The following is a 144,179-nucleotide window of genomic DNA, read 5'->3' on the forward strand; positions in this document are numbered from 1 at the left end:
CTTGAATGCCGCCAATCCTTGAATGTGGAGTTGGAGATGTTGGAGAAGACAGCGCCCCACTCGCTACAAGGAGAGCCCGAACACGTGTCCATGTCCGTGATCTGATTGGATACATCGCCATGACGTTATAGCAGTGTGACGTCATTCACTGATTCTCATTTTGGAAGGGATTCAGTCGGCCATCGCAGATACACCAACAGCTTCGCTCTGGGAAGCGGACGTTCACCTGCTCCGTGTGTGCGAAGAGACTCATTCAGTTAACCCACCTTGTGATGCTCCGGTGAGTTCACAATAAATAGAGGCCACATTTCTGTCCGGATTGAGCAAAGAGTTTTACTCACTCATCCCAGCTGCTGCAACTCCAGCAACTTCACATCAGGGAGGAAGTTCAAATCAGCTCTGTGTTAAATGTTTCACCATCACGGTGACTGAAGGCAACTGCAGGTTCATGAGGGACTGTTACTGTCAGATTCTGCAGTTCTTGCGGCTGCTCATCGCACCCAGGACTGAACCCTGGTCACTGAGCATTGGAGGAGTCTGTTCTGCTGATGTTAGCCTTAAACTAGACTGGTGTTTAATATTGTGGATCTGTGAAAGGTAAATCACTTCTGTATCAGATGCCGTGTCTCTGGTACTTACTGTCTCTACCGCACTCACAATGTACACTAGAGAGGCCATTCGGCCCATCTGGTTTCTGCCCATGTTTCTTTTCCATATCAGTATATCAAAATCTACCCCTGCCGTTCCCCTCTCACTCTCCCTTTGATGACAGGTTGCAAATAGTCACCACTCCGTCTGTGTGTGTGTGCGTGTGTGTGTCTGTATTTCTAGCAACTGCAGAATCTCTTGTGTTTTATATCTGCCTTTGCAAGAGGCATCAAATAAATGGAATGCCTGTTGATATTGAGTATATTGGTTTTTGGAGCCGCTTTCTACGTTAAAACAGCTACACAGTAAAAACCCTGCGGTGTGGACATGAAACCGGTGCTAACAGGAATGTTTAATGGCAGCTCCATTACCCATAAACCCTGGGTTTAAAATTTCGCTGCCTCTGAAGCAACGATCAAATGCGCAGGCATCAAGGTCGATGACGTCGCCGAATAGCACGCATGCGCGCAGTACACAAAAGACCTCAGGAGGATCGGTAAAGGTAAGAATGATTTTCCGGGCTGCTATCTTAAACTCAGACTGAGGGACATTTGCTGTGAACTCTGGACATCGTAGTCTGCAATCCTGGGACAGTCCTGCTCTCTTCCCTCTCTCTCAGCCCCACGATCCGTACGCGGGCCCCGGGGAGCTTCCGGCTGATGAGGGAATGGGAACCGATGGATCTCTCGGACAGAGCTGAGCTCCAGCTATCTAAATGCAAGGATTAGGAGCTCGGAGAAAGGGAAGAAACATCTTTTACATCACCAGTTGAGCAAATCACCTTTGTTCTTTCTTCAATCGTAAACAGGGGAAGATCTGCAGATGTTTGAAATTCAAGCAACACACACAAAATGCCGCAGGAACTTAGCATTAGTACTCTTTTCCATAGATGCTGCCTGGCCTGCTGAGTTCCTCCAGCATTTTGTGTGTGTTGCTTGAGCTACCTCCTCTCGTTCTGCATTGTTCTACCCGTGAGAACATGTTTTGTCCCATTCTCTCTGGGTACATAACGATATCAAGCACCTTTGTCCTGGGCAACAAATAGCTTTCACATCACAAATGTACCAGACTCCAATGAGACAGAAAGACTACTGCCCTTCCCTTTATGTTCATTGGCATTGCCATCACTGAGTTCAACACCATCTGTCACTTGGGGGAGGGTTCAGGGGATATATTTATGTACAATACAGAAACTGGTGTTACAGTATTGTTGCGATGCAAAAGTTGTTGGAGAATTTACAAGTGGGAAGAAGTGGAGTGATATTTGGAAATCTGACTTTTTAAAGTATCATTTAGCAAGCAAATCACATATGGATGATGTACAAAAGCTCTAGTGAAAAAATCCCTCATAGCCCGCTACAGGTCTGCTGCATAGTTTGTGTGAGAGTGCACATGAACTCGATGAAACCCAGAGGAGATCAAAGTTCTTATCAATTGTGAGTTGCTAGCTGTTAAAAGAAATACCTCCCTATTTAAAATTCAGTGTGCGCATGTTGTTGTCAGTGGGTAAAAATTGCACAGCACAAGGTGTTTCGGCACACTGGTCATTACAAATTAGGCGGGACATTGGTGTGGGAAGGTGGGGAGACCTTCAGTGCCCCTGATACCCTCACCTACAAGATATGCATCCAGCTGCAGCCTGTAACCCTGCACTTTAAGGAGCTGGAAATGGATGAATTCTGGATCATCTGGGAGTCAGAGGGGGTGACAGTTATGACATCAAGAGAGGTGAGTTACACCCAAGGTGCAGGACACATTAAACTAGGTGAGAGTCAGGAAGGGGAATGAGGTTAAATATCCATCACAGAGTACGCTTGGGGCCATCTCATACAACAACAGGTAGACCACTTTAGAAACTGTTGGGGAGGATTACCTGGCAGAGGAATGTCAAATGGTTGATAGGGGATTTGTTAGTTTGGAGATTAAAACTAGCAGAGATCTAATATCCTGGTGGTAAGGCTTGCTATTGCTAGTGTGTGATGGGGAGGGTGTGTCGTGAAACTAAATTTGCAGGGGGGAATTGGAGTCAGAATGCCAGAACAGATAGTGAAGTGGGTGAAATGAATTGACTTATATCATTCATATACATGAGGAGCAGAAATCTTCATATTACTTCTTCATCTAAATGTGCAATGTGTAATTTACAATAAATAGTTTATACATAGGACAGTGGTTATAACAGAAACACAATTGTATCAGCATAAATTAATCAGTCTGTTGCCCTGGTGGAAGAAGCCGTCCAGGAGCCTGTTGGTCCAGCTTTTATGCTGCGGTACCATTTCTTGGAAGGTAGCAGCCGGAACAGTTTGTGGTTGGGGTGACTTGGGTCCACAATGATCCTTTGGGACTTTTTATGCACCTGTCTCTGTAAATGTCCTGAACAATGGGAAGTTCACAACTACAGATACGCCGGGCTGTCCGCACCACTCTGCAGAGTCCCATACCAGGCAGAGATGCAGCCAGTCAGAATGCTCTCAATTGTGTCCCTGTAGAAATTTCTTATGATTTGGGGCCCCATCCCAAACTTCTTCAACCGTCTGAGGTGAAAGAGGCGCACGGCCACGTCCCACACAGCCGGTATGTACAGACCACATGAGATCCTCGGTGATGTTTATGCCGAGGAACTTGAAGCTGTTCACTCTCTCAACCCCAGATCCATTGATGTCAATAGGGGTTAGCCTGTCTCCATTCCTTCTGTAGTCCACAACCAGTTCCCTTGTCTTTGTGACATTGAGGAAGAGGTTGCTTTCTTGACACCCAGACAGATGTTGTTCACACCTCGGACAGAGTCAGCAATCAAATGGTTGAGCATGGTGCGATGAATGTGCTGAGCTGTGTATATCACAATGCAAGAAGCATCGTAGGAAAGCCAGATGAGCTCAGGACAGGGAATTATGATATTGTAGCCATTATTGGGACTTTGTTGCTCCCAACACTCTGAGAGATTTAGAGAAACAAACTTTGTAGAGATTGCAGACTATGCTAAGAAACAAAGGTTGATATAGTAAGTGATTTTAACTTTTTATATATTGAATGGAACTCCCATACTGTAAAAGGACTAAATGGGGTAGAGTTTGTCAAATGTGCCCTTAATCAGGACGTAGTATTCCCGACATAGAGGTGTGCAATAAGCTGTTAGGAAATGATCCAGCATTAGTGACAGAAATTAGTGTATGGGAACACTTTGTATCTAGCGATTGTAATGAAATAAGGTTCCAAGTAGATATGGAAAAAGAGAGGGCTGGACCATGGGTTGAGATTCTAAATTGGAGAAAGGTCAATTTTGATGGTATCAGAAAGATCTAACAAGTGTGGATTGGGACTGGCAGTTTTTCTAGCAAAGGAGTACTTGTAATTGTGAGTTCTTCAGAAGTGAGGGTGTAGAGTTTGTATGTGCCTGCCAAAATAAAAGTTGTAAGGTAACTGGTACAGGGAAACTTGGGTTTCAAGAGATATTGAGAGCTCGGATATTTTGTTCCTCTAAATGTCTCAGACTCCTGGGTGCTACCAAGACTCATTAATGACTGACTCATTAATCATCAGTCCAAGCCCTGAGCTTATCTGACTTTTTGTTTAGTCATCTTCTGTTGGTTCCTAAAAGCTTCCCAATAGTTTTTTGTTCTTTCGTCTGTCCTCTCTTTGTCTTTTATGTTGGCTTTGGCTTCTCATTTCAGCCACGGTTGTGTCCTCCTGCCTTTCCAATGCTTCCACTTCTTTGTGATGTATCTGTCACTCAGCTCCCGAATTACTCCCAGAAACTCCAGCCATTACTGTTACGTTGTCACTCCTACCTTTTCCCTTCCAAACACGTTTGGCCAGCTTCTCTGTTACAGAAACATGGAGAAGTTCAGTAGAGAAATGAGCTATTTGGCCCATCTAGTCAATGGCAAAAAAAAAATTAAGCTGTCTAATGCAACTACCTGCACTGGAACCATCGCCCTCCATACCCATACCATCCAGGTACCTATCAAACTTCCCTTAATTGAGAAATCGAGTTCATATTCACCACTTGTGCTGGCATCTCATTCCACACTCTGACGACCATTTCAGTAAAGAGCTTTTCCAAATGTTCCCATTAAATTTTCACCTTCCCCACTTACCCATGACCTCTGGTTGTCATCCTACCCAACCTCAGTGGAAAAAGCTGCTTGCATTTACCCTATCTATACCCTCATAATTTTGTAGACTTCTAACAAATCCTCAAAGCAATGTTTAATTTCCTTGTTTATGTTTAGAGCCTTTTTTAGGTTTATGAAATGATGAGGGATGTTGATCGTGTGGATATCCAGATGTTTGTTACATTGGCCTTTATAAATCAAAGTATAGAGTATAAGAGTTGGAATGTAATGGTGAAGTTGTATTAAACATTGGTAAGACTGAATTTGGAGTATTCTGTGCAGTTTTGGTCACCTAATTACAGGAAGGATATTAATAAGTTTGAAAGTGTGCAGAGAAGGTTTACAAGGATGTTGCTGGGACTTGAGAAACTGAGTTACAGAGAAAGGTTGAATGGGTTAGGACTTTATTCCTTGGAATGAAGGAGAATGAGGGGTGATTTGATAGAGGTGTATAAAATTATGATGGGTATAGATAGAGTGAATGCAAGCAGGCTTTTTCCACTGAGGCCAGGGGAGAAAAAAAACAGAGGTCATGGGTTAAGGGTGAAGAGAGAAAAGTTTAAAGGGAATATTAGGGGGTGCTTCTTCACTCAGAGAGTGGTGGGAGTGTGGAATCAGCTGCCAGATGAAGTGGTGAATGCGGACTCACTTTTGACATTTAAGAAAAACTTGGACAGGTATGTGGATGAGATGGGTTTGGAGGGATATGGCCCAGGTGCAGGTCAGTGGGTCTAGGCAGAAAAATGGTTCGGCACAGCCATGAAGGGCCAAAAGGCCTGTTTCTGTGCTGTAATGTTCCATGGTTCTGTTGTTGAAATTTCCCAGGGAAGAAATGACTAACATGAGGGGCATCATTTTAAGCTGCTTGGAAATAGATACTGAGGGGATTTTGGGGTACTTTTTTACACAGAGAGTGGTGGGTGCGTGAAATGCGCTTCCGGATATTTGTGTGAGATTCCCATTTGCACGTTAACAAAGGCTATTTGCGTCAGTGTGTTCAGTTACTGTGGGGCCAGCAGCCCATGCAGCTCAGTAGGAACAGGGAATAATACCAATGGAGAGAGTCCAACTGAGCCAAGTCACAGATTGGAGATGGCAGAAATGCCCCATTCTTATAGAGACAGGAGGAGCATCAGAGAGTTTGATGGTCATTCCAGATACCAGCACTGTGCCCAGTTAGAAGATGATTTCTCTCTCCAACTTGGGATGAACTTCACTGTAACAGTGTGATGTCAGATCACACCTTGACAACTCAAGTGATCTCATCTGAAATGTTGTCCTACACCCATTGATGGATTTTGTAAATCTTTTTTACAGGTGAAAAATGACAAGGAATTTGTCTACGGGAATCTCAAACACAACACACCAGTTTTGCTGTCTTTGTCCAGATATTTAAGAAGTGCAGCAAGGGATTCACACGATCATCCTTCCTGCTCAGACAGTGGGGAGGGATCCACTCTATCATCTAACTGACTGGCATGCCCCTCATTTTATATGGGAGTTCACCTGCTCAGACAGTGGGAATGGATTCACTCAGTCATTTCAACTGAAGGTACTTCAGCAAGTTCACACTGGGCAGAGGCTGGTCATCTGCTGAATTTGTGGGAAAGGATTCACTCGGTCATCTGACCTAATGGCTCACCAGCGAGTTCACACTGGGGAGAGGCCGTTCACCTGCTCAGACTGTGGGAAGGGATTCACTCGGTCATCTGACCTAATGGCTCACCAGCGAGTTCACACTGGGGAGAGGCCGTTCATCTGCTCAGACTGTGGGAAGGGATTCATTTCGTCATCTAAACTGAAGATACATCAGAGAGTTCACACTGGAGAGAGGCCGTTCACCTGCTCAGACTGTGGGAAGGGATTCACTCAGTCATCCTACCTACTGGTACACCAGTCAGTTCACACTGGGGAAAGGCCGTTCACCTGCTCAGAGTGTGGGAAAGGATTTACTCAATCATCCACCCTAATGGCTCACCAGCGAGTTCATAGTGGGGAGCGGCTGTTCACCTGCTCGGACTGTGGGAGGGGGTTCACTCGGTCATATAAACTGAAGGTACATCAGCGAGTTCACACTGGAGAGAGGCCATTCACCTGCTCGGACTGTGGGAAGGGATTCACTCAGTCATGTCTACTGAAGTTACATCAGCGAGTTCACACTGGGGAGCGGCCGTTCACTTGCTCAGACTGTGGGAAGGGATTCACTTGCTCATCTCAACTGAAGGTACATCAGCAAGTTCATACTGGGGAGAGGCTGTTCACCTGCACAGTCTGTGGGAAGGGATTCACTTTGTCACCTCACCTACTGAGACACCAGTTAGTTCATACTGGGGAGTGGCCATTCACTTGCTCAGTCTGTGGAAAGGGATTCACTGAATCATCTTTCCTGCAGAGACACCAGTCAGTTCACACTGGGAAGTGGCGGTTCACCTGCTCAGACTGTGGGAAGGGATTCAATCGGTTATCTCACCTGCTGTCACACCAGTCAGCCCATACAGGGAAAGGGCCGTTCACCTGCTCAGTCTGTGGGAAGGGTTTCATTTTGTCATCTCAACTGAAGATACATCAGCGATTTCACACTGGGGAGAGGCCGTTCTCCTGCACAGACTGTGGGAAGGGATTCACTATGTCATCTCATCTGAAGGTACATCAGAGAGTTCACACTGGGGAGAGGCCATTCACCTGCTCAGACTGTGGGAAGGGATTCACTTCGTCATCTCAACTGAAGGTACATCAGAGAGTTCACACTGGGGAGAGGCCGTTCACCTGCTCAGACTGTGGGAAGGGATTCACTCGGACATCTCAACTACAGAGACACCAGCGAGTTCACACTGGGTAGAGGCCGATTTCATGCTCAGACTTTGGGAAAAAATTCTCTCAGCCAAATCCACCAAATGTGTATCACTGTTGACACTGGGGAGATTCCGTTCACCTGCTGTGAATGTGGGAAGCGATTCACTCAGTGAATTAACCTTGCGTAACTCTCACTTCAGCTAGCAGCTTAATATAAGGGGTGATAGACCCCAGCCTGGCTAAACTTAAGAAATCTTGTTTGGATGGATGCTGTGTGATGTGTCCCCTGCTACAAATCAGTACCCTGAAATAACAGTAAACAATATGTGATTAAACAATTGAGCTTTGTAATTCTTACTTTGACCAGAGGGTTAGTAAAGAAAACAAATAAAAAAATGATAAAGGGCCCACTCTCTCCATTTGCATTTTCTCATCTCTCCCTGGCAAAAGACCATGAAAATCACTCTTCCAGACTCACAAGAAAGGACATTTCTGTCATTGGACAGCCCCACACTCCAAAACCCTGTTATCTCTAGTCATAGCCTAAACATTGCTGCTACTGAGAAACCATTACCTCAGCTGGGAAACATTACTGAGAGGTCGTTACATCAGCAGTGAAACCTTACAGCATGTAAGACTTGTGACACACTGCCGGTTTCACACTGGGGAGAAAGTTTCAATGAGCTGCATGCTGGATATTTGTCCATCACCGTTGCTGAATGCAATTTCGAGAGTGACTGTCGGTGCTGAACTCTGCAATTATTGCTGCTGCTCACCACACCCAGTTCTGCACCCTGGTCACTGCGCATGGGAGGAGTTTCTTCTGCTGCACATTTACCTTTAATGGGACTGGAGTTTAATATTCTGGATCTGAGACAAATAAATCAGTTCTATTTTAAACTCTGTCTCTGGTACTTACTGAATTTATAACACACCTAGTGTACAGTAGAGAATCAACTCAGGCCAGCTGGACCCTGCCAGTGATTCAGTTCCACGACAGTCCTTTTAAATCCTCTCCTGTTGTTCATCGCTCGCTCTCCCTGGATGGTGAGATCCACCACTGGATCCATCATCCAGTGGTGATGGATTCCAAACAGACACCACTCTGTGGTGAAGAGGTTTCCTTTGAGTTTTCTGCAGAGTGAAGAAGTCGAGGAGAAGGAAATCAGAAGTGGGGCGTGGCAATGTCAGAGTAGAAACATTTTGAAGCTGATTGACAGAGAAAATCTTTTGTTTGACTGATGACACGAACAATACCTGTGGTGAAGTGCTCCACTGGTCGAGGAACATGTGTGTGTTGGGAAATGCTTTATCTATTAAGGGAGTTGTTCCTGCTTGTTTATCTTGTAATATTGTATCCAGATGGTTATTATGGATTGTCCTATCTGAAATAATGTATTGATTAACATATAATCTTGTCACCATCTCATCTGCTCAGATCGTTGGGATGTCTCCCATGGAGGGTCGTACTCGTTCAACTGATTAATGTTTCCTTCCATAGTGATGATTAATTTTTCTGAATTGGCCTCTCATTTAAGATTTCCGGTCTGTATTTCTTATCACAATTGCATATACACACATGGAGTGCTGAATCCAGTTCATTTTTGATGAAAATATATATACCTAGAAGTTTTATCTGACTATTCTGTGATATTTTTTATTTCATGTGTGTTATTTCTCTTCCTCCATCTGTCCAAGGTAGTGTTAATCTCAGTGGGTTTGAGTGTAAATAGTCTTTTCTAAAGCTTTCTTAAGTTCTTGTTTATCTTTCTAAATTTTACTGATTGAAATGGGACCAAGATATTTTTATTTTAAAAGAAGTCAATGTCAGTATTGATGAAAGTGTTTATTGCCTGTGTTGTATTTGTTAATTACTGAGCTCTATTTGGTAGTTTTTTAAAAAGCCTTGAACTGAATTTTGTCAAAGGTTTTCCCCATTTTGCACTACTTTCTATTTTCTTCGCTTGTTGATATTCCAGATACATGGGTATCAAGAGTGAAGGGTCTTGGCCCGAAATGTTGATTCCCATCCATAGATGCTGCCTGACATGCTGAGCTCTTCCAGCACTTTGTGTGTAGTTCTCTAGATTTCTAGCATCTGCAGGTCTTCTTGTTTCCCACATACTTATATATTTATTGAAAGAACAAGCTGCTATTGGGTTGTGTGGCTCTGTCGGTAAAATATTAAATAAAATCATTAGAAAGAAGTGGCATAGGGTTAGAAGGTGTAAAATCTGTGGGTAGAATTAAGGAGCAGCAAATGTAAAAAAGAATCCCTGATGAGAATTGTACAGAGACCCCCAAACAGTAGTAAGTATGTGGTCCTCAAATTACAATGGGAGATAGAAAATGCATGCCAAGTGGGCAATGTTACAGTAGTCATGGGGATTGTCATGCAGGTGATTAGGAAAATTGGGATGGTGTTGGTCTCAAGAGGAGGAATTCCTGGAATGCCTACAAAATGCTTTTTTAGAGCAGCTCGTGATTGAGCCCACTTGGGGTCAGCTATTCTGGATTGGGTGTTGTAATAAACCAGAATTAATTAGGTCACTTAAGTCCAAAGAACCTTTAGGGGTAAGTGATCTTAATGTGATCAAATTCACCCTGACATTAGAGAAGGAGAAGCTAAAGTCAGGTGGAATAAAGAGAATTAGAGAGGCACGAGAGGAAAATTGGTCAAAATTGATTTAAAAAAACATGGGCCGGGACGAAAACAGAGCAGCAATGTCTGTAATTTTTGGAAGGCACAGGATATATACAGTGGCATGCAAAAGTTTGGGCGCGCCTGCTCAAAATTTCTGTAACTGTGAATAGCTAAGCGAGTAAACAATGACCTGATTACAAAAGGCATAAAGTTAAAGATGACACATTATTTTATATATTTTAAGCAAGATTACATTTTTATTTCCATCTTTTACAATTTCAAAATAACAAAAACGGAAAAGGGCCCGAAGCAAAAGTTTGGGCGCCCTGCATGGTCATTACTGAGTAGCACCCCCTTTGGCAAGTATCACAGCTTGTAAACACTATTTTTAGCCAACCAACAGTCTTTCAATTCTTGTTTGAGTTAATTTCTGGGTTCACTCATAAGTAGCAATGTACTGACTGTGGAAATTACAAATGAGAATATTATTCGAGTCACAGAGAGCAGCCGTACCAAAACAGGCCCTTCTAGTCCATGCTGACCTGTTTTTGTTGTTACTGCCTGTTTCCAACTACCTGCACCAGAGCCTCCATACACCTCCCATCCACGTCCTCACCCAAATTCCTCTTTAGTGTCTAAATCAAACCCACATCCTCCACTTCCACTGGCAGCTCATTCCACACTCTCACCAACCTCCGAGTGAAGAATTCCCCTTCAGATTCCCCGAAAATAATTCACTTCCACCCTGACCGTATGTCCAATGTCAGGGTGAGAGGGAGGACGGGACAGAGAGGGAAGACCGTAAGGGGAGGGGTGTTCGAGTGCGGAGAGGGAAACAGAGTGAAGAGTTTATACTTAATATCTTTCAGAAAAATGTAATTGAACTTGCTGCAAATCTACTCTCCATATCCTGTACATTCTTAACCAAATTATTGATCCACATGACAATAATGGTTGACGTCCAAAGTAAATGTTATTATCAGAGTACGTATATGTCACTACATACAACCCTGAGATTGTTTCTCCTACAGGAACACTGAGCAAATCTTTAGAATAGTAACAGGATCAATGAAAGATCAAGTGGAGCATAGAATTCAACAAACTGTGCAAATGCAAATATATTTAAATATCAATGAATAATGAGAGCAATGGGGTGTAACCCTCGGGAACCTCACTAGGCCCGGGCCTCGAGTCCAATAAACAGCCTTCCACCATCACTCTCTGCTTCCTACCATCAAGACAACTGTGCATCCAGTGAGCCAGCTCTCCCTGGATCCCGTGTGATCTGACTTTCCACAGCAACTTACCGTGTGAACCTTATCAAAGGCCTCACTGATGCCCATATCGGCCCCGATCCTGGGACAGAGGAGTCACAGATCAGAGGGCATGGATTTAAGCAGAGGATGAAGAGGGTTAGAGGGATCTGAGGAAGAGATTTCTCACTCAGAGGGTAGCTGAAATCTGGAACACACTGCCCGAGGTGGTGGTGGAGGCAGGTCCCTTCACAACATTTACGAAGTGGATGAGCATTGAAACTGCCGAGATACAGTCGGCTATGAACCAAGTGATGATAAATGGGACCAGTGTAGATAGTGAGTGGATGGTCAGAACAGGTATGGCCGGCCAAAGGCCCGTTTCCGTGCTGTGTGATCCACCACTCCGGACATGCTAAATTAACGATGCAAGGCATTGATTTCAAAACTCCACACCCCTCTCCAACCTGAAGTAAACCAGACTGCACCCCTTTGTCACCACTGGGAATATCTGTTTCTGTCAAGGTAACATACAAATTGATCACTTTTGCTAAACAACTGGCAATTGATGAAGTTTCTGTGTCTTCTTCCATTAATGTTGCTGCCTTACAGCAAAACTAACCCTCTCACTGTGTCAGAATCAGTGATTAAATCAGACTCCAAACACTGTGCTTTCATCCCTGCACGTTATAACTGGAACCATCTCACTGAGGGTCTGATGGAGACATGGGATCACATCTCCCTTGCTTCTGACATTTCAAATACCCTCAAAATGGTTTTCTGATTCAGTCTGAAGGTTATGGTACATTCAGCTCGTCGTCAGACCTGACAAACCGTGTCTTCCCACAGCTGGTTCCACCTGTTTGTGTGTCCTCTTTCCTCCACCTCCAGGGAAGCTGCATCTCCACACAAACTCCTCACTGGAGACAACTGTCTGTACCCGTGACACAGGAAATCACATCACTGTCACTCTCCTGATACCGTGTCTGACCTGCTCACCTCCGGGTATCCTCCCTCAGCAAGCCTCTTCCTCAGTCACCATCTGTGAGATTATTTAATAATACAATCACTGTAGAACGATCTATCAGACAGCTCCTGTACCCCTCCATCCCGGACGATGGTTTGCTGATTAAAACTCTCTCTCCTCAGCCCCTTCCCTATTCCCTTTCCCTTTGCAAACTCCAGATATGCCAGCTGATCCGAACCCACTGTGAGGACATTTATATCTCACAGGAGGATGTAGAAACCCGTGTTGTTCTCTGATACAGAGGTAACTGACACCACCACTCAGCCGGCCGGGCAGCATCTATCAGAGAGAAAAACCACACTCCCACCCCACCCCCCCGCATAAAACAATGCAATCAGAGGTTTATGATCATTTTCAATATGAAAAGATTGCCCTGACACAAACTGATGAAATGCCTCAGAAGGAAACAAAATGCTGAGCAATTCTTTTTCAATCTGGACATAACGTGTTTCTGGATCAGATAATGAACGCGTTGCATGTGCCACTTGCAGCCATTCCTTATCATGTTATGATCATTTTCAACATCAATAGATTCCCCAGTGGGAATCGGAATGAAAATGTTTGGACACCAGGAAGTCCCGCTCGGAGCGGATAGTTCAAAGGTTAATTTATTATCAAAGCAGGTATCCGTAAACAATTCTTGAGCTTTTTTTCTTCTCCGGAAAACCACGAAACAAAGAAAGAGCATGAAAGTCGTTCAGAGAGAAAAATCAAACTCCCACCTCAACCCCCGCATTAAAAAGATAGCATCCCGATCATCAAATCCCCAAAACCCACCCCTCCCGCACAAAAGGGAACAATATCGTCGACCGCCCCCCCCAAATAAACACCCCTACCCCGCACAACTGCGGAGGAGCCGGTGTCACCAGTGTAGAGGCGGCCGCATCGGGAGCAGCGGACACAACGGGCGAACCCGGAAGATTCACAGGTGAAGTGTCGCCTCACCTGGAAGGATGTTTGGACAACGGAGAGAGTTCGACCGTCCGGCCCTTTCACTGTGACACCCCGAACTCCACATCAAATCCGTCCAAACGAATCTGGGTGAACTTTAATGACCAATAAATATAATTCCTCTCAGCGATCAGCTGTCTGAGTGATCCCCTGACTCTGAGAGGAAGGGGTATCTATGGTCCACACTGTCAGGGTGCTGAGTTTACCAGGAGACAAAGACTGCAGGGACGAGAGGTTTTCTGTTGACTAATACACTGTGTGTGGACCCCGCTGGCAATTCTGGTGTTGTGACCCGAATCGAGACAAACACCACGCTGCCCACTCCACCAACAACACGGCACAGCCGGACACAAAACAGGGGACTTTACATCCCACAACACTGGATTCAGTGATGAAACCCGTGATTAATGTTGTTGTCCCACCGAAAAATCCATTAAGGTGCTTTTAAATTCGAGCGCTCCCCCACAGGTGACGTCACACAGCACCACCCCACTCGCCTGACGTCACACATTGGCTTCCCACACCGGGATGTGCCCTCACGTGTGCGGTGTTTTACGTCACCGACGTGCTGCTGTGCTCGAGCTTTATCGGTTTAACGGCTGGGCTAATAATTAAGTGTTTATAAACATAGACTGATTTAACTGAAACCCGCACATTTCCTGTGTGGGTCTGAATTGTGTGTCGGGATGGGATGGGATGGGAATCGAAATTATAACGCTGAGAACTCTGTGACCTGGGGGTGGCTGAAAAGGGATCGGGGAAGATATGGAGGGAAAAACTAAATACGTGTCTGGTGTAAATATGGAAATAATATAGATAGATAGATAGATAGATAGATAGATAGATAGATAGATAGATAGATAGATAGATAGATAGATACTTTATTCATCCCCATGGGGAAATTCAACCTTTTTTCCAATGTCCCATACACTTGTTGTAGCAAAAACTAATTACATACAATACTTATCTCAGTAATAATATGATATGCATCTAAATCACTAACTCAAAAAGCATTAATAATAGCTTTAAAAAAAAAGTTCTTAAGTCCTGGCAGTTGAATTGTAAAGCCTAATGGCATTGGGGAGTATTGACCTCTTCATCATGTCTGAGGAGCATTGCATCGATAATAACCTGTCGCTGAAACTGCTTCTCTGTCTCTGGATGGTGCTATGTAGAGGATGTTCAGGGAATATTCAGAGGATATAGGGAAATAATGAAATAATTTGGGAAATGCGGCGGTGGGTCGGGCAATATGTGAAGGGGGAGCAACAGTCACCGAGTCACGTGATCCTGTTTTACCGCAGATCGTCAGCATTTTCCGAAGCTCCGCCCAACGCCCGTGACGCAATAAGCACATTGCGCATGCTCACATTCCCGGGAACGGCAGTGTTGTTTTTTCGTTCATTGTGAAAGCGGGACGGCGGTGAGATTGGGATCGGGAGGGAGTTCTCGCCCCTTTGGATGGGGAGCCGGAGACGGATTATTCTCTGCGGGGCAGCAGCAACAATTTCCCTTCGGTGAGTATTGAAGCCGGTCCCGAGTGGGGAGGTCTGACGTTGGGTGGTGAGTTAACTTTCCCGAACTCAAACAAGAGAAAATCTGCAGATGGTGGAAATGCGAGCAACGCGCACAAAATGCTGGAGGAACTCAGCAGACCGGACAGAATCCAGGAAAAGAGTACAGTCGAGATTACCGGCCGAAACCCTTCGGCAGGACTGGAGAATAAAAGGTGGGGGTGGGGAGGGAGAGAGAAACACAAGGTGATCGGTGAAACCTGAAGGGGGAGGGGATGAACTTTCCCGAACTGGCAGCTACGCCTCGCTTCCTTCACAGAATCTGCCGGGGTCGGTCCGGGTTGTGAGACCTTCACACCGAACCGTCTGAGATGAGCCGCGCTCAGCCCCTGTTGTTCTGGTCCTATTAGCAACATGAAGTAAAACATGTTTCTGTATTGTTACTGACAGAGAAATGTATAATTTGTGTTCCGTGTTTATCTGAATGTATTTGCCTGTGATGCTGCCACAAGTCAGTGTTTCTCTCTCCCTGTACCTTCCCGTACTTGTGCAGTTGGCAATAAATTTAACAGGACCTGAGAAATCTCAGTGAGATTTGATTAGTGATGATCATGTTGGCAGCTCGGTAGGTCGAATGCATGAGACAGTACACTGTTAAATGCAAAACCCTGAACAGTGTCGATGATCAGAGGGATCTTAGACTCCAAGTTCATCGCTCCCTGAAAGAGACTGCACAGATTGATCGTGTGGTTAAGAAGGCAAATGGCATGGTTGTCTTTATCAGTTGAAGCATTGAGTTCAAAAGTCGGGAAGTTTTGTTGCAGTTTTATAAAACTAGTTAGACCACATCTGGAGTGTTTCATACAGTTCTGGTCGCTCCCATTCTCGGAAGGATATCGGGGCTTTGGAGTGGGCGCAGAAAAGGTTTACCAGGATATTGCCTGGATTAGAGGGCCTGAGCTTTAACGAGAGGTTGGACAAAATTGTGTCGTTTTCTCCGGAGCCGTGCCGGCTGGGGTGAGACTGGATGGACGTTTATAAGATTACCAGAGGATTAGAAGCCATGTCTCAGAAAGGCAGCGTCCATTATCAAGGACCTCCAGCACCCAGGGCATGTGGTTTTCTCAATGTTACCAGCAGGTAAGGAGGTGCAGAAGTCTGAAGGCTCACACTCAGTGATTCAGGAACAGTTTCTTCCCCTCTGCCATCCGATTGCTAAATGGATATTGAACCCTTGAACACTACCTCACATTTAAAATATATAGTATTTCTGTTTGTTGCACGATTTTTAATTTATTCACAGAAACATAGAAAACCTACAGCACAATACAAGCCCTTCGGCCCACAAAGTTGTGCCAACATGTCCCTATCTTAGGAATTACCATGGTTACCCATAGCACTCTATTTTTCTAAGCTAGTATTTCTTTATTTTTCTCCAGTGTCTCCAAAGGACCATATTCTACCCACCTCCACCACCGTTGCCGGTAGCCAATTCCACACACTCACCAGTCTCTGAGTAAAAAAACTTATCTGTAACATTTCCTCTGCAACTACTCCCCAGCACCTTAAACCTGTGCTGTCTTTTCATAACCATTTCAGACCTGGGAAAAAGTCTCTGACTATCCACACGATCAATGCCTCTCATCATCTTATACACCTCTATCAGGTCACCTCTCATCCTCCGTTGCTCCAAGTAGAAAAGGCCGAGTTCATTCAAACTATTCTAATAAGGCATGCTCCCCAATCCAGGCAACATCTGTGTAAATAGCCTCTGCACCATTTCTATGGTTTCCACATGCTTCATGTAGTGAGACAACCAGAACTGTGCACATTGGGGTGTGACCATCGTCACATTTAGCTGCAACATTACCTCTTGGCTCCTAAATTCAATCCCACGATTGTTGAAGGTCAATGCATCATATGCCTTCTTAACCACAGAGTCAACCTGCGTAGCAACTTTGAGTGTCCTATGGACTGGGACCCCAGGATCCCTCTGATCCTCCACACTGCCAAGAGTCTTACCATTAATGTTATATTCTGCCATCATGTTTGACCTAACAAAATGAACCACTTCACACTTATCTTAGTTGAACTCCATCTGCCACTTTTCAGCCCATTTTTGCATCCTATCAATGTCCCACTGTAACCTCTGACACTATCCACAACTCCCCCAACCTTTGTGTCATCAGCAAACTTGCTAACCCATCCCTCCACTTCCTCATCCAGGTCATTTATCAAAATCACAAAGAGTAAGGGTTCCAGATATGCTGTAAATAATTTAGTTGTTTATTTTTATTATTTTACTTTGGGTTTTTTTTCCTTCTATAATATGTATTGCATTGAACTGCTGCTGCATGGTTTTCAAATTTCATGACACACACCGGTGATAATAAACCTGATTCTGATTCTGAGTGGACAGACAATCTGTTTTTCCTGGGGGTTGAAATGTCTAATATATTTATGGTGAGAGGAGATGTAAGCAGCAAGTTTGTTTCTTTACACAGAGTGGTGGGTAGCTGGAAAACTCTGCCTGGGGTGGGAGACCCGACTGGTCACGTGATCCCGTTTGCCCCTCCCATTTAACAGCAGATGGGCGGCACCTGTGCATCTGTTTCCGAGGCCCTGCCCTCCGGATGATGTGACACTCACTTCGCGCATGTTCACTGTCTCCGGCCGGGCGGTGTTTTCTTTTCCGCTCAGTGCTGAAGTGCATCATCTGTGGGATCGAGGGAAGGGTCCTCACCTCCTGGGTGGGGGAGCCAGGGGTCGGGATCACTGTCTGTGGGCTGAAGATATTGCGTTCCCATCGGTGAGTATTGAGACCGATCCCAAGCAGGGAGATCCGATGTTGGCCGTGAGCCCCGAACTGAGGACCAATTACTCATTTATTTTTTCGATTATCTGGTCTGGTCAAAAATGTGTAGACTTCACTTAATCTGCATTGAACGATCCAAACCTGGAGCCCAGGCTGTCTATTTCTGCAGAGTTGAAACGGGAGACCCACCAACAGGTCACGTGAGGCTGTTTACTGTCAATCTGCCCTACCCTTCACTTTGTGATGATAGATAGATAGATAGATAGATACTTTATTCATCCCCATGGGGAAATTCAACCTTTTTTTCCAATGTCCCATACACTTGTTGTAGCAAAAACTAATTACATACAATACTTGACTCAGTAAAAATATGATATGCATCTAAATCAAAAAGCATTAATAATAGCTTTAAAAAAAAAGTTCTTAAGTCCTGGCGGTTGAATTGTAAAGCCTAATGGCATTGGGGAGTATTGACCTCTTCATCCTGTCTGAGGAGCATTGCATCGATAGTAACCTGTTGCTGAAACTGCTTCTCTGTCTCTGGATGGTGCTATGTAGAGGATGTTCAGGGTTTTCCATAATTGACCGTAGCCTACTCAGTGCCCTTCGCTCAGCTACCGATGTTAAACTCTCCAGTACTTTGCCCACGACAGAGCCCGCCTTCCTTACCAGCTTATTAAGACATGAGGCGTCCCTGTTCTTAATGCTTCCTCCCCAACACGCCACCACAAAGAAGAGGGCGCTCTCCAGAACTGACCTATAGAACATCTTCAGCATCTCACTGCAGACATTGAATGACGCCAACCTTCTAAGGAAGTACAGTCGACTCTGTGCCTTCCTGCACAAGGCATCTGTGTTGGCAGTCCAGTCTAGCTTCTCGTCTAACTGTACTCCCAGATACTTGTAGGTCTTAACCTGCTCCACACATTCTCCATTAATGATCACTGGCTCCATATGAGGCCTAGATCTCCTAAAGTCCACCACCATCTCCTTGGTCTTGGTGATATTGAGACGCAGGTAGTTTGAGTTGCACCATATCACAAAGTCCTGTATCAATTTCCTATACTCCTCCTCCTGTCCATTCCTGACACACCCCACTATGGCCGTGTCATCAGTGAACTTCTGCACATGGCAGGACTCCGAGTTATATTGGAAGTCTGATGTGTACAGGGTGAACAGGACCGGAGAGAGTATGGTTCCCTGCGGCGCTCCTGTGCTGCTGACCACCGTGTCAGACCTACAGTCTCCCAACCGCACATACTGAGGTCTATCTGTCAAGTAGTCCACTATCCAATCCACCATGTGAGAGTCTACTCCCATCTCCGTTAGTTTGTGCCTTAAGATCTTGGGCTGGATGGTGTTAAAGGCACTAGAGAAGTCAAGGAATGTAATCCTCACAGCACAACTGACCCCATCTAGGTGAGAGAGTGATTTGTGCAGCAAATACGTGATGCAAGATGACATGGTGTGTGCTTAGAGTCCCTGGCTGGGTCAGGATGCTTCCTCTATGTTGTGTTGGGGGATCTGACATTGGTCACAGAGTCCCGTTAACTTCCCCCAACTCGCCTCACTTCCTGAGGCTGCTCACATTTGTCCTTGAGCTTTCTGGCTGTTGTGTCTTCTCCCGGACTGGGGTGGGTGAGAAAGGAGAATGTCCCAGGTTTTGGGGATCTTTGATTTCACTGCCTGCTTTACCGAGGGACTGGGAAGTCTAGGGGGGAGAGTGGTTTCTGTGATGTGCACATGGCCAAGTGGTTAAGCAATCTGAAGGTCATGAGTTTGAGCCTCAGGCCAGGCAGTGTGTTGTATCCTTGAGCATGGCACTTAACCACACATTGCTCCTGCACGTTTATAGCCCAGATGGATCAAATCACCTAATCCTGTTCCTGTGTCTTATGTATTACCATGACAGAATGATGGCTCCGTCTTATCCCATATTGTTTTGTGATGTGTGAGGGACAATAAAAGATTGTTCACTGAGATTATTATATTTGGCTTCAACGTTTAAATTTCAGTGAGTTTTGTTCTTAGTAACATTAAGCAGAAATGTTTGGTTCTCCTTTTCATTGTTAATGTGCTTCATTATCTCTCTGGTTAATGTTAGACCTGCGGTGAGAGGTTTATTGAAAGAAAAACCCCAACTGGAAGCAAACCATGACTGAAGATGTGGGAACAACAAGAAGTGAACTGGCCCGAGGACTGAGAGCATCAGCTGGAGAGAAGAACTCTGAATCAGCTGACTTGGAGTTCCCAGTGAGTCAGTGAGGAGGAAGTTTGGTGAGTCTCATTTACTCAAACACTGGTCCTTTATACATTACATCCCTGTATAAGGGAAGGTGGGAAATAGTTGGTGAGACTGAATGTGCCCAGAAGAACCATTTATGCTTCTGTCAGACACAGTTGCAATCACTCCAGGTCTGGTAATGTGCTTCCAGCAGCCCAGCCCTTTAAAGTCACTCGCATTTTGTGGAAGGGTGGAAATCGGGCAGAATCTCAAGTTGCTGGAGATCTGCACTAAAAACTGAAAATTTTTGAAGTCATCCTGACAAAATGTTACTAACCTGAATTATAAAGATTGTTCCTCTCCCCATAGCTGTTCCTTACATGCTGAGCAGTTTGGTAATTCCAATTTCTTTTTATTACATTCACTCTGGATTGGTTTATGTTTCCTGAAATGTACCGTTTTTAATGTGGAAGTGGAAATGGCTCACTCTGTGACAGTTGAACAATGAAGTAACCACAACTTTTCCCTGCAAATTACCCTGGTGCCAATTAGTTTGTTATTCCTAGAAATGTGTTCAGTACAGTTGTTGTGAACAAGGTTTATAAGAATAATCTCAGGAATGTTCGGCGTTATTTATGAGGAGCATTTGATTGTTTTGGACCTGTGCTCAATGGAGTTCAGAGGGACGGTGGGGGTGGTGGGGGATGTATGGTTAAGTAAACCTACCAAATGCTGAAAAGCCTGGATACAGTGGACATGGAGAGGATGTTTCCATTAGACTGTGATCTGACAGCACAGTCTCGGAATAAAGAAGCTTCCCTTTAAAACTGAGTGGAGAAAAAAATTTGGCCAGAAGATGTCTGATCTGTGGAATTTGTTGCCACAGAGGTTGGTTGAAGCTGCCATTTGGGTATATTTATGACAGAGATTAATATATTCATGATTGCTGAGTAGCTCAGGGTTACAGGAGGAAGGCAGGAATATGGTGTTGGAATGAAAATCAGCTGTGGTTAAATGGTGGGGCAGACCAGATGGATCGAATCACCTAATTCTGTTCCTGACTGAATGATGGCTCCTCCTTATCCCATATTGTTTTGTGATGTGTGAGTGACAATAAAAAAATGTTTACTGAGATCGTTATATCAGCCTTCAACGTTTTGTTCTTAGTAACATTAACTAGAAATGTTTGGTTCTCCTTTTTATTGTTATTGTGTTTCATTATCTCCCTGGTTAAAGTTAGACCTGCGGTGAGAGGTTTATTGGAAGAAAAGCCCCAACTAGAAGCAAACCACGGCTGAAGACGAGGGAACAGCAACAAATGAACCAGCCTGAGGACTGAGAACATTAACTGGAGAGAACAGCTCTGCCTCAAGAGACTCGGAGATTCCATTGATTCAGTCAGGAGAAAGTTTGGTGAGTCTCATTTACTCAAACACTGATCCTTTAGACATTACATACCTGTATAAGGGAAAGTGGGATATAGTTGGAGTGAGACTGAATGATAGATAGATAGATAGATACTTTATTCATCCCCATGGGGAAATTCAACATTTTTTTCCAATGTCCCATACACTTGTTGTAGCAAAACTAATTACATACAATACTTAACTCAGTAAAAATATGATATGCATCTAAATCACTCTCTCAAAAAGCATTAATAATAGCTTTTTAAAAGTTCTTAAGTCCTGTCGGTTGAATTGTAAAGCCTAATGGCATTGGGGAGTATTGACCTCTTCATCCTGTCTGAGGAGCATTGCATCGATAGTAAGCTGTCGCTGAAACTGCTTCTCTGTCTCTGGATGGTGCTATGTAGAGGATGTTCAGGGTTTTCCATAATTGACCGTAGCCTACTCAGCGCCCTTCGCTCAGCTACCGATGTTAAACTCTCCAGTACTTTGCCCACGACAGAGCCCGCCTTCCTTACCAGCTTATTAAGACGTGAGGCGTCCCTCTTCTTAATGCTTCCTCCCCAACACGCCACCACAAAGAAGAGGGCGCTCTCCACAACTGACCTATAGAACATCTTCAGCATCTCACTACAGACATTGAATGACGCCAACCTTCTAAGGAAGTACAGTCGACTCTGTGACTTCCTGCACAAGGCATCTGTGTTGGCAGTCCAGTCTAGCTTCTCATCTAACTGTACTCCCAGATACTTGTAGGTCTTAACCTGCTCCACACATTCTCCATTAATGATCACTGGCTCCATATGAGGCCTAGATCTCCTAAAGTCCACCACCATCTCCTTGGTCTTGTTGATATTGAGACGCAGGTAGTTTGAGTTGCACCATATCACAAAGTCCTGTATCAGTTTCCTATACTCCTCCTCCTGTCCATTCCTGACACATCCCACTATGGCCGTGTCATCAGCGAACTTCTGCACATGGCAGGACTCCGAGTTATATTGGAAGTCTGATGTGTACAGGGTGAACAGGACCGGAGAGAGTACAGTTCCCTGCGGCGCTCCTGTGCTGCTGACCACCGTGTCAGACCTACAGTCTCCCAACCACACATACTGAGGTCTATCTGTCAAGTAATGTGCCCAGAACAACCAGTTATGCCTCTGTCAGACCCAGTTGCAATCACTGCAGGTCTGATAATGAGCTTCCAGCAGCCCAGCCCTTTAAAACCACTCCTATTCTGTGGAAGTCGAATCCGGATAAAGTCACTCAGAGACCGTACAGTACAAACTCTTTATTCCAAGCACCCGGGGCTTACTTAGTTAGTCGCTCAAACAGGAACAGTCTGTGACTGTTCCCACCCAATCCACTAACTGACTAACAATTCTCCTTACACCACAGATATATCCATCCAGATACCCCCACACAAGACAGGCTGGAGCCAAAGATTGTTTGTCAGGAAAAAATATCCCAGGTTCCATGGTGGGATAGTCACCCCTCTCTGCAGAGTAGTTCTCTTCCTTGTAAGCCTGTCGTACTTGTGAATGTATGCTTGGAAAATTTTGGTTAGTTGGCATATATATTTCCCCACGTCTTCCCCTTGGGTATGAATATCCAATTTTGCTGGTAGACTTTCTGGGAGCAATGGTACACAAGGTCTTAGTCCCCAGGGTGTCTTCATGGGCCATCCAGAAATGATTTCAGCTGGTGACAACCCTGTTTTCCCCTGTGGGGTAACCCTCATATGGAACTGGGTGATGGTAGGACCTTCAACCGAGTCCAGTCTCCACTGTTAGTCTGGCCAGTTTTCTCTTCAGAGTGTCATTGGCTCTCTCCACTCTGCCAGCGGCCCGTGGGTGGTGTACACAGTGGAATTGTTGCTGGATAGCTAGTTCGTTACATACACCTTTGTTTACTTTCACCACAAAGTGTGGGTCATTGTTGAACTCAGCATCTCTGCCAGGCCGTACCTGGGAATTATTTCCCGTAATAATACCTTCACAACAGTCACAGCAGTATTAATGGTAGTTGGAATAGCTTCAATCCATCTACTAAACACATCTATAATAACTAAGCAGTATCTATAGCAATGTACTCTAGGCAATTCAATAAAATCAACTTGTAGACACAAAAAGGTCCACCTGGCAAGGGAGTCGTGCCCAGTGTGCAGGGTACAGGTTACCAACCATTACCTCCTTTCCCAGGTGTGTACAATTATGTATCTAATCGACCAATATTGGTAAAAACTGTGTAAGAACACAAACCTGTCCCAATGGGGTGATCCAAAAACCTAGGTTGGGGTCTTTCGGGCACCCCATCTGGGACCACAGTTTTCACTCCTCCTCAGAGGCGTCCCCCTGAGAAGAACAAAACTCGAGGTAGCTGTAGAGCAGTGAGTAAGTTGTTTACAAAGGTGGCATTACTAATGGGGTGGCCAGAGGAAGTCAGGAATCCCCATGTTCTCAGAGAGCCCTGTAGTCATGTACAATTCCAAATGTATAACGGGAGTCTGTGTAAATGTTCCCACTTTAGTCTGTTGCTGGGATACAGGGATGAGTCATAGCAAACAGCTCAGCCTTCTGGGCGGAGACAACTGCTTCAAAAGAGGCCTGCTCATTTACTTCACTGTCCATCACTATCGCATAGTCAGAACATCGTTTTCCTGCTGGATCCACAAAGGAGCTTCCTTATAAAACGCTGCCTCGGGATTGAGGGGATATTGCTAAATGGATGGGAGAGTCTGTCCTTCTTTCATGGTGATCCAGACGGAGACAGTTGGTGCGACAGACTTCCTGGCCTGAAATTACACAGAGATGGGGTACAGCATCTTGGGATTGGACACTATTAAAAGGTTGTCTTACCAGATATCCCGTCTTCATCTCAGACTCCTTCCCGTATTGGACTAGTCCCACGGCCAAGTCTTGCCAGTCTCCCTCGGTGCTGGAGGCTTGTTTCGTTAGGGTGTAGGCCAGGAACCCTGTGCTCTTTGGCTTGAACCTAGTGCAAACCCTAATGGTGGTATGGGGAACTACCAGTTCTGTCTGTCGCCAAAGGAAATCTGGAAATTCGGCCAGTAATGCAATACCGTCTCTTCCTTTAACCTGTCTAATCACTGTGACTGGGAACTTCTGTCCGTCGAGGGGAACATAATATAGGCTTTCCTCAGTGGCGCACCCCGTAGGGTCAAAGCACAGAGTCACATGAGGGTCGGCTGCTGGCAGAAGGAGTGGAGTCCAAATTAAATGCCCTCCACTTGAGGGTCGGAAACTGGAGAAGCTGTCGGGTGTTCACCTGTCAAGGGTGACAGCATTGTCTGTGCAAAGAATCTCGACTTCCAACAGACAGAGCAAGTCTCTCCCTGCTAGATTACACCCCCGACTGGTGGTGACTGTAAATGAAACCTCACACTGGCTCCCCTGGAATTCCACCTGCAGTGGCTGGGTACGTGAATATGTACGTTCCGTGCCTTCGAACCCAGACAGAGTGATTGTAGCGTCTGATAGCTGGAATCCCTTTTCCGATACTATTTCCTGATCGAGAGTGGTTGTGGTTGCCCTCATATCAATCATAAACATAAACAAACAATGCTAAAGAGGAATAGTGAGGTAGTGTTCATAGACCACTTAGAAATCTGATGGCAGAGGGAAGCTGTTTCTAAAATGTAACATAACAAGACCAAAACATAATCTTACCAATGCTTGATGCTTGGTTACTACCATGTCACCATAATTGTTTTTATGAGTGTTCGCTAACCATTGCTCTCCTCTTGCTCCTTTACTTCTGGAGACTTGCATTTTTAAAACGGGCATTATTGGTAAAGCCAGCAGATACTGTGCTGGTGGTATGATTACGTAGTGGTTAGCATAAAGCTTTTCAGCACCAGCGACCCGGGTTCCCTCCTGCCACTGTCTGGATGTTCTCAATGTGACCACATGGATTTCCTCCTGGTGGTCCAGACTCGAAAGACAAAGGGGTTGGAATTACTAAGTTGTGGACATGTTATGTTGGCACTGGAGGCACGGTGACACTTGTGGGCTGTCCCCAGCAAAATTAACGGACCTGCATTGGTCGTTGTTTTACTGAACAGTATGTTTCAATGTACATTGTGACAAGCTAATCCTTGCCAAACTATCTGCCTAACCTTAGGACTGTATGCCTGTATTTATAAGGCCAGGATCCCCAATGTGGGATCCAGCACAACCCTCAGACTGTGCTAGCTGTTGACACAAACGATGTATTTCACCATGTGTTTGCATCTTTCGATGTACGTGTGACAAATAAAGCTAATCCGATTTTAGGGCAGGCTGTAGTGGATTGGTTAATGTGTTTCTGGCTGGAAGCTCACTTGCTGTGACTCCTCCTTACCTTATAAACTTTCCTCAGATCCGGCGGACAAGTATGTTCCCATTGCCTTTATCGGGCTTCAGTTCTGAGGACTGGGTGGAGGAGTTGATCTTCTTGGAATATTGGGAGTTGATGGAAAGCGGAATCTAAGAGAGGCACTTACATCATGAAGATCTTGAAGTAGAAATGTTCTCAGTAGCAGAAAGGTAATGGTCTGGACTGTGTTGTTGGTGGAGAAGTGGAGGCAGACTCAGCCATAGCAGGGCTACTTAAAAGGAAAGGATCTACAGAGCTGTAATGAGAGGGGCAAGATTTGTCTCATACAAAAGAGGTACAGGCTCAGCCATACTGAATCTTTTCTGAGATGCTGTGAAGTCCCAGTCTTTGGCCCATCTGCATTCTCCCAACACAACACTGCACCCCTCTCCTATCCCCAAGCCACCATTACCAGTTTTGTTCCCCTGCCTAGTTCTTTCAGCGTATTGCCCAGACATTTTACCCACTGGGTCTCCTATTCCCTTACCCTATGTTCCATCTGCCCACCATCCCTCCATCATCTGGTTCCACTCATCACCTTTCTTAATGATCAGATTCTGTCATGTGTGACCTCTTTTACAACATGGAACCGTACAGAATGGGAACAGGTTCCGTGACCCGTAATGTCTGACTATAGGTGTTGGAACCCCACCATCCAGGCCACACTCTCTTCTCACTACTTCCATAGGGCAGGAGCTATAAGAGCCTTAGGTTCCTCACCACCAGGTTCAGGAACAGTTATTACCCTATAATCATCAGGCTCCTGAACCAGCTTGGATAACTTCACTCACCTCAAATCTGAACTGATTCCACACCCTAATGACTCACTTTCAAAGAGTTTACAGCTCCCATTTTCTGTATTACTTATTTACTTCCTTTTTATTATTTGCCTTCTTTTCCACTGTAACGCTCTGCAATGTTTCACTGCTAACGTAATGGTTTCTCTGTAGCAGCAATGTTTGGGTTATGACTGGAGATAACGGGGCTTATGAATGTGGGTACTATCCAACGAGAGGAATGTTGTTCTTTCTTGGGGTCTGGAAGAGGGATTTTCGCTGTCTTTGGTTGGTAAGAGGAGGGAGAAGGAAGACGCATGTGGAGAGAGCTGGTAGACCACTGGATGGAGTGGACTGGGTAAGGAGAGAGCTGGTAGACCACTGGACGGAGTGGACTGGGTAAGAGGAGGGAGAAGGAAGACGCATGTGGAGAGAGCTGGTAGACCACTGGACGGAGTGGACTGGGTAAGAGGAGGGAGAAGGAAGACGCATGTGGAGAGAGCTGGTAGACCACTGGACGGAGTGGACTGGGTAAGAGGAGGGAGAAGGAAGACGCATGTGGAGAGAGCTGGTAGACCACTGGACGGAGTGGACTGGGTAAGAGGAGGGAGAAGGAAGACGCATGTGGAGAGAGCTGGTAGACCACTGGACGGAGTGGACTGGGTAAGAGGAGGGAGAAGGAAGACGCATGTGGAGAGAGCTGGTAGACCACTGGACGGAGTGGACTGGGTAAGAGGAGGGAGAAGGAAGACGCATGTGGAGAGAGCTGGTAGGCCACTGGACGGAGTGGACTGGGTAAGAGGAGGGAGAAGGAAGACGCATGTGGAGAGAGCTGGTAGGCCACTGGACGGAGTGGACTGGGTAAGAGGAGGGAGAAGGAAGACGCATGTGGAGAGAGCTGGTAGACCACTGGACGGAGTGGACTGGGTAAGAGGAGGGAGAAGGAAGACGCATGTGGAGAGAGCTGGTAGACCACTGGAGGGAGTGGACTGGGTAAGAGGAGGGAGAAGGAAGACACATGTGGAGAGAGCTGGTAGACCACTGGAGGGAGTGGACTGGGTAAGAGGAGGGAGAAGGAAGACGCATGTGGAGAGAGCTGGTAGACCACTGGACGGAGTGGACTGGGTAAGAGGAGGGAGAAGGAAGACGCATGTGGAGAGAGCTGGTAGACCACTGGACAGAGTGGAGTGGGTAAGAGGAGGGAGAAGGAAGACGCATGTGGAGAGAGCTGGTAGGCCACTGGACGGAGTGGACCGGGTAAGAGGAGGGAGAAGGAAGACGCATGTGGAGAGAGCTGGTAGGCCACTGGACGGAGTGGACCGGGTAAGAGGAGGGAGAAGGAAGACGCATGTGGAGAGAGCTGGTAGGCCACTGGACGGAGTGGACTGGGTAAGAGGAGGGAGAAGGAAGACACATGTGGAGAGCTGGTAGGCCACTGGACGGAGTGGACTGGGTAAGAGGAGGGAGAAGGAAGACATGTGGAGAGAGCTGGTAGACCACTGGACGGAGTGGACTGGGTAAGAGGAGGGAGAAGGAAGACACATGTGGAGAGAGCTGGTAGACCACTGGACGGAGTGGACTGGGTAAGAGGAGGGAGAAGGAAGACACATGTGGAGAGAGCTGGTAGACCACTGGATGGAGTGGACTGGGAATGAAGATCCGAAGGTTGGCTACGCTCGGAGGAGGTCGATGGTTGACGAATGGCCATATCAGTGAGCTCCAACATGCACTTTGACTTTTTCCTTAACATGGGCCCTTCTTCTTTTTATTTTCTTTACGAGCCCTCTATCCAGATTAACATTTATAAAGTTCAGTCACTTCATTGCATATGGTGTACTGCCTGATATTTTGCGGTGCCGATTTGTAACCGGGCAACACATCACGCAGCATCCACACAAACGAGATTTCTCAGTTTGGCGGGGCCAGAAGTTGTCTTCCCCTGGACGAACACCAGCTGGCCGAGCCTGAGGGTTACACCACATTGGTTGTTTGCCAGATTTTGTTTATATATGGCTTTTCATAAATTCTATTGTATTTTGTCATATTCCTGTAAATGCCTGCAACAAAACAAATCTCCAGGTAGAATATGTTGACATATATGTACTTTGAGAATTAATTTACTTTGAACTCTGATCTTTGAACTAATATCAATCTAAATGGAACTGGATTTCCAGCAACTTGCAATATTACATTGGGCTCTTCCTGAGGGTTGGCACTCATGGTTGGAAGTATCTTCTTGTCAATTTCTAAACGGGTTGTTGTCCCCACCTGTCCCTTGGTAGGTTTTTGCTCCCATTTCTGTTCCTCAGATATAGCCCGCTCGCGTCCTTCTTCCCGCTGAGCATATTCACCTTTAACATTAGTTCCCTTCGGGGTTGATCGAGATTCAAAAGTTGGGTCCTAATGATATGTCAAAGCTCGTCGCATTCGATTTCGGTCATTGTCAGGCCAGTCCATATTATTTGTTTTAATCATGTTGGCTAACTTAGTTGGTAAGCATTGGAGCAGTAGGGCATTGAACTGGGGGGACAGATTCCCATCATTAAAGTCTTGGTCTCCTGCGAAGGTGCCGTAGCAGGCCACAAATCACTCTCAATAGTCTGGTCCCGATTCCCCAGGCTTAGGTTTGCATTCAGGTACTGCTGTTCAGGAGGATTTAAACTAATGTGGCAGGGGGATAGGAACAAGTGCAGAGAGACAGATGGGTGCAAAATGAGAGTAGCAAAATTACATATCCACCGTCAACCCTTTAAGTATCATTTGCCAGTCTATCTTAGCTAATTCATATCTCATACCTTCAAACCTACCCTTCTTTAAGTTCAGAACCTTTGTTTCTGAATTAACTGTGTCACTCTCCATCTTAATGAAGAATTCCACCATATTATGGTCACTCTTGCCCAAGGGGCCTCGCACAAGATTGCTAACTAACCCTTCCTCTTTGCTCAGTACCCAATGTAGAATGGCCTGCTCTCTAGTTGATTCCTCAACATTCATATGCAATGGCAAGCATTTAAAGATTGCATGGATGAACTACAACAAGTGTTCATCCCAGTTTGGCAAAAGAATAAACCAGGGAAGGTAGTGCATCCGTGGCTGACAGGGGAAACTAGGGATAGTATCAAGTCCAAAGAAGAAACATACAAATTAGCAAGAAAAAGTGGCACACCTGAGGACTGGGAGAAATTCAGAGTCCAGCAGAAGAGGACAATGGGATTAATTAGGAAAGGGAAAAAAGGTTATGAGAGAAAGCTGGCAGGGAACATAAAAACTGACTGTAAAAGCTTTTATAGATAAGTGAAAAGAAAAAGATTGGTTAAGACAAATGTAGGTCCCTTACAGTTAGAAACAGGTGAATTGGTCATAGGGAACAAGGACATGGCAGACCAATTCAACAACTACTTCAGTTCTGTCTTCACTAAGGAGGACATAAATAATCTTCCAGAAATAGTAGAGGACCAAGGGTCCAGTGAGATGGCGGAACTGAGGGAAATACATGTTAGTAGGGAAGTGGTGTTAGGTAAATTGAAGGGATTAAAGGCAGATAAATCCCCAGGGCAAGATGGTCTGCATCCCAGAGTGCTTAAGAAATTAGCTTAAGAAATTAGCCCAAGAAATAGTGGATGTATTAGTGATAATTTTTCAAAACTCCTTAGATTCTGGATTAGATCCTGAGGATTGGAGGGTGGCTAATGTGACCTCACTTTTTTTTAAAAATGAGGGAGAGAGAAACCGGGAAATTATAGACCAGTTAGCCTGACATCGGTGGTGGGGAAAATGTGATAACAGCACATTTGGAAAGAGGTGAAATAATCGGACAACGTCAGCATGGATTTGTGAAAGGAAAATCATGTCTGGCGAATCTTATAGAATTTTTTGAGGATGTAACTAGTAGAATGGATAGGGGAGAACAAGTGGATGTGGTATATTTGGATTTTCAAAAGGCTTTTGACAAGGTCCCACACAGGAGATTAGTGTGGAAACTTAAAGCACACAGTATTGGGGGTATGTTATTGATGTGGATAGAGAATTGGTTGGTAAATAGGAAGCAAAGAGTGGGAATAAATGGGACCTTTTCAGATTGGCAGGCAGTCACTAGTGGGGTACTGCAAGGCTCAATGCTGGGGCCCCAGTTGTTTACAATATATATTAATGATTTAGACGAGGGAATTAAATGCAGCATCTCCAAATTTGTGGATGACACGAAGCTGGGCGGCAATGTTAGCTTTGAAGATGCTAAGAGGATGCAGGGTGACTTGGATAGTTTAGGTGAGTAGGCAAGTTCATGACAGATGCAATTTAATGTGGATAAATGTGAGGTTATTCACTTTGGTTGCAAGAACAGGAAAACAGATTATCATCTGAATGGCCGATTAGGAAAAGGGGAGGAACAATGAGACCTGGGAGTCATTATACACCAGTCATTGAAAGTGGGCATGCAGGTACAGCAGGCGGTGAAAAAGGCAAATGATATGTTGGCATTCGTAGCAAGAGGATTTGAGTACAGGAGCAGGGAGGTTCTACTGCTGTTGTACAAAGCCCTGGTGAGACCACAGCCGGAGTACTGTATGCAGTTTTGGTCCCCTAATCTGAGTAAAGACATTCTTGCCATAGAGGGTGTACAAAGAAGGTTCAACAGATTGATTCCTGGGATGGCAGGACTTTCATATGAAGAAAGACTGGGTTGACTAGGTTTACACTCACTGGAATTTAGAAGATTGATGGGGGATCTTATTGAAACGTATAAAATTCTAAAGGGATTGGACAGGCTAGATGCAGGAAGATTGTTTCCGATGTTGGGGAAGTCCAGAACGAGGGGGTCACAGTTTAAGGATAAAGGGGAAGCCTTTTAGGACCAAGATGAGGAAAAGCTTCTTCACACACACAGTGGTGAATCTGTGGAATTCTCTGCTACAGGAAACAGTTGAGGCCAGTTGATTGGCTACATTTAAGAGGGAGTTAGATATGGCCCTTGTGGCTAAAGGGATCAGAGGTATGGAGTGAAAGCAGGTACAGGGTTCTGAGTTGGATGATCAGCCATGATCATACTGAATGGCGGTGCAGGCTTGAAGGGCCTAATGGCCTACTCCTGCACCTATTTTCTATGTTTCTATGTGTGGAAAATTAAAATCTCCCACAATCACAACATTGTACTTACTACAAATATTGGCTATCTCCTTACAAATTTGCTCCTCCAATTCTCGCTCCCAATTAGGTGGTTTATAATACACCCCTATAAGTGTTACTATACCTTTCCCATTCCTCAATTCCACCCAAATAGGCTCCCGAAATGAGCCCTGTAATCTATCCTGTCAAAGCACTGCTGTAATATTTTCTCGGACAAGCATTGCAATACCTCCCCCTCTTGCCCTTCTGATTCTATCACACCAGAAGCAATGAAATCCAGGAATATTTAGTTGCCAATCACACCCCTCCTGCAACCATGTTTCACTAATAGATACAACATCATATTTCCAATTATCAATCCATACTCTAAGCTCATCTACCTTTCTTACCTTTCTCCTAGCATTAAAATAGATGCATTCAAGAAACTTTCCACCTCTTCCTCTCTGTTTATCCCTCACGGTGCAAACAACTTTATTATCTCTTTTTCCTTCTCCCCTACATCTTCGGTCTGAGTGCTCCAACATCAGGGAGGAAGTTCAAATGATCTCTGTGTTAAAAGTTTAGCCATCACGGTGACTGAAGGCAGCTGCAGGTTAATGAGGGACTGTTACTGTCAGATTCTGCAGTTCTTGCGGCTGCTCATCACACCCAGGACTGAACCCTGGTCACGGAGAATTGGATGAGTCCGTTCTGCTGATGTTAGTCTTAATCTAGACTGGCGTTTAATATTGTGGATCTGTGAACGATAAATCAGTTCTGTATCAAATCCCGTGTCTCAGGTACTAACTGTCTCTACCACACTCACAATGTACACTAGAAAGGCCACTCAGCCCATCTGGTTTCTGTCCATGTTTCTGTTCCATATCAGTATATCAAAATCTCTCCCTGTCGTTCCCCTCTCACTCTCCCTGAGATGACAGGTTGCAACTAGTCACCACTCCGTGGGATAGGAGATTTCCCATGAATTTCATGGAAACATATAAATTCACAACACATTACAGATGCTTTGTCCCACATTGCCGTGCCGACTCTAGAAGCTGCTTAGAATTACTCTACCACATAGCCACCTATTTTCCTAAGCTCCATGTACCTATCTGAGAGTCTCTTAAAAGACCCTATTGTATCCGCCTCCACCACCATCGCTGGCAGTGCATTCCACACACACACCACTCTTTGCTTAAAAAACTTAGCTCTGACATCTCCTCTGTACCTACTTCCAAGCAGCTTAAACCTATTCCCCCTCGTGTTAGCTGTTTCAGCCCTGGGGAAAAAGCCTCTGGCTATCCACACGACCAATGCCTCTCATCACCTTATACATCTGCATGAATTCCCTGCATGATTTTCTCCGGGCTGAATAAGACGATGAGCTCACTGTGGTTTTGACGTTCTCTCTCTCTCTCCGTGTGTCTGACGTCACAGCCCCGCCTCACTCAGGCACTTAAAGCGACACTCACAGTAAACGAAACTGCGGTCTCGTAACACAATGCACCTCTAAAGTCTGACAGCAGACTAGCGAGTGAATCTTCGATGGTGCAGAGTCAGAAAATGAAGATTTGCCAGCCTGAGTCAGGGGCTCCAGAGAGAGATGGGGTCCAGAGGAGGAGGACGAATAAGACCTGCAGGATGTGGTCAAAAGTGAAAGATTAGAAGCATTTGGAAACATGTTGATCGAAAAAAAAGGTGGTTAATTTCTGCAAAACACAGTTGGAAATCAACAGATCAGGCAGAAATTTTGGAGAGGAATAAATAGAAAACGTTTAGGCAGAGCCCCTTCCGCATGCCTAGCCTGTGTACTCCGCTGCTTAGTTGCTCTCTGAATTGCAGAGTTCCTCCAGCGTTTTGTGTGTGTGCGTCTCTGTATTTCCAGCAACTGCAGAATCTCCTGTGTTTTATATCTGCATTTTACTTTGGCATTAGATACACGTTGATATTGAGTATATTGTTTATGGGAGCCGCTTTCTGCGTTAAAACAGCTGCAGAATTTTTCTATACCCAAGATTTAAAAAAATGAGGTATGGACATTGAACCGGTGCTTGCAGAAATGGTTAATGGCACCGTGATTACCCATAGGGCCATGCGTTAAGAATTTTGCCGGCGCTGAGATGCGCAGGCGTCAGGCTGAGGACGACCCTGAGTTTCACGAATGCGCGCAGTACACAGAAGGCCTTGAAAATGTCGGTTGCAGGTAAGAGCGTTTCTCCGTGTTTTTATCTTAAACACCGACTTCGGGATAATTCCTGTGAAATCCGGTCACCGTGACCAGTAAACCCGTGACAGTCCTGCCCTCTTCCCTCTCTCTCAGCCACACGATCCGTACACGGGCCCCGGGGAGCTTCCGGTTGATGAGGGAATGGGAACCGATAGATCTCTCAGACAGAGCTGAGCTCCAGCTATCTAAATGCAGGGATTAGGAACTCGGAGAAAGGGAACAAAATCTTTTACATCAGCAGTTGACAAAATCGGCATTAGTACTCTTTTCCATAGATGCTGCCTGGCCTGCTGAGCTCCTCCAGTATTCTGTGTGTGTTGCTTCCTCTAGGTCCTCTTGCTCTGGACTTTTCTACCGGTGAGAACATGTTTTGTCCCATTCTCTCTGGGTACGTAATGATATCAAACACCTTTGCCCTGGGCAACAAGTAGCTTTCACATCACAAATGTGCCAGACTCCAGTGAGACAGACTACTGCCCTTCCCTTCATACTCATTGGGATTTCATTCACTGAGTTCACCACCGTCAGTCATTGGGGGAGGGTTCAGGGGGAATATTTATGTAGAATACAGAAACTGGGGATGCCTGTTTGCATTTTGGTGATGCAAAAGTTGCTGGAGAATTTGCAAGTGGGAAGAAGTGGAGTGATATTTGGAAATCTGACTTTTTAATGCGTAATTTAGCAAGGAAACCACATATGGACAATGTGCAAAAGTTTTGGTGAGAAAATCCTCCATTTCCTGTTACAGGCCTGCTACATAGGTTGCGTGAGAGTGCAGATAAACTGGATCGATCCCAGAGGAGATCAAAGTTCCTATTGACCGTGATTTGCTAGTGTGTCACTGTGCACATATTGTCACTGGGTAAAAAATGCACAGTACAAGATTTATCTGCACACTGGTTATTACAAATTAGAGGGGAGATTATTACAAATTAGAGGGGGTATTGGAGGGAAGGAGGGGAGACCTCCCATGTCCCTGATGCCCTTCCCTACAAGATGTGCATCCAGCTGCAGCTTGTAACCCTGCACTTCAATGAGCTGCAACTTGAAATGGGTGAATTCCAGATCATCCAGCAGTTGGAGGGGGTGATAGATATGACATGAAGAGAGGTGAGTTACTCCCAAGGTGCAGGACACAGGAAACTGGGTGAGAGTCAGGAAGGGGAATGAGGTTAAATATCCATTGCAGAGTACTCTAGTGGCCATCCCCAACAACAACAGGTGAACCACTTTAGAAGCTGTTGGGGGGAATTACCTGGCAGAGGAAAGTCAAAAGGCTGATAGGGAATTCGTTAGTTAGAGGAACAGAACAAGAGGGGACAAATATCCTAGTGGTAAGGCTTGCTAGCGGCAGTGAAAAGCGGAGGAGGTGATGTGGTTAAAATAATTTGTAGGGGGAATGGGAGCCAGAATGACAGAACAGATAGTGGAGAGGGTGAATTGAATTGACTTTATTAGATACATATTTCATAAACATGAGGAGTAGAAATATTTACCTTACATCATCTAAATGTGCAATGTGTAATTTATAGTAATTTATAATAGATAGTTTGTACATAGGACAGTCAATATAACATCGAAATGCAATTATATCAGCATGAGTTAATCAGTGTGATGGCCTGGTGGTAGATGATGTCCCGGAGCCTGTTGGTCCTTTTGCTGTGGTACCGTTTCCTGGATGGTAGCAGCAGGAACAGTTTGTGGTTGTGGTGAATTGGGCCTGTTTGTCCCTGATATTCGTTGGGCCCTTTTTACACACCTGTCCATGTAAATGTACTGAATCGTGGAAAGTAGACTGTGCAATGTATAATTTCCTTGTTTATATTTAGAGACATTTTTTGGTGTATAAAATGATGAGGGGTATTGAGTGTGTGAGTGGCCAGAGGAGTGTTTTTTCCCCCCAGGGTTGAAATGGTTAATGCCACTTTTCCACACTCCCATAGACCCTTTGTCCATTTCCTGAGTAAATAGAGATGGAAAAATATTTAAGATCTCCCCCATCTGCTTTGTTTCCACACGTGGATTGCCATTCTGGTCTTCCAGAGGACCAACTTTGTGCCTTGCAATCCTTTTGCTCTTAATCTATCACTAGAATCCCTGAGGATTATCCTTCACCTTTTCTGTGACAGCAACCTCATGCAATCTTTTAGCCATCCTGATTGATTTCTTATGTGTTTTCTTGCATTTCTGATATCCATAAGAAACTGACTGTCTATCAGTCAGTCTGCCTATTGGGAGACTGTAGGTCTGACACGGTGGTCAGCAGCACAGGAGCGCCACAGGGAACCGTACTCTCTCCGGTCCTGTTCACCCTGTACACATCAGACTTCCAATATAACTCGGAGTCCTGCCAAGTGCAGAAGTTCGCTGATGACATGGCCATAGTGGGGTGTGTTAGGAATGGACAGGAGGAGGAGTATAGGAAACTGATACAGGACTTTGTGATATGGTGCAACTCAAACTACCTGCGTCTCAATATCACCAAGACCAAGGAGATGGTGGTGGACTTTAGGAGATCTAGGCCTCATATGGAGCCAGTGATCATTAATGGAGAATGTGTGGAGCAGGTTAAGACCTACAAGTATCTGGGAGTACAGTTAGATGAGAAGCTAGACTGGACTGCCAACACAGATGCCTTGTGCAGGAAGGCACAGAGTCGACTGTACTTCCTTAGAAGGTTGGCGTCATTCAACGTCTGCAGTGAGATGCTGAAGATGTTCTATAGGTCAGTTGTTGAGAGCGCCCTCTTCTGTGTGGTGGCGTGTTGGGGAGGAAGCATTAAGAAGAAGGACGCCTCACGTCTTAATAAGCTGGTAAGGAAGGCGGGCTCTGTCGTGGGCAAAGTACTGGAGAGTTTAACATCGGTAGCTGAGCGAAGGGCGCTGAGTAGGCTACGGTCAATTATGGAAAACCCTGAACATCCTCTACATAGCACCATCCAGAGACAGAGAAGCAGTTTCAGTGACAGGTTACTGTCGATGCAATGCTCCTCAGACAGAATGAAGAGGTCAATACTCCCCAATGCCATTAGGCTTTACAATTCAACTGCCAGGACTTAAGAACTTTTTTTTAAAGCTATTATTAATGCTGGCCTGCTGAGCTCCTCCAGTAGTGATTTTAGATGCATATCATATTATTACTGAGTTAAGTATTGTATGTAATGAGTTTTTGCTACAACAAGTGCATGAGACATTGGAAAAAAATGTTGAATTTCCCCATGGGGATGAATAAAGTATCTATTGTCGTGGCTTTTTGTGCTTTTCAAATGACCAGGAGACGCAGAAGATTCTTCAAGAAGGGTTAAACTTTAATTTGCAAATCAAAGCTGAGACAGTCATTGAGCTGGTTGCTGACTGCCTCCCGATTCTTGGATACAGCAGCTTTTTAAAGCAAACCTGGTTTAGCTGCATTAACATATCAAAGCAGTGCATATCACAGTTACTATTGTTTTTACCTATTGACTTATTCGTTCTAATCGGCTATATAGTTTTAATTACACAGCAGACCTGTTCAAAGCAAAATATCCCTACATATTGTCTCTACATTGCTTTATTATGTAGTCGACAAATTCAAAGCAAAATATCCCTGAGTTTCATTAACACATATTGTCTCTACATTCAATTGGATACCTGATTAGCATATATTGACACATCATTGTCCTTTAGCATTTCACACAGTTTTGGTTACACAGCAACTTCACAGCAGGCGACCGCTTTCAGCCACCTCTCCCTAGCATATACCAACACACCATAGTTTTTAGCATTAAGTTTTATACTCCATAATATTCATATTCTCCAATACTCCATAATATTCATATTCTCCAATATATCCCCCCTTTGAGACCCCTCCGGGTCTCACACTCACACAGAGAGAAGACTAAGAGTCTGCGCACAAAAGCCCCAATGAGCTCAAGCACTTATTCCCAAGTTCCGGGTTAAACTAAAATTTCCTGCGCCGAGACCTCAAAGTATTCTCTCCCTGCCACCCTGGGCCGTTGAGCCAAAAACCTGTCCCTTTGTACCTGAGACAGGGAAAAAGACTCAAACGCCCTTACAATCTACTCCCACACTGTCGTTCTGCTCCTGGTCATCCTGCAGGTGTTGTAGGCTGTAACGATACATTTCCGGTGTTTCTGTCTCCACTACGCTAGCTTCGGCAATCGTCACGAGCATCGGAAATTGTTTGGTTGCAGCACGCACTACAAAAGATTTGAGACAAGGAAGAAAACAGCACAGCACAAGCACACAGCTCAACAATACAATACTGACAGTTATTACTACTTTAGTCATCCATGCTCCCCATCCTCCGAGTCTACTTTCTAACCAATCAAAGAACTGACGTCCGAACCCTGCATTCTGTTTGACCTCCGTCCGCAGATTCCTTAACTTATCCATTGCTCTGGTGAAAGACCCTTCTGGGCTAGTATTGTTCGGTATGAAAGTGCAGCATTGTTCTCCAAACATTACACACACACCCCCTTTCTCTGCCAAAAGCCAAACCAGTACCTGTTTTGCCACGCTACCCTGCTAGTTGCATCCAGCTGTTGCCATAAGGCCTCCAGTGCATCATCGGTGTAGTTGATGAACCTCTGTTGATTATAGTATATATAGTTTATCCATTCAACATTTTTGCTTACCCCTATCACAGGTATGATAGCTTCCCAGTGAGCATCTCGTGCGGTGTCAGGCATGTTATTCGATTAGTTTGCATGCGGTAACTCATCAATGCTAACGGTAAAGCATCGACCCAATTAAGTTTAGTATCTGCACAAATTTTGTTTAATTTGGCTTTCAGGGTTCCATTAATTCTCTCTACCATGCCCTGCGACTGAGGGTGGTATACACATCCAAATCTTTGCTTTATCCTCAGTGCCTGTAGTACCAGTTTGAGCACTTTCTGGATAAAAGCTGAACCATTGTCTGAACTAACTTCCGTAGGTATTCCAAACCTGGGGATTACTTCATTTGTCAGAAATTTTACCACTGTCTTTGCCCCTTGATCTCTTGAAGGTACCGCTTCCACCCATCTGCTAAATCTATCAATTACTACCAGCATGTATCTTTTCCCTCTCACTGGCTTTATCATGTCTACGTAATCGATCACTAAATGTTTAAATGGTCCTTCAGGTACGGAAATGTGGCCTATTGGGGTTGTAATTCCCTTCCGAACATTATTTTGTGCGCATACCTCGCACCGTGATAAGACAAAGTCCACTGAAGCCTGTAAATAAGGTGACCAAAAACCATCCTTCTTTATTTTCCTTATCACTTCCCCCTTTGTACAATGGTCAATCCCATGCGCTTCTGAAATCAGAATCGTCAGTAGAGGGGTGGGCGCTACCAACAAGCCGTCTTCCGTGCTCCACAAGCCTTCCGGGTTCTGCTTGGCCCCCCTTTTTCTCCACATTGTCTGTTCTGCCAAAGTTGCCTTACCTTGTATTTCAATTAGGTCCTCTACGTCAGGTTCTGGAGTTAGGCTTACCTGGGGGGCAATGACAGCTGACGTACATCCAGACGCTTTTCTAACTGCCTCGTCTGCAGCTTGATTTCCCTTTGTTATTACATCGTTTCCCTTTTTATGAGCCTGGCATTTTACTATAGCCAATGCTTTAGGTTTCATTATGGCTTTTATTAAGTCTAGAATTTGCTGACAATGTTGTATGGGATCTCCGCTACTTTTTTAAAAAACCTCTCTGCTTCCACACTGCCCCGAACAAATGGCATACTTCGTGAGCATATGCCGAATCAGTATAGGTGTCTACTTTCTCACCTTCCATCATTTCACACGCAGCTGTCAGAGCTTTGATTTCTGCTAGTTGGGCAAAACACGGTTGGGGACAGGCCTCCATCCTAATAATCTTATAGCTCGACTGATCCTGCTGCACCACTGAGAATCCTGTGTGATTTCCATCATAGTCCCTATAACAAGAGCCGTCTACGAACAGAACCTGTTTATCTCCTCTAGTGGTTCTGACCGTAAATCTGCTCTCAATTTGGCAAATGCCATTGTCTTCCCTACACAATCATGGGGTTCTCCTTCATAGTCTAAAGGGATAAAATCGGCTATATTACTGGTAGTGCATCTCTGTATAGTTATGTCAGGAAATGTCAATAGCATCTGATACGCTGCTATCCTGGCTGGCGTCAGCACAAATTTCCCTTTTTCCAGCAGTTCTGCTACTTTGTGGTGCTGACTGCAATTCCTGCTTACTAGTACTGAAAGCTATCTCCGCCTCTCCATTCCACTGTAAGCCATTCTTTAAATTAGTATGTCCTGCTTCTTTCATTATCTTTCTCAAAGGTGCCACAATCTCGGCATATTCTCCTATCCAATCTGAGCTGTACCCAGCCATTCCCAAAAATGTCATCATCTGCCCTACAGTCTGGGGTTTTGGGGCCTTAGCTATTGCCTCAATCTGATCTAGTGCTATCGCCTTCACTCCCTTGGATATTACCCTGCCTAAGTATTCCACTTGCTGCGTGCAGAATCACAGTTTCTTTTTGGATACTTTATGTCCTCCGTGCGCTAGCTTCTCTAACAGAGTTGTAGTGTCCTGCTTACATTGTTCCTCGCTGTGGGAGCAAATCAACAGGTCATTCACATATTGTAACAATGTACTTTCCAATGGCATGCCCTCTAGGTCTGCCTTCAATACCTGATTAAAAATGTGTGGTGAATGTTTAAATCCTTGCGGCATTCTGGTATAGGTATACTGAGCACCTCTGTAGGTAAATGCAAACAAATCCTAAGCACTCCTATTTTAAGCAACCCCTGCACTGTCGACGCTATTCCTCCTTTATTTTCTGGTCTTAGAGGGTATTGTGGTCTCCTGGGTGGAATTGCTCCTCTCTTTAGCTTTATTTCCACCAGACTAGCTGTTTTTATTTTCCCTACATCCGCGTCATGCTGTGACCACAGAATAGGCGGCAACTCATCTAACCCCTTATCTTTCTGCTGGCCTCTTTCTTTTCCCAGCACGGGCATGTGTGGTTGGGGAGTTATTTCGACCTCTCTCACTATCCCTACCATATCTACACTTACCATTATTTTAATACAATTGTTGTCTTCTGATATCCACACCTCTGGCGTGATTTTCCTCCACACTGTTACGGTTTCAGCACTCTTAACTAAAGGTCCTAAGTCTTTAGACTGATATCCCTTATTTATCAACAACGTTACGTGGGGTGCCGCCTCCGGTATCCTGTACCATTTTTCTAAAAAGGTGTTCCACTTAACTTGTAGAGCTGCCCCTTGCTTTCCAATTATCACAGCCTCCCCTTCCAGGTGCTGCTGGGTACATACCTCTAGGTGCCATCGCTCCTCTAACTCCCTGTTCCGAGTCTCGTCAAAAATCACTGTACAATGTAGCTCAGATTTGGGCATTACAGCCCTGGGTAATATAGCCTGCACGCCCTTTTTCAATTTTTCCCAGGTTTCCTGAATCTGATCTGCGATGTCTCCTATCCAAAAGACATTAGTCTTCTTGTCTTCTTGCACTATCAATTGAGCCCCTTCACACTCAGCCCATTTCTGGTGCATTCTAATTTTAATTCCAGTTTCAACAAGGCATCTCTGCCTAACAAATTAATCGGAGTTCCTTTAAATACTAGCACCGGCAAAACAATTTCTTTACTTCCCATTCTCAACCGCACTGGAGCCGTGCACTGTGTTAACTGTGTTCCCGAGAACCCTACCGTCTTAATAAACTTTCCTGACATGGGAAGGTGACGGGCATACTGTGGCTGGCTGATTACATTCCCAGCACAATCTCTCTACCTCTCTTTCCCACTGTCTTCTGACTGGTCTCCTTTTGCCCATAGCCCCTCTGTCCCCCTCCTTGGGACTTCCAGTCCTGTCTGGGCTGTTTGAATTTAGTTTGTTCCTGATAGAACATTTGTGGGGATGCTCCCTCAAAGTTAATTATTGGCATGGGGTTTTCCAGCCCTTGTCTTACAGTATGATCGGCCCCTCCATATAGCAGTGCTTTGTCCAGTTCGGTGGCTGTACTCGAACCGGTGGTTGTTGGCAGCATCTTTTTATTTTTCTCTTTTTCCTTCTTTTTGAGTTCTTCGAGCTGCATTTGTGTTAACTTTCTTTGCACCTCTTCCTGCTGCTCAGCCAACCTTTGTTTGTCTCAACGGCATGGACTACGTGGTCTCTAAATTCTTGTGAGGTCTTTGACGTTAGCCCAACCACCTCCTCCAGTTTGGATTTTACTTGTGGAGGCATTGCATCCAAAATGCTATGTCGGAACAGTGAGGTCATAAATAAGCTATTCTCCACCTCTTGCTCAGTCTCCAGTCTCCAGTCTCCACCTTTTCAACTGGTTTTCTACGTAGGCTGCTGGGTTTTCAGTGTTTCCCAGTGGATCCCCCTTTAAGGCTTTGGGGTCCATTTTGGGCAGATAAAGCTTTCTGAGGGCCTGCCATACCCTCTGCCTCATTCTGTCAAACCCGTCTCCATCAGTTCTTGGGTCGTTCGAGTTTACTATGCCAGCCATTTCCATTAGTTCGTTAAATTTGGAGGTTCCCATCAACCTTATCAACAGTGCCTTCAAATCTCCCATAGCCAATAATCGTCCTGCTGTTTCTTCCTCAAAGGCTCTAATCCATTTCCCTGCTCCTTCATGTAAATTGGGCAGAGTGTTTTTCAGCCCTTCTAGGTCCTGGGATCCCCAAGGGATATACTGCACTTGTCCTGATCCTTTAACTAACAACGGCATCATTCTTCTTCCTCCTTCCCACCTACCCTGGCTTTCCTCCTCCCCTGACTCCCCATCTGTCTCTGGGTATGTCTTTACTGCCTCCCACACAAATGTCTCCGGGGTTCTGCTCTTCCCTCGGTCTCCCTGTGGAGTCCTTCCTGTCTGTCTTGATTCAATGCCTGGATGGCCCCTTGAATATTTTTCGCATCTCTCCTGGTACTCCCATTTTTGTAACTTACCTGACTCTCTCTCTACTTCAGCAAGCCGCTCCCCTACTGCCTCCTTCTGTCCTTCTAGGCTTCTGCCCCCTACCTCTTCCCCATAAATTCTCGCATCCTCTCTCTCTGTCCACTTAACTCTTGCTCCTCCAATGAGCCACTCTCTTTTCTAGTCTGTTTATTCCTATGGTATAACCAATACTCCTCATATTCCTTCGCCTCCCTCAAGTATTTCATCCGTTCAATCTGTTCTTGCATTTCTCCCTGTACCTGTTCTATCTTTATCTTTTCTGCCTGTATCTCCTGCCATATCGCCGCTTTTTCCTTCTCATATTGGTTTTTTTCTTCCTCCTCATTATCCCAAACCTGTACTTCTCCCTGCATGTTTACTGTTCCCGTTAGCAGGGGGCACCACTTAGGGGTTCCTTCCTCATTATAGGGAGGGAGGTTTTCTGTTTCTTTCGCATCCCGGTACGGAGCTGAAGCCAGCCTCTCACTGTACCTTTCTCTCTCTCTCTCTCTCTCTCTCTCTCTCTCTCTCTGTCTCTCTGTCTCTCCAGCACCTCTGTATCTTTCTCACTTGCAATCAATATTCTACCTGTCCTCCTCAGCCTTTCTCCCTCCGTTCTAAAGAGTTTTAGCACTTCCATTTCTTGTTCTCTTTTTTGCTCCCTTTTCTTAGATTTATCTTTTGATTTGTACTTTTTAGTTAGTTCCTCCATTTCTTCGCACAAACTTACATCAAATGTTCCTTCTTTTGGTCACTTTGTGACCAGGTTTTTGGTTCTTTTTTCCCATTTTTCTGAAGTTTTTGTGATTTCATTTTTTAAAAAATGGGAATTTTTTGCACAGAATCTCTACTGCTGTTCCTTTACCTGTCATGTTATTCTCTCTTGTTAATGTACTTTTGTCCCTACTTCTATTCTAACACCTCGCCCGAGCAGACCCTTCTTCTCTGAAGGCGGTAACCGCGAGGACTTTCTTCCCTAACTCTATTCTAACACCTCGCCCGAGCAGACCCTTCTTCTCTGAAGGCGGTAACCGCGAGGACCTTCTTCCCTAACTCTATTCTAACACCTCGCCCGAGCAGACCCTTCTTCTCTGAAGGCGGTAACCGCGAGGACTTTCTTCCCTAACTCTATTCTAACACCTCGCCCGAGCAGACCCTTCTCTCAAGGCGGTAACCGCGAGGACTTTTTTCCCTAATTCTATTCTAACACCTCGCCCGAGCAGACCCTTCTCTCAAGGCGGTAACCGCGAGGACTTTTTTCCCTAATTCTATTCTAACACCTCGCCCGAGCAGACCCTTCTTCTAAGGCGGTAACCGCGAGGACTTTTTTCCCTAATTCTATTCTAACACCTCGCCCGAGCAGACCCTTCTCTCAAGGCGGTAACCGCGAGGACTTTTTTCCCTAATTCTATTCTAACACCTCACCCGATCAGACCCTTCTTCTAAGGCGGTAACCGCGAGGACTTTTTTCCCTAATTCTATTCTAACACCTCGCCCGAGCAGACCCTTCTCTCAAGGCGGTAACCGCGAGGACTTTTTCTTAACGTACTAACTTATTTGTACTTACCCTCACTGCAGTGTTCTTGAGCAATCCTCTGAGCCTCCTCCGTTAACCCCCAATTCTGCCAGATTCTTTGGACCGGAGAGACCCTTTGGCAGCGGTTCTACACTTCCGAGACTCCAAGACCTCCTCAAAGCCAACAGAATTCTTAGTCCAAATTGTCACAAAAAAGCGCTTTCCTTTTGTTTTGGGTGCACCCTTAATTCTGTTAGCCTTGTGGGAGTCCCTAGAGGACCGGGAAGCGTTCCCAATCTGCCGTTTCCCTTCTGCGGGTCTCTGCCCGATCCTGCCGACTGACGCCAATTATGTCGTGGCTTTTCGTGCTTTTCAAATGACCAGGAGACGCAGAAGATTCTTCAAGAAGGGTTAAACTTTAATTTGCAAATCAAAGCTGAGACAGTCATTGAGCTGGTTGCTGACTGCCTCCCGATTCTTGGATACAGCAGCTTTTTAAAGCAAACCTGGTTTAGCTGCATTAACATATCAAAGCGGTGCATATCACAGTTACTATTGTTTTTACCTATTGACTTATTCGTTCTAATCGGCTATATAGTTTTAATTACACAGCAGACCTGTTCAAAGCAAAATATCCCTACATATTGTCTCTACATTGCTTTATTATGTAGTCGACAAATTCAAAGCAAAATATCCCTGAGTTTCATTAACACATATTGTCTCTACATTCAATTGGATACCTGATTAGCATATATTGACACATCATTGTCCTTTAGCATTTCACACAGTTTTGGTTACACAGCAACTTCACAGCAGGCGACCGCTTTCAGCCACCTCTCCCTAGCATATACCAACACACCATAGTTTTTAGCATTAAGTTTTATACTCCATAATATTCATATTCTCCAATACTCCATAATATTCATATTCTCCAATACTATCTATCTATCTATCTATCCCTGTTATGCAATTCCATTTTGTGCTTTACCAGGGTCTCAATATCTCTTGCAATCCAAGTTTCCCTACAGTTTCTATCTTTACCTTTTATTCTGACATACCCGCTTACTACTTTCAAAATTTCGCTTTGAAGGCCTGCCATTTACCAAGCACACATTTGCCATAAAGCAGCCTGTCCCAATCCTCAGTTGCCAGATCCTAGTGTCATAATTCCAGGTGTTGATCATGCCCTGAACACATCCACCTTTCCAACGCTGCTCCTTGTATTGAAATATACAGGGCTCAGCATATTCATTGCACCATGCTCAACTTTTTCATTCCTGACTTTGTCTGAGGCCTGAACAACATCTGTCTCCACAACCTCTCCACTATCTGTTCTGTTATTCAGGCTCCCATTCCCACTGCAACTTTAGTTTAACCCTCCTTATCCCCACCTCCCACCATGCAGCTCTATCACCCCTTTGGCTTTCCTCTCCCAGATCAATAAAAAGGAGGTGCATACCACGTACAGGCAGATAGGAACAAATGGGGTACTTATGAAATACAGGAAATTAAAGTGAACGCTTATGAAAGAAATAAAAGAAGGCATGAGGTTGCCCCAGCAGACAAGTGAAGGATAATCCTCAGGGATTCTGCAGACATGTTAAGAGCAAAAAGATTGCAAGGGAAAAAATTAATTCTCTGGATGATCAGAATGGTAATCCATATGAAGGGATAACATAGATCTGGGAAGATTTTTTCTGCATCCGTATTTACTCAAGAGCTGAACACAGAGTCTACAGAAGTGAGGCAAAGCCACATCAACATCATGGACCCTGTACAGATTACAGAGGTGGAGGGATTTGCTGTCTTGAGGCAAATTAGTGTGGATCAAGCCCCAGGGCCTGACAAGTTGTTCGCTAGGACCCTGCGGAAGACAAGTGCAGAAATTATCGGGGCCTTAGCACAGATATTTAAATCATCCTTAGTGACAGGTGAGGTACTGGAGGATTGGAGGACAGACAATGTTGTTCTGCTGTTCAAGAAAGGCTGTAAAAATAAACTAGGAAGTTATACGTTGGTGAGCTTGACATCAGTACTGGGAAAGTTATTGGAATGTGTGTGCAGGACCCAAGTATATACTGTAAGTATTTGGATAGGTGTGGACTGATAAAGGATAGGCAGAATGGCTCTAGCCAATCTTAGAGAGTCTCTCAAGGAAGTTATCAGGAAAGTGGATGAAGGCAAGGCAGTGGATGTTGTCTACATGGACTTTAGCAAGGCACTTGACAAAGTCTCATATGGGAGGTTGGTCAAGAAGGTTCAGTCACTCAGCATTCAAGATTAGACAGTAAATCGGATGAGACACTGTCTTTGGGAGAAGCCAGAGTGTGGTAGCAGATGGTTGCCTCTCTGACTGGAGGCCTGTGTCTAGTGGTTGCCACAGGGATCAGTGCTGGATCTGTTGTTGTTTGTCATCTATATCAGTAATCTGGATGATAGTGTGGTTAACTGGATCAGCAAATTTGTGGATGACAAGAAGACTGGGGGTTTAGCGGACTGCAAGAGGACTATCATGGCTTGCAGTGTGTATCATGGTAGCTGAGCGAAGGGCGCTGAGTAGGCTACGGTCAATTATGGAAAACCCTGAACATCCTCTAGATAGCACCATCCAGAGACAGAGAAGCAGTTTCAGCGACAGGTTGCTATCGATGCAATGCTCCTCAGACAGGATGAAGAGGTCAATAGGAAACTGATACAGGACTTTGTGATATGGTGCAACTCAAACTACCTGCGTCTCAATATCACCAAGACCAAGGAGATGGTGGTGGACTTTAGGAGATCTAGGCCTCATATGGAGCCTGTGATCATTAATGGAGAATGTGTGGAGCAGGTTAAGACCTACAAGTACCTGGGAGTACAGTTAGACGAGAAGCTAGACTGGACTGCCAACACAGATGCCTTGTGCAGGAAGGCACAGAGTCGACTGTACTTCCTTAGAAGGTTGGCGTCATTCAATGTCTGCAGTGAGATGCTGAAGATGTTCTATAGGTCAGTTGTTGAGAGCGCCCTCTTCTTTGTGGTGGCGTGTTGGGGAGGAAGCATTAAGAAGAGGGACGCCTCACGTCTTAATAAGCTGGTAAGGAAGGCGGGCTCTGTCGTGGGCGAAGTACTGGAGAGTTTAACATCGGTAGCTGAGCGAAAGGCGCTGAGTAGGCTACGGTCAATTATGGAAAACCCTGAACATCCTCTACATAGCACCATCCAGAGACAGAGAAGCAGTTTCAGCGACAGGTTACTGTCGATGCAATGCTCCTCAGACAGGATGAAGAGGTCAATACTCCCCAATGCCATTAGGCTTTACAATTCAACTGCCAGGACTTAAGAACTTTTTTTTAAAGCTATTATTAATGCTTTTTGAGTTAGTGATTTAGATGCATATTATATTATTACTGAGTTAAGTATTGTATGTAATGAGTTTTTGCTACAACAAGTGTATGGGACATTGGAAAAAATGTTGAATTTCCCCATGGGGATGAATAAAGTATCTATCTATCTATCTATCTATCTATCTACTCCCCAATGCCATTAGGCTTTACAATTCAACCGCCAGGACTTAACAACTTTTTAAAAGCTATTATTAATGCTTTTTGAGAGAGTGATTTAGATGCATATCATATTTTTACTGAGTTAAGTATTGTATGTAATTAGTTTTGCTACAACAAGTGTATGGGACATTGGAAAAAAATGTTGAATTTCCCCATGGGGATGAATAAAGTATCTATCTATCTATCTGGACCAGGTGGGAAAATGGTTTTAGAAATGGAAAATGGAATTTAATGCAGACCAGTGTGAGTTGTTGCACTTTGGTATGACCTACCAGGGGAGGTCTTTCACAGTGACTGGTCGGGCACGGAGGAGTGTTGTAGAAGAAAGGGACCTGGGAATACAAGTCCTTAATTCACTGAATGTGGTATCACAGGTAGATAGGGATGGAAAGAATAATTTCAGCCCATTGCCCTTCATGAACCAAAGTACTGATAACAATAGATGGATGTTATGTTGACTTCTAGAAGACATTGGTAAGGCCTAACTTGGAGTATTGTGTGCAGTTTTGGTCACCTACCTACAGGAAAGATGTAAAAGAAGTTCAGAGATTTCAGAGAAAATTCACAAGGATGTTGCCATGTCTGGAGGACTTGGGTTAGAAGGAAAGATTAAAGAAATCAGGACTTTATTCCTTGGAATGCAGAAGATTGAGGGGAGATTTGATTGTGATAGAGAGGCACAGATAGTGTTAATGCAAGCTGGCTTTTTCCATGAAGATTGGGGGGGGGGGGACAACCAGAGGCCAGGGGTTAAGGGTGAAAGGTGAAATGTTAAGGGGAACATGAGGGAAACTTCTTCACACAGACGGTTATCCAGCTGTGGAATGAGCAGCCAGCACAAGTGGTGCATGCGAGCTCGATTTCAACATTTAAGAGGTTTGTGTTAGTAACTGGATGGTAGAGGTGTCGGAGTGGGCTGTTTAAATAGTTCAGCACAAACTAGATGGCCCAAAGGGCCTGTTTCTGTGTTGAAATTTTTTATGATTGTGACAAGAACCTGAAATAATACAAAAACTCACTCTAACCCCTTTTGACAGGTGTGTGAACCAACCAGTCATTTCAGCAGGAAAGTTTTATATGGTGTTAAAACTGCGGCACTTTAAGTTAATAATACATAAAATAAGTTCCCAGCTGCACGTCAAGAAAGACTATTTGTGTGAGAGTGTTTCAGTTACCGTGGGGCCTGGCACCCATGCTGCTCAGCAGGAACAGGGAATAATACCAATTGAGAGAGTCAAACTGAGCCAAGGCACAGATTGGAGACGGCAGAAATGCCCCATTCTTATAGAGACAGGAAGAGCATCAGGGAATTGATGGTCATTTCAGATACCAGCACTCTGCCCAGTCAGGAGATGATTTCTCTGTCCAACTTGGGTTCAACCTCATTGTAACAGTGAGGAACAGCCAAATCAAAACTTAGCGACTCAAGTAATCTCATCTGAAATGTTGTCCTACACCCATTGATGGATTTTGTAAATCTTTTTACAGGTTAAAAGTGAGAAGGAATTCGTCTCCAGGAAGCTCAAACACGGCACACCAGTTTTGCTGTCTCTGTCTAGATGTTTAAGAAGTGGAGCAAGGGATCCAATTGACCACCCTTCCTGCTCAGACTGTGGGGAGGGATTCACTCGGACATCTGACCAAATAGCAAGCCTGTAAATTACACAGGAGAAAGGCCTTTCACCTGCTCAGACAGTGGGAATGGATTCACTCGGTTTTCACAATTGAAGGTACATCAGCAAGTTCACACTGGGAAAGGCCATTCACCTGTTCTGTGTGTGAGAATGGGTTCAGTTGGTCATCCCACCTGTGGACACACCAATCAGTTCACACCACACCGGGCAGAGGCTGGTCATCTGCTGCATTTCTGGGAAAGGATTCACACAGTCATCTGACCTAATGTCACACCAGAGAGTTCACACTGGGGAGAAGCCATTCACCTGCTCAGAGTGTGGGAAAGGATTTACACAGTCATCTACCCTACTGGTACACCAGCGAGTTCACACTGGGGAGAAGCCATTCACCTGCTCAGTCTGTGGGAAGGGATTCACTCATTCATCCAACCTACAGAGACATCAGCGAGTTCACACTGGGGTGAAGCCGTTCACCTGTTCAGTCTGTGGGAAGGGATTCACTCAGTCATCCCACCTACGGAGCCACCAGCGAGTTCACACTGGGGAGAAGCCGTTCACCTGCTCAGTCTGTGGGAAGGGATTCACTCAGTTAACTAACCTACAGAATCACCTGCGAGTTCACACTGGGGGGAAGCCGTTCACCTGCTCAGTCTGTGGGAAGGGATTCACTCGGTTAACTAACCTACAGGGTCACCTGCGAGTTCACACTGGGGAGAAGCCGTTCACCTGCTCAGTCTGTGGGAAGGGATTCACTCAGTTAGCTAACCTACAGGATCACCTGCGAGTTCACACTGGGGAGAAGCCGTTCACCTGCTCAGTCTGTGGGAAGGGATTCACTCAGTCATCCAACCTACAGAGACATCAGCGAGTTCACACTGGGGAGAGGCCGTTCAACTGCTCAGTCTGTGGGAAAGGATTCACTCTGTCATCCACGCTACAGAGACATCAGCGAGTTCACACTGGGGAGAAGCTGTTCACCTGCTCAGACTGTGGGATGGGATTCACTCAGTCATCCAACCTACAGAGACATCAGCGAGTTCACACTGGGGAGAAGCCGTTCACCTGCTCAGAATGTGGGAAGGGATTCACTAATTTATCCAGCCTACAGAAACATCAGCGAGTTCACACTGGGGAAAGGCCATTCACCTGCTCAGAATGTGGGAGGAGATTTGCTGACTCTGTCACCCTGCAGAGTCATCAGCGAGTTCACAGTGGAAAGAGGCCATTCACCTGCTCAGAATGTGGGAAAGGATTCACCCTGTCATCTACCCTACTGGTACATCAGCGAGTTCACACTGGGGAGAGGCCGTTCACCTGCTCAGTCTGTGGGAAGAGATTCACTCATTTATCCAGCCTACAGAGACATCAGCGAGTTCACACTGGGGAGAGGCCATTCACCTGCTCAGAATGTGGGAAGGGATTCACTCAGTCATCCCACCTACAGAAACATCAGCGAGTTCACACTGGGGAGAAGCTGTTCACCTGCTGAGAATGTGGGAAAGGATTCACTCAGTCATCCCACCTACTGGCACACCTGTCAGCTCACAATGGGGGTGGCCATTGTTATGAACCCCTAGGTCTTGTTTGCTGTGGACTGTGTGTGTGTGTGTGCGAGAGAGAGAGAGAGAGAGAGAGAGAGAGTGAGAGAGAGAGAGAGTGAGAGAGAGAGAGAGTGAGAGAGAGAGAGAGTGAGTGAGAGAGAGAGTGAGAGAGAGAGAGAGAGAGAGTGAGAGAGAGAGAGAGAGAGAGTGAGAGAGAATGAGGGAATCAGTCTGACTTGCAGCTTGTTTACTTTTAACCGAGGACACAGACACTCAGAGTCAGACAGAGACGAAGGAGGAAAAATGGAATAATCGATACCAGGGAACTAGTGGCCAAGGGTCACTGTTTGGAACTTTCCTTTGCCCACAAGGGTGGGTTAATTATCAATTCAGCGTACATCGAATGTGTGGTTGTCACCTCATTTGATCCATAGGAATGGATCTGATTTGGGGTATCCTGTGAAGACCACTGATGTGTTAACCCTTGCTTGGTGTGCTGTGGTAATTCACTTGAAGACGATACCCCTCATGACAAGTCACTTCAGGTGATAATTAGTATGTGGATTTGGAAGGATGACAGATAAAATCTACAGTGACTGTTGGTCTCGTTTTACCACCATGAAACCTGTAGAATACGACATAATTGCCTTCTCTCAACATTTACCCTGGATTACAAATATCTCTCTCTCATCACCTATTCTGTAGTTGAACTGAACTTTCATACTTTTCCATCTCAAGACTCCAAGCCTTGGTTTCCCCCGAGCTCAATAGTTTGGGAGTTTTATTTATACACATTTATACACATAACACTCACGAGGAAATCTGCAGATGCTGGAAATTCAAACAACACACACAAAATGCTGGTGGAACACAGCAGGCCAGGCAGTATCTATAAGGAGAAGAACTGTCAACGTTTCAGGCTGAGACCCTTAGTCAGGACTAACTGAAAGGAAAGATACTAAGAGATTTGAAAGTAGTTGGGGGAGGGGGAAATGCGAAATGATAGGAGAAGACCGGAGGGGGTGGGATGAAGCTAAGAGCTGGGAAGGTAATTGGCGAAAGTGATACAGAGCTGGAGAAGGGAAAGGGTCATGGGACGGGAGGCCTCGGGAGAAAGAAAGGTGGGGGGAAGCACCAGAGAGACATGGAAAACAGGCAAACAATTAAATATGTCAGTAATGGGGTAAGAAGTGGAAGAGGGGCATTAACGGAAGTTAGAGAAGTCAATGTTCATCCCATCAGGTTAGAGGCTACCCAGCCGGTATATAAGGTGTTGTTCCTCCAACCTGAGTTTGGATTAATTTTGACAGTAGAGGAGAGCTTTTCCGCGGCTGCCGGGATCAGGCAGGGAGGTGAGCGTCCCCCGGCACTCTTTGGCGTGTCCTCCCTATTTGCTTATCCTGATATGTCCGACCTAGGGTCACAAAATATGGGTAGGGGTTCCCTAAACATCAGCAATTTTTACAAGTAGCATGCAACATTTCAGAAGACTTATTCAAAAGCAACTCTCAATTTCCCCCTTGGCATGGCCCATTCCAGTCCGTGTTCTCCCATAGTGCGTCCGCTTTCGGGAGGGCCTCAATCTCCCCTTCCACCAGGAACAAAGGTGCCTGGTACACCGGTGGAGGTCCATCCTTTCCAGTCAAGGCTCGATCTATAGTTCGGACGACTGGGGTCCTGATACAGGGTATGCAACAACAACCACACGTGATAAAGATAGCAATTGAAATAGACAGTCCTAGAGCCAACTGTCCAAGTAGGACCCCCCATTTCCCAAACGTACGTTCAACCAATCCAGCACTGGGTTATTGACTCCCGATTGTTGCTTTAGCTCATTGGCCAGGGACCGCAATTTAGTCAAACCCTTGGTCAGTGATCCGTCCGGGCCTGTATTGTTCGCTATGGACATACAGCACATGTCACCAAACAGGGCGCACACTCCGCCCTTCTCTGCTAAGATCATGTCTATGGCAATTCTGTTCTGCAGGGTCATTAGGGACGTCTGTGATAGCTGCTCGTGGACGGCTTCCGCGATGTCCCTGGTTAGATTAGCCAGCCTCTGAACGTTATAGTGGATCAGGATGATCCGGTTGACATTTTTATTGGTGGTGATTGGGAATATGGCTGAAAAAAGTGGAAAGCTCTCAAAGCCTGCAGCGACCTCGTCTGCCAGCTTATATTCGTCCGGGATGTTTCTAGCCTGATAGCATCGATCCACATCCCATCGGGGTTCCTTTCCCCCCTTTCAGTGAGCGTCCTCTTGTTCCTATACCACCTCCCGATTTCATCAGGGATTGGGTTGAGGGTGTAGTCCCCTGGGTTCTTTGCCGCAATGAAAAGAGGTACATTTAGGGTGATCAGGGTGCAGGTCCCCTCCCAGTTTACAGGTAGCCAATTATATAGGACCCGTTTCCCACAGTACCACCAGAGGTCCGCTCTGCTGACAGTCAGCATGGTGGTGTTTTCGGTGCCAGTAAGACTGATCCGGGTAGAACATGCACTGTCAGGTAGGTTGCCCACTCTGTAGGGCTGATCCGACGGGGACAGGTTAGTAACGCAAGTGATGTTCCAGGCTCTCTTGTCGCCCCAGCAGCTGATCACATCGCACAGGTCGAACTGGAATGTCCTACCCGTATGAGGGTCCGCATTAAGGATGATATTCGCCCCGCACGCATCTCCTCCCCTTCCCGCTTCGGCCATCGGCGCCTGACCTAGGAGCATCACTCCTACCCATATCAGGGTTTTCCATGGCGTCATCCTCCTCCTCTATGTCGGAGTCGGGATCAATCGGTCTTCCTTTCTTTGTCCTGGAGCAGTGCGAGAAATGGTGCCAGTTATTGTCCCCCTCCCTTCCCACCTTGAGTGTATTGTTTGAAATTTCTGTAACAGGGTACGGGCCATGCCATCGCTGCTCGCTCCAGGAGGAGCGTCCTGGTTGCCGCAGGTAGACCTCATCTCCTATTTTTAGCGGCAGCTCGGGGGCTGCATCCTCAGGGTGGGCATTCCTGACTTGTTTAGCGATGAGCCTCACCATCTGGCCCAGGACTCTCATGTATTGGGTCATGTCCTGATTCATTGTCTCCCAGTTTTCCTCCCACCGTGGCGATGTGCGCGGTCCCGGCATGGAGCGCCCCATTAGTATCTCGTGTGGCGTTAGAAAGGTTTCCCCATTCTTTTCTTGCCACATGGACATCAGAGCCAGGGGGAGTGCCTCCACCCAAGTGAGCTGGGTGCCCGCCATTACTTTTGCAATTTTGTCTTTTATAGTTCGATTTGCTCTCTCCACTAGACCCTGGCTTTCTGGGTGGTAGACACTGCCGAACCGATGGGTTATCCCTAGAACGCCCTCTGCTCTGGCCAAGTGTTCGTTTTTAAAGTGGGTGCCATTGTCTGTACAGATTTTAGTGGGGACTCCGTATCGGGGAATCAGTTCCTGGGTAAGGACGTTGACCACCGTCTCACCATCCTCCGCCCTTCTGGGGAAAGCTTCTACCCATCTCGAGAATCGGTCCACTATAACTAACAGGTATCGGTGGTTCTTGGGGGTCCTTAATCTTGCTCCCATGTCCGTGAAATCCATACAAATTTCCTGCCATGGTCCCGTGGGGTTGGGGAATTTGAGCATCGGATGGGGCAGTGGTCTCCGGGCATTGTGTTCGTTACAGATTTTACATTCAGCTCTCAAATTTTCCATGTGCTCCTTTAATTTTGGAGCCAACCAGTGATTCTTCATAAGTTATATTACCTTGGCTATCCCTATGTGGGTGGGCCCATGGACCTCCTTAAATAGTGACGGTAGTAATGCCCTGGGTGCTACTATCTCCCCTCCCTCGGACCGCCATATATGGTGGTCCGTATCACCCACAGTGAAGTGTTGTCGAGCAGCTCCACTCCCGACGCTCTGCTGCCGATGCTGCCCCCTGTAACTCAACAAGGTGGAGCATAGCATCCGCTTGGAGCAACGGAGCGACCTGTAAACCTCGGGATTCCGGCTGGGCCGGCGGGCGGGGTGAGCCAGGAGGCTCACAGTCTGAGGTGTCCCTCCCTGACCTCAGGGTGGGCATTTGAATTGCGGCTTTTGCCGCCCGGTCGGCCGCATCATTACCCCTAGCCTCGGGGGTGTTTGAGGAGCTGTGGCCTACCACCTTTTATTTCCATCATAGGAGCTTGGACATTCTCCTGTGGGGCTGACGGGACTGATGGTGCTAGATCTGCTTTGGGTGGCTGGGGGGGCTCTGCATATGGTGGAGGGGCCGTTACTGGGATAATGTGATGCGGGGCGTGAGAGGCATTAGACCATCCGGAGGGAAACGGTGGGTAAAGAGGCTGGTGGTCTATGATCCACTCTGGGTCTGCGGGGTCAATCTCGGGGTCTGGACATGTGGCTGACTCCCTTGGTGTGGGGCGCGGGAGCTCGGAGTTCCCCGGCGGTTTGCACGCATGCGCCTGGAACCTGGACAGGAATTCCTTGAGATACACATCCTCATCCTCTAATTTGGCTACGGACTTGGATTTTCCAAATAACTTTCGTTTTGCCTCCCCTCGTCTGTTTTCCAGATCATCGAGGACACGAAGTTGAAATTCAGCCAGCAAGGAGAGGGTCAGAAATGGTTGGTCATCGGCTGGGAACCATCCTTTGTCTCTTCACGCCTGAAGGCTTTTTTCTAACTTATGTAATTTCTTTTCTCCCTCCTTTACTGTATTGTTTTGGGAGATCGAGTGTCTGACGCTCTGGAGCACCTCTCCAGTGCGTGGTCTATTTGCAGCGACAGTGGCGGGGGCCACAGTCGCGGACTCCTTTTGGGTGAAGTCTGAATCAGGGGGATACGTGAGATGGACCGCCACAAACCCCAGTTCCGCGGTTGTACTTGCCGGATGGGCGGTGCCCGATAGGGGCACGGTTGTTAAAGGTCCAATGCCACGCGGAAAGTTTGATTGCATTGATCCCTTCTCAGGCCAATCCCGCGACTCCCACTTTGGGGTCAGACTCATTGTGAGCTCCGTCTTCCATTTGTGTGGCGGGGCCTGCTTAATTCCCTCCCAGGCAGGGGGCGGATTACCTAATTTTATCACTGTTCTGGCAGATGCTTGGGGATTCGCTGCCAGGTTATCCAAAATTTTAGTCATGTGAACGGGGTCTACAAGGGTGCGTCGAACCTCACTTAGAAGGTGGTCTTTCTGGTGGGGTGCCTGGTCTAGTACCTGAAGTACATTGTTGGGGTCCATAATGGCATTATCTAACAATAGCTGCGATGTAAGATTAGTGCCGTGGTTTAGGCTCAGTCGCCACCACGGGACACCAGGTTGTTCAACACGCAGGTGTCTGAGTTTTGGTAACTTAAAGTTGAAGTGTTCCATGGCTCCCCAGTGCACAGAGAGGATCAAAATGTGGGACAGTCGCCTTTCAAAACCTGACCTTCGCGTGGGAGATTTCTCCTCTTAACAACCGGTCTAAGGTAGGCGCAGTCAAAATCCCCGTGCACTAAGGTGTACCACGGAACACTTTCTCCTCCTCACTTCTGAGACTTTTATGCCCTATTGGGCGGCGGGGTTCTCAACTCCCCTCACTCAGAAGACTTTTCCACGGGCGGAGGATCCTGCTAAAACGGATAAGAAAAATAAGTACTTACCAGTCACGATTCCGCACCTGGAATGAACTTCCTCGAGGTAATTTGGGGTTGGTGAGGATCCGTCAGCAGACAAGATCTAACTCAGTAATTCAACTATCTAGTGGAAGTCTTAGATATAACAGGCAGTTCCTTACCTTATTCGAGGTTGCGGCCGCAAGTTGTCTGCTGTCGGACCCGCCAGCCTGTGTTGTCTCTCCCTCCCCACGTCGGGGTCACCAAATGTTGGGCTTGAAATTCTGCCCTGTATTCTTTTAGGAAGAGAGACAACCAACACCGGAATATAGCAACACGTGGCTTTATTGGCTGGAATCGTAACTGGTACAGCGAGTCGACGGAATCGCTGGAGAAGGCGCGCTTTCTGGCCTCTCCTTACAATCTGCTCTTATTTATATCCCTTTTTCCCCCCACCACAATACCCCGTTACATATTAGGTAATATCAGGTACTCGTGTCCATCTATTGGCCCATAGCCAGATGCTCACGAGTTTCTTTTGTTTACTGTATCGCGTGACAAATAGTATCGGTGTAGCGGGGTCCCCAGTTTCGCTCCCCCTCCCTCGCATTCCAGCTAACATGATGTGCGTTACGTGAGCCACTCCTGACCTGTAATGGTGGTCCCGAATTAACCCCGACACAAATTAACCCCACTACTAATTAAACCCAAATACTAATTAAACCCAAATACTAATTGAACCCAAATACTAATTAAACCCAAATACTAATTAAACCCAAATACTAATTAAACCCAACAGATTCGTCAGACATGATTTTCCTTTCACAAATCCATGCTGACTTTGTCCGATGATTTCATCTCTTTCCAAATGTGCTGTTATCACATCTTTGATAACCGACTCCAGCATTTTCCCCACCACTGATGTGAGACTAATCGGTCTATAATTCCCCGGTTTCTCTCTCCCTCCTTTTTTTAAAAAGTGGGGTTACATTAGCCACCCTCCAATCATCAGGAACTAATCCAGAATCAAAGGAGTTTTGAAAAATTATCACTACTGCATCCACTATTTCTTGGGCTACTCTGGGATGCAGACCATCTGGCCCTGGGGATTTATCTGCCTTTAATCCCTTCAATTTACCTAACACCACTTCCCTACTAACATGTATTACCCTCAGTTCCTCCATCTCACTAGACCCTCATTCCCTTACTATTTCCGGAGGGTTATTTATGTCCTCCTTAGTGAAGACAGAACCAAAGTAGTTATTCAATTGGTCTGCCATGTCTTTGTTCCCTATGATCAATTCACCTGTTTCTGACTTAAAGGTCCTTACATTTGTCTTGACCAATCTTTTTCTTTTCACATATCTCTAAAAGCTTTTACAGTCAGTTTTTATGTTCCCTGCCAGCTTTCTCTCATAATCTTTTTTCCCTTTCCTAATTAAGCCCTTTGTCCTCCTCTGATGGTCTCTGAATTTCTCCCAGTCCTCAGATGTGCCACTTTTTTTTGCTAATTTATATGTTTCTTCTTTGGACTTGATACAATCCCTAATTTCCCTTGTCAGCCATGGGTGCATTACCTTCCCTGGTTTATTGTTTTGCCAAACTGGGATGAACAATTGTTGTAGTTCATCCATGCAATCTTTAAATGCTTGCCATTGCATATCCACCGTCAACCCTTTAAGTATCATTTGCCAGTCTATCTTAGCTAATTCACGTCTCATACCTTCAAAGTTACCCTTCTTTAAGTTCAGAACCTTTGTTTCTGAACTAACTATGTTTCTCTCCATCTTAATGAAGTATTCCACCATATTATGGTCACTCTTACCCAAGGGGCCTCGCACGACAAGATTGCTAATTAACCCTTCCTCACTGCTCAATACCCAATGTAGAATTGCCTTCTCTCTAGTTGGTTCCTCAACATTCATATGCAATGGCAAGCATTTAAAGATTGCATGGATGAACTAGGATCGACTAGGCTTATACTCACTGGAATTTAGAAGATTGAGGGGGGATCTTATTGAAACGGATAAAATTCTAAAGGGATTGGACAGGCTAGATGCAGGAAGATTGTTTCCGATGTTGGGGGAGTCCAGAACGAGGGGTCACAGTTTAAGGATAAAGGGGAAGCCTTTTAGGGCCAAGATGAGGAAAAACTTCTTCATACACAGAGTGGTTAATCTGTGGAATTCTCTGTTACAGGAAACAGTTCAGGCCAGTTCCTTGGCTATATTTAAGAGGGAGATAGATATGGCCCTTGTGGCTAAAGGGATCAGGGGTATGGAGAGAAAGCAGGTACAGGGTTCTGAGTTGGATGATCAGCCATGATCATACTGAATGGTGGTGCAGGCTTGAAGGACCTAATGGCCTACTCCTGCACCTATTTTCTATGTTTCTACGTGTGGAAAATTAAAACCTCCCACAATCACAACCTTGTGCTTACTACAAATATCTGCTATCTCCTTACAAATTTCCTCTTCCAATTCTCGCTCCCAATTAGGTGGTTTATAATACACCCCTATAAGTGTTACTATACCTTTCCCATTCCTCAATTCCACCCAAATAGGCTCCCTAAATGAGCCCTGTAATCTATCCTGTCAAAGCACTGCTGTAATATTTTCTCGGACAAGCATTGCAATACCTCCCCCTCTTGCCCTTCTGATTCTATCACACCAGAAGCAACGAAATCCAGGAATATTTAGTTGCCAATCACACGCCTCCTGCAACCATGTTTCACTAATAGATACAACATCATATTTCCAGTTGTCAATCCATACTCTAAGCTCATCCACCTTTCTTACAATGCTCCTAGCATTGAAATAGATGCATTCAAGAAACTTTCCACCTCTTCCTCTCTGTTTATCCCTAATGATGCAAACAACTTTATTATCTCTTTTTTTTCCTTACTCCCTACATCTACAGTCTGAGTGCTCCTACATCAGGGAGGAAGTTCAAATCATCTCTGTGTTAAATATTTAACCATCACAGTGACTGAAGGCAGCTGCAGGTTCATGAGGGACTGTTACTGTCAGATTCTGCAGTTCTTACGGCTGCTCATCGCACCCAGGACTGAACCCTGGTCACTGAGCATTGGCGGAGTCCATTCTGCTGATGTTAGTCTTAAACTAGACTGGTGTTTAATTTTGTGGATCTGTGAAATATAAATCAGTTCTGTATCAAATCCCATGTCTCAGGTACTTACTGTCTCTATCACACTTACAATGTACACTAGAGTGGCCACTCAGCCCATCTGGTTCCTGCCCATGTTTCTGTTCCATATCAGTATATCAAAATCTCTCCCTGTCGTTCTCCTCTCACTCTCCCTGAGATGACAGGCTGCAACTAGTCACCACTCCGTGGGATAGGAGATTTCCCGTGAATTTCATGGAAACATATAAATGCACACCACATTACAGATGTTTTGTCCCACATTGCCGTGCCGACCATGTATCTTACTCTAGAAGCTGCTTAGAATTACTCTACCGCATAGCCACCTATTTTCCTAAGCTCCATGTACCTATCTGAGAGTCTCTTAAAAGACCCTATTGTATCCGCCTCTACCACCGTCACTGACAGTGCATTCCACACACACACCACTCTTTGCTTAAAAAACTTAGCTCTGACATCTCCTCTGTACCTACTTCCAAGCAGCTTAAACCTATTCCCCCTCATGTTAGCTGCTTCAGCCCTGGGGAAAAAAGCCTCTGGCTATCCACACGACCAATGCCTCTCATCATCTTATACACCTGCATGAATTTCCTGCATGATTTTCCCCAGGCTGAATAAGACGATGAGCTCACTGTGGTTTTGACGTTCTCTCTCTCTCTTCTTGTGTCTGATGTCACAGCCCCGCCTCACTCAGGCACTTAAAGCGATACTCACAGTAAGTGAACCTGCGGTCTCGTAACACAATGCACCTCCAAAGTCTGACAGCAGACTAGCGAGTGAATCTTCGATAGTGCAGAGTCAGAAACCGAAGATTTGCCGGCCTGAGTCAGGGGCTCCAGAGAGAGATGGGGTCCAGAGGAGGAGGACGAATAAGACCAGCACGATGTGGTTAAAAGTGAAAGATTAGAAGCATTTGGAAACTGGTTGATCGAAAAAAAAGGTGGTTAATTTCTGCAAAACACAGTTGGAAGTCAAAAGATCAGGCAGAAATTTTGGAGAGGAATAAATAGAAAACGTTTAGGCCGAGCCCCTTCAGCATGCTTAGCCTGTGTACTCCGCTGCTTAGTTGCTCTCTGAATTGCAGAGTTGCTCCAGCGTTTTGTGTGTGTGCGTCTCTGTATTTCCAGCAACTGCAGAATCTCCTGTGTTTTATACCTGCATTTTACTTTGGCATTAGATACACATTGATATTGAGTATATTGCTTATGGGAGCAGCTTTCTGTGCTAAAACAGCTGCAGATTTTTCTATACACACGATAACAAAAATGAGGTATGGACATTGAACCGGTGCTTGCAGAAATGGTTAATGGCACCGTGATTACCCATAGGGCCATGCATTAAGAATCTTGCCGGTGCTGAAGCGCCGATGAAATGCACCAGCGTCAGGCTGAGGATGTCCCTGAGTTTCACGCATGCGCGCAGTACACAGAAGGCTTTGAAAATGTCGGGTGCAGGTAAGAGTGATTCTCCATGATTTCATCTTAAACACCGACTTCGGAACAACTCCTGTGAAATCCGGACACAGTGGCCAACAATCCCGGAACAGTCCTGCTCTCGTCCCTGTCTCTCAGCCCCACGATCCGTACACGGGCCCCGGGGAGCTTCCGGCTGATGAGGGAATGGGAACCGATGGATCTCTCAGACAGAGCTGATCTCCAGCTATCTAAATGCAAGGATGAGGAACTCGGAGAAAGGGAACAAAATCTTGTATATCACCAGTTGAGAAAATCACGTTTGTTCTACCTCCAATCACTAACAAGAGAAAATCTGAAGATGCTGGAAATCCAAGCAACGCACACAAAATGCCGGCAAAATTCAGCATTAGTTCTCTTTTCCATAGATGCTGCCTGGCCTGCTGAGTTCCTCCAGCATTTTGTGTCTGTTGCTTGTTCTACCTCCTCTTGTTCTGGACCTTTCTACCCATGAGAACATGTTTTGTCCCATTCTCTCTGGGTACTTAATGATATGAAACACCTTTGCCCAGGGAAGCAAGTAGCTTTCACATCACAAATGTGCCAGACTCCAATGAGACAGACTACTGCCCTTCCCTTCATATTCATTGGAATTGCCATCACTGAGTTCACCACTGTCAGTCATTGGGGGAGGCTTCAGGGGAGTACAGAAACTGGTGTTACCTGTGTGTATTGTGGTGATGCAAAAGTTGCTGAGAATTTGCAAGTGGGAAGAAGTGAAGTGATATTTGGAAATCTGACTTTTTGAAGCGTAACTTAGCAAGCAAACCACATATGGACAATATGCAAAAACTTTGGTGAGAAAATCCTTCATTACCCATTTCAGGCCAGCTACATAGGTTGTGTGAGAATGCAGATGAACTGGATCGAACCCAGAGGAGATAAAAGTTCCTATTGACAGTGATTTGCTAGCTGTGAAAATGAATACCTCTCTATATAAAATTCACTGTGCACATCTTGTCACTGGGTAAAAAAAATGCACAGTGCAAGACTTATGTACACACTGGTTATTACAAGTTAGAGGGGGTATTGGAGGGAAGATGGGGAGACCTGTAGTGTCCCTGATGCCCTCACTTACAAGAAGTGCATCCAGCTGCAGCTTGTAACCCTGCACTTTAAGGAGTTGGAACTTGAAACGCATATGGGGATTGATGGTCATTCCAGATACCAACACTCTGCCCAGTCAGGAGATGATTTCTCTGTCCAACTTGGGTTTAACCTCACTGTAACAGTGTGATACCAAATCAAACCTTGGCAACTCAAGTAATCTCATCTGAAATGTTGTCCTACACCCATTGATGGATTTTGTAAATCTTTTACAGGTTAAAAATGGGAAGGAATTTGTCTCCAGGAAGCTCAAACACGGCACGCCAGATTTGTTGTCTGTCTAGATATTTAAGAAGTGGAACAAGGGATCCTATCGACCAGCCTTCCTGCTCAGACTGTGGGGAGGGATTCACTCGGTCATCTGACCAACTAGCAAGCCCGGCATTTTACACAGGAGAAAGGCTGTTCACCTGCTAAGACAGTGGGAATGGATTTACTCGGTCATCTCAACTGAAGGTACATCAGCAAGTTCACACTGGGCAAGGCCATTCATCTGTTCTGTGTGTGAGAAAAGATTCTGCTGGGCATCCCACCTGTGGACACACCAGTCAGATCACACCGGGCAGAGGCTGGTCATCTGCTGAATTTCGGGGAAGGGACTCTCTCGGTCATCTGACCTAATGGCACACCAGTGTGTTCACACTGAGGTGAAGCCGTTCACCTGCTCAGTCTGTGGGAAGGGATTCACATCGTCATCTAATCTTAAGCTACATCAGCGAGTTCACACTGGGGAGAAGCCGTTCACCTGCTCAGACTGTGGGAAGAGTTTCATTCAGTCATCCAAACTACTGGTACACCAGCAAATTCACACTGGGGAGAAGCCGTTCACCTGCTCAGTCTGTGGGAAGGGATTCTCTCAGTCATCCACCCTACGGAGACATCAGCGAGTTCACACTGGGGAGAGGCCATTCACCTGCTCAGTCTGTGGGAAGAGATTCACTCACTCTTCCACCCTACATAGACATCAGCGAGTTCACACTGGGGAGAGGCCGTTCACCTGCTCAGACTGTGGGAAGGGATTCACTCGGTCATCCAGCCTACAGAGTCATCAGCGAGTTCACACTGGGGATAAGCCGTTCACCTGTTCAGTCTGTGGGAAGGGATTCACTCAGTCATCCAACCTACAGAGTCATCAGCGAGTTCACACTGGGGAGAAGCCATTCACCTGCTCAGTCTGTGGGAAGGGATTCACTCAGTTAGCTAACCTACAGAGACACCAGCAAGTTCACACTGGGGAGAGGCCATTCACCTGCTCAGAATGTGGGAAGGGATTCACTCAGTCATCACAACTACTGGCACACCAGTCGGTTCACAATGGGGACTGGCCGTTGTTATGAATCCCTGGGTTTCGTTTGCTGTGGACTGTCATTTTAAGAGAGAGAGATTAAGAAGGTGAATCAGTCTGACTTGCAGTTTGTTTACATCGCTCACAGTTTGTTTAGTTTTAACCGAGGACACAGACACTCAGAGTCAGACGGAGACGAATGAAGAAAAATGGAAGGATCGAAACCAGGGAACTAGTGACCAAGGGTCACTGTTTAGAAGTTTCCTATGCCCACAAAGGTGGGTTAATTATCGATTCATGTACAGCGAATGTGTGGTTGTCACCTTGTTTGATCCATAGGAGTGGATCTGATTTGGGATGTCCTGTGGAGACCACTTATGTGTTGACCCTTGCCTGGCTGTGGTGTGGTAGTTCACTTGAAGATGATACCCCTTGTGACAAGTCACTTTCAGTGATAATTTGTATGTGGATTTGGAATGATGATGGATAAAATCTACAGCGACTGTTCTCTCATTTTACCACCGTGGAACCTGTGGAATTCTACATATTTGCGTTCTGTCGCCATTTACCCTGGATTACAAATCTCTCTCTCTCATTGCCTATTCTGTAGTTGAACTGAACTTTCATGCTTTACCATCTCAAGACTCCAAGCCTTGTTTCCCCCGAGCTCAATAGTTTGGGAGTTACATTTACACACATATATAAACTTAACACTGTTAACTTCTGTTTATCTTGTTTAAGTTGCAATATTACAAGTAGATTCTAATAAAGACAGATTTAACATCAAAATCAGACTCCAGGTGTAGTCTATTGCTGCTGGCTTGTTTCTAAAGCATTATGGTTCGTAACAAATTTGGGGCCTGCGTCTGGGATATGAACAAATTTGGGGGCTATTGATCGATGAATTATCGATTTGATTGGGGAAATCCCTTTTGATTTATTTGTGTGTGGAAATCAGCAGCAATGGACATTTATAAATTTCTGGAAGCGCCAACCCCTAAGGCATTAGGAAAAGCCAAAAAGAATGAATTGCTGACTGTTGCTAATCGGCTGAATATTAAGCAGGTAAGGGGGTGTGAAGGACCAGGGCTACCATAAAACTGGGAGAGGAGGTAAAGGTAAAACAATAGGGGTTTTATTATAAAATATAGGCATCCACCCCCTTTTTCAGAGACTGGGATCCGTGGTTCAACCGGTAATGATGTGCATTTCAATGTGTTCACCTCTCAGTCCTCGATTCTCTAAATATAAGGGTTATCACATTTGATCTTCCTTCATATGATGACCCAACCATTTCAGGGATCAGTCTGTTGAAACTTCATTGCACACTCTATAACAAATACTCGCTAACCACTTTGTTAATCCTCTGTGCAAAAAATGTCCATCTTCTGCAGCCCCGTGTTGCCTCAACCACTCACCTGCTACCCCTGTCATTGGCCCCACTTGCAGGTCAACCATCTGCCGGTGTTTCACCCCCAATGTGAATCCTTCTGCTCACCACCACCGTGGGCTCAGACATTTCCACAGATTTCCACCGGGACAAAGATCCTTTCCGCCCCCACTCACACATCTTTTTCCTTTCAATAAAATCCCTCCTCTCCCTCCCCAGGGAACTGGCATCAAACCGACGGGCCGAGCGGTCTCCTCCTACCTCTCGGCGACACATCAGACTCCGGCCACAGAAGACGCTTCACAAACCCCCCAACTTCCCTTGGAGGAAAATGGAAATAAATCAAAAAATGGACATTTGCTCCACTGTGATGTGGAGTTTGAGGCTGGAGGGGAGGCGAACTCAGCGGGGGTAACGCCCTCTGGACTTGTCCACCTCTGCGACTGGTGGTAACAAGTGATTGACATCGCTTTGCGCCAATGGGAATAGCGCAGCCCCTGAATCCTCTGTTGACAGCGGTGGGAGAGGGCTGGTCACGCGATTATTAGCCCAGCTATTAAACTGATAAAGCCCGAGCTCACCAGCGCATGGATGACGTAAGACGCTGTGCACGTAAGGGCAGATCCCGATGTGGGAAGCCCATGCGTGACGTCAGGCGCGAGGGGGGTCTGTGTGACATCACCTGTGGGGATGCGCTCGCATTTAAATGCACCTTAATGTGTGTTTCTTATGATTTGAGAGGGACAACAACATTAATCACGGGTTTCATTACTGAATCCAGTGTTGTGAGATGTAAAGTCCCCTGTTATGTGTCCGGCTGGGCCGTGTTGTTTGGGGGCTATTGATCGATTAATTATCGATTTGATTGGGCATATCCCTTTTGATTTATTTGTGTGTGGAAATCAGCAGCAGTGGATATTGATAAATTTCTGTGGGTTGGATGACTGAGTGAATCCCTTCCCACGTACTTCCTCATCCAGGTCATCCACTCTTGGTCTTCCTGGAATCATTCTTTGAAACTTCTCCGGACCCACTCCAATACGAGCACATCTTTTGCTCAGATAATAAGTCGGAAGTACAGGTCGGAATCTGCTCACCATACACCAACAGTGATCTGCCCAATGCGTTATAAAGCTATAGTATCGCATCCTTGCTCTTATATTGCTAACATTGCAGTTGTCATCCTTAATCAACTCCATCTGCAAGCAAACCTTTAGGGCCTCTTGCTCAAGGACTCACAAGCACTTATGCACCTCTAATTTTTTCAAGTTTCTCCCATTTATTTTTTTTTTCTACGCCCAATTACTTCTACCAAATGTACATGACTTGCATACACTGTATTTCAACTGCTACTTTGCTGGCATTCTCCAGACCTATCGAAGTCCTTCTGCAGACTCCCGCTTTGCTCTAAACTACCTGTCCCGTACCTATCTTTGTATCAACTGCAATGTTCATCACCAAGGTATCAATTCCATCATCCATATCATTCAGATTTAACATGAAACGATGCGGTCTCAATACTGACCCCTGCAGAACAGCATTAGTTACCGACAGCAAAACAGAATTGCCCACATTATTCTGACTCTTTCTCCCTTGTCAGTACAAGTTTCTTTCCTGTAATTCCATGAGCTGTGATCCTGTTCAGCAGCCTCACGTGCAGCACCTTAGAAACATAGAAAACCTGCAGCACGTTACAGGCCCTTTGGCTCACAAAGCGATGCCGAACATGTCCTTGTTCTAGAAACGCCAAGGGTTACCTACAGTTCTCTATTTTTCTCAGCTCCGTGTACCTATCCAGGAGACTCTTAAAAGACCCTATCGTGTCCGCCTCCACCACCATTCCCGGCAGCCCATTCCAAGCACTCACCACTCTCTGTGTAAAAAACTTACCCCTGACATCTCCTCTGTACCTACTTCCAAGCATCTTCAAACTATGCCCTCTCGTGCTAGCAATTTCAGCCCTGGGAAAAAGCCTCGAACTATCCACACGATCAATGTCTCTCATTTTCTTGAACACCTCTATCAGGTCACCTCTCATCCTCCATCACTCCAAGGAGAAAAGACTGAGTTCACTCACCCTATTCTCAAAAGCCATGCTCCCCTATCCAGACAACATCCTCGTAAATCTCCTCAGCACCCTTTCTATGGCTTCCACATCCTTCCTGTAGTTTGGTGACCAGAACTGAGCTCAGTACTCCAAGTGGGGTCTGACCAAAGTCCTATATAGCTGCAACATTACATCTCGGCTTTTAAACTCAAGCCTGTGGTTGATTAAGGCCAATGCACAGTAAGGCTTCTTAACCACAGAGTCAACCTACATAGCAGCTTTGAGTGTCCTATGGACTCCGTCCCCAAGATCCCTCTGTTCCTCCACACTGCCAAGAGGCTTACCATTAATACTATATTCTATCATATTTGACCGAAGCAAATGAACCACATCACACTTCTTTGGGTTTATCTCCATTTGCCACTTCTCAGCCCAGGTTTGCAGACTATCAATATCCCCCTGCAACCTAACCCAACCTTTGTGTCATCAGCAAATTTACTAACCCATACCTCCACTTCCTCATCCAGGTCATTTATAAAGTTCACGAAGGGTAGGGGTCCCAGAACCGATCCCTGAGGCAGACCACTGGTCACCGACCTCCATGTAGAATATGACCAGTCTACAACCACTCTTTGTCTTCTGTGGGCGAGCCAGTTCTGGATGAACAAAGCAATGTGCCCTTGGATTCCATGCCTCCTTACTTTCTCAATCAGCCTTGCATGGGGTACCTTGTTGAAGATCATCTGAAAATCCGAGCAAACAACATACACTGCCTCTGCTTTATCTATCTTGCCTGTTATTTCCGCAAAGTATTCCAAGAGATTTGTCAGTCAAGATTTCCTCGAAACAATCCGGCTGACTTTGGCCTACTTCATCATGTTTCCCCAATTACAGTACCCAAAAAATACACTCTTAGTACACTCTAACATCTTCCTGACCACTACGGTCAGACTAACTGTCCAATAATTTTCTTTCTTGTGCCCCCTCTCTTCTTAAAGAGTGGAGTGACATTTGCAAATTTCTGGTCCATCAGAACCATTCCAAAATCTAGTGATTTCTGATAGATCATTACTCATCACTTGAAGAGAAAACTAAGGGGGAACTTCTTCATTCAGAGGCGGGGAGAGTGTGTACCGAGCTGCCAGAGCAAGTGGCAGGGACGATTGTAATCTTTAAGAGAAGTTTGCTTAGGTCACTGGATGAGAAGCATATGGAGGGCTATGGTCCAGGTGGAAGTAGTTGGAACTCGGAAGATTAATGCTTTAGCACGGACTAGACTGGCCGAATGGCATTTTCCTGTGTTGTCGTGTTTTATGACTCTAATGCCTTCACAATCTCTTCAGCTACCTCTTTCTGAACTCTGCGGTGTCTTATATACCTTCAGGCCTTTCAGCTTCAAAAACACCTTCTCTCCTTGGTAAAAGCATGTATCCTTACTTCTGCCCCAGGTACTGCTGAATGTTTGGCATTTATGTAATAAATTTAACGACACAATTGTAGTGGGTGTCTTCAATCTGCAGGAGGATTGGGAAAGTCAGATTGGCGTGAGATCGCAAAAGAGGGGATGTATTGAATGCAAACGAAATGGCTTTTTAGAGCAGCTGATGGTTGAGCCTACTCGGGGAACTGCTATCTTAGATTGGGTGCTGTGTAATAACCCAGATCTTATTGGGGAGGTCAATGTAAAGGAACCATTAGAAGGCAGTGATCATAATATGATTGAATTCCTACTGCAATTTGTGAGGGAGAAGCACAGGTCACATGCGTAGTATCGCAATGGAATGAAAGGGAATTTCAGAGGCATGAGAGAGGTGATTCCCCAGGTGGATTGGAGGATGCTGGTGGAGATGGCGCCAGAGTAGAAATGGCTGACGTTTCTGGGAATAGTTCATAATGTACAGGATAGATATGTCCCACAGACGTAGTTCTCAAACAGCGGGGCTAGGCTATCGTGGCTGACAAAGGAAGTTAAGGACTGCATAAAAGCATATAAGGTAGCAAAAGTGAGTAGTAGGTTGGATAATTGGGTAGCTTTTAACATCCAACAACAGGCAAATTTAAAATAAAAGCTATAATGGGAAAGGTGAAATATGATAGCAAACTATACAATAATATAAACCAGTTATAAAAAAATACGAAAGGGAGGTGAGAGTTGATATTGGACCACTGGGAAATGATGCTCTTGGGGTACAAATGGGGAAGAGCTGGTAGATGAACTAGATAGGTACTTTGCATCCGTCTTGTCTGTGGAAGACACCACCGGTGTGCCAGAGATCCGTGAGTGTCAGGGAACAGGAGTGATTGCCATTGCTATTACAAAGGAAAACGTGCTCGGCAAACTCCGGATCTTAAAGTGGATAAGTCACCTGGAACAGATGGACTACATCCCAGAGTCCTGAGAGAGGTTGCTGGAGAGATAACAGATGCATTGGTCATGACACGTTAAGAAGCACTTGATAACAGATGAGGTTTTGGGGTACTGGGAGACTAATGATATAATAAGTCAAAGCCAGCATAGGTTCTATGCAGGGAAATCTTGCCTGACAAGTCTGTTACAGATCTTCAAGGAAGTCATAAGCAGGATGGACAAACGAGAGGCAGTGGATATTATTTACTTGGATTTTCAGAAGGCATCTGATAAGGTGTCACACATGAAACTGCTTAACAGGATAAAATCAGAAGAAATACTGGCATGGACAGAGGAATGGCTGACAGCCAAGAGGCAGCAAGTGGGAATAAAAGGGGCCTTTTCTGGTTGGCCAGCAGTGTCTTGTGGTCTTCAGGGGTCAGTATTCGGTCCGCTACTTCTCACATGGTTTGTCAGTGATCTGGATAATGGAACTGATGGGGTTGTGTGGCTCAGACTGTGGGAAGAGATTCACCATATCATCTCACCTACTGACTCACCAGTCAGTTCACACTGAAGTGAGGGACTTCACCTGCTCAGTCTGTGGGAAGAGATTCACTCATCATCTAACCTACAGAGACACCAGCAAGTTCACACTGGGGAGAAGCTGTTCACCTGCTCAGACTGTGGGAATGGATTCAGTCGATCATTCAAACTACAGAGTCACCAGCGAGTTCACACTGGGGAGAGGCTGTTCACCTGCTCAGACTGTGGAAAGGGATTCACACAGTTAGCTAGCCTACAAGCACACCAGTCAGTTCACACTGGGGCCAAGCCGTTCACCTGCTCAGTCTGTGGGAAGACATTCACTCAGTCATCCAACCTACAGACACACCAGCGAGTTCACACTGGGGAGAAGTCGTTCACCTGCTCAGACTGTGGAAAGGGATTCACCACATCATCTCACCTACTGAGATCACACAGCAGAGAGAGATTTCACCCGCTCAGATTGTGAGAAGGGATTCACTCAGTCATCTGATCTGCTAGCACACCAGTGAGTTCCACTGGGGAGAGGCCGTCGACCTGTGAATGTGGGAAGGTATTTACACGATCATCTCGTCTACTAAAACATCAGCAGGTTCACACCAGTTGGAGGCTGATCGTCTGCTCAGACTTTGGGAAATGATTCTCTCAACCGTCTCCACCAAGGCTGCATCATTGTGTTCCACTGGGGAGAGGCCGTTCACCTGCTGTGAATATGGGAAGGGATTCACTCAGTAATCTAACCTTGTAACACACGACCAGGTTCACATTGGGGAGAAAGTTTCAATTAGCTGTAGGCTGGATATTTGTCCATTCCCGTTGCTGAATGCAATTGCGAGAGTGACTGGGGGAGTCTAGTACAAGAGGGCATGACGTAAGGTTTGCAGGGCGCCCATTCAGAACAGAGATGCGGAGAAATTTTTTTAGTCAGAGGGTGGTGAATCTGTGGCATTTGTTACCATGGCTAGCAGTGGAGGCCAAGTCATTGGGTGTGTTTAAGGCAGTGATTGATAGGTATCTCAGTAGTCAGGGCGTCAAAGGTTATGGTGAAAAGGTGGGGGAATGGGATTAAAGGGCAGATTGGATCAGCTCATGATGAAATGGTGGAGCAGACTCGATGGGCCAAATGGCCGATTCTGCTCCTGTGTCTTATGGTCTTATGTCATTTTCTTTCTCATGTGCGTTATTCCTTTTCCTCCTTCTGTCCAAGGTAATGTTAATCTAAGTGGGTTTGAGTGTAAATAGTCTTTTCTAAACTTGTCATTTCAGTTCTTACTTATCTTTGTACATTTTACTGATTGAAATGGGACTAAGATATTTTCATTATAAAAAGTCAATGTCGGTATTGATGGAAGTGTTTATTGTCTTTGTTGTATTTGTTGACTATTGAGCTCTTTTCCACAGTTTTTTAAAGCCTTGAAATAAATTTTGTCAAAGGTTTTCCCAATATTGCACTACTTTCTGTTGTCTTTGCTTGTTGATTTTTCAGATACGTGGTTATCAAGAGTCCCAAAGAAGCGTCATGGCCGGAAATGTTGATTCCTATCCATAGATGCTGCCTGACCTGCTGAGCTTCTCCAGCACTTCGTGTGAATTTCTCTTTTCTTGCATCTGCAAGTCCCCTTGTTTCCCAGATATTTATATGTTTAGTGAAATAACAAGCTGGTCGTGGGGTTGTGTGGCTCTGTTGGTGAAATATTAAATAAAATCATTAAATAAGAGATGGCATAGGGTTGGGCGGTGTAGAATCTGTGGGTAGAATTAAGGAACAGCAAATGTACAAAAAAATCCCTGATGGGAATTGTATAGTGACCCCAAAACAGTAGTAAGTAAGTAGTCCACAAATTACAATGAGAGATAGAAAATGCGTACCAAAGGGCAATGTTACAATAGTCATGGGGGATTGTCATGCAGGAGATTAGGAAAATCAGGATGGTGTTGGTCTCAAGAGGAGGAATTCCTAGAATGCCTACACGATGCTTTTTTTTAGAGCAGCTCGTGGTTGAGCCCACTCGGGGATCAGCTATTCTGGATTGGGTGCTGTAATGAATTGGAATTAATTTGGTCACTTGAGTTCAAAGAACCCTTCGGGACAAGTGATCTTAATCTGATGAAATTCACCCCGACATTAGAGAAGGAGAAACTAAAGACAGATGTGGAATAAAGAATTAGAGAGGCATGAGAGAACAAATTGTCAAAATTGATTTGAAAAGAACACGGGCAGGAATGAAAACAGAGCAACAATGGCTGGAATTTCTAGAAGCAATTCAGAAGTCACAGAGTGGAAGTGGTATTCTAAAGGTAAGCTGACAAAACCGTGGCTGATAAGAGAAACCAAAGACACCATATAAAACAAAGAGAGGGCACAGAACAAAAACTACTAGAAGTTGGAGGATTGGGAAGCTTTTAAAAGCAAACAGAATGCAACTAAAATCATTAAGAAGGATAAGATGGAATACTTCGGTGAGCTAGCCAGTAATATTAAAGAGGATACTATTTTTAATTCAGGCACATATAGTGTAAAAGAGAGACAGAGGCGAATATCAAACCAATGGAAAATGATGCTGGAGAGGTATTAATGGGGTGAGGGTGAAAGGTGATGGCTGACGTACTGAATCAGTATCGTACATCACTCTTATTTGTAGAAGACACTGGCAGGAATATGGAAGTCCCAGATGTCAGTGGTCAGAATGTGTAAAGTTACATTACTCGGGAGAAAGTAGAAAGAAAGGTGGGCAGTATTTTTTTTTACTGGAAGGAGAAATCGATATTCATGCCTTCAGGTTGGAGCTATGCAGTTGGAATATGATGTGTTTCTCTTCAACCCTGAGGCTGTCAAGTGGAGCAACTCCAGCTATTGCTATTCTGCCATCATCCCTGCTAGTGTCCCCTTCAATCAACTTTAGTAATCTCCTCTCCCGTGCCTCCGTAGTTCCACTCACCCTACTAATAATGATGCATCTTGTTGTACCTTTCCCCTCTCAAAGTGCAGGGTGAATTGCAACATGTTATGATCACAGCGTCAACATGGTTCCTTTACCATAAGCTCCCTAATCAAATTTGGTTCTTTGGACAACACCCAATCCAGAATCAACATTTCTCAAGAGGGCACAATTACAAGCTATTCTAAAAGCATCTCATTAGTATTTTCCAAATGCCCTCTCTTGAGATCAAACACCAACCTAATTTTCATAATCTACCTCCTCCCATCCCACTCATGGACTATTCATCTCACTCTCATTAGTGGGTAGATGCGCAGTATCCTCACCAGGACTACCAGCCTCTGAGACAGCTACTTTTCCCAAGCAGTAAAGCTAATAAATATCTCTACCCTCTAACCCACCCTTCCACAACACCAAACACCTCGACTTTAACATTTCCTGTCTGTCATCTTATATGCAGGAGTCCTATGCCGAGCGTCACTTTATGAACATACAATCAGTCCGTGCACAGTATATAAGCTGTGGATATATGTTGTTACTATTGTGTTTTTGTGCTGTATTGGAGCCGGAGTAATAATTATTTCGACATCATTTACATGTGTCTGCTGGAAATGGAATTAAACAACCCTGAATCTTGAATTAATATTTCAGCAGGCTGCAGCGTCACATTTCTGTCTCTCAGCGTTAATGCGGCAGAGCGCCACCTGGTGACAATGGAGTCCACAAATCTGGCGATCCTGTTATTGTGGCAAATCACCACCAAGTGGCAGTTTTGTCCACAAAAGCGAGAGGTTTACAACGGGAAGAAAGAGTGCAGGGGCTGCAAGTCGATGAAGTTCCAGACTTGCCCCTAACCACTCTCCTCACCACGAGTCAGAGTCCCAAACAGTCCTTCCATATGAGGCAACTTTTCAGCATCGTGACTGTTGGGGTCATCTACTGTTTCCAGTTTTCCAGGTGTGGCCTCCTCGACATTAGTGAGACCCGATGTAGTCTCTGCATTCTGCACTCTGTCCCGATGAGATTCTGCAGATGTTGGAGATGCAGAGTAACAGACAAAAAATGTTGGAGGAAGTCAGGAGGTCAGGTAGCTTCTATAGAAGGGGTAAAGCAAAACAGAGATTTCCTGCCGGGACCCTTCATCAGGACTGGAAGTCGGGAGAAGCCGGAATAAGATGGTGCGGGGAGTGGAAAGTGTCCAAGCTGGTAGGTGATAGGTGAAGCCAGATAAGAGTGAAGGTGAGTGGGTGGGGGAGGTGGGAGATGAAGTGAGACGCTGTGAGGTGGTTGGTGGAAAATGCACAGGGCTGAAAAGGAGGAATCTGATAGGACAGGAGAGCAGACAACGGGGAAGTAAAGGGGAACCAGAGGGAGACGATCCGCAGTGGAGAAGAGAGAAGTGAGGAGACAGAATGGAGGAGACTGGCGTGTGGGTTGATGAAATGAAAAGGTGGAGATAGAAGTTAAAGGTATCGATGCTCATGCTACCCGGATGTAATATGAGGTGTTGCTCCTCCAACCTGAGAGTGCACTCATCGTGTTAGTTAAATAATGAAACAGAAGGGAGAGTGGATTCATAATTTTCCCCTGGGATCCCTATTAAATCAATCCCCCCTCACCTTAAAACCGGTGCTCTCTGGTTGTTGATTCTACAAAAATGGGGGTGAAGAAAAATAAACAGAAAAACATATAAAACCTACAGCACAATACAGGCCCTTTAGCCCACAAAGTTGTGCTGAGCATGTCCCTACCTTATAAATTACTGGGGTTACCCATAGCCCTCTATTTTTCTAAGCTCCATGCACCTATCCAGGAGGCTGTTAAAAGACCCTATCGTTTCCCCCTGCACGAACACTGCCGGAGCCCATTCCATGCACTTATCACTCGCTGTGTAAAAACGTACCCCGACATCTCCTCTGTACCTATTTCCAAACACCTTAAAACTGTGCCCACTGTGGCAGCCATTTTAGCCCTTGGAACAAACCGCTGACTATCCACACGATCAATGCCTCTGATCATCTTATACACCTCTATCAGGTCACCTCTCATCCTCAGTCGCTACAAGGAGACAAGGCTGAGTTCTCTCAACTGCGCACATTCCCCATTTCTGTACACTTATCGTTTGGAACACCTGCATAATGTCACCTCAATCTCCAGCACTTCAAGGTGTGAAATCCCTACCTTCCCGACCTCTCTGCAGAACTCAGTCCCTCGAGTATCGGCAGCATTCTCGTAAATCTTTTCTGCCCTTATTCTAGCTTAGCGTTCTCTTTCCTATAGCAGAACGACCAAAACTGAATACAATAATCCAGGCATGGATACCCGAGCAATACCCTAATCCTAATGCAACCTCACTGGCCTCTTCTTCAGACCATGAGCCATGAGATATGAGACAGAGGCTGCTCAGCCAATCGAGTCTGCTCCGCCATTCCTTCCTGTCCAAATGATTACCTCTCGCAACCCCATTCTCCTGCCTTCTCCCCATAATCTTTGAACATCCCTTTAAAATACACTCAATGACTTGGCGTCTACGCTTGGGTAGCTTTTAAAATCTAGAACAGGCAACTAAAAAAACAAGCTATATGAAGGGGAAAGGTGAAATATGAGAGCAAACTAGACAATTCAATAAACCATTATAAAAATGCGAAAGGGAGGCGAGAGTTGATATTGGACCACTGGGAAATGATGCTCATCTGGTAGAAATGGGGAAGAGATGGTAGATGAACTTGGTAGGTATTTTGCATCAGTCTTCTCCGTGGAAGACAATGGTAGTGTGCCAGAAAGAGTGTCATTGCTATTACAAACGGAAATGTGTTAGGCAAACTCAGGTTCTTAAAGTGGGTAAGTCTCCTGGACCAGATGGACTACATCCCGGAGTCTTGAGAGAGGTTGCTGAAGAGATAACAGGCGCAGTGGTCATGACTTCTCAAGAATCACTGGATCCTGGCATGGTCCCGGAGGACCAGAAGAATGCAAAAGTCATTTTACTCTTTGAGAAGGGAGGAAGGCAAAAGAAAGCAACTTATAGTCCAGTTAGCTTAACCTCATAGTTTCTGCATAGGGAAATCTTGCCTGACAAATGTGTGAGATTTCTTCGAGGAAGTCATAAGCAGGATGGACAAACGAGAGGCAGTGGATATCATTTACTTGCATTTTCAGAAGGCATCTGATAAGGTGTCACACATGAGACTGCTTAGCAGGATAGAAATCCGAAGTAATACTGGCATGGACAGAGGAATGGCTGACAGCCAAGAGGCAGTGAGTGGGAATAAAAGGGGCCTTTTCTGTTTGGCCAGCAGTGATTAGTGGTCTTCAGGGGTCAGTATTCGGTCCGCTACTTTTCACATTATTTGTCAATGATTTGGATAATGGAACTGATGGCTTTGTGGCAAAGTTTGTGGATGATTCAAGGATTGGTGGAGGCGTTGGTAATGTTGAGGAAGCAATGCGATTGCAGCAGGACACAAACAATTTAAATAACGGGCAAAAAGTGGCTGATGTAATACAATATTTCGAAATGTACGATAATGCATTTTGGGAAAAGGAACAATGGTGAAACTGACTGGGAGAAACTTCAAAAACGGAAGTACAGAAGGAAATCTGAGTCTTCGGGCAAGACTCCCAGAAGGTTAATTTACAGGTTGAGCCTGTGGTAAAGAAGGCAAATGCAATGCTGGCATTTATTTAATGTGAAGTAGAATAGCTAAGCAAGGAGATGATACTGGTGTTTATAAGACACTACTTAAGCCGCACTTAGAATATTTGGGACCCATATCTCAGAAAAGGTGTGTTGTCGTTGGAAAAAGTCCAGAGGATGTTCAAGAAGATGATTCCGGGAATGAAGCGGTTAAGGCATGAGGAGCGTTTCCAGCCTTGGGCCTGTACTCCTGCACTGACATATGTTTAATAAATGTGGGTCGGGGGTGTTAAATCTCACGGAAAACCAACGAATGTGGAAAGGTCTGGATAGGGTGGATGAGGAAAGGACTTTTCGTATGGTGGGGGTAGCCATAATGGAGCGCACAACCTCAAAACTGAGGAGCGACCTTTTAGAGTAGTTAAAGAGGATTTTATGTAGTCAGAGAGCAGTGAATCTGTGGAATTCTCTGACACAGACGGCGGTGCGGGACAAGTCTGTGGGTACATTTCAGGCAGAAGCTAATAGTTTGCTGATCAGTCAGGGCATTACAGGATATGCCGAGGAGGCAGGTGCGTGGGGCTGAGTGAGAACTGGGATCAGCCATGATAGAATGGCGGAGCAGGCTTGATGGGGCTGAATGGCCTAATTCTTCTCCTATGTCAGATAGTCTTATACTGCGAGTGTCTGACACAGTGAAGACTGACACAAAATACTTATTACATTCGGCCGCTATTTCTTTGCTCTATTACTCACTGCTCTATCATCTTCCAGCGGTACAATATTAACTCTTGACTCTCTTTTACTCTTTATATATCTGAGCAACTTTTGATACTTGATATTATTGGCTCACTTACCTTAATTTATCATCTTGTCTCTCCTGTGTGTGTTTTTTGTTGTCTCCTGTTAATTATCTAAAAGCTTTCCAATCCTCTCACTTCCCACAGTTTTCTTGCTATATTACGTGACCCCGCTTTTGGTTTTATCCAAAACAGGAGAAAATCTGAGGATGCTAGGAATCCAAGCAACACAAACACAAAATGCTGGCGGAACCTAGGAGGCCAGGCAGCATATATGGGAAATAGTAAACAGTCGACGTTTCGGGCCGAGACCCTTCATCAGGACGGGGGGGCGGGGGGGAAGATGAGACGTCAGAGGAAGAAGTGTGGAAGTGAAGGGGTGGACGAAGTGGTCGGTGACAGGTGAAACCGCGAGAGGGGGAGTAGTGAAGTGTGAGGATGAGAGGGGTGGAAGAAGTGTGAGGGTGAAGGGGTGGAAGAAGTGGTCGGTGATAGGTAAAACTGCGAGAGGGGGAGTAGTGAAGGAAAAAACTTATTAGGATTTTATTTCCTTAACGATTCTTGAAAAAATCAATTGCTAATGCCTCCACATCTCCTCAGTCACCTCTTTCAGATTTCTGGGGTGTACACCATCTGGTCCAGGTGACCTATTTACCTTCAGACCCTCTCTGTTTCCGAAGAATCTTCTCTCGTGTAATGTAACTTTACACATTCTGAGCACTAACATCTGGGACTTCCATATTCCTGCTGGTGCCTTCGAGAGATAAGATTGACGTACAATACTTACTCAGTTCTTCTGCCATCACTTTGCACCACAACCCCATTATTACCTGTTCAGCATCATCTTTCAGTCCACCCCTTTTTCAGAGACTGGGATCCCTGGTTCAACCAGTAAGGATGTTGTGCATTTCAATGTGTTCTCCTCTCACTCCTCGATTCTCTAAATGAAAGGGTTATCATATTTGATCTTTCTTCATATGATGACCCCACCACTCCAGGGATCAGTCTGATGAATCTTCATTGCACTCTCTCTAACAAATACTCTCTAACCTCTTTGCTAATCTTCTAAGGAGTTAATTTCCATCTTCTGCAGTCCCGTGTTGTCCCGACCACTTCCGCCTCTCTTTTGCACTATATGTAGCTGAAGAAAAATTTGGTATCCTCTTTAATATTACTAGCTAGCACACCGATGTATTACATCTTTTCTTTCTTAATTATTTTAGTTACATTCTGTTTGTTTTTAAAAGCTTTCCAATCCTCTAACTTCCTAGTAATTTTTGCTCTATGCCCTCTCCTTGGGTTTTACGTTTTCTTTGGTTTCTCTTATCAGCCACGGTTTTGTCACCTTCCCTTTGGAATACTACTTCCTCGTTGTGATGTATATATCCTGTGCCTTCCGAATTGCTTCCAGAAATTCCAGCCATTGCTGCTCTGTTTTCATCCCTGCCCGTGTTCTTTTCAAATCAATTTTGACCAATTTTTCTCTCATGCCTCTCTAATTATTCCGCATCAGACTTTTGCTTCTCCTTCTCTAATGTCAGGGTGAATTTAATCGTATTAAGATCTCTTGTCCCTAAGGGTTCTTTGAAATTAAGTGACCTAATTGATTCCGGTTCGTTACATCACCCAATCCAGAATAGCTGATCCGCAAGTGGTCTCAATCATGAGCTGCTCTAAAAATGCATCTTGTAGGCATTCTAGGAATTCCTCCTCTTGAGACCAACACCATCCTGATTTTCCTAATCACTTGCATGGCAATCCCCCATGACTATTGTAACATTGCCCTGTTGGCACGCATTTTCTATCTCTCATTGTAATTTGTGGACCACATACTTACTACTGTTTGGAAATCTCTATACAATTCCCATCAAGGAGTTTTTTTTTACATTTGCTATTCCTTCATTCTACCCACTGATTCTACACGTTCAGACCCTATGCCGCCTCTTTCTAATTATTTTATTTAATATTTTACCAACAGAGCCACAAACCCCACTACCAGCTTGTTCTCTCAAGAAATATATAAGTATCTGGGAAGCAAGAGGGCCTGCAGATGCTAGAAATCTAGAGAACTACACACAAAGTGCTGAAGGAGCTCAGCATGTCAGGCAGCATCTATGGATGGGAATCAACATTTCGGGCCAAGATCCTTCCTCGGGACTCTTTTTATTGTAATTTATTTTTTTAATGATGTTCATCATCAACAAACATTTCCATAAGATGTATTTCAGGTACTTTACATATATATTTGCCACGAATCTCCACATAATATTCATCTGAGGTATACACTTATAGAAAAGAGAGGAAAGAAAGAACAAGCGAAAGGAGAAAACTATGTACAAGTAGGCAGTGATCCTTTTTACAATATTTTCATTCATTTGTGAGAATAAAATCAGGTCTATGAGGTGTTATGTTGGTAAACCATTTTTTCCAGTATGAATCAAATTGTTCCAACTTATGACTAACAGATGCTGTTATCTTCTCCATTTTGTAAATGTCCATTATAACTTCCATTCATGCGTTTAAGGTGGGGCTGTCCTGTGATAACAATTTCTTGGTAAAAAAAAATCTTTTTACCAGCAACCAGCAGAAAATTCATTAAATATTTATCTCTTTGTTAGCATTCTTGAGGTGTATACCCAAAATATATGGTCTTACTTTCTATGGGGACGTCACATTTAAAATGTCTTTCAGGGCAGTGTGTATCCCACTCCTATAGTCTTTGACAACAGGGCAATCCCAGAACATATGATAATGGTTTGCATTTTCATTTCCACAATTACTCCAGCAAACAGGAAGTTAACTATCATAATGGGATTTCTGAGAGGGTGTAATAAAATATCTTATCAAGGTTTTCCATCCAAACTCCGTCCATTTCTGTGAACTGGTACACCTCAATTGATAACTCCATAATATTGTCCATTCTTCCTCAGATATAAATATTCCTCATTCCTTGTCCCATTTTGTTTTAATGTACACGCTCGAAATTACTCTACTACCATTATCTGAATTATACTTTTCTTTTTTCTAAATAGCTCTATCAAACATGAATTTGCCTTGGTTCCATTTTTAACCCTCTTATTAACATAAGGTGGAGTGGCGGAGCAGACTCACCTATTTCTGCTCCTTTGTCTTGTGATCTTGTAATATTGCCCTTTTGGTACGCATTTTCTATCTCCCATTGTAATTTGTGGACCACATACTTACTACTGTTTGGAGGTCTCTATACAATTCCCATCAGGGGGTTTGTTTTTACATTTACTATCCCTTCATTCTACCCGCAGATTCTACCAACAAACAAACAAAGCAGTAAGTGCAGAAAATGCCAAGAGAAACCAAAGACAATCGAAGACATTCCAGGCTCCTGCAGCAGTTTAATTCAATCTGATTACTTACAAAAGTACAATCAAGTGGCAAATATCATTTACCAAAATCTTTAAAATACAAACTCATGAATGCCCTCTATCACTTCTTAAAGGCTCCATAAATTCAAGCCTGATCCGGTTTTAGAGTCCAAATATTACAAATTATATGATTATGAATACAATGTTTCAGATGGGACAATCCATAATAACCATCCGGATATAATACTACAAGATAAACAAGCAGGAACAACAACCTTAATAGATAAAACCATTCCCAACACACACATGTTCCACAACCAGTGGAGCACCTCACCACAGTTATTGTTTCTCTCATCAGTCAGACAAACAAAAGATTTTCTCTGTCAATCAGCTTCCAAATGTTGCTACTCTGTCATTCGTTGCCACGCCCCGCTGCTGCTTCCCTTCTCATCATCATACGTTCATAATCCAGAGCCCCAAACTCTGCCCTGTGCAGACACCCCTCGGGTTTCTGACCCTGCTTCGTTGAACATCCAACAGATGGTTTTCCATTCTGCTTTCAGTCTTTAAAGGACAGGGGTGTTTTCAACAACTTTTAGAAGCAGGAAAAATGACACATAATGTGGAAATGAGTCGTGAATAAGGAGGTTAACTACCAAAGTCATTCTTCCTCAGTCCAGAGATGAGAGGGGTGAAGAACATCTCAGACAGAACTGCAGTCAGCTCGTCTTCTTCAGTCAGCAGGGAATTCAAGGGAAGCCTCTTCACCCACAGAGTGGTGACTGGAACCCATCCCACAGGGAGAGAGAGAGAGTGGAACAACAGGGGAGGATTTAAAGGACTGTCCTGGAACAGAATCACTGGCAGGATCCAGCTAGCCTGAGTTGACTCTCTACTCTGCACTAGGCGTGTTATAAATTCACTAAGTACCAGAAACAGAGTTTAAAATATAACTAATTTATTTGTCTCAGATCCAGAATATTAAACTCCACTTGTCACAAGGTTAGATTACTGAGTGAATTCCTTCCCACATTCACAACGGATGAACGGCCTCTCCCCAGTGGAAACTCAATGATGCACATTTGGTGGAGATGGCTGAGAGAATCTCTCCCGAAAGTCTGAGCAGATGATCGGCCTCTACCCAGTGTGAACTCGCTGGTGTCTCAGTAGATTAGATGACCGCGCGAATCCCTTCCCACAGTCTGAGCAGGTGAACGGCCGTTCCCCACTGTGAACTCGCTGGTGTCTGTGTAGGTTAGATGACTGAGTGAATGTCTTCCCACAGACTGAGCAGCTGAATGGCCTTTCCCCGGAGTGAACTGACTGGTGTGTCTGTAGGTGAGATGCGAAAGTGAATCCTTTCCCGCAGACTGAGCAGGTGAACGGCCTCTCCCCAGTGTGAACTCGCTGGTGTCTTTGTAGGTCGAATGGCCGCGTGAATCCCTTCTCACAGACTGAGCAGGTGAACGGCCTCTCCCCAGTGTGAACTTGTTGGTGCTTCTGTAGGTCGTATGATCGATTGAATCCCTTCCCACAGTCGGAGCAGGAGAATCGCCTCTCCCCAGAGTGAACTACCCGGTGTCTCCTCAGGTAGGATGAATGAGTGAATCCCTTCCCACAGTCTGAGCAGGTGAAAGGCCTCTCCCCAGTGTGAACACTCTGATGAACCTTCAGATGAGATGATCGAGTGAATCGCTTCCCACAGTCTGAGCAGATGAAGGGCCGCTCCCCAGCGTGAACTGACTCGTGTGCTTTTAGGTTAGATAACTGAGTGAACCCCTTCCCACACAAAAAACAGATGTATGGTCTCTCCCCAGTGTGAAGTCTCCGATGTGCCTTCAGCTGAAAGGACCGAGTGTATCCCTTCCCACAGTCTGAGCAGGTGAACGGCTTCTCCCCAGTGTGGACTGACTGGTGTTTCAGTAGGTGAGATGATTTAGTGAATCCCTTCCCACAGTCTGAGCAGGTGAACGGTTTCTCCCCAGTGTGGACTGACTGGTGATTCAGTAAGTGAGATGATTTAGTGAATCCCTTCCCACAGTCTGAGCAGGTGAACGGCTTCTCCCCAGTGTGGACTGACTGGTGTTTCAGTAGGTGAGATGATTTAATGAATCCTTTCCCACAGTCTGAGCAGGTGAATTGCCCCTCCGCAGTGTGAACTGACTGGTGTTTCAGTAGGTGAGATGACTGAGTGAATCCCTTCCCACAGTCTGAGCAGGTGAATGGCCCCTCTCCAGTGTGAACTCGCTGATGTGCCATTACTTCAGATGACCTTCCCCACAAATTCAGCAGGTGACCGGCCTCTCCTTAGTGTAAACCGACTGGTGTGTCCGTAATTGGGATGACCGAGTGAATCCCTTCCCACAGTCTGAGCAGATGAACGGCCGCTTCCCGGTGTAAAATGACGGGTATGCCAGTAGGTCAAATGACCGAGCGAGTCCCTTCCCAGTCGAAACAGGTAGGATCGGGAAATGAGCAGGAAGGATGATTTTACGAATACCCCGTTCCACTTTTTAAATATCTGGGCAGACACAGCGAGACTGGCGTGTTGTGTTCGAGATTCCCGTAGACAAATTTCTTGTCGTGTTTAACCTGAAAAAAAAGCAAAATTAATCAGTGGGTGAAGGACAACATTTAAGATGAGATCACTTTGGTCGCCGAGGTGTGATCTGACATCACACTGTTACAGTGAAGGTCAACCCAAGTTGGAGAGAGAAATTACCTTCTAACTGGGCACAGTGCTGGGAAATGGAATGCCCATGAAATTCTCTGATGCTCCTCCTGCCTCTATAAGAATCGGTGCCGGTGAGTTATCAGGCGTAAGATTTTTACACAGAGAGTGGTCCGTGTGTGGAATGGGTTGCCGGCGACGGTGGTGGAGGCGGATACAATTGGGTCTTTAAGAGGATCCTGGGCAGGTATATGGAGCTCAGAAAATTAGAGGACTATGGCTACCCCTGGGTAATTTCTCAGGTAATAACATGTTCGGCACAGCTTTGTGGGCCGAAGGGCCTGTATTGTGCTGTTGGATTTTTTTTCCATGTTTCTGCTGTCTCCAACCTGTGACTTGGCTCAGTCTGGCTCTCGAATTGGTATTATTCCCCGTTTCCACTGAGCTGCATTTGTGCCTGTCCCCAGAGCAACAGAAACAATCTCACACAAGTAACCAATGTTGACTTTCTTTCATGTACTGTCAATTTAAAGTGCCACATTTTTAAAGCCATGTAAATATATCCTGCTGAGATGAATAGTTGTTCCACACAGCTGTTCAAAGGATTTAGAATGAATATTAGTATTATTTCAGGTTCTTGTAACAGTCATAGAAAGTACAAGATGGAAACAGGCTCGTTGGCCATCTGCCCACTCCCATATCGCTACCATCCAGGTACCTGTACAAACCTCCAACATGCTGAAATCGATCTCGCATGCATCACTTGCGCTGGCTGCTCATTCCACACTCGCACGATGACATGATGACGTTTCGCCTCATGTTGTCCTTAATATTTCACCTTTCACTCCTAACCCATGACGTTTGGTTGTGGTCCCACCCAATCTTAGTAGCAAAAGTCAGCTTGAATTTACACTATCTATGCCCTCATAATTTTGGTACACTTCCATCAAATCTCCCCTCAGTCTTCTGCGTTCCAAGGAATAAAGTCCAGTTCAAACTCTCCTTATAGCCCAAGACTTCCTGACCTGGCAACATCCTTGCGAATTTTCTCGGAACTCTTTCAACTTTTTTAAAATCTTTCCTGGGGATGGTGACCAAAGCTACACACAATACTCCAAATAAGGCCTCATCGTTGTCTTGTACAACGTCAACATCACATCCATCTCCTGTACTCAGTACTTCGGTTTATGAAGGCCTATGTGCCAAATTCTTTCTTTTTGTCCCTATCCAACTGTGACACATCTTTCAGTGAATTATAGACCTATAGTCCCATCCCTTTCTTCAACAACACTCCTCAGTGCCCTATCAGTCACTGTGTAAGACCTATCCTGGTAGATCCTACCAAAGTGTAATACCTCGAAATTGGCTGCATTAAATTCCATTTTCCATTCCTCACACCATTTCTCCACCTGGTCCGGTTCGCACTACAAGCCATGATAATCTTCTATCAGTCTGCTAAACCCCCAGTCTTGTTTTCATCCACAAATTAGCTGATACGGCGATCCATGTTATTACCCGGATTACTGATATAGATGACAAACAACAACAGATCCAGCACTGATCCCTGTGGCTCACCACTAGTCACATGCCCCCAGTCAGAGAGGCAATCATCTGCTAGCACATTCTGAATTCTGCCAGAGACAGTGTCTCATCCAATTTACTGTCTCATCTTGAATGCTGAGTGACTGAATCTTCTTGACCAACCTCCCATATGAGACTTCGTCAATTGCCTTGCTAAAGTTCATGTAGACAATATCCACTGGCTTGCCTTCACCCACTTTCCTGATAACTTCCTCGAGAAACTAGAGAGAAGATTGGTTAGACATGACCTACCATGCACAAACCCATGCCATCTATCCACGTAGATCCAAATACTTATATATTCTGTTTCTGCACAAATGTTCCAATAAGTTTCCCACTACTGATGTCAATTTCCTCGTTTATTTTTAGAACCTTTCTTGAACAGAGGAACAACATTGGCTGTCCTCCAATCCTCCAGTACCTCACCTGTCACTAAGGATGATTTAGATATCTGTGCTTAGGCCTCGACAATTTCTGCACTTATCTTATGCAGGGTCCTGGGGAACAACTTGCCAGGCCCTGGGGATTGATCCAGGCTAATTTTCCTTCAGACAGAAAACACCTCCACCTCTGTAATCTGTACAGGGTCCCTGAAGTTGATGCTGCCTTGCCTCACTTCTATAGACTCTGTGTCCATCTCCTGTGTAAATACAGATGCAAAACTACTATTTAAAACCACCCCCATCTATTTTGTCTCCCGTATAGATTACCATTCTGATCGTCCAGAGTAGGCATGTTTCTGTTCTGATCTTCTCCATGTTTCTGTGACAGAGAAGCTGGTCAGACTTGACTGGAAGGGGAATCTGGTAGGAGTGATGACAGAGCAGCAATGGCTGGAGTTTCTGGGAGCAACTTAGGAGGTGCGTGGTAGATACATCCCAAAGAAGTGGAAGCATTGGAAAGGCAGGAGGACACAACTGTGGTTGAAATGAGAAACCAAAGCCAGCATAAAAGCCAAAGAAAGGGCAAACAAACGAGCAAAACCCGTTGGGAAGCTTTTAGAAACCAACAGAAGACCACTAAAAAATGTCAACTGAGCTCACGGCGTGGAATGATGTAGTCATGTTGTCATGATGCAATGATGTAGTCATTAATGACTCTTGGCTGCACCCAACAGTCTGAGGCATTTAGAGGAACAAAATATCCGGGGCCTCAATATTTCTTGAAAACCAAGGTAACCTGCACCAGTTCCCTTTCAACTTTTATTTAGGCAAGCATATACAAACTAGGCATCCTCAATATTTCACTTCTGAAGGCCTCCCACTTACCAAGTATTCCTTTGCCAAAAATCATTCTGTCCCAATCCACACTTGTCAAATCCTTAAAATTGAGCTTTCTGCAATTTGGAATCTCAAGAGAGGTCCAGGCCTCTGTCTTTCCGTATTTACTTGGAATCTCATGGCATTATGATCACTAGACACAAAGTATTTCCATACACTAATTTATGTCTCTCGTCCTGGATCATTTCCTAACCTCTACGTCGAGAATTCTACGTACTGATTAAGGGAACTTTTGACGCCTCTACCCCATCTAGTCCTTTTACAGTATGGGAGTCCCAGTCAATATATGGAAAGTTAAATTCACTTACTAAATGAAAAATTGTTTCTTGGCATAGTCTGCGATCTCTCTATAAATAGGTTCCTCTAAATCCCTCAGACTGTTGGGTGAAACCAAATTCCAGTAATGGCTACAATATCATAATCCCATGCCCTGACGTCTGAACAACATCTGTCTTTTGTCAACAAAACAACCTCTCCCTCATTGTCACAAAACTAAGGAGCCGATTGTGGACTACAGGAGGAATGGAGACAGGCTCACCCCCTTTGACATCAGTGGATCTGGGGTTGAGAGGGTGAACAGCTTTATCAGTACTTCATCAGTACTGGAAAGAAAGGGGGAAGGGCCAGATGTTTGATTGATTAGGGAGAAGGGGGTTGTGGTCCTGTGGGACTTGGTTCTGTGTGTCAGCTGCTCCCTATCCGCGCAAACTCCAATTTACCCAACAACTCACTCTCGTTTGGGTATGATCAAAGTCGCTTTCATATTTCACTCAACCCTTTGCCCTGCGGGGAAACAGATAAAACTTATAACCTGATATAGGAGACACCACTTGCCTCTGATGCTGTAACCGGATGGCGTTCGGTGTGGTCCCGGGTAACCTCACCCTGACTTCCCGGGTGGGCGGCAGTGGATCTGGACCAGGGTGCGTAACCTGCGCGGAGAGTTCAGTCTGAGATGAGGCAGAAATTGACACTTTTCGGCACCAATGGAGCTAAATAACTCGTACATCTCCTGACGACGGTTGTCTGGCATATGACGGGCACACAAGGTTCCCCAAATCGTCTCAGTGTGAGCCCCGCACCTTAATTATAAATTAACTTATTTAAATTCCAGCTTTGTGTGTTGATCATTTATCAGCAGGGGGAAATAATCAACGCACAAAACTGGAAATTAAAAAATTAATCGATTTATATTTGTTTCCAGTTCAACCTTATAATAAAATCATATCCCTCTTCACATGCTGTCATTATAATTAATTGCACTGAATAAATTGTCGGAGCTTCTCGTGTTAACATACCAATACGTAGAACTGGACCACACGGCCGCTCGAATGTGCTGCTGCAGATCATGAAGCCATGTCATATCTGATCTAAAATGTCATTACGCATTCTCCCCCCCCCCCCCACCCCTGTCCATCCCTGAAACACTTCAAACCCGCTGCTTATCAACAATATCGGCCGTAAACTGTGTCAAAGACTTTGCTCCCACTGGTCATTGAGGAGAAGAGTTCAGAACTCTCCCAATCGGCACAGGAACAATCCATATATTCGTCTGAAATAAGACATTCTGAAAACGATGCAGGTGTTTTGCTGTACGGATCTCGTATCTTTGCTTTGAAACAGGCGATCATTGTTCTACAGCTGTTCTTAATCTTTACTTAACTTGTGGAAAATGGCAATTGTGCAAACAGGTAATAGTCGGAAGACAAAAAGCACCACAGACAAAAGTTGCTTAAAATATCTCCTTGACCGCTGATCCGATGCACAGAGGACTGGCTAATTGGAAATAAAGATCCGAAATAAATATCAGAAGCTGAATTATTCTCACCGTAATTCCCCAAGAATATTCTGTGAGTGTGGATACCGTGTGTCGTTTCTGACAAATAGCCCCGCCCACTGCCCCACACGGATCTCTCGTAACCATGGCAACACACAATACTGGAGGAACTCAGCAGGTCAGGCAGCATCTATGGATGGGTGTAAATAGTCGACGTTACGGACCGAGTCCCTTCATTAGGACTGGAATGGAAAGGGCAAGCGGCCAAATGACTGACTGATTGGGAAGGTGCGGCTTGTTCTGTGAGACTCGGAGCCCAGTGTCTGCGTGCAAGTATTTGCCTGCTCGTACACGTTCCTCAGAACAGGGAGCGGCCGCTCTGCAGAAACTAAATCCAACCGGTTGGATAAAACACTGCCCTTCAAATCTGAAGGAAGTTTAACCCTTTCTGCTACAGAAAGAGATAGTCCCAATGACGTGCTGCACAGAACATCACGTGTGGTCTCGATCCCACAACGTTACCAGTTACTTTGCAGCGAGTTTCCAGCATTTTGCTTTTAATCTCAGACTCGCTTCATCTGGAGATGTGCTAAAATAATTTTCAGGCTTTCTTCAAATAAATCGAACCGAGGCATTCCCAAAAGCGACATTCTGTAATATAACTGGGATCTCGTCCTGTTATTCTAAGTAGTTGTGTTTTAATGAGGGAGAGAGAGACCGGTGATGAGTCACTACCCCCTGGGATTTCACATGCCACTAGCGGGGTGAAAGATGCCTTCAGTTCCCACTCATTAGAAACCACACTGGAGAGTATTTCTGGTTGAAGGCAACGGCATCGTTTCTGTTAATCCATTTGGACAATGATTGTCTCGTTAACATGAACATGTCAGGACTCCCTTCTCCCACTAAATTCACTCCTGATTCCGATCAAAGCCGAGCCTCGCTGTAAACGCTGAATATTTGTACAGAATCATAGACAACACTTACCTCTGATGTTGTAACCGGATGGCGTTCAGTGTGCTCCCGGGAAATCACAGTCTGACTTCCCCGGTGACCGACAATGTCCCTGCACCGGTGTGTTCACCCTGTACGGAGAGATGAGTCCGAGCTGCTGCTCCCGAGGCCACTCGGCTGTGATGTGTCCGTCGCTCATTACAGATGGACAGGGCCGGGTGAGCCGGGGTAGAGCGCGACTGCCGCAGTCCGGGTCACACTAACTCTCACCGGCTCAGGACGTGTCTGACAGCGGGAGGAGGCAGGAGTGGGATCAATGTCGCAACCCTAAAGAGGAAAACAAACAGGCTGCGTTAACCTTTCTGTCCGGATTTCCGTGTGGATCTCTCCTTTTTCTTTCATCGCAACCAGTGGGGCGGAGTTTCTCTGTGTAACTCAGCGAGTCCCAGGCTGCGAATTTGATGCTGCCCGGGTTCTGGGAGGATCTGAGCTCCGCCCCGTGTGTAAATAGGACTGCCTGGCGTAGGTATAGTTTCAGCTCAAACGTCTCTCACCTGTCCAGGTACAGGGAGCCGCCTTTCTGTTGAAATTAATGCAAACACCTTCGACTACATATTCCAACTGAATTTGGAAAAAAAATATGGTCAATGATTTTCTCAGCACCTCTCGATTCAGAGGAGTTTATTAACATTTATAAACTCCATCAATGAGAGATTATTGTAATTCCATCTGGACAACTGTTGTCATAAGAAATCCCCTCGCCCACGGTTAACAGCGGGTTTCGTTTTACAAGCAGTGATTGTTGATTCGCAACCTGCCGGAAATACTTGTAGAATTTGTTTCACTTAAAATTCGGCTATTCCAAATGGCCAGATGTTTTACCAAGGGGGCGTGATGATGGGCTGATTGAAAATGAACTATCAGAGTGGGGTGGGGAGTACTAGTGTGCCGATTAAAAACGGGACTCTCATTTCCCTCCATCGCCTGACCTAAACCTTACTCTCCCCATCCCTCTACCCCATGTAACCTATCTATAGCCTCATGAATGTGTAGACCTCTATTAAATCTCTCCCAGATCTTCTGCGTGTCATGAGCAAGGTCGTAACCTTTTCAATCTTCACTTATAACTCGGGTCTTCCAATCACAGTAACATACTTGTAAATTGTCGTTGTACTCTGTCAAACTTATTTACATTTTCCCTGTGGGTAGGTGACGTAAACTGCTCATAATACTCCAAATTAGACCTCATAACCTTCTTAACTCACGCAATCTCCTGTACTGAATACTTTAACTTATGAAGGACAATGTGCCAAAGATTTCCTTACTACCTTGTCTAGGTACGCCCCCACTTTCAATGAATTGTGTACCTGTATTTCCAACCGCCGTTGTCCTACCGCAGTTCTTAGTGCACTACCATGCACTGTGTCAGACCAATCCTGGTTGACCATACCAAAGAGTAACAACTCGCAGGCCTGCATTAAATTCCATCTGTCATTTTCAGCCCATTTCCCCGACCTGATGCAGATCCCTCTGCAAGCTCTGATAGTCCTCCTCGCTGTCAACTGCATCCCAAACCTTGCTGTCATCCGCACATTTGCAGATCCGGTTAATCAAATTATCATCCATATCACTGATATAGATGACAAAAACAACGGATATCAGCACCGATCCCTGAGATATTCCGCCAGTCACAGGCCTCCAGTCAGAAAGGCAACCAGACCATCAGTCAGTCAGACCATCATCCGATGTATAAAGCTGTACTAAAGTCCAGGTAGAAAATATCCAATGCCTCGCCTTCATCAATTTTCATGGTAACATTCCTCGCACATTCTTCAAACAATCTAGAACACCCGCAATCCCTAATCAGACCTGTTTGTTCAAATGCGAGTTATATTGGTCATTCCAGCGCCTTCCACTACTGATGCGAGACGCACTGGCCTATAACTTTCTAGTTTAAATTTGGAGCTTTTCTTAAAAAAAGTGAACAAAACTAACAAAACAGAGTACAAATCCTCTGGTAGGACTCCTGTCGATAAACATAATTTGAACTTATCGGCTACGTCCCTACAATTTCCGTACAAGCCTTCTTCAGGGTCCGAGGGGGTCAACCGGTCAGTCGTTCGGGATTTATCTGCCTTAATTCGTCTAAGAGCCTCCTCATCCGTGACGTGTATAACGTCCATGGCCTCACTTCTACAGATTCCGTGTCCTCTTTACGAGTGATGCCATCTCACTCACTCGTTGTTCTTCGCCGTCCGACTTCGTCACCCTGTTTCTTCGATGCAGAGTCCACCACCTCTCCCTCCCTGCAGACCATCTCACGCATCCTCAGTCACATCCCTCCTTGTTCGCTACCCCTATCACACACCGATTTCTCCTCGACGCACACCTCTCCTTCTGCATCCCACTCCCTCAGCCCCTCCTCGCCCCCGTTATTTCCACTCCCCCTTTCAATCTCCCTAATCCTGTCTCATACGCCATCTGTTTCTCCCTCACTACTACTCATATTCCTCACTCTCCCTACCCCTTACTCCTCCCTGGTCTCCAACCCCTCTCCTTCTCTCTCCTTTTTCCTCATGCTCTCTCTCGCCTATCCACACTCCCCTCTCTACGCCTCTCATGACCCTCTGTACCATCCCTCTGGCACCCTTTCTCGCTGCCCCTACACCTCCCTCGTATCAGCTATGGCCCCTGCACTTTCCGCACTTGCCTCCCTCGGCGTCTGAGGGATCAACTTGTCAGTCTCTGGGTATTTATCCACTCTAATGTGCTTCAGTGAGCAAGCACGTCCTCTCTGTAGTCTGTCTCACGTCCATGACCTACTTCTGCTGTGTCTCACTTCTATAGATTCTGTCCGTTTCCTGGGTAAACACAGATATAAAAACTCCATTTCAGATCGCCCGCATTGTTTTTCTTTTGTCTCCGCGTCTAAATTATCATTGTAAAAGTCCAGACGTCAATTTTGTTTTTGCAATCCCCTTGTTCTTAAAATATCTGTATAATCCCATCGGATTTCCATCACCTTCTCTGCTAGGGTAACCTCATGCCTTCTTATGGAGATGCTGATTTTTTTCTTAAGCATTCACTGTTATTCCTATACTCCACAGGTACCACATTCATTCCAACCTGCCTCTGCATCACACACACCTCAATTTTTCTTTTTACCAGGGCTCAATATCTCTTGAAAATCAAGATTATCAAAAAGTTTTACTTTTTCTTTTTATTCTGACAGACCCAGAAAAGCTTAAACTCTCAAAATTTTACGTTTGATGTTCTCCCACTGACAGTATATTTTCTTTCCAGAAAAGATCTGTTCCAATTGACATTTGTCGATTAAGGTGAGTATTAGGGTGGATCGGACCCAAGGGTTAATTCCCCCGGTTATTGAAGGAGACGAGAGATGAGATTGCCGGCCCCTTGACCAGTATCCTTGTCGTCTTTTGCCACAGGTAAGGTCCTGAAGGACTGGCAAGTGGCCAATCTTGCTGTTCAGTTTGTGAAGGGAACAAGGGAAAGTCCAGGGTGAATTGGCTGCTTGAATTCAGGACCGTATTGCGTATAGAAGACAGGTGGTAGTGGTTGAAGGGACATTCGAGCGGGAGGTCTGTAATGAGGAGAGTCTGCAGCGATCGGCGCTGGAGCCTCTGTTGTTTGTGCTGTTTGTAAATGACCTGCTTTGGTGGTAGAGGCAGATACATTAGAGGCCTTTAGGAGACGTAGAGGCACATAGAGGTAAGGAAGTTTGGGAGATATGGACATGACATACGTCGAAGGGATGTAGTGATTTGCATTTTAGCTTGTTCGGCACAACATTATGGCGCATGTCCTGCTGCTGTGCTGTATTTTTCTGTGTTATATGTGGACAAGGTCTCCAGTCTGGCCTGACTGAGTTATCATGATTTTTTTGTCTGACTAGTGACGCCACCAGCCCCTTTAATTACCCCGCCCCCAACTTTGTTGTGTCTGAAACAATGGAACTGCGGAATATTGAGGTGCCAGTCCTATCACACTCCCCCGCTCTCTACCTCTGTTACTCATTGTCTCACCATCCTTCATCATCCAGTTCTTCTACACTCATCTCTTCTAACTCAAGCTCTCGCCCCCTCTAGTTACCCCCCTCTTTGTCCCTTCCACTCTTTCCACTTTCCTCCCCTCTCCTCACACACTCTCTCTCTCCCCTCTTTCCATCTCTTTCTCTCTCGCTCCTTCTCATTCTCTCAACCTACGCACAGAGGGAAACACATATTCAGCTTCCCCCTCACGAATTTCCATACACACCCCCTGCCCTTCCTCTCCCCCCTTGATATAGTTCTTTATATTGTGTCAAGTCGCAGTCGGGACTGCCGCGGGTTGATTTATTTAAAGACATCGTGAAAACAACAGCAGATAATTCGAATGTGAGGTGAGCATAAAATCATCCGGTGCCTCTCCTGTTCCTAAGCGTATTTTCAATATGTCTGCTACCACCCCTGCAATTTCTGTAATTTCCTCTCTCAGTATCCAAGGGAACAACTTGTCTCACTTTGGGGATTTATTCACTCTAATTTGCCTCAAATCCGCAAACTCCTCCTCCTCCGCATTCTGTCCAGGGTCCATGACGTCGCTGCTGCTTTGCCTCACTTCGGTAGATTCTGTGTCCGTTTCCTGAGATAACACAGATGCAAATAAACCATTTAAAATCTCCCCCATCTTGTTTGTCTGCATGCATAAATTGCAATAAATTGTATAAATTGATAATCCAGAGGGTCAATTTTGTCCCTGACGATCATTTTGTTCTGCAAATATCAGTATAATCCCATAAGATTCTCCATCACCTTGTCTGCTAGGGCAAATTCATGCCTTCCTTTAAACATTCTGGTATCTTTCTCAAGTATTTTCTTACGTTCCCTCGACCCCAAACATACCACATTTGTTTCTAACTATCTATACCTGTTATGCACCTGCATTTTCTTTCTTTACCAAGGCCTCAATATCTTTTGAAAACCTCGGTTTCCCCAAACGGATACATTTAGCTCTTATTCTGAGAGGCACGTACAGGCTTTGAACTCTCACAGTTTCCCTTTTGGAGGTCTCCTGTTTACCACGTACAGATTTGCCAGAAAATTGCTGCTCCCAATCCACACGTCAAATCCTTTCTGATAGATTTCTCCAGTTTAGAATCTCAACACGGTGCACGGTTTTCCATAGTTCAGTTGGATTTACTGGCTTTGTGATCTCTAGAAGCAAAGGGTTTCCCTAAACAAGCCTCTGTCACGTGCAATCGGGCCATAATACGGGAAGATATAGGAGCAGAGTTAGGCCATTTGGCCCATCGGTTCTGCTCCGCCATTTCATTATGCTGATTCATTTTCCCCACAGCCCCAGTCTACTGACTAATCTCCGTATCCCTCTTGCCTTGATCGATCAAGAGTCTGTCAAACTGCCTTAAATATAAATAAAGACTTCGCTTCCCCAGCTGCCTGTGGGAAATATTTCCACTGATTCACCACTCTCCGGCTAAAGCCGTTCCTCATCATCTCCGCTTTAAACAATGCATCTCTATCCACACACGAGGAAATCTGCAGATGCTGGAATTCAAGCAACACACACAAAGTGGAACACAGCAGGTCAGGCAGCGTCTATAGGGAGAAGCACTGTCGACGTTTCGGGCCGAGACCCTTCATCAGGACTAACTGAAGGAAAAGATAGGAAGAGATTTGAAAGTAGTGGGGGGAGGCGGAAATGAAGAATGATAGAAGACCGGAAGGGGTGGGGTGAAGCTGAGAGCCGGAAAGGTGATTGGGAAAAGAGATACAGAACTGGAGAAGGGAAAGGATCATGGGACGGGAGGCCTAGGGAGAAAGAAAGGGGGAGGGGAGCACCATATGGAGATGGAGAACAGGCAGAGTGATGGGCATGAGAGAGAACAAAAAGGGAAGGGGGAAGTAAATAAATAAATCAGGGATGGGGCGTTTCTGATGCGTTTTGGCGTGATGTGGGTCAACAGGCGCTGCTTGTGAAATGAAGCCCGTTGTTGACGGCCGGCGACGGTTTTCTTGTGACAACATTTGTCCGGATGGAAACGCAATAATATCTTAATGTTAGTGTTAATAAAACAACCTTAATACATTTTCTTTAATAGAGAAGCTCTCAGAAATATACGACAAAAATTGTTCAGACTTCCTCTGGGGGAAATTTGTCCAAAGTGCTTGGTTTGATTTCAGCAGAGCTGCGACTTCCGGTACCGGGACAGGTCAGGAATGTTTGAGCTCAAACTTGTCCAGCGTCTGGAAGCCCGTCCTCACGCAGGGTGAAGAATAAAACCTTTCAGAATCCCTTCCACAGCCTGGGATTCGCTAAATTAAACAGCGAACCTCCGCCCCATTGGTTGTGATGGAAGAACAAGGAAAATGTGAGATCTACACGGAAATCCGGACAGAACCGAGCTGCGGCCGCGACTGACAGTCAACCCAGTCTTCAATATTCCCGTCTGTGCCTCCTCCGTTTGTCCCAGTCCCCTCTCCTCCCGATATCCGGCACGTCCCAGACTGGCGAGGGTTTGCGGAGGCAGAACTGCTGTAATCCACATTTACCCCGTCTCACTCGGACCTGTGTATCTGTAATGGGCGACAGACGTAATATAACCGAATCGCCTCGGGAGCAGCGGCTCAGACTGAAATCCCGGTGCATGGTGATCACACCGGTCACCCGGGAATTCACTGAACTCCGCCCCGTTTCAACATCAGAGGTAAATGGTGCGTCTGCTGCTCAGGAACCAGTGAGCGTTTACCCCGCCGCTCGGCATCTGTCGGGATAGGGAGGGAATACTAGGGGAGAAGGGAAATGTTCAAGTGAACGAATTAATTTTTGACCAAATGGATTGAAAGAAACGATATTGTTACCTTCAATCACAACATTCTCTGGTTGGTTTGTACTGAGTCGATGCAGAAGAACCTTTCGCTCCGACAGCGACATCCGAAATCTCACACAGGACAGAGTCCCGTCTCTGATCTCTCTCTCTCTTGATCTTTAACACAGAGACGCGCGCGCGCACAAACACACACACACACACACACACACACACACACACACACACACACACACACACACACACATACACACACACAAACACACACACACACACACACACACACACACACACATACACACACACACACACACACGCACACACACACACGCACACACACACACGCACACACACACGCACACACACACACACGCACACACAAACACACACACACACACACACACACACACACACACACACACACACACACACACACACACACACACACACACACACACACACACACACACACAAACTATTCAGAGTAACTGAGGGACTGTTCGGAATGTCGCCGTTCAGAATGCCACAGATCACAGATCGATTTCTTTAATTAAATTGCACAAAACGCACATTAAAACAGCAGATGAGGGGAGTTTGAGGTAAAATTAAAATACCGGAATCTAATAAGTCTGATAGCAATTGTAGCAAGTGGACATCAGATTGCAGACACCGGAGAACCTGCGTTTCTATATCATTCTTTTTATAGCTTTTTTCCCCCCCCGTAACAGAATTATTTAAAGACAGTATTGAGACAACTTTGTTCACAGTTGACTGTGAGCGCGGAATGTCGAACCATTTGGACTTGTTTTCAACAGAGAAGCCGCTCCCGCTCTGAGGAATGTCTGCGTGTCGGAATCCGCGCTGCGGACAGGCAGCAGCTTGACACAGAAAACCGCGCTGTGAGTCTCACAGAACAGCAACCCGGTCCCTACCCATATGCACTAAATGATCCTCGCCTGATTGTCTGTATGAAGGGGGAAGAAAGCGACCTGAAAATAATATCCAGACGGAGACAGAACATTCTTGGATAATTGAAATGAGACTAATTCAGCTCTGATATTTATTTCCGATCTTTATTTCCAATCAGCACCTTATCTGTGTTTTGGATTGTAACCCTCCACTTGCGGAGGTGGTGTTATTGACGATGCGGTTTTCGTCTGAACTATTGAGATCGTCGCGATTAAAAAAAGATACAGTTCTCAGATTAGGGGTTACGATTTCAATCACACGGGCGAAAGGCTGTTTCGGCAGCAGGAGCTTCGTTTCAAAGTCTTGGGATTTCAGATGAATGCGTGTTGTTTTCTCTTTGCGAATGTGTTTATTGTGGGCGTTTCAAGGTGATTTCCTCAATGTCCTGCAGAAGCAAAGTCTTTAATTCTGTTCAGGGCCTCGATACGTAGTCAGCAGTTGTGGTGGACGCGGGGGGTGGGGGAAGGTGGGAGGTGACCACTTACAGTCAGAGGCGAGCGGCGCTGCGGAACAAAAGCCATGATTTCTCTGCGTGGGGCAGAAGGCTGGATGGGCAGAATGGCCAATTTCTGCGTGGTATGTTCACAAGAAAATCTCTGACCACAGTTATTCTGAATCGATTTAATGAGTACAGTCCTAGACACATGTAAGTTACCTCTCGCAAAACCGAAAACAAACATTGCAGTAATTATATCATTCAATGCGCTGACATAGATGTTACGCAACAATGGACCCAGCGCCGATCCCCGCGGCACCCGACTACTCACTGGCGAGGATCAGTCCGTCTTCTACCCCTTACTGACTTCTCCCGAGAAGCCGATGTCAAAGCCAGTTTAACACATCATCTCGAATGCCAGACCTCTGAAATCTCTTAACTAGCCTCCCACGTGAGACTCTGCCAAATACCTTGCTAAATTGTTCAAAATTATTCTGGAATATTTTTAATTCGGTATATCAAGTGTCCTTTCTCCCAGATCATGAAGGAGACAGACAGACAGACAGAGTGTCAGACAGAGTGGTCAGCAGCACTGGGGCTCCACAGTGGACTGTCCTGTCTCACTTTCTCTTCACCATCTACACCTCGGACTTCAACTACTGCACAGAGTCTTGCCATCTTCAGACGTTTTCTGATGACTCTGCCATAGTTGGATGCATCAGCAAGGGAGATGAGATGAGATGAGCTGAGGCGACGGTGGGAAACTTTGTCACTTGGTGCAAGCAGAACATTCTGCAGCTTAATGTGGAAAAGACTCAGGAGCTGGTGGTGGACCTGAGGAAGGCTAAGACACCGGTGACCCCTGTTTCCATCCAAGGGGTCAGTGTGGACATGGTGGAGGATTAACAATACCTGAGGATACGAATTGGCAATACACTGGACTGGTCAAAGAACGCTGAGGCTGTCTACAAGAAAGGTCAGAGCCGTCTGTATTTCCTGAGGAGACTGAGGTCCTTTAACATCTGCCGGATGATGCTGACGCTGTTCGACGAGTCTGTGGTGGCCAGTGCTATCATGTTTGCTGTTGTGTGCTGGGGCAGCAGGCTGAGGGTAGCAGACAGCAATAGAATCAACAAACTCATTCTTTAGGCCAGTGATGTTGTGGGGGTGGAACTGGACTCTCTAACGGTGGTGTCTGAAAAGAGAATGCTGTCCAAGTTGCATGCCATCTTGAACAATGTCTCCCATCCACTCCATAAAGTACTGGTTAGGCACAGGAGTACATTCAGCCGGAGACTCATTCCACCGAGATGTAACACTGAGCGTCATAGGAAGTCATTCCTACCTGTGGCCATCAAACTTTACAACTCCTCCCTCGGAGTGTCAGAGACACTGAGCCAATAGGCGGGTCCTGGTCTATTCAGAATAACTGAGGGACTGTTCGGAATGTCTCCGGTCAGAATGCCACAGATCACAGATCGATTTCTTTAATTAAATTGCACAAAAGCGCACATTAAAACAACAGATGATGGGAGTTTCAGGTAACATTAAAATACTGGAAACTAATAAAGTCTGATAGCAATTGTAGCAAGTGGACAATCAGATTGCAGACACTGGAGATCCTGCTTTTCTATATCATTCTTTTTTTATAGTTTATTCCCTGTAACAGAAGTATTTAAAGACAGTATTGAGACAATTTTGTTCACAGTTGACTGTGAGCGCGGAATGTCGAACGATTTGGACTTGTTTTCAGCAGAGAAGCCGCTCCCGCTCTGAGGAATGTCTGCGTGTCGGAATCCGCCCTGCGGACAGGCAGCAGCTTGACACAGAAAACCGCGCTGTGAGTCTCACAGAACAGCAACCCGGCCCCTCCCCCATATGTACGAAATGATCCTCGCCTGATTGTCTGTATGAAGGTGGAAGAAAGCGACCTGAAAATAATATCCAGACGGAGACAGAACATTCTTGGATAATTGAGGTGAGACGAATTCAGCTTCTGATATTTATTTCCGATCTTTATTTCTAATCAGCACCTTATCTGTGTTTTGGATTGTAACCCTCCACTTGCGGAGGTGGTGTTATTGACGCTGCAGTTTTCGTCTGGACTATTGACATCGTCGCGATTAAAAAAAGATACAGTTCTCAGATCAGGGGTTACGATTTCAATCACACGGGCGAAAGGCTGTTTCGGCAGTAGGAGTTCCGTTTCCAAGTCTTGTCATTTCAGATGAATGCGTGTTGTTTTCTCTTTGCGAATGTGTTTATTGTGGGCGTTCCAATCTGATTTCCTCAATGTCCTGCAGAAGCAAAGACTTCAATTCTGTTCAGGGCCTCGATACGTAGTCAGCAGTGGTGGGGGACGGGGGGGGGGGGGGAGGTGGGAGGTGACCAGTTGCAGACAGAGGCGGGCGGCGCTGCGGAACAAAAACCATGATTTCACTGCGTGGGGCAGAAGGCTGGATGGGCAAAATGGCCAATTTCTGCGTGGTGTGTTCACAAGAAAATCCCTGACCACAGTTATTCTGAACCGATTTAATGAGTACAGTCCAGGGCACATATGTTACCTCTCGCAAAACCGAAAACAAACATTGCAGTAATTATATCATTCAATGCGCTGACATAGATGTTACGCAACAATGGACCCAACACCGATCCCTGCGGCACCCGACTACTCACTGGCGAGGATCAGTCCATCTTCTACCCCTTACTGACTTCTCCCGAGAAGCCGATGTCAAAGCCAGTTTAACACATCATCTCGAATGCCAGATCTCTGAAATCTCTTAACTAACCTCCCACGTGAGACTCTGCCAAATACCTTGCTAAATTGTTCAAAATTATTCTGGAATATTTTTAATTCGGTATATCAAGTGTCCTTTCTGCCAGATCATGAAGTTGTCAGACAGACAGAGTGTCAGACAGAGTGGTCAGCAGCACTGGAGGCCACAGGGGACTGTCCTGTCTCCCTTTCTCTTCACCATCTACACCTCGGACTTCAACTACAACACAGAGTCTTGCCATCTTCAGAAGTTTTCTGATGACTCTGCCAGAGTTGGATGCATCAGCAAGGGATTTGAGATGAGATGAGCTGAGGCGACGGTGGGAAACTTTGTCACTTGGTGCAAGCAGAATCATCTGCAGCTGAATGTGGAAAAGACTAAGGAGCTGGCGGTGGACCTGAGGAGGGCTAAGGCACCGGTGTCACCTGTTTCTATCCAAGGGGTCAGTGTGGATATGGTGAAGGGTTACAAATACCTGGGGATACGAATGGACAATAAACTGGACTGGTCAAAGAACACTGAGGCTGTCTACAAGAAGGGTCAGAGCCGTCTCTATTTCCTGAGGAGACTGAGGTCCTTTAACATCTGCCGGACGATGGTGAGGATGTTCTACGAGTCTGTGGTAGCCAGTGCTATCATGTTTGCTGTTGTGTGCTGGGGCAGCAGGCTGAGGGTAGCAGACAGCAACAGAATCAACAAACTCATTCGTAAGGCCAGTGATGTTGTGGGGGTGGAACTGGACTCTCTGACGGTGTTGTCTGAAAAGGGGATGCTGTCCAAGTTGCATGCCATCCTGGACAATGACTCCCATCCACTCCATAAGGTACTGGTTAGGCACAGGATACATTCAGCCGGAGACTCATTCCACCGAGATGTAACATTGAGCGTCATAGGAAGTCATTCTTACCTGTGGCCATCAAACTTTACAACTCCTTCCTCGGAGTGTCAGACACCCTGAGCCAATAGGCTGGTCCTGGACTTATTTCCACTTGGCATGATTAACTTATTATTTAATTATTTATAGTTTTATATTGCTATGTTTCTTCACTATTCTTGGTTGCTGCGACTGTAACGAAACACAATTTCCCTCGGGATCAATAAAGTATTTCTGTCTGTCTTTTTGTCTTGCCACAATCCGGTCCGCTAGCCACTCCTTTTCCCTGTGTTCCACTGGGCTCCTTGATTAGGGCACCTGATCCTTTTTCGAACCGGCAATACAGAAACTCCGGCTCACATCTACCCGCTGCGGGTGCGTCTCCGGGGTTGTGTGGCAATGCTCGTTCCGGGCCGCCAAGAATTTGGACCATCTTACAAGCCAGTGCGGCAATTCACTTTTCGGGACGCCGAGAATAGTGGACTCTAAGTTGCTTCGGTGCCCGGGGTTGCTTTGTGAATTCTGTTTTTTTCCTGGCCAGCTGATTTGCCGGCCGTTTACCGCCACTCCGAGCCACGATACGAATGGACTGTCATTGTTTAGTTTTGTCGTATCGTGTCCAGCTGAGGATTGCAGGTCGTTTGCCGCTATTTCAAATCAAGATCCGAATTGTCTGTCGTTGTTTGTTTTTGTCCTCTTGTGTCCAGCTGAGTGTTGCAGGCCGTTGTGCCGGTACTCCGAACCAAGATACGAATGGACTGTCGTTGTTTGGTTTTGTCGTCCCCCGTCCAAATCCAAGTCCAAGTCCAGGCTCCGTGTCTGTGACCACTCTTTTCCTTCTGTGGGCAAGCCAGTTCTGGATCCACAAGGCAATGTCCCCTTGGATCCATTGCCTCCTTACTTTCTCAATTAGCCTCGCATGTGGTACCTTATCAACTGCCTCACTGAAATCCATATACACTACATCTACCGCTCTACCTTCATCAATGTGTTTAGTCACATCCTCAGAAAAATCAATCAGGCTCGTAAGGCACGACTTGCCTTTCACAAAGCTATGCTGACTATTCCTAATCATATTATGCCTCTCCAAATGTTCATAACTACTGCCTCTCAAGTTCTTCACAATTAACTTACCAACCACAGAATTAAGACTCACCTGTCCATAATTTGCTGGGCTATCCCTACTCCCTTTTTGAATGAGGGAACAACATCCGCAACCTTCCAATCATACTTCTGTTATCCTGCTTTATATTATTGGCTAGTCTGCTCATATTTCATCTTTTCTGTTTTTATAGCTGTTATTAGTTGCCTTTTGTTGGATTTTAAAAGTTTTCCAATCATCCATCTTCCTACTCAGCTTGCTGCCTTATTTGCCATTTCCATGGCTTTTATGCAGTTCTTAACTTCCTTTGTCAGCCATGGTTGCCTACCCGTAGCATTTGAGAATTTGCTCCTTTGTGGGGCATAATAATCCTGTGCCTTGTGAGCTTCTCCCAGGAACCTCAGCCATCTCTGCTCTGTCGTCATCCTGTCAGTATCCTCCAATCCAGCTGGGCAAGCTCCCCTCTCATGCCTCAGTAATTCCCTTTGTTCCAGTGTGATGCTGATACATGTGAGTTATGCTTCACCCTCTCCAACTGCAGTATGAATTCGATCATATTATGCCCAGTGCCTCCTAGGGGATCCTTTACGTTAAGCTTCCTAATAAGATCTGGATTATTACTCAACACCCAGTCTAAGAGAGCCTTTCCCCGAGTGGGCTCAAGCACAAGCTGCTCTAAAGAGCCATCTCGTAGCCATTCAATAAATTCGCTCTTACCAATAGAGACACACCACAGCCTGTGACCTCCTGCCTGTCCTTTCGAAAAAAATGTATATCCTTTGATATTTATCTCCCAACTATGGGCTTCTTTCAGCCACGAATGTCTCCCAACAGGTCTAGTAAATATGCCCACGAGAATATAGGCCCCCCTCGGGTTTGGTACAGGTCCCACCCGTGCAATTGTGAAATTACCATGTACAGCAGCAGTATTTCATTGACTTTCTGGTCATTGCAAGCTGCAATGATATACTGACACTCGAGTGTATTGTTGGGCAGCCTCTGCTGAGAACAAGCCCTCTTGAAGCGACATGCCCAACGTAACATTTCTTTTAGTCCTGTGCAAATACCAACCAGTAATTTACATTTATATATGTCAGGTATCGTTAGGTATTTTCTATGAATTGAATTGTCAGATTCTTTGACCCTGTGATTAAGGAGAAGTGGGAATTGGAAGGAAGCTCTGTTCCCATTTCAACGTGTACAAAGGGAGCGGGATATACCTTGCAGGCAGGTCTGCTGGAGTTGCTGGTGTCTGTTTAAACTCGGCTGATATGAGGGATGGAAGCTGCGTGTTAGGTCAAATGATGGAGCAGTGGATATAAGTGTAGACTCGACATTCAGAGAGACTGTGTCAGGATAAGCTGTGGACAGGGCGTCATGTAGTCAGTTGGATGCTTTGAAATGTGTTCACGTCAATACAGTAAGTATGGAGAATAGCAGTAACTTAGTACAATGTTCAGTAGATAGATGATACATGTTTACACCGTATTTTATTAGTAAAAGTCGGAAACACTAAGGAAATAATCACACTGGGAGTGTTCTATCGCACCTGCCCACCCCAGTGTTCATCAGTTGACGTTTCAGACCGAATCCCTTCAACAGGATTAGTGTAATAGCAGGAAAGGTGTAATCGCTCTGGAAGTATTCTATAGACTCCCCTCCCGCTAGTGGCATTGGTACAATGAGGAGATGATAAGCTGGTAGCTTCTGGAAAGGTGAAAATATAACTTGATTGTTATAGTTGATGATTTCAATTTCCCTAGTGTTGATTCCCACCTCTTTATTAAAAATGCTTCAGAAAACTGGGCAGAATGTTATGCGAGTCCCGGAAGAATTCTTGACAGACTATGTGGATGGGCTAGCCGGATGAGATGCCGTAGTGTGTCTGGCACCAGGCAGTGAACTTGATTAGCCGCCAGACATCTATGTGGGCTTCCTTTTTGGAGGTGGAGCGCAAACTAGGGAATGAGATTTATGGTGAGAGGGGAATATTTAAAAGGTATATGATCCACCAGTTTTTCAAACTTGTACAATATGTGTATTGAGCTGTCAGAGGAATAGCAGCATCATTCAAGAAGCAGTTTAGATTGGTGCATAGAGGCTCGGGGCCCGGAGCGATTTGGGACTACCACGGGAAATTGGGAGCATCATGGTGGTCACTGTGGTCGGCATAGTCCCACTGGGCAGAAGGGACTGTATGCATGGTCTGTGACTCTCTCATTGGGATTCAACAGATATCAGTGGACAGGCATGAAGATATGGTGTGAATGTTGATGGTAATGGGGAATGTTTGCTCCCTACGGCGACTGCTGCTCCGATACAGAGGATGAAAACACTGTCAGGTTTGCAAAGTAGTCGTGCTATCTCTGACTCACCAATAAGAGACAATCTCACTCGATGACTGCTTGTTGTGCGTAATTCAGAATGTCACCAGCAGGTGGGGCTTTCGTCCAGCTGGACCAAAGTGTAAGGAGGCGGGGCCATGAGGGAGGATACAGGTAGGCGAGAAGAGGCAAAAAGTCAGTGACGGGAATGGAGCGGAATTTGTTTATCCGGAGGAGGAATTGATTTCATGCATTCATGTTGGAGGCTACCAAGGAATACAAGGTGGAATCGCAAACAAGAGAATATCTGCAGATAACACACACAAAATGCTGGTGGAACACTGCAGGCCAGTCAGCATCTATAGGGGGAAGCACTGTCGACGTTTCGGGCCGAGACCCTTCGTCAGGACTGTGTCTGCTGTGTTCCACCAGCATTTTGTGTGTGTTGTTTAAATTTCCAACATCTGCAGATTTCCTCGTGTTTGCTCTTTAAAATCTGCAGATGTTGGAAATTGCTCTTTAAATTGCTCTTTAAAATGCTGGAGGAACCCAGACAGGCCAGACGGCATCTACGGAAAAGAGTAAACAGTCGGCGTTCCGAGACCTAGAGTCATGTTGAAGGAGCTTGTGTTATGAGATGGTGGTGGACTTTAGGAGACATAGGCCTCATATGGAGCCAGTGATCATTAATGGAGAATGTGTGGAGCAGGTTAAGACCTACAAGTATCTGGGAGTACAGTTAGACGAGAAGCTAGACTGGACTGCCAACACAGATGCCTTGTGCAGGAAGGCACAGAGTCGACTGTACTTCCTTAGAAGGTTGGTGTCATTCAATGTCTGTAGTGAGATGCTGAAGATGTTCTATAGGTCAGTTGTGAAGAGCGCCCTCTTCTTTGTGGTGGCGTGTTGGGGAGGCAGCATTAAGAAGAGGGACGCCTCACGTCTTAATAAGCTGGTAAGGAAGGCGGGCTCTGTCGTGGGCAAAGTACTGGAGAGTATAACATCGGTAGCTGAGCGAAGGGCGCTGAGTAGGCTACGGTCAATTATGGAAAACCCTGAACATCCTCTACATAGCACCTTCCAGAGACAGAGAAGCAGTTTCAGCGACAGGTTGCTATCGATGCAATGCTCCTCAGACAGGATGAAGAGGTCAATACTCCTCAATGCCATTAGGCTTTACAATTCAACCGCCAGGAGTAAGATATGATAAAGTGCCGGGGTTGATTGTATTTAATGTATCTAAGTAAACTACTTAAGAACTTTTTAAAAGCTATTATTAATGCTTTTTGAGAGAGTGATTTAGATGCATATCATATTTTTACTGAGTAATTTATGTAATTAGTTTTGCTAAAACAAGTGTATGGGACATTGGAAAAAATGTTGAATTTCCCCATGGGGATGAATAAAGTATCTATCTATCTATCTATCTATCTATCTATGTTGGAGTAATCATCAGATCAGTAAACAATGACCATTGGTTTAATGGCCGTCAATCACAGGAATGGCCATGTTTTTCGGTGCCTTTGACTTGGACCTTGTTCCTAACTGGAGCAGTCGCTGTGTCAGAGCTTCACAGCCTCTTTCCGTTGAGGGCCAGGAGAGGAAGAGGGGCACATCTGTGGCATTCTGCTCACCCCATTCCCCTTCCTGCCACCGTGAGTTACTATCATCACTCTCTCCTGCAAGACTCCTGTCATTCCCGCCACGCCAGCCATCCGGATTTCTTGTCTCTCTCCATTGTCGACCTCAGTTCAAACCACCCCTCCCTCTGCGATTCAGTTCCCCAACCCCCTCCACTGGTGAGATCTCTTTTTCTCAATCCTCTCCCTCCTGTGGGGATCTCTCTTCCCCGTCAACCCCTCCTGCGCAATCCCTGTTGTCCATCATTCTCCTGTATGAATTGTCCCACTAACTCCTTTGGATTATTTCCCACCCATACTCCACCTTCTATAGGACTTTCTTGCGTCCATCCCCCTAGTCCCCTCTGAGCCTCTCATGTCAGAAATATTTCCCTCCGTCGGCGAGTCAGTTTACCGAGCACACTGGAGCTGGGGTGTGAGGGGCATTGACAGACTGACACTTCCGGAAGGTTTGATGCTTCGTGAATTTTACTTTATTTTATTGTAAAGATAAGGAAGAACAGGATCTACGGACCCAGCAATTTCTTGCCATCCAATTACACCAATATGACCAATTAACCCACGGAACCGTACACCTACGGGAAGTGGGAGGAAACTGGAGCACCTGGAGAAAACACACACAGTCACGGGCAGAATGGACAAACAGACAGTCTCGGGAATGGAACCCGGTCGTTGGTGCTTTGATAGCGGAATGCTCACTGCTACACTACAGTGCAGATCCTAAATTACCCAATGGCAGAGAAACTCCTCCGGACCCAGGGTTTGAATCGCTTTGTTTATGTTTGTTTCGACTTGGCTGGAATGACGAGATTGATTCAGAGTGGAACCCGAGTCTGCGGCTCTGAGGAACCCGGAGTGTAAAATAAAGAAACTGCGGTAAGTACCAGACTGTGGGAGATTGTGTTTACAGTCACTGGCTGTCTGACACTGAACATTAATGTGATCAGTAATTGTGTTACTGATGAACACTGGGGATTTGTACCGCTTTTGAGCAGCGTCCAATCTGAATCCGCAGTGTCCGCTGAATCCGAAGACGTCGCCCAATCAGGTTCGCCGACTGAGTACGTAAAGCATCGGCGCGCGGCAGGGAAGCTGGGAATTGTACAGAATAGTCGGTTTGCCCCTGAACTTGGTGGGGCGGGGGGATTAAATCCCCAGCATGGAATAAATCCTTGGTCGCTGATTCACAACAGTCCACGGGTTGATCACACAAAGATCCGAAGTAAATATCAGAAGTTGTATTATTCACTCCTAAATTCCCCAAATATGTTCTTGAAACTGCCCTGCCCACAACACCAAACGCTCCCTCTCGCCAGTCTGGGAAGAGGCCGGGTTACTGATTGATTCGGAAGGTTTGGGTTGTTGTTCTGAGAGACTCGGGGCTCAGGTCTGTGTGACAGCAGCGGCCTGTCCGCCCACATTCCTCAGGACAGGGAGCGGCCTTTCTGCTGAAATCAGATCCTACCGGTTCGACGATTCACTCTCACTCATGTGTGAACAACGCCACTTTAATATTGTATTTAACCATTTCTGCTGCAGGGAAGAGTGATAGGATCTTTAACGTGATTCAAAGAGAACTACCTGGGGTCCTCAACTCGCAACTTCACCAGTCACTCTACCCCGTTCGCAGCGAGTTTCCAGCATTTTATTTTTACTCCAGACTCGCGTCATCTGCATTATTTAAAAATATTTTTAAATATAAAAAAAACAAATTTTAGAAAAAAAGAATTGTAAGGAAAGATCGAGTAGGTTCGAACTTTATTCCTTTGAACGAAGAGGATCGAGAGGAGATATAACAGAGGTATAGACAATTATGAGGCAGATTGAGGGGATAAACACAATCACTCGTTTTCCACTGAGGTTGGGTGGAGCTACAGCCAAAGGTCATGGGTGAAGGGTTGAAAATGAAAAGTTTAAGGGGATCATGAGGGGAAACATCTTCACTCAGAAGGTCCTGAGAGTGCGAACGTGCTGCTGGCTACACATGTTACAAGCAAGTTCGATTTCAACCATTAAGAAACAGTTTGGATGGGAGGGGTGTGGAGGGCTTTGGCCCCGGTACAGCTCGAAGGGATTGGCAGTTTAAATGGCTCAGCCGAAAGGCCTGTTTCTGTGTTGTACTTTTCTATGTCACCTTGATCTCTGGTTCATAACAGAGACAACGGGTTGGTTAAACAAAAATCAGAAATCATCTTCATAAGTTTAATTTCTCACAGCTTAATTCCCCAAGAATATTCTAACAAGGAGGATATGCTCTGAGGACCTTTCAAGCTGTCCCTTCTCTCTGCCCCACCCGCTTATCTTTCGTAACCATGGTAACACACAAAATGCTGGAGGAACCCAGCAGAACCGGTAGCATCTGTGGAACGGAGAAATAAGTCGAGCTTTCAGGCCAAGACCCTTCAGTGGAGTTGGAAAGGAAGGGTAAAGAGGGCAGACCATGGATGCGGGTTGTTGTTCTGGGAAACTCGGAGCTCAGGGTCTGTGTGGAAGCATCGGCTGGACCCCACATTCCTCGGAACAGGGAACGGCCTTTCTGCTGAAATCTAATCCGACCGGTTCGACAATTCACTGTCATTCAGGTGTGAAATAACTCACTTTTATAATGTATTTGACCATTTCTGCTGCGGGGAAGACCGATAGAAACATTAATGTGTTTTTAAGAAATTTGCCTGGGGTCTCGAACCCGCAGCATTACCCGTTACAATGCTGCGAGTGTTTGCTGCGAGTTACCAGAATTTTATGTTCCCCTCGGACTCGCATCATCTGCAATTATTCTACAAGTCTTTTCAGGATTCCTTCAAAGAATCAGTCCGTGGCATTCCTAACCGCTTCATTAACTTGGCAATCTTCCCAGTTACCGCTGCCAGTAATTTTTAAATGTTTCCTGTAACCACGAGGGTGAGGGGGGAGGGAGAGGCTGATAGAAAGGAGGAGAGGGCGGGTTGAAGGGGTGAGCAGGCGGAGGAGGGGCAGGATGAGTATGTGGAAGTTGCAGGGGGGAAGATAAAGTTAGGTCGGGAGCAGGAAGAGTGGAAGAGTGTTAAAGAGATGGGGGGCATGGAGAGGGCGAGAGAGAGGGGAAGACAGAGAAAGAGGGGTCAGTGAAACAGCTGGAGGGAAAGGGGGAGAAAGGAGGGGACAAATGGAGGGCGGAGCAAGGGAAAGTTTGAGAGAAAGGGTGTGAGGCATAGGGATTGGGTATGTGAGAGGGGGAGACAGCGTGGCTGGGAGAGATGAGAAAGAGTTGGAGAGAGGGTGAGTTACGGGTAAGGAGGGGGGATAGGAGAGGAGAAAGAAAGGTGGGAAAAGGGGGAGAAGGGAGGGAGTGGAGGGAGAGCGTTCAGCAAAATGGGGAAGACGATGATGGAGAAGGGTGCGAGGAGGGTTGGGTGAGAGACAGGAAGGAGTGTGCAGGACGAGACGAGTGGGAGGTGTGAGAGAGAAGTGCAGTGAGCAAGAAGGGTGAGTGACCGGGAAGCATAGAGGAGAGGAATGAGTGAGGTGGGCGGCAAGGAGAGAGGGGTGTGGAGGGGTGCTTATTGCATCTCGTGATCACAATGCCACCAGATTCAAAGGAATTATGGAAAGGGGTATCTGCATGGGCTGAGATTAAAATTTAGAAAGGACAATTTTGATGGTAGCGGAATTGACCTGGCCACTGTGGAATAGGACAGGCTGTTGTCTGGAAAAGGCGTTCTAATAAGTGGGAGAAAGTAACAATCTACATGAGGGTGTTACCACGAAATTTGATGAAGACAATGCAGTGGATATAGTCTTCATGGTCTTTAGAAGGGAATTGCCAAGGTCTCGCTTGGGAGGATAGTCAAGACGGTTCAGTCACTCGGCATTCAATAGGCTGGATAAGACATTGTCTTGGTGGGAGAAACCGGAAAGTAGCTGTAGATGGTTACCTCTCTGACTGGAGGCCTGTGACTAATGAAAAGCTGCAGAGATCAGCGCCGGCTCGGTTGTTCTTTGTCATCGAAAGCAACAATGTACATGATAGTGTAGTTAACTGGATAAGCAAATTTGCAGATAACGCCAAGATTAGGGGTGTAGTGGATAACGAGGAAGGTTATCATGACTCTCAGCTGGAATTGGGCCGGCTGCAAAAATGGGCGAAAACCGTCAAAGGCAATTTAACGCGGACAAGTGCGAGGTGTTACACTCCGGTAGGAACAGCCGGGGTAGGACTGAAGCAGTGGACGATAGGGTACTGAGGAGTGTGGAAGAACGAAGGGATCTGGGGTTACGATTCCATAATTCATTGAAAGTAGCGTGACAGTTAGATAGGGTCGTAAAGAAAACATTTTCATACATTCGCCTTTATAAATCTATGCATTGAGTTCAGGAGATGGGGTGTTATGTTGAATTTGTATAAGACTTTGGAGTACAGTGTGAAGAATTGGTCACCGACCTGCAGTAAAGATGTGAATAAGGTTATCGGAGTGCTGAAAAATTGTACAAGGACGTTGCCGGGTCTGGATGAACTGAGTCACAAGGACAGATTGAACAGGTTGGAAATTGAGAGGAGATTTGATCGAGGTATACAAAATTATGAGGTATATAGGTAGGGTAAGTGCAAGCAAGGTTTTTCCACTGAGGATGAGCGGGATTGCAACCAGAGGTCATGGGTGATTGGTGAAAGATGAAGAGTTTAAGAGGAACATGAGCGGAAACTTCTTCGCTCAGAGGGTCGTGGAATGAGCGGCCAGCAAGAGTAGTGCATGAGAACACGGTCTCACTGTTTAACTGATCGTTTGGATGGTAGGGGTTTGGTGGACTGTGGCCCCAGCGCAGGTCGGTGGGATTAATCATTTGGACGGCAGGGGTATGGTGGGCTGCGGCCCCAGCGCAGGTCGGTGGGATTAATCATTTGGATGGTAGGGGTATGGTGGGCTGTGGCCCCGGCGCGGGTCGGTGGGATTAATCATTTGGATGGTAGGTGTATGGTGGTCTGTGGCCCCAGCGCAGGCCGATGAGATTAGGCAGTTTAAATTCCTCGGCCAAAGTGCTGTTCCTGTGCTGGACTTTTCTATGACTCTTTGACTCCTTGATCTCCGATCCATAATACAGACAACAAGCTGATTAAATGATGGCTCAAAATAAATAACAGAAGTTGAATTATTCACACCTAATTCCAAGAATATTCCAACAGTGTAGTTATGTTTGAAGTCGTTTCACACTGCCTTGCTCACTACCCCACACGCTCCCTCTCGCCGATCTTTCCTACCCATGGAAACACACAAGATGCTGGAGGAACTCAGCAGGTCCGGCAGCATCTATGGAACTGAATAATAAATGGACGTTTCAGGCCGAGACACCTCAGTGGTATTCGAAAGGAATGAGGAAGAGGCCAGATCATTGATTTGGGCGATGCGGGTTGTTGTTCTGTTTGACTCTGAGCTCAGGGTCTGTGTGCCAGCAGCTTCCTGTCCGGGCGCATTCCTCAGAACCGGGAGCGGCCTTTCTGCTGAAATCAAATCTAATCGGTTTGACAATTCGCTCTCCTTCGGGTGTGAACAAATTCACTTTAATATTGTATTTAACCATTTCAGCTGCAGGGTAGAGTGATAGAATCTTTAACATGCCTAAAAGAAAATTTCCTAAGGTCTCGAACCCGTAACGTTACCAATTACAGTTGCTGCCCTGTTTGCTGCGAGTTTCCAGTATCTTGTGTTTACCTCAGACTCGTATCGTCTGCAGTTGGGTTAAAAATAATCTTCAAAGATCTTTTACATAAATCAGTCCATGGCATTCCCAGTCGCGACTTTCCTTAATATGAAGAACATTTCCCCGGAACTGCAATCTGGAGCGTTCCCAGTTACAGATTCCTCGAATCTTTCAAATGCTGTTGAGGTGAGGGTGAGGGGCAGGAGCAGAGTGAGGGATGAACAGGATCAACAGGAAGCTGAAGATGAAGGTGAGTGTAAGGGGAGGCAGCTCAGAGACAGAAACACAGAGGGGGGAGTGTTACAGAGAAAAGGGGAGGGAGAGCGAGATAGAGCTGGAGAGGGGGAGAGATAGAGGGAGAGAAATAGAGTGGGACGGTTGGTGAGTGGTTGAGTGAGAAGGGTAGAGAGGTTTGGAGTTTGAATGAAATGGGGGAGAGGAGGAGACAGAGGGGAGGGAGTAAGGGGATGTGTGAGCACAAGGGAGAGTGTGATGGTAGGAATGGAGCCGGAGTGACATTGTGTGAGTTAGGGACAGGAGCTGAGGATTGTGGGGTGAGAGAGGGTAAGGGAGGATTAGTGAGTACGTGGGGGTGTGGTGGGATGGGTGACGGACAGGGCAGAGGGCATGAAGGGCTGAGTGATAGGGGAGGCGAGGAGAGAGGGATGAGTAAAATGGGTGACAAGGGCCTACGGTGTGGACTATGCAGTGAGGATGAAGAGTGACAGATGGGCGGCGAGGAAAAATGGGTGAGTGTAAATGCCTTCAATGAGAGAGGGGTGAGGGAGGGGTTTGAGGCAGGAATGAAGGTGTGTGGTGCAGAAAACAGGGTGAGTACGAGCGGCTGGTGAGAAAGCAGGTGTGAGGGTGAATGGTGGTGAGTTGGGAGGGAAGAGGGAGAGGATTAGAGAAGAGACCAGAGTGAAACAGACGTGGATGAGTGAGGGAGACACTAAGTCTGGTCAGAATCATTAGACAAGCTATTTATTCATTCACAGAGGCAAGGGTGTTAGCCATGGTCTATCACAAGTCACTGAACAAATCCACAGTGAGGTTACAGTTCGCTGTCTCGCGATTCCACACGGGGAGTTCTGCCGCACACTGATCCCCGTCTCCAACCCAGAGCGGGTGTTTTACCATGCACGGCTCCCAATCTCTGTAACCCACATAGGGAGTATTACCGGTCACGAGTCCCAGTCTCTGTATCTCATCAAACACCATTATAAATCAGCATATCCCATACCGGGAGTTTTACTGTGCATGATCCCCATGACTATATCCAATACTGGGCGTTTAGCTCTGCACCGTTCCCGGTCTCCGTGTCGATCTCTTAACCTGTCAAGCCCCATTGACCTGCTGCCCATCCCCTACCATCCATGTACTTATCCAAGTTTCTCAAAGAGATGTTGTTAGGACCGCAGACAAAGCCAGGAATGGCAGGTTAACCATGATGCGACTAATGTTCTGAGCTGAGTATATTTCAATGTACCAAGTATTAAAGGAAAGGCAGATGTGCTCAGGCATGGATCAACACGTGGAATTATCACATTCGCAACCATTCGAGAGGCTTGGTTGCAGGTGCGGCAGAACTGACTGCTCTGTTTTAAAAGCGACAGTGTATGTGGAATTAAATGGCGGAGGGGTAGCATTAGTACTCCTGGAAAATGTCCCGGCAGTGCTCAGTCAGGAAAAACTGGAGAACTTGTCTAGTGAGGCTTTATGGGCAGAACTGAGGAATAAGAAATATATGACCACATTAACGGGGCTATATTACAGGCAACCCAACAGTCTATGAGATTTGAGAGGTTGCACACTGCTGCAAGAAACATAATTTGTGTTGGTAGGTGATTTTAACTTTTCACATATGGACTGGGATTTTCATACTGTAAAATGACTCGATGAAATAGGGTGTCAAATATGTTTAGGGAACTTTCCTTCATCTCTACATTGAATTCAAAATGAGAGACTGAGTGATACTTGATCTCCTGTAACGGAATGAGTTAGGGCATAGATAGATAGATAGATAGATAGATAGATAGATAGATAGATAGATAGATAGATAGATAGATAGATAGATAGATAGATAGATAGTTAGATAGATAGATAGATAGATAGATAGATAGATAGATAGATAGATAGATAGATAGATAGATAGATAGATAGATAGATAGATAGATAGATACTTTATTCATCCCCATGGGGAAATTCAACTTTTTTTCCAATGTCCTATACACTTGTTGTAGCAAAACTAATTACATACAATACTTAACTCAGTAAAAAAATATGATATGCATCTAAATCACTATCTCAAAAAGCATTAATAATAGCTTTTAAAAAGTTCTTAAGTCCTGGCGGTTGAATTGTAAAGCCTAATGGCATTGGGGAGTATTGACCTCTTCATCCTGTCTGAGGAGCATTGCATCGATAGTAACCTGTCGCTGAAACTGCTTCTCTGTCTCTGGATGGTGCTATGTAGAGGATGTTCAGAGTTTTCCATAATTGACCGTAGTCTACTCAGCGCCCTTCGCTCAGCTACCAATGTTAAACTCTCCAGTACTTTGCCCACGACAGAGCCCGCCTTCCTTACCAGCTTATTAAGACGTGACAGTCTTTTATATATGGGAGCTCTTTTGAAAGTCATTTGGAATAAAGGGAAATATGATCAAGGTTAGCTCTGCTCCGTGAGTGGGTTGATATTGCAAATTGGATGGTATCAGAAATTATCTAGCAAATGTGGAATGGGACAGGCTGTTTTCTGGCAAAGGTGTTCTAATGAGCGGTAGACCTTCAAAAGTGAAATTGTGAGAGTATAAAGTTTGTATGTGTCTGTCAGAATAAAAGGCAAGGATAATTGTTTTAGGAAACCTTGTTCTGTGAGAGATGTTGAGGCTCAGATTAAGAGATAAAAGGAGCTTCACTGTAGGTATAGGCAGGTAGGGAGAAATGATGTATTTATGGAGTTTACGAAATGCAAGAAAACACTTTAGAGATCAGGAGTGCTAAAGGAATGCATGAGGTGAAGGCCACCACTGACGGAATGGCAAAGGATAACACTGGTCCTCTGGAAAATCAGAACTGTAATCCATATCTGAAGCTAAAAAAAGATTGAGGTGAGCTTACGTGGAAGTTTGCATCTGTATTAACTCAGCAGATGGACGTAGTATCTGCAGAACTGAGGCAAACCAGTAGTGAGGTCATGGAACCTATACGGATTAGAGAGAAGGAGGTGTTTCCTGGCTTCTATCAGGTTAGGGAGGGTAAATCCCTAAGGTCTGACAAGATCTTCCCTCAGATCGTGAGTGATGCAAGTGCAGAACTTGCAGGGGCCCGAGAAGAGATCTTTACATCGTCCATAGCGACAGGTAAGATGGTGTAGGATTGGAAGATAGCGAATGTTGTTCCCCTGTATCAGAAAACCTCAGAAAATAAACCAGAGAATTACAGGCCGGGGATCCTGATATCAGGAGTAGTGAGAATGTTATTGAAAGCTATTCTAAGGGACCGGAAATATGACTAGTTGGATAGACATTGACAGATTCAGGATGGTCAGCATGGTGTTGTGCGTCGTAGGTCGTGTCTCAGCAATCTTATAAAAGACAAGACAGTGGACGTTGTCTTCATGAACTTTAGCAAGGCACTCGCCAAGGTTCCACACGGGAGCTTAGTCAAAAAGTTTCAGTTGCTCAACATTAAAAAAAGCCAGTAAATTGAACTACACACTGGTTTGGTGGGAGAAGCTGCGATGTGGTAGTAGATGGTCACCTCTCTGACTGGAGGCCTGTGAACAATGGAGTGCTACAGGGATCAGTGCTGGCTCGGTTGTACTTTGTCAACAATCTGGATGATAATGTGGTTGACTGGATAAGCAGAGTTACAGATAACGCCAAGATTTGGGGTGCAGGGAACAGCGGGAGAATCTTTAACATGATTTAAAGAAAATCACCGATGGTTTCGAACCCGCAACATGACCAGTTACAGTCTCTGCCCTGTTTGTCGCGAGTTTCCAGCATTTTATGTTTATCTCAGAGTCGTATCATCTGCAGTTGGGTTAAAATATTCTTCAAGGATCTTTTAAAAAAATCAGTCCCTGAGATTCCTAACTGCGACATATCTTAAGATAAAGATCTTTACTCTAGGGTCTGGAAACTGCAACGTTCCCAGTTCTAGTTTCCAAGAACCTTTCAAATGTTGGTGAGGGTGCGGGGCAGGGGGAGAGTGAGGGGTGAACAGTGTGATGGGAAATCTGATGAAGGCGTGTGTGAGTGGAGGTAGAGGGGGAGAGAGTATGAGAGACGGAAGGAGAAAGAGAAAGAGAGAGTGGCTTAGGGCGATGGCTAGAGAGAGAAGAGAGAGAAAGCTAGAGAGAGTGGGAGAGATGGGTAGCAGGTATGTGAGGCTGTAGAGATTGGGGAGAAAAGGGGAGAGTGTGGGTAGAGAGGGGATGGCGTTATGTAAAGTGACTGCCTGTGGGTGCGTGTGCAATAAGAGTAGAGAGGGAGTGATTGTCCATAATTTAGGGAGAGTGGTAGAGAGAGGGGGAGGGAAGGGGGTGAAGGCTGTATAGTCAGAGAGGAGGGTGACGAGGGGGCGAGGTGGGATGGCTGAGCGAGAGGGGCAGCGCGCAAGGATGTCTGCCAGCGGAGATGAGAGGAGAGAGGGACGAGTGAGATGTGAGTCGAGGTAAGAGACGTTGTGGACATCCAGTGAGGAGGGAGGAGTTATTCAGGGAGAATGGGCTGGTGAGTGGGAATGGCGTAAATGAGAGAGGGGTGAAGATGGCAGGTTTGAGGCCGAAGTAGTGAAGGTGCACGAGGAGGTGGTAAAAAAGGAGGGATTAGAATGATGGGTGGCGAGTAGAGTGCGAAGGGTTGGGAGGGGACAGTGCGAGGGATGCCGAAGAGAGCAGGGTGAAGGAGAGCCGTGGTACGGAGGCATAGATGAGTGAAGAGATACGCTGTGTCCGCTCAGAAGTATCAGATTAACTACTTATTCATCAGCAGTACCAAGGATATTAGTCATGGCTGATCACAATTCACTGAACAAATCCACGGTACACCATTTCCTGTCTCCCTCTCTCACACCGGGAGTTTCACTCTACACCGTTCCTATTGACTTGCCCTCCATCCTCCCATCCATGTACTTATCTAAATTTCTCAAACAGATTTTGTTAAGACCTCAGACAAAGTCAGGAATCAAAAGATTAATCATGCTGTGATTAATGATCTGAGTTGCATTTATTACAATGTAGGAAGTCTTGAAGGAAAGGCAGATGACCTATTGTAGCCATTAGACTTGGTTCAGGAGGAAGGACTGGCAGCTCAATATTTAGGGGTTCCATTATTTTAAATGCAACAGAGTGGTAGGAGGTGATGAAAGGGAGCTTGTGGCGTTACTAATCAGGTAAAATGCTACATCATTTCTCAGTCAACACAGACCGGAGAACACTGCCACATAGAACATGGAAGAGTACAGCACAGGGACAGTCCACGTGGCCGAAAATGATGTGCGAATCAGCTAAAAGGAAAATCACAACAGCCAAACACTGATCCCTCCCACGTACACCATGTCCATATCCCTCCGTCTTCTTACATCTTAAAAACCTCTAATACCTTTGTCTCTGTACCAGATAGCACACTCCAGGCATTAACAACTCTCTGTATAGAGAACCTTAACCCTCACAACCCCCTTTAATTTACCTTCTCTCACCTTCAATTCATGCCCTGTGGTATTAGACATTTCCACCCTGGGAATCAGATACTCCGTCCACTCTAACCTTGTCTCTCATAATCTTGTAAACCTCTGTCAGATCTCCCCTCAGCCTGCAGCACTACAGAAAAAAAACCAAAGTGTATCCAGTCTCTCGTGAGAGCATATGCCTTCTGAACCAGGCAGCAACCCGGTAAACCTCTTCTGCTCCCCATCCAAAGCCTCAGCATCTTCCCTATAGTGCAAAGACCAGAACTGTATGCAATACTCCAGATGTGACCTAACTAGAGTTGTACAAATTTGCAACATAACCTCCTGACTTTTGAACTCAACGGCTTGACTAATAAAAGCAGGCATTTCATAAACCAACTTAACTACCTATCGACCCGTGTAGCCACTTTCAAGGAACTATGAGATTGGATCCAAGATCGCTCTGCTCTGCCACACTGTTAATGATCTTGCCCTTAACAGTGTATTGTCTCCTTGCATTTGCCCTACCGAAGTGCAACACCTCGAATTTATCTGGATTAAACTCTGGGTTAAGCCAGTACTGAATTCAAACAACCAATGCGATGCGGAACTCATGTATCCTTATCTTCTGGATTAGCCCCCATGAGTGACTTTGTCAAATGTCTTACTAATATACATGTAGACAACATAGAGTACCCTACCTTCATTAATCACTCTTGTCGTCTTGTCAAAATATCTCAAGCACGTTGGTAGGGCACAATTTGCTCCGCACAAAGCCATGCTGGTTCTCCCAAATTAGGCAAATACTCATATATCCCGTCGCGAATAATTTGCTTCAGCTCTTTCACTCCAACCTACGTGAGACTCACTGGTCTGTAGGTCCCAGGATTTATCCTTGTTCCTTCTATAAAGAGAGGTGCTTTATTAGCCACTTGCCAGTCTTCCGGAACCGTGTCTGTGGCTAGAGGTGACAGAAATACAGTATACTAGTCAACCACGCAGAAATCTAATTTCTTGTCTTTGTCAATAACCTGGTGTAAATTCCATTAGGCTCTTCCTCCTCGCCTTCCACACGCCCTAACGTATTTGTACACTCTGCACTGATTTCCTGGTGCTCAATATACTTTTCCTTGTTAAATACTGAAGAAATGTGCTCATTACGTACTTCACTCTCTGCATCCACGAAAATGTTGCCCCCTATATCCCTGAGTCGTCCAACCCTCTCCCTCGTTATCCTCCTGCTCCTGATGTATGTATAGAATGCCTTAGGATTCTATACATGCCTACCTTAACCCAACTTGCCAATGACTTTTCATCGTCCCTCTTGGATTTCCTAATTCCCTTTATCAGTTCTTTTCTGACATCTTTATAGTCCTCGTGTGCTTTGTTTGATGCTAACTTCTGAAACTTTACATGCGTTTCCATTTCCTTCTTGACTAAATTCATCATCTCTCTGTACATCTGACGTACTCGTGTCTTTCCATCACCATCCATCCTTCTAATCCGAAAATTCCTTTCCTGTACTCTGTCGAATTGATCTTTTATCCCCCTGCACATATTTAATATGGACTTCCCAGAGAAAAGATATTCCCAATTGACGCTTCTTAGTTCCTGCCTAATACCCTTGTAATTTGCTCTACTCCAATTTAAAGCTTTCCTTCTGGAACTATACCTCTCCGTATCCATTCCTATCCTGAAAGTAAGGAGTTGTGATCAGCCTTCCCTAACTGTTCACCCACCTGGCCAGACTCATTATCTAACACCATGTCCAATATGGCCCCTCCTCTCGTTGGACTCTCCACATATTAAATTAAGAAACCATCCTGTATACACTTAACAAATTCTGTCCCATCTAAACCCTTATATTAAGTAGGACCCCATTTATATTAGGGACGTTGAAACCCATTATGACAGCAACCCAATTATTTTTACAAATGTCCTTAATCTGATTGCATATATATGCCTCAGTGTTCCGGTGTCTATTGGGGGGATGGGGGGGGGGATGCAGTACAACGCCATCAGTGTGATTACACCCTCCCTCTTCCGGAATTTTTCCGAAATGGACCCAGTCTGACCTTTCCATTGTATCTCCCCTGAGTGCAGCTGTGCAACTCCCCCTTCCCCCCACTTTCACCGCTCCTCTATCTTTTCGAAAACTTCGCAAACTTGATACATTAATAATTCATTCCTGTCCCTCTCTCAACCAAGTTTCAGTCATGGCTACATGACTCGTGGTGCATACTGGAATCGATGACATAGTCAAAAATGGGAAAGAGATTCTACACAGTGAGGGTATAGAGTTGGAAAGAGGCTGATGAGAGGGATCTCCAAGATTGTAATTTCTGGATTAATGCCTGCGCCACGGCTACTGCAGGTAGAAATGGGTGATGCCGGGATGAATGTGTGGTTGAGGAGGTGGTGCAGGACACAGTGTTTCAAGTTCATTGATCATTGGAACATTTTCTTGGGAAGGGATAACCAGTACAAGAGGGACGGGCTGCACCTGAGTTGATGGGGAATTAATATATTGGATGCCGAGTTAAAAGCGTGCAATGACTGGCGTGATTCGAACTTCGGACAATTCGTAGTTTCATGTTTTAGATTCATCGTAGTTTCAGGTTCTGGTCAATGCTCTAAGTTAATCATCTTTACCCATATTACTCCTAGTATTAAAACATACACACTCAAACTGTCCGATCAATCATAATTGTTATATCGATTTTGCTTTTCAGCTCGTTCCCTTACATCCCTTCTAGTCCGACCAGGAGCGTCACTTCCCAGCCCCATATGCAAAACTAGTGTAAACTCTCCCAAGCAGCATCAGGAAACCTCCGTCCAATATCTTCATCCCCCGTCAATTCAGGAGCAGCCCGACCCACTCGTACTGGTTATCCCTTCCCAAGAAAAGGTTACAATGACCAATGAACTTGAAACCCCGTGTCCTGCACCATCTCCTGAACCACTCATTCATCCGTGCGTTACCCCATTCCTATCTGCAGTAGCCCCGGCACAGGGATTAATCCGGAAATTACAACCTTAGAGATTCTTCTCATCAGCCTCTTTCCAACTCTATATCCTCACTGTGTGGGATCTCTTCCCGATTTCTGACTATGTCATCGATTCCAATATGCACCACGAGCTCTGGCTGTCACCCCACCTCCATCTTCAGAACACCCTGCCGGTGTTCTGATACATCATGGGCCCTAGCAGTCAGGAGGTAACACACAATCTCGTTCGTTGTTCCTTTTCACATCTTGTGGCACTCGGGGCATTTCTTGCCGTTTCCTTAGAACCTGATTTACAACGCCGAGTTAAAAGCGTGCAGTGACCAGCCTGATTCGAACTTCGGACAATTTGCCTCAAAGTCCGATGGTGATACCACCGGCTCTCTTTTTGGCAGGTCACAGAATATTCTTTCTGGCCCCTAAGTATCAAATGTAATGAGGCTTTATGGCTGGAACTGAGGAATATAAAATGTATGGACGTTAATGGGTCTACGTTACAGACCATCCAACAGTCCACGGGTTTAGTGAAACAGATTTGCAGAGAGATTGCATTATTTCAAGAAACATAATTCGTTAGAGTAGGAGATCTTAACTATCCACAAAGGACTGGGACTCACATACGGTAAAATAAATGGATGAGATAGAGTTTACCAAAGGTGTTCAGGAATGTTTCCTTAATTAGTGTGTGGAAGCTCCAAAGAGAGAGCGTGTGATCCTTGATCTCTTATTAGGGAATGAAACAGGACACGTGACAGAGGCTTATAAAGGGGAACTATATAAACGTCTTTAGCTTGAAAGAAAATATAGAAAAGGATACTTTGGTTCTTGAGCTGAGATTTTAAATTGGAGAAAGGACAATTTGATGGCATCAGAAAGTGTGGATTGGAACAGCCTGTTTCCTGGCGAAAGTGGATCGTGTCAGTGGGAGAACGTCAACGGTGAAGCTTTGAGAGTTCAATGCTTGTATATGCCTGTCAGAACCAAAATTAAATGCTTCGGCTTTGGGGAATCTTGGTTTTGAAGAGATATTGAGCCCTGGTAAAAAGTAAAATTGAGGTGTGTGGCATGTAGAAGCAGGCAGGAATAAATGAGGTACTTACGGAGTATAATAAATTCAAGGGAACACATAATAAAGAAACCAGGACGGTTGCTCTAGCAGACAAGATGATGGAGATTCTATGCGACTCTACAGATATTTTAAGGAGAAAGGGATTGCAAGGGACAAATGTACCCTCTGGATTTTCAGTATGGCAGTTATGGCGTGGAGACAAAAAGATTAGGGAGATCTTAAAAGGAGTTCTTACATCTGTATTTACTTGGGAAATGGATAGAATCTAGACAAGTCGGACAAAGCAGAAGTAGGTCATGGACGTGATGGAGAGTTCAAAGGAGGACGTGGTCGCTGACTTGAGGAGAAACAGGTCGCTGAAGCCACAGTGACTGGGTCCTCAGGACCCCGTAGGATGTAAGTGCGGGAACTGCAAGGACGTAGCCAATATACTGAAATTATTATCAACGACGGGTATGGTAGCAGAGGATTGGAAGCTAACTAATTTTTGTTCCGCTGGTTAAGAAATCTTCCAAAATATTAAGCAGGAAATTATGGGCCGGCGTGCCTGACATCAGTAGTGGAAGTTATTGATAGGAGCGGATATATGAGTATTTGAATATTTGAGGACAAATTATGAATTGTCAGCATGACTTTGTGCTTTGTTCTCGACGAAGTTACGAGGAATGTCAACAGGAAAGTTGATGAAGGCAAGGCAGTCGATGTTGTCAACTTTGCATTTGACAAGTACCCGCGTGAGAGGTTGATCAAGAAAATTCATTCGCTTGGCATTCAGAGTGAAGTCATCAATTAGAGTAGAAATTGGCATTGTGGGAGAAGGTAGAGATTGCTCATCAATGGTTGCCTCTCCTATGTAGACCTATGACTAGATAGAAAGACAGCTCCCAGTACCTGAACAGGTGAGGGACATTTGAGTTGAAATTCTACCTAAGCCGGGCAGTCCCTTTGACACAGAGGGCGGAGCTCAGCTTCTCCCAGAACCCGGGCTATATGATTGTCAGCCTGGGATTCGCTGAGTTAAGCAGAGAGACTCCGCCCCACTGGTTACGATGAAAGAAAAAGGAGAGATCCACACGGAAATCCGGACAGAAAGGTTACCGCGGCCTGTTTGTTTTCCTCTTTAGGGTTGCTACATTGATCCCACTCCCGCCTCCTCCCGCTGTCAGACCCGTCCTGAGCCGGTGAGAGTTAGTGTGACCCAGACCGCGGCAGTCCCGCTCTACCCCGGCTCACCCGGCCCTGTCCATCTGTAATGAGCGACGGACACATCAGAGCCGAGTGGCCTTGCGAGCAGCAGCTCAGACCCAACTCTCCGTACAGGGTGAGCACACCGGTGCAGGACCATTGTCGCTCACCCGGGATGTCAGACTGATTTCCCGGACCAGCCTGAACAACATCAGAGGTAAGTGTTGTCTGTGACTCTGCACAACTATTCAGCGTTTATAGTGAGACTCGGCTTTGGTAGAGATTGGGAGTGAATTTAGTGGGAGAAGGGAGACCTGACATTTTCCTGTTAATGAGCCCATTTTTGTCGAAATGAATTAAGAGAAACGACGTCAACAAGTAATCTCCAGGGTGGTTTCTGCTGAGTGCGTGCAAAAGGCATCTTTCACCCTGGCAGTGATATGTGAAATACCCCACACACAGTGACCAGTCACCGATCTCTCTCAAACAAGAGAAAAACAGCAAATGCTGGAAACCCGAGGAACACACACACAATGCTGGAGCAACTCTGCAGGCCAGGCAGAATCAATGGAAAAACAGTATAGTCGAACTTCAAGGCCACTGGTAATGTTCTTTACTTCGCATCTTTGGTTCTACCGCTTTTCCCTATAGCAGAAAGGGTTAAATATAATATTAAACGTTCTTCACATTTCAACAACAGTGTCTTGTCGAACCGGTTTGGATTTGAATTCAGCGGAGCGGCCGCTCCCTGTTCTGAGGAATGTGACGGACAGGCAGCTGCTTGCTCGCAGACCCTGAGCACCGAGTCTCACAAAACAACAAGCCGCACCTTCCAAATCAGTCAATCATCTACCCTCCTCCTCCTCATGGTCTGCAAAGTAGACGGTTTACGCCCATCCATAGATGCTGCCTGGCCTGTTGAGTTTCTCCAGCATTGAGTGTGTTGCCATGGTTACGAGAGATCCGTGTGGGACGGTGGACGGGGTTATTTGTCAGAAACGATACACTGCATCCGCTCTGTCAGCGTACTCTTGGGGAATTGAGGTGAGAATAATTCAACTTCTGATCTTAATTTCGGATCTTTAATGCCAAACAACCAGTTGTTTGTTCACTGGATCAGCGATCAAGGAGATATTTTCTCTGTTTTAAGTCACTTCTGGCTGTGGTTATTTGTGTGTTCCTACTGTTTCCTGTTTGCACGATTGACGTTTTCCACAGGTTAAGTAAAGATGAAGAACAACTTTAGAACAACGGCCATCTGTTTCAAAGCAACAGTGTGAGACCTGAATCGCCAGTGGAGGCAAAGTCTTTGATTCTAATGAAGGTCGAGATACCTCTGTACCCGGACTTGTGCACTTGGCAATAGCCGCGACTAGACCTGACAGAACTCAGTCAGATTGAACAGTTATGATCATGTCCAGCTGCGTCGAGATGATGCAGGCGGAGTGAGTTTGTTGGAACTGGAGTCTAATGTGAAAAATGTGAGGTCAGCTAGTTTTGTAGAACTGACAGAAATTGTGGCTGAGTTGGTGCGGAAGATATTAAAATGAAATGGGTACTGAGGGAGAACAAATCTACATTGTATTTTATTTCAAGCGTTACAGGGTATCAGAGTGAAAATTATCTCACACAATTATTTCGTGCTTTATCTAGATTCCATATGAAATATGCAAAATCCTGAACTTATCGCTCACACGTGTTTTGCAGTGAAAGGATAAAACTGCTGTAGGAACAAAACGGGCAAGGCAGCATCTATGGAGGGAAAAGGAGAGTCACCATTTCAGGTCGACACCCCCCTTCCTGGATGATTCACAGAGGGTCAACACACACAAAATGATGGAGGAGCTCAGAACGCCCCGTAGCGTCTTCGGAAAAGAGGAGACAGTCGACGGTTCGGGCGAGACCATTCATCAGCACTGGGGGAGAAAAAGATTAGAGATCAAAGTAAGAAGTTGGAGGTGGGAGAGCAAGATGTAGAAGGTGGTAGGTGATAGGTGGAAAAGGGAGGGGTGGGGCTTAGTGAAGTATACAGCTGGAACGTTGATTGGTGAAAGAGATAAAGGGCTGAAGAATAGGGAATCTGATGGGATAGGGTAGTAGAACCAGAGTCTCAGGACATTTCTCTAGTCCCGAGGAAGGCTCTCGGCCCGAAACGTCGAATGTTTACTCTTTTCCATAGATGCCTCCTGGCCTGCAGAGTTCCCCCAGCATTTTGTGTGTGTAGATTTGATTTCTAGCTTCTGTAGATTTTATTTTGTATGGTATACGTTGCGATCAGATGGTCAGAATGGCGAAGTGGAGAGTGCATGAAGAGCTGGGAAGCAACAAGTGAAGCAGGGTGAGTTTGTGGGTTAGGCAGATGGATGCTCGTATGCCCCAGCGGTTGGTGTTTCGATCTTTGTTTATTTCGGTATCTATATCAATGATTTGGATATGACTGAACAAGTCTTGATCAATAGGTTTGCAGGTAATACAAATTACGAAATGTTGGTGATACTGAAGAAGATTATCGTAAATAACCGGGATTGTGCTCGGTTTGGGAAGTGGACAGAAATGCTGGTGGAACGCAACAGGCCAGGCAGCATCTATAGGGAGAACCACTGTCGACGTTTCTGGCAGCCCCTTCGTCAGGACTAACTGAAAGGAAAGAGAGTAAGAAATTTGAAAGTAGTGGGGGGAGGGGCAATTGCAAAATGATAGGAGAAGACCAGTGGGGTGGGATGAAGCTAAGAGCTGGAAAGGTGATCGGCGAAAGTGATACAGAGCTGGAGAGGGGAAAGGATCATGGGACGTGAGGCCTCGGGAGAAAGAAAGGAGAGGGGGGACACCAGAGGGAGATGGAGAACAGGCAAAGAACTAAATATATCAGGGATAGGGTAAAAAGGGGAGGAGGGGCATTAACTTAAGTCAGAGAAGTCAATGTTCATGCCATCAGGTTAGTGGCTACCCAGCCGGAATATAAGGTGTTGTTCCTCCTACCTGAGTGTGGCTTCATCTTGACAATAGAGGAGGCTATGGATAGACATATCAGAATGGGACTCGGACGTAGAATTGAAATGCGTATCCATCCCTGATATATTTAGTTTTTTCTCCCCCCTCCTTTTTCTCTCTCTCTGCCCATCACTCTGCCTGTTCTCCATCTCCCTCTGGCGCTCCCCTCCCACTTTCTTTCTCCGTAAGCCTCCCGTCCCATGATCCTTTCCCTTCTCCAGCTCTGTATCCCTTTTGCCAATCACCTTTCCAGCTCTCAGCTTCATCTCACCCCCTCCGGTCTTCTCCTATCATTTCCCATTTCCCCCTCCCCCTCCTACTTTCAAATCTCTTACTATCTTTCCTTTCAGTTAGTCCTGACGAAGGGTCTCGCCCCGAAACGTCGACAGTGCTTCTCCCTATAGATGCTGCCTGGCCTGCTGGCTTCAGCCAGCATTTTGTGTGTTTTTGTTTTGAATTTCCAGCATCTGCAGATTTCCTCGTGTTAGATTTCAGTATAGTTAAGTGTGAAATGCTGACCATTCTGGAAATCAAACCAGCGGAGTACTTACGCAATGAATGGCTGTTTACCAGCTAGTGTAACGGAACGGAGAAGCATAAGAGTGTAAGTGCATATTTCGCTTAAAGTGGCAAGACAGGGAGATGGAAAGCCATTTATCACCCCTGCCTTCATCAGTCGGGACAGTGAGTGCAGAAACTGGGAGATTATATTGCAGTTGTATTAAGCACAGTTCAGGCCGCATATTATGAACAGTGCTTGATTAAACTGCAAAGTGTGCACAGAAGGTTTGCAGTATTGTCAGTACCCGAAGTCCTCAGTTCTCGGGAGAGGATGTACTCTATGTATTTACTCCTTCGAATGTAGGAGAATGAGAATCGACCTTACAGAAGTGTTTTTAATTATGAAGCACTGCGATAAGGTCGGTATGAACAGGTCTTTTCCCCGAAGTCAAGAGAAAGCAAAAGTAGGGAAATAGATTAAAGCTGAGATATAAGGTTGTAAAAGGACCGAAGCAGCAGGACATTCAGGGAGAGGTTGCTGAGTATGTGGAATGATTTTCCAGAGGAAGTATTTTAGGCAGGGACAACGGGATCATGGAATATTAGCCTAACGCATGGAAGTTGGGCCCGCTGATTGGCATCGGGATCGGCATAGATTCGTTAGGCCGAATAGCCTGTGTCCATGGTGTATTCCTTTGTGAATCTTTCAGTGGAATGGACCGGAAGTCACTGGACATAGATGATGTAGAATTTAATGGTAACGACGAATACTTAGATCCTAATCGAGCTGCTGCTCTGTTAAGTATGTAGACATGGCCGTTATAATCGTACTGCCACTTACTCGTTCCCTTTATTTTGTGTAATTCAGAGCATTGCCTGCGGGCGGAGTATTCTTCCGCACGGACCGAACACGAAGCCGACAATCAGCCATCGTCAGTCAGAGTCAGAATGGACACAGGTATACTAACTGGGCTCTTTCTGATTAAAACCTTATGGTACACGTGTAGTCAAATCATCAACAGTTCAGAGGACCAAACTTACTGAGGCGCTAAGGGGACACGGCAAAGTGCCATCAAACGGGGTCATTTTTCTTACTGCAAAGCGGCTTTGAGTATCAGTACAACCCGCCAGTTCCAGCGCAGGGACCTAACACAGGGAATAGTCGAAGCACTCCGCTCACCATTCAGATCTTCATCTGAATTAAAAGAAAAGTAGGTCCTGAATCAGCTGAGTGTAGCTGACACACAGACAGGAATATGGCAACGGTTGTCCTGGGGCAATGCAACAGACCAGGAAACTGATCGAATTTATTTCAGCCCTTGGCACACTCCGATATGGGAATTGTCTCCAACACGTCAATTGGAGGAACAGGTGTTGTTTTCAATTGTAGAAGACAGCTTCCGGTGGTTGGAACATTTCTGGGAATTTAGGGATTGAGTTAGAAGTGAACATTACATAAAACATTTCATATTTTGGAAGGGCAAACCTAATTTCCCGTTGAAGGCCCTTCTAGTCCGTGCCGAACGCTTACTCTCACCTAGTCCCACTGGACCGCACTCAGCCCATACCCCCCCCCATTCCTTTCCTGTCCATATACCTATCGAATTTTACTTTAAATGACAATACCGAACCTGCCTCTACCATTTCTACTGGAAGCTCGTTCCACATAGCTACCACTATCTGAGTAAAGAATTTACCCCTCGTGTTACCCCTAAACTTTTGCCCCCTAAATCTCAACTCATGTCCTCTTGTTTGATTCTCCCCTACTCTCAATGGAAAAAAGCCATTGTACTCAACGCTCTGATTTACAAAGGGCAGCATACTAAAAGCTTTCTTCACCACCCTATCCACATGAGATTCCACCTTCAGGGAACTATGCACTATTAGATCACTCTGTTCTACTGCATTCCTCAATGGTTGGCGTAGCCACACAAATGAGGGCCAGGACTGGAGGATGCACTTCTGGCTGGAGATTTATGACCAGTGTTACAAGAAAAAATATTGAACTCTCTGTTGTGTGATATAAGTAAATAAATAAAATAATTAATAAACAAACAAATAATACATGATGTATTATCTAAATTATCTGAATCATAAGGTGTGTGTGTCTATGTATATTTATATATGATTTGTAAAAGCAAACAGGGCTGATTCGCCAATTTACAGATGATTGGCGGAATTGTGGAAATTTGGGACTGTTGTCAAAGTGTTCAGAAGAGCATTATCCAATTAGGAATATTGGGCCGGTGCATTGTAATTTTAATTTGTGCAAATGTGAGGAGCTGTGCTTTGGGAGATCGAATGTAAGGACGAAGTCAACAGTAAAAGTCAGGAGCCTGAGGAAGATTGATATACCCAGGGACTTTGGGGTATAAGTATATATCCCCTTGAAAGTAGCAACACAAGAAGGTAGGGTGCTAACGACAAGGAACACTATTCATTGAGATGTTGATTTTTAGTGTTGGAAATGCGCCATGTACCTGGATGGAACTTTGGTTAAGACACGATTTCAGTGTTATTCGCAGATCTGGTCACCACGTCATAGGAATGATGTTGATGATCTGGAGAAAATCACATGAGGCTCATCACGATGCTGCCTGGGATACAGAATATTGGAAATCAGGATAGACTGGGCAAACTTCGATTGTTTTCTTTGAGGTGTTGGAAGCTGAGGTCTTCTCATAGAAGTTTATAAATTTATGAGAAACGTAGATAAAGTGCTTTGAATCAATGTGAAAAATGTCGACTACAAGAGGGAATAGGTTGACGACGAGAGGGGAATGTTTAATACAGAATTAGGATGCATGTTTTACACAGAGAGTGATCAGTGTTCCAAATGTGCTGCCAAGGGAGGGACTGGAAGCAGAAACTCAGCAGCATCTGAGACGCGTTAGAGCTCATGAATGAGCCGGAGTGGATGAATATTTACCAGGTGGCTGTACCGTGGTTGTTATAAATTCGCATCGTAGTCGGCACAATCATGCTCTGATCTTCTATGACTATTCACAGATCGGAACTCTGCATTCTCCGCCTTCCTGTCAAATTGTGACGATCACCAACTGTTCCGGTTGACGATATCCTATCGGGCCAGACTTGAGCAGTCAATCGAGGAGGGCGTGGGGCCGTTCGGCCTCATGTTAACACGCGAGGATCACTTCACAGGGTGGGAGTATGGCGTAAGTAAAAGGGAAACATACTGATTGTAGGTTCTTCTAAAGATGTCCCAATAGAACTGGTGTAAAACAACCGCTGGCTATGAAATACGGAATTGCCTGTGGTCAGTGGTAACAAAGGAGACTCCGTACAGAGTTACACTGAGCTTTTATTCAAGCAATAAAAGTCTCCCTCGATTTATCTGAACACATTCATTTTTAGACTGGTTAGTATTCAGATAAACGCTGTTCAAGTCTCACTCGTCCGTTCATTCCTCCCCATTGGTCTGCCTCCTGAACTTTATCATTCCAAGCGAACAAGTGCCATACCTGACCCAACACATCTCTCTGACTACCATTCACGGCCCCAAACAGTCCTGCCAGATCAGAGCATTCTTCACCTGTAAGTCTGTTCGGGTCATCTACTGTACCCGGTGCACCCGATATGGTCTCCTTTATATCGGAGAGACCACACTTACTTCGGTAGAACGTTTAGCCCCGCACCTACGCTCCGTCCGCCAATTAAACTGGATCTCCCGGTAATCACCTGTTTCAGTTCTGTTTCCCATTCCCATTCTGACATGCCAGTCCATGGCCTGCTCTGCTGCCGCGACGAGGCCGCACTCAGGTTGGAGGAGCAACAACTTATGTTCCATGTGCGTACTCTCCAACCTGATGGCATGAAGATCAATTTCACGAACTTCCGTTAAGTGTCTCATCCCAATTCACCATTCCAATTCCCTTTTCCCTCTCTCATCTTATGTCCATACCTGCCCATCACCATCCTCTGATGCTCCTCCCGCTTTCCTTCCTTCCATGACTTCCTGTCTTCTCCGATCAGATTCCCCCTTCTACCGCCCTTTATCTGTTTCACCGATCAGCTTACCAGTTCCTTAGTTCACCCCTCCAGGTCTAACAATTTCACCTATCATCTACCAAATTACTCGTCTTTCTCCCGTCCACCACCTGTTTTTGCTTCTTAACTTCTCATTTTATCTCAAGTCCCAATGAAGGGTCTCGTTTCGCAACGCCGACTGTTTACTCTTTTCCCTATGTGTTGCGTTGCCTGCTGAGCTCTTCCAGTATTTCGTGTGTGTTGCTTTTGTTTCCAGCATCTGCAGAATTTCCTCTCTTCTTGTTAAAGACAATGATTGACAGGTGATGTTAATGATGTGACAATTGACAGATATTGCAAGTGGGCGGAGAACAACTTTACAGCACTCTCTCTGACTTCGTATCATGTTCCCTAAGCTCAACCTTAATGTCCATTCAGCAGTCTGTGTTCCCGTGATGACCACCACTCTCCTGTTTCCCACAAATCAAACACATCGTGACTTGTTTTTCATCCCATCTCTTGAGTCTTCGTTCACCTCCATCGTCAAATGATCAGGCGGTACTGAGATCGTCTCCCTTTGGATGATTTATCATCCCTCTCAACTGCTGCCTCTCTCCGTGGCATTTGATGCCCTTAATAATCAAGAGCGCAACATCCGCCGCTTCAAATATTCGTAATGACCCGATCTCCAGAGGCATCTGTAACAATTACTTCTGGAGATTCACCACTCTCTGAACAAAGAGTTGTTAACAAAGAGATTGCAAAATTAATATAATTAGGATAGAATATTGTATGTATGCGCACATTGACACAGAATTACTCACTAACCGCTTTCCAGTGGTCCTTGAGTTCCTCGGTCACATTCACCTGCTGCCACCCAAATTGAATGGTAGCTGAGCCTTGCCGACTCATGGAGCCCAGCAGTGAAGCATCAGCCGGCTGTGTTTACCCCGGGAAACCCGAGAGTGACACTTTCATGGAATGACCTGATGTTCTGTTCGCCCGTGTTCAGGGTGGGCCAGTAATCGACCAATCTCTGAAGTCTGTGCTTAGAGTCCTTTGGGCTCCTGTTCTGCAGCTGACCCTCTTTTACCGCCTGGATCCCGGATCCCTCCTCTCCTCAATATATTCCCCATTGTTCATTACAGAGAGTGACTGAACTCGCGGCCAAGGGAAACCGAGCGGGCGCTTCCAAACTCCTCCTGGATCTGGTGATGGAGAAGGGCTCCGGGGCCCGGAGGGTGATGTGGGAATCCTTTGTGAAACTACATCACACGTTACCGAAGCTGAGCAGAATATTGGAGGAAATACGAGAATATGGTACAGTGAACAATACACTGTGTGTTACAGATGTAAATGCTAATGAATTTACAGTATTACACAGAGCAGACTTCATGCAGGTTAATCTGTTTGAACAGGTTACGGCCAGTTCACCAACATGGACACTGATCGGGGTTTATCTGAAGTGCCCGCGCATCTGAAAGGTAAGCGACTGAACGGAACATACAGTGTCAGGTCCTCAGAGTAAAGGCGGCAGTGCAGATATTACGGAGGCTTTAGGACCAGCACTGGCTCAGACCGGATAAGGAAAGTATATTGGTTCGTATTGGAAGTTGCTTGATACTGAGAGTTTCAATTTACAGCAAATCACAAGGAAACCGGAACAGCAGGTGGAAATCAACAATAATCCAATCGTTGTCAGTTACAATTTTCACTGATGATGTGATGGATAAACAGAGTCATGGACTCTTACAACATGGAAACAGGCCGTTAGGCGAAAGACATCATACGAGTAGTGTTACCCAGCGAGTTAGTCTCATCTTTCCGCGTCTGGTTCATAACCCTTTAAATCTCTCCTGTCCATGTGCTTATCTAGATTTGTTTGAAACATCGATAATGTGCCCGCCTGAACCACTACATCTGCAACCCATTCCAAATACGTGTGATGAAGCTACCCCTGAAACCTCTTTCGACTTATTCACCTCTGATCTTAACCCTAGACCCACCTGTTTTAGCATCATTTCTCATGAGAAAAGATGGGGAGAACCGTGTCTGTGCACCTCTATTCGGTCATCACTCAGTCTCCTACACTCCATCGTATACTGTCATATTCTATGCAGTCGCTCCTTGTAACCGGCTCTCGGGTCCTGGCAACATCTTGGTATATCTTCTTTGCACTCGCTCTAGTTTCATAACATCTAGACTATAACCAGGTGACCAGTCGTGTTCTACAAGAATAAATATTGAGCCCTCTGTTGTGTGATATACGTACGTAAACAATTTAATTAATAGACAACAATTATCCATGATGCATTATCTAAATTGTAGGATATATATCATTTTTAAAAGCAAAGAGGTCTGATTCGCCAATTTACAGATGATTGGCGGAGTTGTGGAAATTGGGACTTTTGCCAAAGTGTTCAGCAGAGTATTATCCAATCAGCAATATGGGAGGTGCATTTTAGGTTTAATTTGGCAAATATGAGGAGTTGCGCTTTGGGAGATCAAATGTAAGAGCGAGGTCCACAGTAAAGGTCAGGACGCTGAGGAAGATTGATATTGGGGTGTATGTATACGTCTCCCTGAAAGTGGCAACGCAAGTAGGTAGGGTGCTAACGACAAGGAACACAATTCATTGAGATGTTGATTTTTAGTGTTGGAAATGCGCGATGGACCTGGATGGAACTTTGCTTAAGACACGATTTCAGTGTTGTTCGCAGATCTGGTCACCACATCACACAAATGACTTTGATGATCTGGAGAAAATACACATGAGGCTCATCACGATGCTGCCTGGGTTACAGAATATTGGACATCAGGATAGACTGGGCAAACTTGGATTGTTTTCTTTAAGAAGTGGGAGGCTGAGGTCTTCACATAGAATTATATACATTTATGAGAAACATCGACAAGGTGCTTTGACTCAATGTGCAAAATGTCAGATACTAGAGGGAATAGGTTGACGATGAGAGGGGAATGTTTAATGTAGATTTAGGATGCATGTTTTACAGAGAGAGTGATAAGAGTCGGGAATGAGCTGCCAAGGGAGGGACTGGAAGCAGAAACTCAGCAGCATCCGAGACGCGTTAAAGATCATGAATGAGCCGGAGTGGATGAATATTTGCCAGGTGGATGTAGCGTGGTTGTTTTAAATTCGCATCGTAGTTGGCACGATCGTGTTGTGATCTTCTCTGACTATTCACAGATCAGAGTTCTGCATTCTCCGCCTTCCTGTCAAATTGTGACGATCACCAACTGTTTCAGTTGACAACATTCTATCGGGCCAGACTTGAACAGTCAATCGAGGAGGGCGTGGGGCCGTTCGGCCTCATGTTAACACGCGAGGATCACTTCACAGGGCGGGAGTATGATGTAAGTAAAACTGAAACATACTGATTGTAGGTTCTTCTAAAAAAGTCCCAATAGAACTGGTGTAAAAGAACCGCTGGCTATGAAATAGGGAATTGTCTGTGATCCGTACACAGTTACACTGAGCCTTTATTTGGCCAATACAAGTCTCGCTCCAATTATCTGAACACATTCATTTTTAGACTGTTTAGTATTTAGATAAAGGCTGCTCCAGTCTCACTCGTCTATTCATTCCTCCCCATTGATCAGACTCCTGAACCTTATCATTCCAAACGGAACAGCCGCCATACCTGGCCCAACATATCTCTCTGTCTACCATTCACGGCCCCAAACAGTTCTGCCAGACCAGAGGATTCTTCACCTGTGAGTCCGTCGGGGTCATCTACTGTACCCGGTGCTCCCGGTATGGTCTCCTTTATATCGGAGAGACCAGATTTACATTGGTAGAACGTTTAGGCCAGCACCTACGCTCCGTCCGCCAAGAAAACTGGATCTCCCGGAAATCGCTTGTTTCAGTTCTGTTTCCCATTCCCATTCTGACGTGTCAGTCCATGGCCTGCTCTGCTGCCGCGACGAGGCCGCACTCAGGTTGGAGGAGCAACAACTTATGTTCCATGTGCGTACTCTCCAACCTGATGGCATGAAGATCAATTTCACGAACTTCCGTTAAGTGTCTCATCCCAATTCACCATTCCAATTCCCTTTTCCCTCTCTCATCTTATGTCGATATCTGCCCATGACCATCCTCTGATGCTCCTCCCGCTTTCCTTCCTTCCATGTCTTCCTGTCTTCTCCGATCAGATTCCCCCTTCTACCGCCTTTTATCTGTTTCACTGATCCGCTTACCAGTTCCTTAGTTCCTGGTCTAACAGTTTCACCTGTCATCTACCAAATTACTCGTCTTTCTCCCGTCCACCACCTTTGTGCTCTTAACTTCTCATTTTATCTCAAGTCCCAATGAAGGGTCTCGGACCGCGACGAAGACTGTTTACTCTTTCCTCTATGTGTTGATTTGCCCGCTGGGCTGCTCCAGTATTTTGTGTGTGTTGCTTTTATTTCCCGCATCTGCAGAATTTCCCGTCTTCGTGTTAAAGACAATGATTGACAGGTGATGTTAATGATGTGACAATTGACAGATATTGCAAGTGGGCAGAGAACAAGTTTATACCACTCTCTCTGACTTCGTATCATGTTCCCTAAGCTCAACCTTAATGTCCATTCAGCAGTCTGTGTTCCCGTGATGACCACCCCTCCGTTTCCCACAAATCAAACACACAGTGACTTGCTTTTCAGCCCATCCCTTGAGTCTACCTGTTCTTCCATCGTCAAGTAACCAGGCGGTACTGATATCGTCTCCCTTTGGAACTGTAAACCTCTTGTATTTAATCATGTGCCTGTACAGTACAAATGATGAAGCAGTACAGTAACTGCTCCTTGTCACTATCAGATTTACAGTTTGCAATTCTCGCTACATGTAATGTTAAAAACATAAGACATATGATCAGAATTATGCCATTCGGTCCGTTGATTCTCTTCCGCTATGCCATCACAGCTGATTTAACATATCTCTCAACTGATGCCTCTCACCGTGACCTTTGATGCCCTGAATAATCAAGAAAATAACATCCTCCGCTTTAAATATACCCAATAGCGTGGTCTCCAGAGGCATCTGTGGCAATTCCAGCGATTTACCATCCTCTGAACAAAGAATTGCTAACACAGTGATTGCAAAATTAATATAGTTAAATAATATAATGTTGTATGAATGTGCAAATTAACACAAATTTGCAAGGGACCGCTTTCTAGTGGAACTTGTGTTCCGGGGTCACATTCACCTGTTGCCACCCAGACTGAATGGTAGCTGAGCGTTGCCCACTCATGGAGCCCGGCAGTGAAGCATGAACCGGCTGTGTTTACCCTGGGAAACCCGAGAGTGACACTTTCATAGTATGACCTGATGTTGTGTTCGTCCGTGTACAGGGTGGGCCAGTACTCGCCCAGTTTCTGAGTCTGTGCCTACTGTCCTTTGTGCTCCTGTTCTGCAGCTGACCCTCTTTTACCGCCTGGATCCCGGATCCCTCCTCTCCTCAATATGTCCCCCATTGTTCATTACAGAAAGTGACTGAACTCGCGGCCAAGGGAAACCGAGCGGGCGCTTCCAAACTCCTCCTGGATCTGGTGATGGAGAAGGGCTCCGGGGCCCGGAGGGTGATGTGGGAGTCCTTTGTGAAAATACATAACACGTTACCGAAGCTGAGCAGAATATTGGAGGAAATACGGGAATGTGGTATGTTGAAAAGTACACTGTGTTACAGATGTAAAAGTTGATGAATTTACAGTATTACACAGAACAGACTTCATGCAGGTTAATCTGTTTGAACAGGTGACGGCCAGTTCACCTACATGGACACTGATCGGGGTTTATCTGAAGTGCCCGCGCATCTGAAAGGTAAGCGACTGAACGGAACACACAGTGTCAGGTCCTCAGAGTAAAGGCGGCAGTGCAGATATTACGGAGGCTTTAGGACCAGCACTGGCTCAGACCGGATAAGGAAAGTATATTGGTTCGTATTGGAAGTTGCTTGGTACTGAGAGTTTCAATCTACATCAAATCACAAGGAAACCGGAGCAGCAGGTGGAAATCAACAATAATCCAATAGTTGTAACTTACAATTTTCACTGATGACGTGATGGATAAACAGAGTCATGGACTCTTACAACATGGAAAAAGCCCTTAGGCCAAAGACATCAAACAAATAGTGTTACTCAGCGAGTTAGTCCCATCTAAACGCGTCTGGTCAAAAACCCTCTAAACCTCTCCTATCCATGTGCTTACCTCGATGGGTTTTAAACGTCGATAATGTGCCCGTCTGAACCATTACATCTGGCAGCCCATTCCCAATACGTGTGAAGAAGCTACCCCTGAAACCTCTTTCGAGTTTTTTCACCGCTGATCTTAATCCTAGACCCACTTGATTTTAGCATCATTTCTCATGAGAAAAGATGATGAGAACCCTATCTGTGTACCTCTATCCGGTCATCACTCAGTCTCCTACACGCCATCGTATATTATCTTATTTATGCAGTCGCTCCTTGTAACGGGTTCTCGTGTCCTGGCAACATCTTGGTAAACCTTCTTTACACTCGTTCTAGTTTAATAACATCTATACTATAAAGAGGTGACTAAATCTGTAAAAAGTGCTCCACGTGAGTCCTCAGAAGCATCTGATAACCGCAAGGTATCGTCAATGCGCTAACCGTGGTAGGCCACTGTGCGGAACACCTTCTTCACCAGCCTATCTACCTGAGATGCTGCTTTCAGCCAAATATGCACTGGCACTCCCACATCCCTCCGTTTCATAACAGTCCCGTTTACTGTATATCAGGGGAATTAAAGGGAGATGTCAGAGGTAGTTTTATCTATTCTTTCCCCGGAGAGTGGTTTCTGAGGGCGGTGATAAACTGATATGTTACAGCATTTAAGAGAGTCTTAGGGAAGCACACGGGTGAAAGGAAAAACAAAACACTACAGTGAACTATCCAAGACTTTGCGTTGACCTCATGTTCACTGGAGTTTCGGGGAAGCTGCAAATTATTTTCAAAGGAGAAAGACTTAAAACGCATGGGGTACGGGAATTGGGAATTCTTTAATGATTTTGCTCCAGTATTCATTTCCAGCTCTATAAGTCGGAGTCCAGCTGACAGTTAAATATTATCTGGACTTCTGCAAAACAAGCCCTAGCAAAAAAAAATGTGCTGACAGACCCAATGCAATCAGAATAGATACATTCATTTTTTGTCTCTATGTTTTAAGATGTTCAGAGCAAACACAAGGAAACTCTGCGGGAACAAACTGAAACAATGAGAGTGAACACGATTCTGATGAGGGAGAAGGAGAAAGTTTTCCAGCTGGTGGATCAATACTCTGAGCTCACGGTTATTTCTACTGTTCGAGATCGGAGCCTGATGGAACATGAGCTGCTGGCAAGAGGCAGAGACCATGAAGAGTGGAGAGAGAAACAGCTGCGGAGAGAGCTGGAGAAAATCAGCACCAGACATCTGTTTCAGAGAAATTACTCACATAGTAGACAGGGCCAAAAGATTCCCGGATGTAAGGCAACAGTGGCCGGAGTCCCGGGGATAGGGAAAACAACAATGGTACAAAAAATTGTTTACGACTGGGCCACAGGGAAAATATACCAACAATTCCAGTTCGTCTTCAGTTTTAGGTTCCGGGATTTAAACTCCATTAACGGCCGAAAAAGCCTGACGGAACTGATTCTGGATCAGTATCCTTACTTTGGGAATTTACTGAGAGAGGTCTGGAAGAACCCAGAGGGATTGCTGTTTATATTCGATGGTTTGGATGAATACAAACACACAAATGATTTTGCCGACAGTCGGAGGTATACAGAACCCAAGCACCAGTGCCCAGATCCCGAGTGGTGGTGTGAAGTGTCCGACATTGTCTACAGTTTAATCCAGGGCAAGCTGCTCCCAGGGTGTTCAGTGCTCGTGACCACCCGCCCCACTGCGTTACATTTATTGGAAAAGGCAGAGATCAGTGTCTGGGCTGAAATCCTGGGATTTGTTGGTGAGGAACGGAAGGAATATTTCATGAGACATTTTGAAGATCAGACGGTGGCGGAAGCTGTTTTCAAACACGTGAAGGAGAACGAGATCCTGTACACCATGAGCTACAACCCCTCCTACTGTTGGATCCTCGCTCTGGCTCTGGGCCCCTTCTTCACACAAAGAGTCAGGGACCCGCAGCGAATTCCCAAGACCATCACCCAACTGTACTCCTACTATATTTACAACATCCTGAAAAACCACGGCCGTGAGATTGAGAACCCCCGTGATGTGTTACTCAGGGTTGGTCAGATGGCCTTCAGAGGAGTAACCAAGAGGAAGATTATTTTTACGGATGAAGATTTAAAAAAACACAATCTACAGCCTTGCCAGTTCCTGTCCGGATTCCTGATGGAGCTTTTGGAGAAAGATAATTCTGCCCTGTGTGTGGTGTACACATTCCCACACCTCACCATCCAAGAGTTTATAGCTGCAATCGCACAATTTCTGACTCCACATCAAGGGGATATCGTGAAATTCCTCACTGAAGCCCACAGCACGGCAGATGGGCGGTTTGAGGTATTTCTCCGTTTTGTTGCTGGTCTTTCCTCCCCAATGACAGCTCGGGGGCTGGAAGAATTTCTGGGTCCATTTCCTCATCAAACAACCTGCCGGGTGATTGACTGGGTGAAGGAGGAGGTGAAACACCAGAATGAAAACTCTACTGGGGAATATGGTAAAAGGAGCCTCCTGAAAACGTTGCACTATCTGTTTGAGTCTCAGAATAGTGGACTGGCTCAGGACGCACTGGGATCTGTGGACACACTTTCATTCAGTGGAATGACACTGACCCGGATCGACTGCGCGGTCCTGTCTCATGTCATCGGATTCTGTGATACAATAAAACACCTCGACCTGGAGAACTGCATCATTCAATGTGAAGGAATCCAGCGGTTGGGACCCGGGCTACACAAGTGCCTGGAGTTGGGGTAAATTGACTTGTCTCTTCCTCTGAACGGTGAAACTGTTCCATTCTGTTATTTCAATGTATTGGGTTTTTTTTTTGGTAAAACTGTAGTAAATCAGATTGTGAAGAATTATGACAAATGCCAGGGGATTGGTCAGTAATTCCCCAAGGACGAGAAGGTTATGTGGTTCTTTGTGAAGGGACGTTGGACAGTTCAGCAGATCAGTGAACAAAGGCCAGTGGTTTAATCTTAAATCACAGGAATAGAGAATAGACATAGACAATAGACAATAGGTGCAGAAGTAGACCATTCGGCCCTTCGAGCCTGCACCGCCATTTTGAGATCATGGCTGATCATCTACTATCAATACCCGGTTCCTGCCTTGTCCCCATATCCCTTGATTCCCCTATCCATAAGATACCTATCTCGCTCCTTCTTGAAAGCATCCAGAGAATTGGCCTCCACAGCCTTCCGAGGCAGTGCATTCCAGACCCCCTCAACTCTCTGGGAGAAGAAGTTTTTCCTTAACTCTGTCCTAAATGACCTACCCCTTATTCTCAAACCATGCCCTCTGGTACTGGACTCTCCCAGCATCTGGAACATATTTCCTGCCTCTATCTTGTCCAATCCCTTAATAATCTTATATGTTGCAATCAGATACCCTCTCAATCTCCTTAATTCCAGCGTGTACAAGCACAGTCTCTCTCACCTCTCTGCGTAAGACAGTCTTGAATTCCCAGGAATTAACCTTGTGAATCTACACTGCACTTCCTCTACAGCCAGGATGTCCTTCCTTAACCCTGGAGACCAAAACTGTACACAATACTCCAGGTGTGGTCTCACCAGGGCCCTGTACAAATGCAAGAGGATTTCCTTGCTCTTGTACTCAATTTCCTTTGTAATAAAGGCCAACACTCCATTAGCCTTCTTCACTGCCTGCGGCACTTACTCATTCACCTTCAGCGACTGATGAACAAGGACTCCTAGATCTCTTTGTATTTCTCCCTTACCTAACTTTATACCGTTCAGATAATAATCTACCTTCCTGTACTTACTCCCAAAGTGGATAACCTCACACTTATTCACATTAAACGTCATCTACCAATTATCTGCCCACTCACCCAGCCTATCCAAGTCACCTTGAATTCTTCTAACATCCTCATCACATGTCACACTGCTACCCAGCTTAGTATCATCAGCAAATTTGCTGATGTTATTCTCAATGCCTTCATCTAAATCGTTGACTTAAATCGTAAACAGCTGTGGTCCCAATACCGAGCCCTGTGGCACCCCACTAGTCACCACCTGTCATTCCGAGAATCACCCATTCACCGCTACCCTTTGCTTTCTATCTGCCAACCAGTTTTCTATCCATGTCAATGTCTTCCCCCCAATGCCATGAGCTTTGGTTTTACCCACCAATCTCCTATGTGGGAATAGCCATGTTTCTCAGAACGTGTGTCAAGTCCATTCGCAAATTTCCTTCTCACTGTTGCTGACACCCAGTCCAACCTGACTCCAACAGGTTTCACACCCTCTCCCCGGTGAGTTTTAATCGTCGGTTCAGTGACAGGGCGAGAAGCACCTCTGTGCAATTGTCTTCCCCCTGCTTTTCCCCGGGTCCGACTATCACCATCTCTCCTCTTGCGCGACTTTGCTGACTAGCAGATTCACAACCCCGATGTGGACATTTCCATATTGTGGGCCTCAATTCACACCAACGCATCATCTGCTGTTTCACATCGCTATCTCTCTTCCCCATCCCATTTTCTCCTCTAGCGATCTTCCTTCTTATACCTTTTCCTCATGTGAGTGTCTTTTCCGCTATCATCCGGGGACATTTTCCCATACTAAGCGGGAGTTTCTCTCATCGCTTAACACTGTCCCTTTCCGACCCACTCACTTCTTTTCTAAACGTCTGGAAATGAGTCAGTATGCTGGTAGCTTACAGGGTCACGCCAACAGACTAACATCTTGACATTCGGTGAATAACCTGCAACTAGACAGTGAGGGATATTGACTGTGATAGGTTTAATATTTCCTGGAATATCCGAGTGTTGAGCTTTTCTCAGACCTGCAGTGTGAAGCAATTTGTTCATCAATTTATCTGTTTGTGTTTAGCCTTGGGGATAATGACCTGGGGGATTCAGGAGTGAAAATGGTGTCTGAAGCTCTGAGGATCCCGGGGTGTAAAATACAGAAACTGTGGTAAGTATCACACTGTGGGAGATTGTGTTTAGAATCATTGGGTGTCTGACATTGAACATTAATGTGATCAGTAATATTGTTACTGATAAACACTGGGGATTTGTACCGTCTCCTGTCTCTCTGTGTCCATCACCCTCACTGTTTCTTATCTACAGGATGAGGAAGGTTGGTCTTACTGATTCTGGTGCCGAGGATCTCGGCTCCGCGCTCAGTAGAAACCGATCGTTGACGGAGGTAAAGCTGAGTCATAATGTACTGAGAGATTCAGGAGTGAAACTGCTGTCTGCGGCTCTGAGGAACCCGGAGTGTAAAATACAGAAACTGTGGTAAGTACCAGACTGTGGGAGATTGTGTTTACAGTCACTGGGTGTCTGACACTGAACATTAATGTGATCAGTAATTGTGTTACTGATAAACTCTGTGGATTTGTACCGTCTCCTGTCTCTCAGTGTCCTTCACCCTCACTCTCTCTCATCTCCAGGCTGGCGAATGTCGGTCTCACAGATTCTGGTGCCGAGGATCTCCTCTGCGCCCTCAACAAAATCCGATCACTAACGATGCTGAACCTGGAATCAAACTCGCTGACAGACCGATCTGTCCCCGCTCTCCGCCGACTCATCCTGACCCTCCCGAGTCTGGAGTGGATCTGGTGAGTGTTTGTGTTAATGTTCAGTGTTATAAAATATCAGCGAAACCATTGGTTTTCTGATGATATTTGTCAATGAGAGATGTTGAACTATTAACCCCAGTCCACTGTTGCTGACACTGTTCTACATTCTGTTAATTTCCTCTTTACTCTCCCATCTGCTTCAGGTTAGTGGAGAATCTATTCAGCTGGACTGGGATGAAGGAATTGAGATCTCTGCAGGAACCCGGACCCGGAGTGAAAGTGCAACTCTGAACATCTATATATGTGAACATCCCCCGCCCGCGGGATGGGGGCATTTTGGCTGATTTCCTGCCCTGCCCTTCAATGGCCGCTATCCAGGTTTAATTCCCAATGGCTCACGACGAGCCCTCATCCACACAATTCCGCCTCGTGTCCAGCAGCGCAGCTTCCGCCGGATGCCCGGACCCAGTTTTCTCTTGGTGGACCTGAGGTATTACACCAGTGTCCTGGGTTGTGATTGCATGGGGCGAGAATGATTTTGCTGACTTTGATATGGGCAATACATACAGAAGTCTAGCAGATGTAATTATGTTAAATTGACAGGTACATCGGTTGTGACCCTGAGTCTGCAGCGATCACTTACACTGCACTGAAGTGTGATTATATGATCATCCGTATTCCATACTCCAACTCATTTTCTGTTCCTCTCTCGGTCCCCTTCTCTCTCCCTCTCTGTCCCATTCTCTCTTTCTCGCTCTCTCCGATACTCAGTTTCCCTCTCTCCCTTTTCTCGCCCTCTTTCTCACTTTACTGTCTCTTCTGCTGCCAACACCCTCCTACCCCACCCTCTCCTTTCCGCACCCTGTCTTCCCACAATCGGTGCTATCTCGCCTCTCCACCTGCCCCTCCATCTTCAGCGCTGCCAAACTTCCACTATAACCACCTCTCTGTTCAGCTCCCTCCATCCCCCCATCCATTCGAGTGCAATGGCTCTTTGCGATTCTGTCCGCCCAGACCTCGCATCATTTTGTCGCTCACAGCTCTCCCGACAACCAGCATGATCGAGGCGGTAGGACTTGCCCAGTGGATAAACATGCTGGGTGGTGGGGGGGGGGGGGGGTGGGAATAATCAGCCTGGTCTAGGGAATGTAGCAGGAATCTCGAAGTGGCCGAATTTCCTGCTTCCTGCCCCTAGTCCCCGCTTTGGAGAGCGTGGTAACTTGTCTAAATCATTAACGCCCAGTACATCCACAGTGATGAAGTGTTTTCAGAGGTTAGTGTTGAAGCATATCAGTTCCTGTCTGAATTTCGACCTGGATCCTCTCCATATAGCTTACCTTAGAGGTCTACAGCGGAAGCCATCTCGTTCGCTCCACGCAGCACTGGAACATCTGGACAGCAAAGACGCATTTATCAAGATGCACTTTACTAATTACAGCTCGGCATATAACACCACCATTCACTCAAATCCAGTCAGTAAACTCAGAGACCTGGGCCTAATGCTGCTTTCTGCAACTGGATCCTGAATTTCTTTAATTGTAGACCCCACTCAGTTCAGATTGGCAAACACATCTCCACAATCTCCATCAGCAAAGGAGCACCGCAAGGAAGTTTACGTAGCCCCATGGTCTACTCACTTTACACCGACGACTGCATGACTAAGTACAGGTCCAACACCATATGCCAGTTTTCTGACGACACCACTATTGTGGGCTGTATCAAAGGGGGTGATGAATCAGCATACAGGAGGGAGATTGAAAACTTGGCTGATAGGCGTAATAACAATTACTTCTCACTCAATGTCAATAAGACCAATGGACTGATTGTTGAATTCAGGAGGGGGAAACCAGAGGGCCATGAGCCAGTAATCATCGGAGTTTCAGAGGTGGATAGGGTCAATATCTTTATATTCCCGAGTGTCACTATCTTAGAGGACCTTCCTTGACCCATCATATAAATGTAAGTGCAAAGAGCGCACGACAGCGCCTCTACTTCCCCAGGAGTCTACGGAGGTTCGGGATGTCATTAAAAATTCTTGGCAAATTTCTATATATGTATGTTGGAAGGTGTGCTGTCTGGCTGTGATATAGCCTGGTATGGGGACACCAATGGCTTTGAACGAAAAATCTTAGGCCCAACACATCACGGGTAAAGCATATCCGAATGAAACTTTCCGCATAAAAGCAGCATCCATCGTCAAATATCCTCAACCCACTGGCCATGCTCTTTTCTCGCCGCTGCCCTCAGGTAGAGGTTACCGGTGCCTTAGGGCTCACACCACCAGGTTCAAGAACAAATACTACCCCTCGATCATCAGGCACCTGTACAAAATGAGATGTCTATACTCATTTAAGAACTCATTAAAGGACTCTTATTTAGTTATATTGTTATTTCATGCTCATTTTTATTACTATTTATTTATATAGGC

General features: G+C 45.6%; 5 protein-coding genes across 6 annotated transcripts; 4 read left to right on the forward strand and 1 right to left on the reverse strand.

Moving 5' to 3' along the window:
* The first annotated feature begins 1,102 nt into the window (after positions 1-1,102).
* Positions 1,103-64,676, forward strand: LOC140722902 (uncharacterized). The gene is made up of 5 exons (XM_073037543.1): positions 1,103-1,150; positions 6,084-7,601; positions 19,676-19,682; positions 49,802-50,973; positions 63,020-64,676. Exons 2-5 carry the CDS (start codon positions 6,400-6,402, stop codon positions 63,705-63,707), a joined length of 3,069 nt encoding a protein of 1,022 aa, XP_072893644.1. The 5' UTR covers positions 1,103-1,150; positions 6,084-6,399; the 3' UTR covers positions 63,708-64,676.
* LOC140722880 (uncharacterized) lies at positions 64,619-71,416 on the forward strand. The gene is made up of 3 exons (XM_073037514.1): positions 64,619-64,720; positions 65,562-65,641; positions 70,019-71,416. Exons 1-3 carry the CDS (start codon positions 64,619-64,621, stop codon positions 70,452-70,454), a joined length of 618 nt encoding a protein of 205 aa, XP_072893615.1. The 3' UTR covers positions 70,455-71,416.
* Positions 71,417-81,640: 10,224 nt separating this feature from the next.
* Positions 81,641-89,272, reverse strand: LOC140722867 (uncharacterized). 2 transcript variants are annotated; one of them, XM_073037506.1, is made up of 2 exons: positions 88,999-89,272; positions 81,641-83,294 (listed from the first exon to the last, which is right to left on the reverse strand). In XM_073037506.1, the coding sequence occupies exon 2, from the start codon at positions 82,959-82,961 to the stop codon at positions 81,840-81,842; it is 1,122 nt and encodes a 373-aa protein (XP_072893607.1). In that variant the 5' UTR covers positions 82,962-83,294; positions 88,999-89,272; the 3' UTR covers positions 81,641-81,839. The 2 variants fall into 2 exon arrangements, 1 of the variants encoding a protein (XP_072893607.1); XR_012097763.1 differs by lacking the exon at positions 81,641-83,294 and adding an exon at positions 87,073-87,166.
* Positions 89,273-99,110: 9,838 nt separating this feature from the next.
* On the forward strand, positions 99,111-137,646 carry LOC140722881 (uncharacterized). The gene is made up of 11 exons (XM_073037516.1): positions 99,111-99,195; positions 122,485-122,762; positions 126,906-126,995; positions 129,047-129,213; positions 131,173-131,344; positions 131,443-131,508; positions 133,230-133,396; positions 135,509-135,680; positions 135,777-135,842; positions 137,208-137,329; positions 137,623-137,646. The coding sequence occupies exons 3-11, from the start codon at positions 126,986-126,988 to the stop codon at positions 137,644-137,646; spliced, it is 966 nt and encodes a 321-aa protein (XP_072893617.1). The 5' UTR covers positions 99,111-99,195; positions 122,485-122,762; positions 126,906-126,985.
* Positions 137,647-138,750: 1,104 nt separating this feature from the next.
* LOC140722891 (ribonuclease inhibitor-like) lies at positions 138,751-142,217 on the forward strand. Its single transcript, XM_073037524.1, has 5 exons — positions 138,751-138,954; positions 141,055-141,141; positions 141,297-141,467; positions 141,623-141,790; positions 141,955-142,217. The coding sequence occupies exons 1-5, from the start codon at positions 138,806-138,808 to the stop codon at positions 142,040-142,042; spliced, it is 663 nt and encodes a 220-aa protein (XP_072893625.1). The 5' UTR covers positions 138,751-138,805; the 3' UTR covers positions 142,043-142,217.
* The last annotated feature ends 1,962 nt before the right edge of the window (positions 142,218-144,179 follow it).

This window comes from Hemitrygon akajei, unplaced genomic scaffold (assembly GCF_048418815.1).
Source record: "Hemitrygon akajei unplaced genomic scaffold, sHemAka1.3 Scf000092, whole genome shotgun sequence".
Classification (NCBI taxonomy): Eukaryota; Metazoa; Chordata; class Chondrichthyes; order Myliobatiformes; family Dasyatidae; genus Hemitrygon; species Hemitrygon akajei.

Excerpts from the sequence above, each read along its gene's own strand:
- LOC140722902 (XM_073037543.1), top strand. The coding sequence starts at position 6,400 with ATGGCTCACCAGCGAGTTCACACTGGGGAGAGGCCGTTCACCTGCTCA. Across the intron at positions 50,974-63,019 it reads CAGCGAGTTCACACTGGGGA|GAAGCCGTTCACCTGCTCAG; the intron begins GAAGCTGTTCAC and ends TCACACTGAGGT.
- LOC140722880 (XM_073037514.1), top strand. The coding sequence starts at position 64,619 with ATGGACATTTATAAATTTCTGGAAGCGCCAACCCCTAAGGCATTAGGA. Across the intron at positions 64,721-65,561 it reads ATCGGCTGAATATTAAGCAG|CGGTGGGAGAGGGCTGGTCA; the intron begins GTAAGGGGGTGT and ends CTCTGTTGACAG. Across the intron at positions 65,642-70,018 it reads CTCACCAGCGCATGGATGAC|TGAGGGACTTCACCTGCTCA; the intron begins GTAAGACGCTGT and ends TTCACACTGAAG.
- LOC140722867 (XM_073037506.1), bottom strand. The coding sequence starts at position 82,961 with ATGGCACATCAGCGAGTTCACACTGGAGAGGGGCCATTCACCTGCTCA.
- LOC140722881 (XM_073037516.1), top strand. Across the intron at positions 133,397-135,508 it reads TCACAGGGCGGGAGTATGAT|AAAGTGACTGAACTCGCGGC; the intron begins GTAAGTAAAACT and ends TGTTCATTACAG. Across the intron at positions 137,330-137,622 it reads ATCAATACTCTGAGCTCACG|GTTCCGGGATTTAAACTCCA; the intron begins GTTATTTCTACT and ends CTTCAGTTTTAG.
- LOC140722891 (XM_073037524.1), top strand. The coding sequence starts at position 138,806 with ATGACACTGACCCGGATCGACTGCGCGGTCCTGTCTCATGTCATCGGA. Across the intron at positions 138,955-141,054 it reads CACAAGTGCCTGGAGTTGGG|CCTTGGGGATAATGACCTGG; the intron begins GTAAATTGACTT and ends GTTTGTGTTTAG. Across the intron at positions 141,142-141,296 it reads TGTAAAATACAGAAACTGTG|GATGAGGAAGGTTGGTCTTA; the intron begins GTAAGTATCACA and ends TCTTATCTACAG.